Here is a 144,179-nt window from a genome sequence, read left to right on the forward strand (position 1 = left end):
TTTTACGCCAGCTTTTGTTACCTTCAGTTGTTGAAATCAAGTAAGGAATTAAATCACCTTAATAAAGTGGTATTCTTCTAATTTGGGATCTTGTGCAGTTTGTTTTCCTTTTTGAGGAAATTTAAGAAATGTGAATAGAGCAGCAATCAGGTGATGGCTGTGAACTCTCTTAATTTCCATAAGCACTGACTTGTCAACCCTGTTAATTAGCAACATACAATACTTAAAAAATGTATTGAACACACGCACTAAAAAAACTTGCTGTTTGTCTTCTAAACAAAATAGAGACACAATATGTTCTTCTGGAAGGTAAATTGGTGGTTGTTTTGTATGTGGTCAAAATGCCATGCATGCATGATATGTATAAAGACATATTTGTAATAAATACTGTTTTAGTATTGATTGAGCATTTAAACATGTTGACTGTTCAGAAATTTGAGTTGTCATCAAAATGCTTATATGGTACGCCTGCCTGGGACATGTTTATTCAGTTGAAATTTGAATAAAATACCAAAATAAAACTGTATATTTAAGTTAATGAAAATCTGAAATTGAACATAACATTTTATTTGCGTTTTCATTCAGCTCTTGACAATCAGCTTTTTCAGTTAAATCAAGTCTCAAAAATGAAATTCTGTCATTTCTTCATCCTCATGTCCTTCCAAACCTGTACGACATACTCTTATCTTCTGTGGAAAACAAAAGATATTTCGAAGAATGTTGGTAAGCAAACAGTTTGGTTACCTTTGACTTCCATTGTATGCAATGGAATGCAGAAAAATATTATTTTATTTTCAACACGAATATACAGTTTCATAACAAAGTGAGGATGAGTAAATAATGACAGAATTTTCATTTTGGGTAAACCATCCCTTACATATTTCACATAGTTGCACCACCTTATGTTGTTTTGTCTGTGGAAGAGAGCACTGTTCATTCACTTCCCCCTACTTACAACTCCTGCCAGCACCGAGACTCAAACCAGTGACCTTGGGGTAACTAGTCTAACACGCTAACCATTAGGCCACAGCTGCCCCAAGGTGGGTTAAAGATTAAAAGTGAGTATGTATTTTTTTTTTAAAAACGCAACAGAAAACTGAGTCGGTAAATTTGTAACAAATCAGCAGCAAGGGGTGTGTCTACTCGTGGAAGAGAGAGCGCTCAGTGCACAGGATGGACATCAGTTGAGCGAGAGATGGCGCATAAAAAACAAAAGAGGAAAATGTCTGTGGAACAAAAGAAGGCTTATGATAAGGCAAGAAGTAGGACACAAATATATATATATATTTTTAACACATTTATTTTCCTTGTCTCAAGAAATATCTGCTTCCACACAAAACGATGTATTATAAATGTCAGACCAGTTTGTGGCGCTGTAATTCTGCCACACTAAAAACAGAGAAGACTTGGACTATGCGCATAAAGCTTGCACGCGGTATACAAACGAACATGGAACAATACGTTTATTAATCTGTGTTAATGTTAGTTATTAAAAAGACAATCATTCAGTTCATTTGTTGATGTTTTTGTGGCTGTTACGTGACGTAGCTGTGTCTGACTAGAGGCAAGACGTAGGCTGATGACGTCATTGTTATATATCAAGTATACAGATTCGCTGTCTACATGAAAACGGAAGGGCGGCATTTTCAGATTATTCACTCGGTGACCCGGTTTCAAAAATATCAGTTTAACTCTCCCAAAATGCTGAATCCGTGTGGACAGGGCCTAAATCTCCACTGTCTGTTTCAAGTGTCAGTTCCCAAAGTGTGACCGAAAAGTAAGATAAAATGTTTAATACAGCAGATTCCGCCATAATCGTTGCCTGGGTTAAGTAAGGTTATGTAACTTTACGTAGGCTATGTGTGTGGTGGAGCTATCAAAACGGGCGCAGGAACCTTGAGACTTAGGTCTCTGCAGAGCAAAAGTGGACATTTATGAACTTGTGGATGTTTTCAAACTGCTGAGTGTTTCTAAATCATGCAATCAAAATGATCCACCTTTCCTAATCCCACCCCTAAACCTACCATCACTATGATATCAGCCAATCAGGTATCATGGTCTAAAAACACCCTGATCTGGTAACTCCCATTACTTTCCTGCAGAGACCTATACTTGCCACTGGATGCAACATATGGCTCGTTTGTAGGTCTCTGCAGATCAAAAGTGGGCGTTTATCACCATGCGGGTGTTTTCAAACTGCTGGGTGTTTCTAAATCATGCAATCTAAGTGATACCCTTTACCCAACCCCACCCCTAAACCTAACGTCACTATGACGTCAACCAATCAGGTATCATGGTGTAAAAACACCCTGATCTGGTAACTCCCATTACTTTCCTGCAGAAAGTATACTTGCCACTGGATGCAATATATGGCTCGTTTGTAATGGGATTTATTGTTTTTGTCTTGCAGCGCAGGTGTTCTGACCGGGACATGCATCACAGTATAGTAAAAGACATAACATTTCCACCCCACGCTTGAGGCATTTGGCCAATCACAACGCACTGTATAGCTGGCCAATCAGAACACACATCGCTTTTCAGACTATGAGCTTTATAAAAAAAACTATGCATTTCAGAAAGGAGATGCATAGAGGAGAAAGAATAATGTACAGTAGGCTATGTGGAAAATGTGTTTTTGAACCTAAACCCAATTAACACATTTTATTACACCAAATATACAAAATAATGTTCTTTCAGCAGCATCATATGACCCCTTTAAGAGTCTCATGCTCTACCAACTAAGCTAGCCAGATTTGTACCGATCAATTATTGGGGTCACATAGGGTTTCCCCGCCAACTTCGCCAAGTTCCTCCACCCGGCGACTCGACAGGCGCTAGGACCCGGCCGGTGCAGCACAGGCTTATCGCTGTCGATTTGCGGTGATCCGAGATCAGACCGATCGAGTCCATGTATGTCAGCTAGTCTAGCGTCACCAACAACACAACGCCCTCGAAACACGCTCATTTTCTCACGGCTCTCAGCATACTCTCGCAGAGGCGTTTTCCCCATCTTTCACTCGATAACAGCCGGCTTTGAAGCTGAAAGACAAGGTGGAGGCCGTTATTTGATGTGAAAGGGTGTAGATCCGTACGTCTACAGACAGAGAGAGAGAGGGTCCAGCCATACAAGATGGAGTGCGAGTGGAAACCAGACGAGCAGGGACTTCAGCAGATCTTACAGCTGCTCAAGGAATCACAGTCCCCCGACACATCCACGCAACGTTCCGTCCAACAAGTATCCTTTACCTCAGTGTTTAAACAGAGAGAGCTGAAGGGGATGGCCTGTGATTAACTCAAACCTTAGTATGTAACAATACTTGGGTTCTGAAACACGGGTTTTTATGCTGTTTGTTTATATTTGAGTTGTAGATTGGGGTGGTGTCTGTATGGGGTCAGTAATCGCTGTCTGTCATTCGGCGAGTGTTCAACTTAAAGGGATAGTTCACCTCAAAATCAACATCTGTCATTATTTACTCAGCCTCACGTTATTCCAAACCTGTAACGTTAAGGTCTTTGTTGTGTGGGACATAAATAAAGATATTTTGAGTAACGTCTCAGTCCATGCAATGGATGTCACTGGCGTCAATGCTGTTTGGTTAACACAATTCTTCAAAATATTCACACGAGAAAGAACGTCATACAGGTTTGGAACGACACGAGGGAGGGTAAATAATGACAGAATTTTCTTTTTCTTTTTTCTTTTTTTGGTTGTTGTTTTGAAAACTATCCCTTTAAGCTTTAGATACACATATACATCTCTGAAATTAGCCTATTTATAAACAATCATCTTATCAAATGAACGTTATGGTTGTGTGCAAAACCTAGATTAGACAGCATTTTTTTTTAACTTTTACAACAAGCTTTTACATGTTATAGTACATTTTCTAAATTTCCAATGAAATGAATGTCAGAACAAAAGTATAAGGTATAATCTATTTTGTTGAATTACCAGTAAATGATTTCCCTAAAGATTAGCTGGTTCTAAATGTGTATGACTTTTTCTTTTTCTATATATATAGAATAGCTTAATAGCTCATATATCCATGGGTTCATTGATGTAATCATCCAAATAAACATCAAGCAGTTTGTCGATTAGACTAAGTACCTGCACAGATGCACATTTCCCCTGATGTTTGCATTATTATCCTTTATCTCTGTGGTCTGTATGCCTTTTCCTTAATGTGCACCACAGAAACTTGAGCAGCTCAATCAATACCCGGACTTCAACAACTACCTAATATTTGTGCTCACAAAGCTAAAGACAGAAGGTAAGAAATGCATGTTTATCCTTAATTGATTGTTTTATATTTATAATCTGGCTTTGAGATGTGACTTATTCAGATTTATTATGAATATGTGATTTGTTCATTAGGAATATCTGGGGGAATATGGCTCTCTTTCATTTGAAAACCTTAAGTGTGTGTGATCGCGCCAGTGCTTATAACCCTATTCATTTGAATGTAGACATACTGTGTGTTGGGAGGCAGTGCAGGAAATTGCCTGTTGCCGGTCTGCATTGTGGTTTGTTGCAGTTTGAGGTTTGCCATGACAGTTTGTGGAGTATATTAACAGTTAATCTTTTATTCCAATTACTAGAAGGAATGGCTCAGATATGAAGGAACTGAGAGGGAGCAGAGTCAAGCAGAAGATGTTTAGTCTCAGTAGTGTTTTCTGAAGCCGTGTCTGTATAGCTGCTGTGACTTCAGATCAGTGGCGATCTGTCAAGTGTGCTGGGAGCGTAGCTGCGCTGACCTTTTGAGTCTGTGTCCTCTGTCAAGCCCCAGGTCACAGAACCGGTTTGGAAACAACACAAGTTCATCTGCCAGTGTTTCTCTCTCTTTTTACCTTAATTAGCCTGAGGTCCATTTAAAAACAGAAGGTTATTTATTTAGCATCTACTAACCAAGGCTCTAAAGTGAAGGGTTTAAAGTAAAAGGGTGGGCTGTAGTTTTATTTATTTATTATTTTATATATAAATAAAAAAAATATGTATGTAATTTTGGTTTTATTTTCAAGCACTTTCTAAAGCAACATGTTTTTTGCAATTGACAAAATTGTTATATTGCATTATTTTATCAGATTTAAGTTTTAAAGTTTGTAATCTAGTTGTATTTGTGTAGTATGAACAGCTATTTCTGTTTATCCCTGTGGTTGTTTGATTCTTTCATTTTTCCTTTAATGCTGTGTCATGTGCCCAGGGCTGTATTTTGTACTCAGTCTGAAAGTAAAGCTTTTCATCCTTTCTTTCTCACAGACGAGCCCACTCGGTCTCTCAGTGGTCTCATTTTGAAAAACAACGTTAAGGCCCATTACCAGAACTTCCCAAACGGCGTGTCTGACTTCATCAAAAATGAGTGTCTGCAGAACATTGGAGACTCCTCACCGCTCATTAGAGCCACAGTGGGTGAGTATAGAGCGACAAAGCATTTACTGTCTGGCTCTGAGCTCTCAGTTATTGCCATCTTGACAAACAATATTATGCCTTTGGAGGCTGTGTCTGGCTTTGTGTTGTTGCTTTCAATGTAAGATCATTTATTGACTCTTATGAGAATTCACAGCGTGGCTCAATTAGCCTTCTGTGATTCTGATTAGATTATTGTGAGGAATGCATTGCTGTGTTTCTATTGTTACCCAGCATCAACAGCATAAATGTGTATTTGGTTTAAACGTATATTTTTTTTGTAGTCTTTTATGAGTATTTTCCCATACAGTGATTCATATAGTAAAAAACTGAGTATAATTTGTCCACGTATTATAATGTTTTGTTATCAGCTTGATTTTTGTGTAGTTGTTTGCTTCTGGCAGTTGGTTATGTGAACTGCAGTATAGGCTGGTCTGAATGGTGCATTATTGTGCATATGTTTGTGTTCCTCAGGTATTCTGATCACGACTATAGCCTCTAAAGGAGAGTTACAGAACTGGCCGGAGCTTCTACCTAAACTCTGTTTACTGCTGGACTCCGAGGACTATAACACTTGTGAAGTAAGATACACAAACACACACTTTGTGATGTTTCCCACCCCGTGACCAGATTGGTTCAAACGTTCCCTTATTAAACTCATAGACCTAGGTTTTGGTCTTTTGAACCACCATTTAGGATTTTTCATTGGAAATTTGAACAAACACAAAGTGAAAGTAAAGTCTTTGTGCCTGAAAAAAACGCAAAATAAGGTCTTTAAGGGTTAATTCAGATGATTTTATACTCAACAATGTTTTGGTTTGTAAAGTAACTACAAATCATGGATCAAAATTGGACTTTCCTTTTATAAAACTTGTATTTTCACAACAGTGGAAGAAAGTCACAGCTGACACATCAATATTCACAATACAGCACAGCCTCATAAAGCAGTTTCTAGTAAAATACTTTTTAATTTTTTTATTTTTAAAATAAAATGATTTTATTCAGCAAGGACTAATTGAAAAAAGTGACAGTTAATATATTTTTCATATACTAAAATAAATATTTCAAATTAATGCTGCTGTTTTTGAACCTTTTATTCATCAAAGAATCCTGAAAACTCTATCAAGGTTTTTGCAAAAATATTTAGCAGCACAACTGTTTTCAAAACTGATAAGATTTATAAATTTGGGATAACAATATATGCATCATTCAGTCTAGTAATGTAGACAAAGGCAACAAGTCCTTAAAATAGCCATTCAATTCCAGAGTTCTTTATAGCCACTGGAGACCTTAACACACTCCTGTCAGAGACCCACTTTTATGTCCCTGTGTGCTGTAACTGAGTAAATTCTGTTTCATACACCCACACATGAACAAAGAGACTGTGAACTCGCAGTTGAATGCTCTGCCCTGTGTGACTGCGAGACTCTTGCGGAGTAGGCTTGTTAGCAGCACAGATTGAGGTCAGTTATTTTCTACAGTGGAGATCAGATGTGATCACAACTGATCATAGACACGTCTGGAGACTTTCAGACTGTCGCGTCCTCTTACGTGCACAGTGCTGTTTAGGAGTCACCCATTGAAAATCTGACTGAATATGTCCAACTTAAACCTGCAAATAAAGTTTTTATTTTATTTTGAAGTGTCATGACATAAAAAGAGGAATAGCTATGCAAGATTCTGCACTATTTGTAGGTTTCTATATCAAATGTAAGTGAATTAGTGACATTTATTGTAAATTGTACAAAAGACATATCGCATCTATCTATCTATCTATCTATCTATCTATCTATCTATCTATCTATCTATCTATCTATCTATCTATCTATCTATCTATCTATCTATCTATCTATCTATCTATCTATCTATCTATCTATCTATCTATCTATCTATCTATCTATCTATCTATCTATCTAGTACAGACAAAAGTTTGGACACACCTTCTCATTCAAAGAGTTTTCTTTATTTTCATGACTATGAAAATTGTAGATTCACACTGAAGGCATCAAGGGCTATTTGACCAAGAAGGAGAGTGATGGGGTGCTGCGCCAGATGACCTGGCCCCCACAGTCACCGGACCTGAACCCAATCGAGATGGTTTAGGGGTGAGCTGGACCGCAGACAGAAGGCAAAAGGGCCAACAAGTGCTAAGCATCTCTCGGGGAACTCCTTCAAGATTGTTGGAAGACCATTTCAGGTGACTACCTCTTGAAGCTCACCAAGAGAATGCCAAGAGTGTGCAAAGCAGTAATCAAAGCAAAATGTGGCTACTTTGTAGAACCTACAATATGACATTTTCAGTTGTTTCACACTTTTTTGTTATGTATGTAATTCCAGATATAATTCCACATGTGTTAATTCATAGTTTTGATGCCTTCAGTGTGAATCTACAATTTTCATAGTCATGAAAATAAAGGAAACCCCTTTGAATGAGAAGGTGTGTCCAAACTTTTGTCTGTACTGTATATATATATATATATGTTTGGAAACATTACTATTTTTAATGTTTTTGAAAGAAGTTTCTTCTGCTCATTAAGCCTGCATTTATTTGATCAAAAATACAGAAAAAACAGTAATATTGTGAAATATTATTACAACTTAAAATAATAGTTTTCTATTTGAATATACTTAAAAAAATAATTTATTCCTGTGATGCAAAGCTGAATTTTCAGCATCATTACTCCAGCCTTCAGTGTCACATGTAACATCCAGTCTATCACATGATCCTTTAGAAATCATTCTAATATTCTGATTTATTATGAGTGTTGAAAACAGTTCTGCGGTCTAATATATTTGATGAATAAATGGGTTTAAAAAGAACTGCATTTATTAAAAATAATTTAATCAATTTAACACATCCTTGCTGAATAAAAGTATTGATCTAAAATAAATAAATAAATAAATTACTGACCCCAAATTACTGACCAGTATTGTATATTGTTATTACAAAATATTTATATTTTAAAAACATAGGTCCTTTTTTTTTTTTTTTTACTTTTTATTCATCAAAGTATCCTAAAAAAGTATCACATGTTCTGAAAAAATATTAAGCAGCAGTTGTTTCCAACTTTGATAATGAATCATCATATTAGAATGATTTCTAAAGGATCATGTGATAATGATCCTAAAAATTCAGCTTTGCATCACAGAAATAAATGATAATTTAAAGTGTAAAAAAAAAAAAAAATATTTTAAATTGTAATCATATATCACAATATTACATTTTTTTTCTGTATTTTTGATCAAATAAATGCAGGCTTGATGAGCAGAAGAAACTTCTTTCAAAAACATTAAAAATAGTAATGTTTCCAAACTTTTGGTCTGTACTGTATGTATATATATATATATATATATATATATATATATATATATATATATATATATAAGAAATGTAGGACCTTTAAAAAAAATAAAAAAGCTTTATTTCAAATAAATGCTATTCTTTTGAACTTTCTGTTCATCAGGGAATCCAGAAAAAAATACACCATTTCCAAAAAAAAATATTTTAATTTGTAACACCATTTCATGATATTACTGTTTTTGCAGCATTCTCTTTCTAAATAAATGCAGTCTTGGTGAACATAAGAAACCTCTTTCAATAACAACAACAAAAAAGTATTTTTTTTTGTCAAAGTTTGTTTTTCCCCATTTTTGGTTGGGCTGTTTATCTATATTTTACCTCATTGCTGTATTACAGATATGTTTTCTTGTTTTTGATGTGTCAAATTACATGTACGATACATTTCTTGGGATGTGTGTGGAAAGACCCTCAGCCTGTAATAATTGGCAAGTCCTCACACAGCATGTGTTCTTCACTACGTAAAATATATGTCTATAATTAGTAGTGTGTATGCGCCTGAAAAATGCAGTTACATCAAAGTTACTTATGAGGAAACTCTCACACACCCACACTCTCCAATCTTCAAATGGCATGCTGAGTAAGAGAACTGTGAGCCAGTCCTCTACTGCAATGAATGTTCACCTCTGGCTCTACCGTTTGAAGCATGCCGAATGCCGGGCCAGAGACATTAGGGAGTTTAAGCAACAGCTGCGAATGGAACACTATGGTGACCGGAAGTAAGCTGTTATGCCGCCGTAGCCGAGAACATAAAATTCACTAAGCAACCGCAAGTAAGATGGCACAGTGTGGCATTCAGTAATTTACTGTAGTATTGTGAAGTTTTATGAGTAGAATGTTTAGGCAGTACTTGCGTTGCTTCACAACATCTCTAGTCTCAGTGCTACCTGAGTTGTTACTAACAGCAGACATATCTTTGTACAAATGGAAAAATGGTTAAAATAAGCTTAAAGGGTTAGTTCAATTGAGAATGAAAGTTCGTCCATCTTCTACTCAACCTCGAAGCATCCTGTGTGTATGTGACTTTCTTCTTTCAGAATAATCCAATCGAAGTTGTATTTAAAATTGTCCTTGCTCTACCAAGCCTTCCGGTTCCCAACAGTCAGCAGAAGTGAGGAAAAAAGTGTTTATTACGTTTGAAATCTGGATATTTATCTTTTCACTACAGGGGGCCTTTATTCATTCCCCCGGAGCTGTGTGAGGGACGTTTTATTACAGATTTGTGCACTTTATTTCACGTCTTCTGAACTGTTAACAGCAAACACCCACTTACTCCCATTGAAAGGCTTTGAAGAGCAAGCACAATTTAGATTAGACGATAGAAGATAGAATGGTAGAATCACGTACTGCAATAACAGTGTTATGTATCATAAAATGTAACATTTACTTACCTAATCTGTCACATTGTAACGGTTACGGCAAACCCAATGTTCTTCCGTAGTAGACGGTTAAAGTAGAATGTCAAGAAGCAGCTGTTAAAATCGTGCATGCACAATACAACATCAGAATGCCATTGCCGTTCCATCAGTGGCTTTCGCTATAAGTCTCTGTTATAAGGGGAAGGAGACGGATCACTCATTGATAAATGAATAGGAGAAAAATGAAGTCTCAGTACTATGGTCACCGTCTGCCTTCATAGTTAATTTACTCTAGAATGTGCATTAACTGCATATATCAGAAAATGACATTATATTAGTGTTACTAAGAAAACGTGATTCCACAGTTGTAAAATTGTGTTGCTTATTTGAAATATGTTATTGGTATAATTTAGTCAACATTTTGGTTATTTCAGTCTTTATCTCTTAATTAAATCTACTTTGTTCAAGTAGATGTGCTTGCATGCTTCTTACCAACATAGAAAATACATGCTTAGGAGCATTACCAAGACTGAACTGACTAAGCTTGAAGGAACTTGGAACAAGGTCATGAGTTTAATTCTGAAGACACATAAGTGGTAACTTAAGCAGCAGACATCCTAGCTCTTGGTGGATGTGTGGGTGTAAAAAGGAGAAAGCATCCATCCACTGCTGTGATCCCCTGGTTTGGTTGTGGCATGTGGGTCCTCATATTGCTATATGAAGTCTAAAGCCATTGACAGACTGAATATCGGGGATGACTTTATTTAGCTTGGGCATAGAGTGGTTTTGCTTTCTGTAATGGGTTTAATGTACAGGGTTGACATATGTTATCTTGCTTAATGTTTATGGTTAAGATATTCCTGACCTTTGAATCATAGTTTGTTGGTTGGAAGTGGCCATAGCACACCCTGGTCAATATATGAGCAAACTGATGCGGAAATGCATGTGAAAGTGAAGTGACATTCAGCCAAGCATGGTTACCCATACTCAGAATTTGTGCTCTGCATTTAACCCATCCGAAATGCACACACACAGACACACTGTGAGCACACACCCGGAGCAGTGGGCAGCCATTTATGCTGCGGCGCCCGGGGAGCAGTTGGGGGTTCGATGCCTTGCTCAAGGGCACCTAAGTCGTGGTATTGAAGGTGGAGAGAGAACTGTACATGCACTCCCCCCACCCACAATTCCTGCAGGCCCGGGACTCGAACTCACAACCTTTCGATTGGGAGTCCGACTCTCTAACCATTAGGCCACGACTTCCCTAAGAAGGTGATAGTAGTAATTACTAATATGCAAAAAACAATTGTTTGTTGTTAAAGATTTACTTTTCCTAAATGGTTGCTTGTAAATACATTTTCAATCATGCAATTAATTGCAATATTTAATGACAACCCAGACAATGTCTTTGTATATGTATAAAGATATATAGATTTAGATATTTATATAGATATAAAGATTTGGTGTTTTGACCTTGAGAGACTGGTGGCTTCCTCTGTTGTTTCCTCTAAGCTCTCTAGCACAGAATATGTCATCTCCAGCCAAATGGAAGCTGACAGTGGAGACGGTTGCCATAGCGACAGCCGAGCCAGACAGCTTGTTGCCACGGCACCATTTGTGCTCGTGACCTGATTAGATTCCTCACAGGTGGAAAGTCTGTGAGATCAGGAGGAAGCGTGATGTGTTGGCTGGGTCCCTCGGCGGCAGGGTCTGGCTTTGGTATTGTTCTACATCACAATCTCGTTTGTGATTTTATTATTTATTTTTTGCAGTGAGTTCTATATTTGCATTACATTTACGTGTGTTTATTTTGTAGATGCTATTATCGAAAGTGACATATAAATGAGAAAGGCAGTAAGCAGGTCATCTTAAGGAGGCACTAGCAATAAACAATATACACAATATACAGACACAATATATTAAAATAGATTTTATTTACTTCATTGATTTGTTAAGGGACTGACTTGTGATGGTCCTGAAATCAGTTAAAATAAGGTGAACATTTTATTAATGTTAATACTATTATTATTTTGTTATATATATTTTTTTTTACAGAGGTATAAATTATTTGAGTAAATGTAATTAATTACTGTACTTGAATATATTTTTGGATCCTTTGTAGTTTTACTGAGTATCAAAGATATTAGCAACTTTTACTTTCTACTTCACTACATACCTAGCTTATTCCACTACAAAAGAAGTTATATCGTCAACTACAGGGAACTGTAAGTACTATAAATTGTGCATTTTGCCCTTACCCAAACTACTTTACATAATAAGAGTTCCTTAGCAAGTAGTTGTGAATCACAGCTGTGAGATGAGGACATGACTGCAGCTGGCAATGAGGCCAAAACTAGCACATCAGGTTTTTCATTCTTCTTAACATTATTTTATTTATCCGTTATACTGGAGAGACCTTTTTGAAGGATTTTTTTTTTGCCATTATTATTATTATTTTTTACATTATAGAAACATAATTGCCCTCCTTGTTTTTCACTGTAATGTCTCTTTGAATAGTGCTTCTCTGAGCCAATATTTAATGTAAGTAGAATACTTCAGTAATCTAAGACTTTTACTCAAGTTGTTTTGGAATTGGTGACTTGTAACTTGCAATGGAGTCATGTAAGTTATCTGTACTCAAACTCAACTGAACTCAAGTATGGTTTTCAAGTACACTTTACACCTCTTATTTCCTAACTGGAACTATATCCTTAATGCTTTATATAGTTCATATATACAGTGTATGGTTAATAATAATACTGTTATAGTAATAGTACTATTCTTTTTCATGTTAACTATTATTGTCTCTGTATGTGTATTATGTGATGAGCCTGTGAACCTGTTTAGTATGCGCATAGCCAGACCTGTAGTGTCTTCTGAACCGACTACTTACCAAGAACCCATATTACTTCAATGAAGATTTAATTACCTGTGAGTTTTAAATGTTGCAAGTCTTTGTACATTGATGTAAGAGTTGAATTTTTTTTTTTTTTTTTTTTTACCCTTTACTGTCCAGTTACTTAAATAGTATCATGTCATATTTGGTCCCCCTACAGAATTTCTCATGTTTTCTCTGCTTTACATTTGCGCTTAAATTAACCTACAGCAGTTTTTGGCTGTCTGCATTGTATTACATCTGCATGTCACCTGCAATGTACACACCATGAGCCAGTTGTGAGCTTAAGGCAACGGCAAAAGTATTCTACTTTATTTTCAGCAGCACTGACTGCACTTCAAGCCAAAAATAGAATGGAGTGTCTGTCAATTGAAGGTCTCAGTGTTACTGTGTGACAGTCATGACTGGTTGGGTCAGTTTGATTGATTTTGATGGCAGTGTTCTAGATCAAAAGTTTTTTCGTGAGAAGGGGAAATGTGTATGATTTGTCTGTTACATTCTTGCTGTGTTTGTCTTTTCAGGGGGCTTTTGGAGCCCTGCAAAAGATCTGTGAGGACTCTGCTGAGATCCTGGACAGTGACATGCTGGACCGCCCACTCAACGTGATGATCCCAAAGTTCCTGCAGTTCTTCAAGCACAATAGCCCCAAAATCAGGTAAGATGAGCCTGTGTTCCCTAATGGAGCACAATGTTTGAACCTGCAAGGAGATGTTATTTGTAATTAATTCATATAGACAGGGACTCTCGTGATATCAGATTTTCTTTTTTGCGCATTTTACCTGTTTTTGGCCAATGAATCGCACTGAAAAAATTCAAGTGTAGGGAGGTGGAGAAAGAGTTTAGTGAGTTAGCTTTAACTACACAAAAGTTCAAAAAGAACTCACTATTGATCAGACTGGTGTGTTTAAAGGGTTGGTTCACCCAGATAGAAAAATTATGTCATTAATAACTTACCCTCATGTTGTTCCAAACCCGTAAAACCTCCTTTTATCTTCGGAGCACAGTTTAAGATATTTTAGATTTAGTCCGAGAGGTCTCAGTCCCTCCATTGAAGCTGTGTGTACGGTATACTGTCCATGTCCAGAAAGGTAAGAAAAACATCATCAAAGTCCATGTGACATCAGAGGGTCGGTTAGAATTTTTTGAAGCATCGAAAATAAATTTTGGTCCAAAAATAGCAAAAACTATGACTTTATTCAGCATTGTCTTCTCTTCCGTGTCTGTTGTGAGAGAGTTCAAAACAAAGCAGTCTGGATATCCGGTTCGCGAACGAATAATTCGATGTAACCGGATCTTTTTGAATGAGTTCACCAAATCGAACTGAATCGTTTTAATCGGTTCGCGTCTCCAATAGGCATTACCCCCAATTTCCACCGGCTGCGTTACGGCTCCGGCACGGCGGCGGAGTCAATAGGTTTCCATTAAAGTCAATAAGTGTATTTCCACTGAATGCGGTACAGCTGTGTTCCGACTCCGGCGATCCGCAGCCCTCCGGAGCAGATACGCAGAGCTTCTATTTTTGCCGGATGCCGGAGTGCTCCGCAGCACTACAGGGCAGAGTACGCAGGACAGGAAGTCGAGTGACAAAACAGAACAGCCAGAAACAAAATAAAAGATCCGTTTAATTTTCAAAATAAAATACACCGCGCTCATATTTCCCTACACTACACCTTGAAAACGTCATAATGGGCGGAGACAGGCTGGAAAACTGGATGGAAAACTGTTCCTGGTTTGGTAGTTCTGTTTATAGAAACTACATATCGCGCGATCACACCAGAATTCGCGAGATTACATGGGGCCTCGTGACGTCAGCTGTCAGTCATGACCGCAGCCATTCTGCAACAAATCCGGACCTGGTGGGTATTGACGGACGACGGAACACGGAGCTGTCACGCAGCGGAGCCGTTCAGCAGCCGTTACGCATCTGGTGGAAATTGGGGGTTAATCCACAAATTACTTAAGCTGTTAACTTTTTTAATGTGGCTAACACTCCCTCTGAGTTAAAACAAACCAAAATCCCAGAGTAATTCATTTACTCAAACAGTACACTGACTGAACTGCTGTGAAGAGAGAACTGAAGATGAACACTGAGCCGAGCCAGATAACGAACAAAACATTGACTCGTTCACGAGTCAAGAACCATTTCTGTCAGACGCGTCCGATTCGTGAACCGAGGAGCTGATGATACTGCGCATGTATGATTCAGCGTGAAGCAGACCGACACACAGTGCGTCTGAACTGAACTGATTCTTTTGGTGATCGATTCTGAACTGATTCTGTGCTAGTGTTATGAGCGCGGGTAAACCGAAGGCTTGAATCAAGGGCAATCATCGCAAATGACGCCATTATACGTCGAGCGCAAAAGAACCGGTGAACCATTTTCTTCAACCGGTTTATTGAATCGAACTGTCCGAAAGAACTACTGGTGATCCGAAAACCGATGCAACCGGTTCTTGACTCGTGAACGAGTCAGTCTATTGTTCGTTATCTGGCTCGGCTCGGTGTTCAACTTCAGTTCTCTCTTCACAGCAGTTCAGTCAGTGTACTGTTTGAGTGCATGCATTACTCCGGGATATTGGTTTGTTTGAACTCAGAGGGAGTGTCAGCCACATTAAAAAAAGTTAACAGCTTAAGTCATTTGTGGATTAATGCATATTGGAGACGCAAACCGTTTAAAACGATTCAGTTCTATTTGGTGAACTGGTTCAAAAAGATCCGGTTACATCGAATGATTCGTTCGCGAACCGGATATCCTGCTTTGTTTTGAACTCTCTCACAACAGACACGGAAGAGAAGACAATTCTGAATAAAGTCGTCGTTTTTGCTATTTTTGGACCAAAATGTATTTTCGATGCTTCAAAAAAATCTAACTGACCCTGATGTCACATGGACTACTTTGATGATGTTTTTCTTACCTTTCTGGACATGGACAGTATACCGTACACACAGCTTCAATGGAGGGACTGAGAGCTCTCGGACTAAATCTAAAATATCTTAAACTGTGCTCCGAAGATAAACGGAGGTCTTACGGGTTTGGAACAACACGAGGGTAAGTTATTAATGACATAATTTAGCTATCTGGGTGAACTAACCCTTTAACTCTGCATCTTGTTTTCATCTGTTATCTCCTCCAACATGATTTTGTGTGGCAGCAGTAGTAGCTGCACACTGCTTACTGGCAACCAGCACTAAGATGCAATAACACCAGCTACTGCCAACCAGATCCATCCATCTATCCAGTTACTAGCACTAGACTATTTACAATATTAATGTATGTGTAGTAACATTATGCCGAAATTTAATTACCATAAATACCAGTCATTCTAATTGAAACTACTACTTGCTATGCAGTTGTTAAGGCTTGTTTGATATATGTACTATGCTTGTTGTCTGTTGTAGGTCTCATGCCATTGCCTGTGTCAACCAGTTCATCATCAGCAGAACACAGGCCCTGATGCTGCACATAGATCCTTTCATTGAGGTACCACTTACAAAACCAGCCACCTTAACAGAACATGTTCACCCAAAAATGATCATTCTGTTAAGATTTATGTACTTATTCCATATCCCAGAATTGTAATGCCAGTTTTGAGTAAGTTGTCATTGTTTAGTTCTAAGAAATTAAAATATTTTTATATGTATGTATGTGTGTGTCTTTATGGCACAGAACCTGTTTGCACTGGCAGGTGACGAGGAGCCTGAAGTGAGGAAGAATGTGTGCAGAGCTTTAGTCATGCTTTTGGAAGTCAGATTAGACCGACTCCTTCCTCACATGCACAACATCATCGAGGTTAGATCACACTTTCTTCTGTGTTATATATATTATATATATTACTATATTATATACTTTTTTATAAATTTGGTCATAAAATCACACAGAGGCAAAGTGAACAGCAGCCTCTTGTGGACTTTCTTTAACTAGTTTGGTAAAAGTAGAATCAGTGAGCCTTCTTCATGAAACGCAAGTAAAAATTAATTTCTACATAGTTTTTATGTAAAAGTGTTAAGGTACATTCAGTAGATTTTATTTTTTTCTTGGTAAAAATTACATTTCGAACAGTTTATTCAAAAATATGCTCTGTTCATGTTCCATGAATAAGGCCCAATGTGTTTATGCTCACATCTGTTTTGCAGTACATGTTGCAGAGGACACAAGATCAGGATGAAAATGTCGCTCTGGAGGCCTGTGAATTCTGGCTCACACTCGCTGAGCTGCCTGTGTGTAAAGAGGTCCTATGTGGACACCTGCCCAAGTGAGCATGCACAAACACAAGTGTCCTTTTGATTAAAAAACCCCATCAACTCATGTAGATGCATTCAATTACAATACAGTTCTGAAACAGGGCAAAGCTGCTTATTTGATGTAAATGATCAGGATCAGTCAGCAGAGTTTTTTTTTTCTTTTTTTTTGTCACAGATTGATACCAGTTCTTGTGAGTGGAATGAAATACTCTGAGATTGACATAATCCTGTTGAAGGTCAGTTTCTCTCTCTGGTTTTATAGCTTCTTTTTTAAGTTATCTTTGATTGACACTTTTTCATATGCCGTTTTAAAGATAAAACCTAAAATAGTAAAACACCTGTGATTTGCTTCCGAGTTCATACACAAAGCAAACACGTTATTTGGTAATGATGCTCAGCTGCATTTATAAAAACCCCACATTGCCAGTTTGTTTACATGTGATTAGTTTACACTTGTCATATACAAATTAATAGCATTTTATTTTCCATATCTTAGCCTGTCTTTTAGAAACTCAGTTATAAAGTACCTATTTAGCTAAATAAATACAGAAAGCATTTAATCAACAGATACTTGGATTTTATATTTATTTTGAAAGCATGTAATTCATTAATTCACCTATTAGTGCTTTTTTAAAAAGAAAAAAAATTATAGGTTTAGGCCAAACAATTTTTCGAAAACAGCTTCTCAAAAAAATAAACAAACATTATGCAAATCTCTTAATATATAAATGCTTTCCAGGGTGACGTCGAGGAGGACGAAGCAATCCCAGACAATGAGCAGGACATTCGCCCGAGGTTCCATCGCTCACGTACTGTGGCCCAACAACACGATGGGGGAGAATCCATTGAGGAAGAGGAGGACGATGAAGATGAGCTGGATGATGATGAAACCATTTCAGATTGGAACTTGAGTAAGAAACGGTGTACTTTTAAAAGGACACCAACTCAGACAAGTCCTCGCCTTCTTAAAATGGATTTACATTGAGACGTTTGCATTGTCTTCATCATAATTTTTGGTGTGTAGGGAAATGTTCTGCAGCTGCACTAGATGTCCTGGCGAATGTTTTCAGAGATGATTTGCTGTTGCATATTCTTCCTTTACTGAAAGAACTGCTGTTCCATCCAGAGTGGCTTATTAAAGAGTCGGGCATACTTGTACTGGGAGCCATTGCTGAAGGTATTCAAACATTTCCTATTCATTCATTGCCTTTACTGTCATGTTTAATCCACTAGTGCATCTTTGCTGAATAAAATAAACAATTTGTTTCAAAATACAACAATCTTACCGGTTAACACTTTAGTTTACAGTGTTTGTGTAATACATATTACTATATTCCATAGTTAATTACTATATTAATGAAAAAAACTGTAATCACAAGCAGTTTAAAAAAATAACGACTTCAAGTTTTGGTTAATTATTATATGAATGAATATGGTGTGACCTTAATTTCTCTCTGTCTTTTTTAAATTATCATTTTTTGAAGCTGAGTATTTTCTTTATTTGCTTTAGGCTGTATGCAGGGGATGATCCCCTACTTGCCAGAGTTGATTCCTCATCTGGTACAGTGTCTGTCTGATAAGAAGGCACTGGTTCGATCCATCACTTGCTGGACTCTGAGCCGCTACGCACACTGGGTTGTTAGCCAGCCCCCTGACATCTACCTCAAACCACTCATGACTGAACTACTCAAACGGATACTAGACCGCAACAAGCGTGTCCAAGAGGCCGCCTGCAGGTTAGCATGCATCGCAGTGTTGTGCTGCTTGAAGCATACGTGAATACATGGCTTCTTGTTACCTGAGGTGTCTTTTTAGCTTTCCTTCAACTTTTAATCTCTGACTCTCAATTTTCCTCCTACAGTGCCTTTGCTACCCTTGAAGAGGAGGCTTGCACTGAGCTGGTGCCGTACCTTGCTTTTATTTTGGACACGTTGGTCTTTGCTTTCAGTAAATACCAGCACAAGAACCTTCTCATCCTCTATGATGCCATTGGGACTCTGGCTGACTCTGTGGGCCATCATCTCAACAAACCAGTAATTGCACAATCAAATACACAGAAATACTTTGTGTATCATGCACATATACCATACAGTAGAGATTGGATACTACATGCAATCACCTTTATTAAACCTTTATTAAACCTCATGAAATATCACAAAGTTTACCGTAAAGATAAAAAACTCTCTGTGACGAGTGGGGCGGGGCCGAGAGCCATGGGAACGGAGTGAGGCCGGTGGATTGATTTGGAAATGAGCGACACCTGCGCTACTCACCGGTCTCCTCCATGGGACTTGGACTTTGTCTGCCATGTTGGATAATTTTTTTTTTATTTTCTTTTAGTAACAAACTGTACTTGTCTAATAAATCCCTGCAGAGTCATAGTTGGGGTTTGCGGGGCCCCAGGACAGGTTGTATCCATGGGCCCTGTTTGTAAATAGCACAAATAAAGTTCAGGTACAGAAACCAAATAATTAAATGTAAATAGCACTGCATAGTCTTCACTGTATAAATTAAATATAGATTAATTCTTGATAAAACTACAAAATTCAGTCAAGAGCAGTGAGTGTTTTTTCTCTCTGTTTTTTCTTGGATTAACATTAAGGACACCGACAGCAGCTAGTAAACAAGGTGCGATCACTTTAAGATACAATACATGGATCCACTATATTGATACATGTCTGATTACTTTCTCAACTGTTTACGTTGACTTTAGACGTAACCGAGAGTTTTTCGAGGATACTCACCAAGATGGAAATTTAAATACAAAAGAGAAGATTTTTTGTGTTTGCAGCTCTCTGTGTGCACATTGAACACAGAGGGCAAGTACTCAGTTGAGTTCTTTTGTGTCTTATTGTGTTTGAACGCTTTAAAATCTCTTAAATGTTTAAATTGGCAAGGCTTAAAAAGATGTGTAAATGATAAGCTTTCATGACAACGTGCAGCAGTGGCCCGTCAACTGTCCTGAGAACCTTTCATGCTGACTCAGGCAGTCAGTAGAAATAGCTGGCCATAGCTGTGAACCCATTTAATCGTTCATTACACTATTATAGTGGCCACAAAAAGTGGTTAACCAGAAAATTTTTAACTGGCACTTAATTCCCTAAAGGTTGCCGACCCCTGTTTAATAGTATTCTATACAGTGATAAATGCTATGTCAATTAGCAATACCTTATAAATACTTGATGGATTGAAAAACAAGACAAACCACATACTGTTGCAATCCTGTGTTGACTGTCTTCATGTTTAATCAGATAAAACATTTCTTCTGCATTTTACTCATCTACAGCGATAGCTGGAAGCCTACAGGGATTTCCTGGAACATCATAAGTTCTATTACTCCTATGAGTCTTGCTTGTGGACTTTCTGTGAGAGGGCGCCCTCCAGCTTAGAGTATGAATGAAACAAACTACATGTGAGAGTTAGAGTTAATTAATGGCACTGGGTTATTATGTGTATTATTCATTTTTAAAAATGGCCAATACCAGCATATTGCGACACCCCTAATTAACACGATAGCAATATTTCATACTTTAAATTTCACGATTATTGTCAGTACCGGTATATTGCGACACTCCTAGACCTTTCTTCCCTCTAGCGACGGCCCTGAACACATGTTTGACTACTGTACGTGTGTGCTCTGTGTGCAGGAATATATTCAGATGCTGATGCCTCCATTGATTCAAAAATGGAACCAGCTAAAAGATGAAGATAAAGATCTCTTTCCCTTACTGGAGGTAGTTGTCTAACACTTGATTTATATAAACTACTGTTCAGAAATTTTTTGATCAGTAAGAATTTATTTCTTAAAATCTTTTTGAAGGAAATTAATACTTTAAGTCAGCAAAGACTCTTTAAATCATTCAAAAGTGACAATAAAGACTTTGTATAATGTTACAAAACATATTTCAAATAAATGCTGTTCGATTCAACTTTTCATTCATTAAAAAGTGTATGTATTAAAAAATGTATCCACCGTCAAAAACAAACTTACTGAAAAAAAAAAAAAAAAAAAACTCTTGCTGAACCCAAACTTTTGAACAATATGTATGTGTGCTCAAATAAACAATTTGAAAAACCATTTCAGCAGAAGTCACAGGAAATCTTAGTATTGTTCAGAATTCAGCATTTTGATGCATGTACCCGATTATGACTCAAAACAAGATCTTCATTCTACGTTGATTCCTCTTTCAGTGTCTCTCGTCTGTGGCCACCGCCCTGCAGAGCGGCTTCCTGCCATACTGTGAACCTGTCTACCAGCGCTGTGTCAACCTGGTCCAGAAAACACTCGCCCAGACTGTGGTGAGAAGCCACACAAATACACACAAACCCACTCATCTCTCGGTAATACTGTCAGCTGAAAAAACTACTAGTGTAGAAAATGTTGCAAAATAAGAAATGCTCATAATTTAGAATCAGTATGAATATCACTCGATGTCTTCTTCTGTCTCACAGCTCCACCAGAGTCAGCCTGAGTTGTATGAAGCTCCTGATAAAGATTTCATGATTGTAGCTCTGGATCTGCTCAGTGGATTAGCAGAGGGTCTTGGAGGGAACATAGAACAGCTAGTTGCCCGCGGCAACATCCTCACTCTCATGTACCAGTGTATGCAGGTAACTATAGAGCATAGCAAGACATTGTAGCACTGAGGCATGGTATGTTTAACCTAATATATTTGATTTAATATACTTAATAAATTTGATTTTAATATATTTTAAAATGTAATAAATTCCTGTGATGCAAACTGAATTTTCAGCAGCCATTACTCCAGTCTTCAGTGCCACGGGATCCTTCAGAAATCATTCTAAACATTTATTATTATTATCAGTGTTGAAAACACTTTTGGATCTAAAGCATTGTATGTTTGTGTCAACATGAGTGCCACAGTGTGTACTAGCGGCAGCTGTTTGCCACTGTATCTAGGTAACGACTGAGATGGAGAAGACCGCATCATCTCTGTATAATGTATTTGTCTCTCTGAATTTACCATCTAATCTTTACATACACAGAAGAACATTTGCATTTGCCTGCTGCAGATAAATTGCAAGAGATGCAAACTCCAAAAACTATTTATTCGTGGACGAGCAGCTATGAGAAATGTAATGTGACAATGCTAATCTTTTGATGGTTGTATTTTCTCAGGATAAAATGCCAGAGGTTCGACAGAGTTCTTTTGCTCTTTTGGGAGATCTGACCAAAGCCTGCTTCCAGCATGTCAAACCTTGCATTGGTGTGGAGTTATTATTCACTGACACTTTCTCAGTTTGATCCGTCTCTGTTTGCATTCAGGCACTTAAACGTTGATTTGTTTGTGTAAATCTCTCCTCTCTAGCGAACTTCATGCCAATATTAGGCACAAACCTGAACCCAGAATTGATATCAGTCTGCAACAATGCAACATGGGCCATTGGAGAAGTATCCATTCAGATGGGTGAGAGTTTCCTCATCATCTTCTCTTATTAATTTTCTCATTTCATCACACCTTCAAGGTGAACATGCTAGTTTTCTCTCTGCTCAGGTTCTGAGATGCAGCCGTATGTCCCGGTGGTTTTACAGCAGCTTGTGGAGATCATAAATAGACCCAGCACACCCAAGACACTGCTGGAGAATACAGGTACCATCTGAGGGGTGCTAGACCAGGCTGACCCCTCAAAAGAGGTTTCCACCATCTCTTTTTCCCAAACTCTCCTAGTCCCCATTCCACAGTGCTTATTAATCTCCATTCGAACTCCAGGAAGTGGACTTTACAAGGTTTGACCAGTGCACAGTATTGTGGGTAACGGGGATTGTGAACAAGAATAGGAGCAGTTTTTTGTGTATTTTTTCTATATACAAACTCAGCTGAGTTCTCTCAGCATATCCTGTCTTCAAATATAAATAGAGCAGACCTTGTAACAGTCCAGCTGTGGTACTGCCTGAAGTGGATTAATAGAACAGTGAGTTCCATGTTAGCGAGCAGATCACCGTAATGAGGTTACAAGCATCAGCATCAGTGAGATATTACAATGACAAATGTAAACCAAACTTGAGAGGAGTGTCTTTTGATTTGAACATTTTTACTTGAAGATTTGAACCTTAAATAGTATTTTCCCCCTATTTAATTCAGAGAAAACGTATAAACTCTGATCTAAATCTGTTTTGTGGTGTTTAGATTAATGTTTAGCACCTGTACCTCGCAAATTATTTTCCAGTTACACTCCACTCTGATTGGACTGCTCGAATTGAAGCTCTAGCCTGAGCCGTAATGGCTGCCAACATTGATGTTTCCTTTTTTTTTTTAAATGAGGGTGAAATGTAACACTCCTAACATACTCCCACAGAAACAAGGGTACTTGTAGATGTGTTCCTGTCTGTCGATTTATTTCTGTTGTTTTAATTCCTTTTATTTTTCAATGTGAATGCATATCTGCCAATAGATGTTGAATGTTGTTTAGTTAATGACGGCTAACGTTTGATGCAGGATTGCTGATATTTTGATTATTCACGTTGCAAAGTCTAAGTCCTTTTAAAAATTAGAAGCAACCATGTGGCATAGCCAAATCCAAACTGATCAGTCGATTAACACACTACTGTTCAAAAGATTGGGCTAAGGGAGATTTTTTTTAATAAATAAATTAATATTTTTATTTAGCAAGAATGTATTAAATTCAACAAAATTAACAATAAAGACTTTTTTCTATCTTTTAAACCTAAGAATGTAAAAATGTATCACATTTCCACAAAAATATTAAGCACCAAAACAGTTTTCAACATTGACCAAATCAGCATATTGATCAGCACTAAAGACTAGAGTAATGGCTGATGAAAATTAAGCTTTGCCATTGCAGAAATGCATTACATTTGTATTGCATCTATTTACATTCTTATAATATTTAACAATCTAACTTTTTTATTTTTATTCTCTTTACTGTATTTTTGATCAAGTAGAGCATGAGAGACTTCTTTCAAAAACATACAAATACCTTACAAACCCCAAACATTTGAACGTTAGTGTGCCTCTTCTTTATGGTGCAGGTTTTACATCTGTCATAATTATTGAGTTTGTTCAATTTTTGAGTATTTGATTCATCTATTTAATTACTAATTACTAAACAGTGCTTAACTGAGTTTCAGATTCTTTGAATCAGCCCATCCTGCACTGAACTGCGTTCTCTAATGAGCCAATCATCTGCTTTCTGCATGTCTCATTGGACTGTTCATAAATGCCTGTCTTTAATGACAATGTTGCATAGTTTTGTGTCTCTTAAACTTAGGTCTCCTTCCTCTGTGCCTCTTAAGATCCTGGTGGAATCTAGTCCTCTCCATGTAGTTCGCTTGGCGTAATATCCATTTCTTAAAGCAACAAAAGAGACAGAAAGAAAGACAAGACTTTTCTGTTCTACTGAAGAATTTTTTTTGTGAGTTTAAGGGAGAAAATCTTAGAAAACAAGATTGTTTTCTGTAGTCTTCAATCTGTAATCCAGGGATTTGGGGGGAAAGAATCACATACAGACGTTACATGAATTTGGCAGACACTTCAGCCAAAACATGAATGTTTCTCTGTAACTCTAAGCTGTATTGAAGCCGTTTTCTAAGACTCCTCTCTTAAACGAGATCTAAGTTTTCTTAGTGTCATATTTTACATTTGACCCTGTAGTCTGGGACTGTGAAGAGCACTAGTGAAATCTTGTGTTTACTCTCATACACAGATTCTGTTGAGTTCTGTTTCTGAGTTGTCTGTCTGTTTGTTTGTTTGTTTGTTTTTGTTTTCTCCTCCCCCCTCATTCGCTCATGTCTTGGTTGGCGTTTGGTGCTGTATAACCGTGATTGCGTTACCTTAGCAATAACAATTGGTCGTCTTGGTTACGTTTGTCCTCAAGAGGTGGCACCCATGCTACAGCAGTTTATAAGACCCTGGTGTGTATTATTCAATCTTTTATTTCATTCATTTCCTCTTTCTGTCTATCTTCTGGCTTTTCTCTCCACTGTTCTCTCTCTTTCTTTCTCTCACTCGCTCAATCTCTCTACAAACCTTGTCCCAGTGTTTTTGAAAAGGCTCCTGCTTTTCTTCACACTTTGTGCTAGTATAGAAACAGCCAGGATTTTGTACAAAATAAAGCATATAAATGTTATGCTGGTGAAATCTTTTCTTGTGAAAGAGACTGAGCAAGAAGACATGGTAGGAGGCCTATTCAAGACATTTGAGGGAAGGTATCCCTATCTTTCTCTCTGTTCTGTATGATTCAGTCGAAATCATTGCCAACCATGTGACTAACCCTGTCCCTCTAGGTCTTGTCGTTTAATTTGCCTCAGTAGCACCTTCATGTGTTCTCAATTGATTTATTTGAGTTTTCACTTCTGTTTTCGTCTTTTACTGTCGCTATCTAACTACTAATTGAGTGCATGGGGTAATATCAAATGCTTGCTGGATTTAGGAAATGGAAGTGATGGTAAAATGGATAAAAATAAGAGAAATAAAAAAAAGCATCTTTAAAAAGCATTTCTCCTCCCCATTAGATACAGAGTCTTTTAGCTGCATGATTCTATCCCAGAATGCTTGCCCCAAAATTTGCACTAGTTTGTCTATAAACTTGCAGCTGACAGAATACATGGTGCTATATGGACAATGTATTTGTCTTATAAAGAATAAAAGGATGTATGTGCATATGATTAAGAAACAAAAATATATATCAGTATATAAGATATACATATGGGATTGTCAGGAAATATTGCAGCAAACTAAACTTGGTTTCAACAAGAGAATGTTTTATTTATAAAGAAGATAAAACAAAATTTGGTTTTCTCGATTGACCAGTGTCTGTGATTTTAAAACATTTGCTAGTCCCAAGGTGCTCTGAGGTGGTAATCATGATATTGTGTTGATTTAGTGCTAAACCACATGCAAACTAACCGCACAGGCATGTTATTTGAAAACTGGTTCTTCCCTTCACTAGGTGCACCTCTCTACGCAATATAAGAGACAATGAAGAGAAAGACTCTGCGTTCAGAGGAATCTGCACCATGATCACAGTCAACCCTGGTGGTGTGGTGCAGGTACAACACATTATCCCCACTGATGTCTCTCTGAGTGCTTTGATCATTCAGATTGATCATCTTTGTTTTCTTTACCACTTTGTAGGACTTTATATTTTTCTGTGATGCTGTTGCATCCTGGATGAACCCAAAAGATGATCTTCGAGAAATGTTCTATAAGGTAGAGCGCTGTGAGTTGGGAAAACCTTCAAGATGATTATGAATGCATGCCTCATACTCAAGTGTGTGTTCCCTGTTAGATCTTGCATGGGTTTAAGAACCAGGTTGGAGATGAGAATTGGAGACGCTTTTCTGACCAGTTTCCCCTTCCACTCAAAGAAAGACTTGCAGCCTTCTATGGGGTGTAGATGTTACCTGATTGAAGAGGTACATTTCCATGAGATTTTCTAAGCTAGCCAATCTATTTAGAGGACTGTGTTACAGTTTCTTTGTCATATATTCAGACTTGCTAAATTCGAGTGTATATTGCAAAATATATATAAACACTATTATTCAGAGGTTTTTGGCCTGTAATTACTAATTAACATGAACAAACTTTTACAGTATTGACTAACAGTTGGCTAAAATAGTTAAAATAGTAACAGTAGTAATCATTTTTTTCTTGTTTAAATTAGTTGTATAAATAAATTGTACAAATTAACATTTCTAATTTGTTCGTTCATGTTCATTAACTCTTTCCCCGCTATTGACAAGATATCTTGTCTTTTAGAAGACAACGCTTCCTGCCAAAGACGTGTTTTTCCGTGTTTTCACTGTTATACACTCGGGGGCGCTATTACACATCTTCTGAAAGAGTACCAAACCTCCCGAACAAAAACACACGTGAACAGGATGGAGAAACGAGCAATCTCTTATGTAAACAGATGCATATTAAAAATAATGCGATCATCAGCAATAGATGGCATATAAATGAAAGCTGCATAAAGTTACAGAGTAAAATGTTGATCCAGGAAGTGGTATATGTCTGTGCAAGCTTTGGAGGTGTTGATGGAAGTGATTTACTGCATTTATGCTTTGATAATCGTAGTGAATACTTTTTCTCAAAGCTAAACTTCTCTAACCTTTTTATGAAACCTACTTATATTCAAGTGTTGACTAAAAAAAAAAGAATGCTTTAAGCTAGAATAAAACTGACTTTTTTGTTTAAAAGTAGAGGCTATGATCTTCATTTTGGCGTATTGCATATTCAAATATTCATACAGCAAAATATACTGGAAGCCGTCAAATTTTAGTAAAAATGATCTAAATAGCTGGTGGTGGGTGGTGGCTGGCAACTTTTTTCAAAAATGCTGGTGGGGAAAGAGTTAATAATGCATTGCCTATTGAACAATTTATAAATTAACATTAACCTAGATTCATAAATGAATCTTGAATGATCGTTATTATGATATGTTACTGCTATTTATTTACTAATACTGATACTAATCTGATCTCTTTATCTCTTGTTCTGCAGCTTATTCACTACGGGAGAGGATGGGAACCTCTGATACCCAGGGCATATGTTGCCCTTTACCTGGGGGGAAGGGTGGTCTAGCAGGGGTAGGAGCCATACGGCCCACCGGACCCCTGTAGACAGGGTGGGAGGGAAGTGTTAGCTGAGGCACTAGTCGACGACACCTTGCCAAGCCAAACCAAAATAGGGAGGAAAGCTTTTTCATCATGTCATAACAATCAGCCATGATGGCAAAAACAAAATACATTGTTAGCATTCATTCACTAGGGCACTTAGTGTAACGGGACACCCAGTGGCAAAAAAAAACAAAAAACAGTGAGACGAAGATAAGGTAACACAATGTAACTCTAGAAATACAAGTCCTCTCATATCATTGATAGTGAAATGGTTTTGATCTTTGCCATTTGTTTTGGATCAGCAGTGATGCAACGATAAAGGAATACAAATCTGAATAACTGCATACTTTTCTGTCTTGGTAAATGAAGTTGGTATGCACAAATTGAGAGGGAAGACTGCATATTAACGCAGTGAAGATGGTTGAATGGTGCAAACATCTGCTCTGTCGAGTCACACTTTCTGATCTCCAGCGTGGCTTGACATGGATCCAAACTAGTGAACCCTAAACACATTTTTTTGTTCACATTCGAAACATACATCAGCTATTTACTTTTGCTTAGTTTGCTCAGAGCATGATTTTGAAGATGCTTGTGATATCTTTTTTATTAATATATATATATATATATATATATATATATATATATATATATATATATATATATATATATATATATATATATATATATATATATATATAATTTTTTTTTTTTTTTTTTTTTTGGTACTGATCGGGTTAATCTGTATGTTCAGTTGTATGATTTTGTGTATGTTGGTGGCCCATTGAGCAATCAGTTTTTCTAGCGCCCCTCATACAGACTAGATTTGATTGTGTTCTTTCGACACAAAAACAACATACAAGAGGTGACGTGTTTTCCATCCATATATTGCTTTTGTGACTTGGTTTATTTAGTTATGTTACCTCCTGCTTGAGGTTTAAATAACGTCTGTGTGTTGTGTGTGATCCTGGACAGTTCAGTGCTTGTGGAGGCAGTATTTGTGTCCCTCGTGTGAATAGTAGCAAGCCTTAAAAGTTGGTTCTTACAACTATAAGATAAGTTCTGGATTCAAACCGAACCAGCTGAGATTTCAAACCTTTCAGGGTGTAAGGAGTGTTTCTATTATTATTTTTTTATTATTAATTTAGATCTGAACACCATGGGTACTGTCAGGTGTTTTTGAGTCTGTGTTGTGTTGGTGTATTTCTGCAGTGTTTTTATTTTCTTCTGGATGTGTGTCAACATTCCAGCTGTTTTGCATTTGTAACCAATAAGAAAGGTCGGAGATTGTTCTGACAAAAAAAAAAAAATGAAAAGAAAAGAACAAACAAAGACGCGTGAAGTAGGCAGATATTATGAATGTTAAGTGTGCCGTCTTACACTAATGAATGCTGCTATGTGTTGTAATTTTCTACTTGAATATTTTATGTTGTAGAGACCTCAGGAGGTATGTTTAACTTTTTTTTTTCTCTGCTGTGTTTTTTAAAGTTTTTATTTTTTATGAATGCCTTTCTCCGCTGTTCAGGCTCCCATGTTTTATAATAATAATAATAGAGCAATTCACTGTAATCCATTCAGCTGCTAGTGAACATCCTTTCTAATGGTCATATCTTTGTCACTATCTCCATGTAAAAGAATGTAAAACTTTTTTATTTTTTATTAGAGGAGATATCTGTTAATGGACACTTAAATAGGATACGTCATGTGGGATAAAATGGAAGTAACTAGGCCTTATGTATGTGAACATTTGTTATTTATAAAATATAAATGCAGTATGTACTGTACCACCTTGAAGTTTATCAGGGGTTGGGGTATAAATACGGCCATGATTTTACTTTTACATGGTTTTACTTTTGTTGTTGTTGTCTTTAATTTTTGTGAAGTACAAAATGTAAAAATCGAAATATTGTGTCCCCACCCCAGACTGCACCTGTCTAGTTCTATGTGTGGAAATTAAGAAAATGTTATAATGAAGTCAAACTTTGCTCAAAAGCTCCCTTTTCTGGTCCGAGAGCAATTTATAGTTTTTTTTTTTTTTACTTTTATTTTATAATCTGATTTTGCAGAAAGATTCAAATATAGAATGTAATCATTTTTAGGGGCCACCAGATATTTTGGATCATGCAAAGAATATATATTGTACTGTAGAAATTTTGTAATGATATTTGTATGACATTGTTATGGACGTGAGTTTGTTTCACTGCTTGGATTTGTGCATTGATAAGAATAAACACTTTAAAAAAATCGCTGATTACATTTCTCTAAATATGAAGGTATATTGACAACTTTGGAAATGAAGTCTTTTTTTTAACATTTATTAAGTGCATAAAAGTAATTTCAAATGATCAATTTGGATTATCTTTAAGATATAATATGTACCAGCTACACTATGTATATACTTTTTATTGGTGTCCAAGAACAGTAGCTTATTAACATATACGTTAATAACTTTTCTTTGATAATATTAGCGCATTTCGTAGTATAATTCCATATGATGCCAGAAAAGAGTCACTACACCAAGTTGGTCGTGAGAATTACGCGATTGCATCATGGGAATTCTGTCAATTCTTTAATTCGCCACTGGCGTCACTGTTTCTTCATAACCGTTCCCTCAATGAAATACTGAACAAGTGGAGGAGGTGGAAAAAAAGCAAGTGGAGGAGGTGGAGTCGTGTTCAGAGGAAGGAAAACCAAGCAGAAGAGCAGGAAAAAAGAGAAAACCCACCAGACACAACAACATCGGGGGGAGGACGGTGGATTAATTGTGCCAACTGAGGCAATTCTAATAAAGAGAAGCGCTGCTGTGAAGAAAGGAGGACAGCAAGATGATAACGCCCTATTTCCTGGAACATTTCTGGGTAGGTTGCTTATGTTGTGCTCTTACTTATCTTTGCGGGTTAAAGACAATTTAGCTCCACTCGAATTTCATTCTTTAAATTGTTATAATCCGCTTGATTTCTGGGACTATTCTTCATATTTTGATTCACACTGGCCGTTGTTGGTATAATACCGGTACAACATGGTCGAGGCAAGCACGAGAGCCTACTGGCCTGTTGCCCCCCTCACTTTCTCGGAGAATGCCGTCCAGCGAGACCGAGGATTGGGCCTCGATACATCCATCTGACACAGACAGACAGCCAACTGTGTTCCACCTCCGTTCAATCTGATTGGCTGTCGATCAACGTCTTGGAATGTTAACGATCCTATTCTGAAACACCATTGGATGTCACGGCTGTCATTCACAATGCGACCCTGCTCTAGTTCTTCCGTAATGACGTTAGACCGGAGGCCAGGATGTGTAATAAAGTTTTTATTGGTATATACACAGTATAACAAATACGTTAGCAGTGTAATAAGTACCCCTTTCTATTCCATAATATACCGTATGGTGATATTTTTAATTTTAATTACCTGCGTTATGGTTAGTACTGTCATGGCTTTTTTTATAGGCTTATTATTATTTTATTTATTTATTTATTTATTTTGAGTGCTCAAGCTGTTCATAGTGTGGTTACATTTTCATGTTTGTCGTTTTATTCTCAGTTATTACCTGAAAACCTCCTTATTAGACATATTTGCTACTTAGAGACCTGTGACTTTATTTGAATACAACGCAACAAGGGATGTTAAAGGTACAGTCAGCCAAAGATAATAATATTTTCCTTATTTTACTCACCCTCCTGTCATTCCAAACCTGTATCACTTTGCTGTGGCATATACCATAACTGAAGATATTTTTTTAGGATGTTTTTGTCCAAGTCAATGGCCATCAGAATGTTTTGGTTACCAGCATTCTTCAAAATGTCTTCTTTTGTGTTCCGCAGAAGAAAGAGAGCGTGAGTAACATGAGTGTGAGCAAATGATGATGGAATTTTCATTTTCAAGTGCATTATCACTTTGAGTAGAATGAAGGCGTATGTTTTCAGGTGTGATCATGCACAGTCTATCTTTTATTATCTCTTACATTCCATCAAGATTCAAGTCAGTTTTCAAATAATGTCTATTTCCCCAATGTATTGTTATTGAGGATTTTTGCAGTCATTGCAGAACAGGTAAAGCCTGACATAGTTTTTGAAAGCATCCCGGAAGATTCCTCTGTTGTCATGTATAGTAAATGACCGTGGTTTAAACATTAAACAGCATTTGAATGGCAGACGTGTAGAGCTGAACAGGGTGAGAAAGTGTGCATTTGGAAACCGTGACTGTCAAAACAGGAGATGGGGGATTGCAGAGCTATGGAGTCCTGTTCTCAATCAGGTCTTTGTGTTGAGGGCTCAGAGAAACAGGGATGCCTGTGATGAGCTGTGTGCTTGTAATGCAGGGCACAGACATAGACACATATACCCCACACACTTCACTCCACTGAAACTGTCAAGCTCAGGAAATTAATGCAGGGAAGGTCAAACTGTCAAAATAGTCTTGATATTTTTCTGCCATGACATCATCAAGTCTTGAAATCAATCTTCACTGCCCTCCAGCGCCTGACGCCCCACAGGTGTGACAACTTACCCAGAACCTCCCACAACAAAGAGGTGTTTGAAGGAAACCTCTCAGTCTTGTTTACCGCAGTCAAACACATCTAACCGCACATTTCCTCTCTTGCTGTAAACACAGTGTGATTTTTTTTTTTTTTTTCTAGTGAGCTTTTGACCTTTGCTGATGCCTCACATCTACCTCTGTTGGTTTTGTTGGCGGATGTTTAGACTTGTTACAGTTAGAAGACACCTGCTTACGGAAATATATATCTGGTTGAGTCATCCTGCCAATATTCCCTTTAGTTTCTACTTGTCTAGGTCTTGATGAGAACTCTTCATTCTTTTTATGTATTTTTATGTTAGTCATGTGTAGAGTGTAAAATGTCAGAACAGTTCTTGACCGATTACAATTAAAAAAGATGTTTGCATGCTTCTGCTCGGAATTCCTGCATTCATTTAATCAACGTAATCTGAATAAACAAAAATATGCATTTTTCATTCTATTCTTACTAGGAAATGCTAGAGATGTTTGTTCGTGCCACATTTTATGATGCAATTCAAGTTCATGTCATGAGCGTGATGAACTGCAAATGCAGGTTGTGTTAGTTTTGTGTTTGTGAAATGTTAGTAAAAATCAGAGTCTCCTCATAATGCTAATGATGTGATTTTCCATAAGCTTGACTTCTCACCGCTGTCGACTATCTAATATTGCTCAGAATTGCCTTTGGTGTGTGTGTGTGTGTAGTGTATTAGTGGTTAGATAAGCTCTAGCTTGAAATAAAGCTGAAAATTACAACAGCAGTCACTTTTGAGTTTTGTTTATGTTTAGTGGAGATGGAATGGAGATAGCGACTGATGTTTTTTTCCATTTTGTGACGTCAATCCAAATGTAATGGATTATTGAAAAGAAAACAGTTGTAAACCTGCAGTCGATTGTGGAGGGACTGGTTTATGCAGATTAATGATTGGAAAAATCTGGTATATATGTCATTTGAGAGAAGTCTATCATATTCAGCAGAAGACTGAGCTATGATGTTTTGTTTAAACATTACAAGTGAAAATAAAAATGTTAAAAATGAAGCATGCGTTATTAGACTGAGTGAGTTTTCATTATACTGAGTTTACCTGTAGTGAAGTGAAGTGAAGTGAAGTGAAGTGAGTGAAGTGAAGTGAAGTGAAGTGAAGTCAAGTATGGTGACCCATACTCAGAATTTGTGCTCTGCATTTAACCCATCCGAAATGCACACACACAGAGCAGTGAACACACACACACACACACACACACACACACTGTGAGCACACACCCGGAGCAGTGGGCAGCCATTTATGCTGCGGCGCCCGGGGAGCAGTTGGGGGTTCGATGCCTTGCTCAAGGGCACCTAAGTCGTGGTATTGAAGGTGGAGAGAGAACTGTACATGCACTCCCCCCACCCACAATTCCTGCCAGCCCAGGACTCGAACTCACAACCTTTCGATTGGGAGTCCGACTCTCTGACCATTAGGCCACGACTTCCCCTGTAGAGTGCTAAAGGACAGGATGTTGAATGGTTAAAGGGTTACTCCACCCATCACTTACCCCCATGTTGTTCCTAACCCGTAAAAGCTTCATTCATCTTCTGAAAACAATTGAAGATATTTTGAATGAAAACCGGGAGGCTTTTGACTGTCCCATAGACTGCCAAGTTAGTTACAATGTCAAGGTCCAGAAAAAGGATGTAAAGCATCGTCAGAATTATCCATCTGCCATCAGTGGTTCAACCGTAACGTTATGAAGCAACGGGAATACCTTTTGTATGCAAAGAAAACAAATATGACGACTTTATTCAACAATTTGTATCCTTTGGAGAATATATGCTGAACGCAGGCACCATACGCTCTTCTGTGTCAGCGGGGACACAAGGATACTATTCTGGACTATTCTGACGATGCTTTTCATCCAAAATATCTTATTAATAAATAAGTCTTATGGGTTTGGAACGACATGGGGGGAAAATGATTAAAGACAACATTTTCATTTTGGGGTGGAGTATCCTTTTAATAGAAAATCAATTTTAATATTCTCCCTTTTTTAACAAATATTGTGTCATTGGACATCTTTGTCTTTTAATGCATTCGAATGTGGTGCATTTCCATTTATCTGCAATGCTGTGTGTCTGTAGGACAGATGTCCCGAGCACAGAGGCTTAAACGGGGAGTTCAGAAGGTCATTTGAGGGACTCAAAGCTGTAGTGAAAGGGATTCGGCTGAACTTTGACACTGTTGATGTCTAGAGGTTTTGCTCTGCTCATTGATTTACCGTGCACATGTTTGCTCTCAGAATGGCAGTGTGATTTTCAGTAATGGAGCAACTGTAAGTGTTTGTAAATGAATTTGCTGAAGTTATGTTTGTTCTGCATTATTTGATTATCTGAGGAATCTTCCATGTACAAGGACATTTCTAACAGGTGCAATTATGCATTGGATTTATGCTTTGCAAAATTGCATTTTATCAGAGTGATTTTTGTTGTAGTTATTTTTAGGGGTGAACGATAAATATCGGCCTATAATTAATGCGCACCTCGTCAGTAAAGCCGGTTCTCTAATCAGCTGTAAATACCATCAGGTGCGTGATTTCACATTACTACACCTGATGGTTTTTACAGCTGATTAGAGAACCGGCTTTACTGACGAGATGCGCATTAATTATCGGCCGATATTTATGGTGCACCCTAAGTTAATTTGCTCCAAAATAATTGAAAAAAGATTTCTTTATTATATTAGATAATTTTATTGGTTATTTTTACTATTAGATAAATGTCATATATTATCTAATATATATTATATATATATAAAGTACCGTATTTTTCGGACTATAAGTCGCATCAGTCCAAAAATATGTCATGATGAGAAAAAAACATATATAAGTTGCACTGGACTATAAGTCGCATTTATTTAGAACCAAGAGCCAATAGAAAACATTAACATCTACAGCCGCGAGAGGGCGCTCTATGCTGCACTGTTGTAGACTACAGGAGCACTGAGCAGCATAGAGCGCCCTCTCGTGGCTGTAGACGGTAATGTTTTCTCTTGGTTCATGTCTCTTAGTTCATTTCTCTTGGTTCGTGTCAAATTAATTTTGATAAATAAGTCGCACCTGACTATAAGTCGCAGGACCAGCCAAACTATGAAAAAAGTGTGACTTATAGTCCCGAAAATAAGGTACTTCAATAATAACAACAACAAATTATTTGAGCCTTTTAAAGACACCGTCTTTGTTAGGAAGAAGAGAGAGAGAGAGAGATTTATTTATTTATCCTTTCGGAAATTTGTTCTACACCATACATTACGTCTGATACATTTATACATAAGACAACAAGACAGTTGACAAGTCAGAATTAAAAAAAAAATTCCCTCTCCCCAAACACCCCCACCCCTACCACACCCCCACACATACCCAACATCAGGACAGAAGACTCAAACCCCACTACACATTAGGGCTGTTAAAATTGCTCAAAATTGACGTTCGAATATTCCCTCTAAAAAATACACGAATATTCGAACATCTGGTTGCGCATGTTGTCAATGACGCGCATTACGTCAATAACAGGCAAAAATAATACAAAGAGACATAACTACTTGTATAGATAGTCTATTTAAGTTTAAACATATATGACAACGTATTACCTACACAAAAACAAGGAAATCAACTAATGGCCAAGACTGCAGACATCACGCTCTCTCACCCTCACGTTCTCTGCGCATAACGGTTTAAATGAACAAACTAATTTTTGTGCAAGCAATTTAAGGTCGCGACTGTTGTCCCAAATATAGCAGGCTTCATTCAGTGATTGAAACAAATATTATTAATATTAATTGAAGTTTTACAGCATATAGAACTGACATTGAATGCTCCGAGCGAGCTGTGCTGTGGTAAACATGGAACTTTTCCTTGACATGAAATGATAAATAATCAAACCTCGGATCCATTGCTTGACAGAACTCCCCGAAGCCTGCCCCATCCACGATGCTGATCGGTCTCATGTCCTTACAAATGAACGAAATTATTTTATCCGTTATGACCTCTTGTCATGTTGCAGACAAAGAGCTTGTTGCGGGCGATGCAAAGTAACGTTAAGTGTCAAGACCTGACTGTTTAACTGGAGTTCCACACATTATGCCATGCTCATTTGGGTGCACATTTTTGAGATGTGACCTCATGTTGCTAGTTGTCCAATGGTATGCTAACTGTATCTTAAATAGCTTGCATACAACAATCTCGCGGGTCAACAATTTTACCTCACTTTCTCTGCTGCGGTCGAGTTGGGCTCTGCACTTGCTGGCATCTTCCATGAAGACGCGTCAACTTTCAGCAGTGATGCTGTGCCGGACAGTGCGACTCCTGTGACCTGTCCCTGAACCCTCAGGCGCGCAAGCGCGCCCACTCGCAAAGAAGACAACCACGCCACTACTACCGCGGGCCTTTTTTTCCACATTTTTTTTTTATTCGAATATTAATTTTCATCTTCGAAATTCGTTTTTTTTTAACTATTCGAATACATATTCGAATTTAGAATATTCGTTGACAGCCCTACTACACATAACTAGGATAATAAAGTGCAATACTTGTGCATACTGTAACAGTCAAGCTGGAAAGAAGTGCATGATGCTATTTAAAGTGCTGTCCTGCAGGTAAGTTCTTATTCATAAATGTAATGCTAGTTGGAATGAATGACTTACTGGCTCGATTAGTTTTGAAAGAGGGTAGCCTAAACCTCCTCCCTGATGGCAACACCTCATATGCCTGGTGTAGGGGGTGTGACATATCTCTATTAATTGTTTGACCTTTCTTCAACACCCTTCTTAAATCTTATTTGGCGCTTTGAGTGAAGTTGTTTTATTTCCTAGTCTTCATCACTCAAGATACATCTAATGCATACTAATGCAATCACAATTCAGATCTCTGTGCCATTTTCAACTGATTCAAGCTAGAAGCCATGCAGACTGTGTCAGCTATGCCAATTTTAGCATGCTTTGTAATGTTTATGAAACCCTCATGGGTTAAGTTCAGCAGATGGCTGTGGACTTTATAAACCATGCATTAAATCGGGCTGTTAACTTTCCCAGACTGTGTGCTATTATCTCACTTACAAGGACACATTTACATAAAGCTAATACATTTAAAGCTACTTTAATAAAGCTAGTATTATGGGGACAGAGTATATTGTAAAAGTATTGCATGATAAATTGCAGCACTCTGAGATGATGCTTAAATATGATGTGTAAATTGAGCGTAGAAAGAATTCACTATGGATTTGTTTGTTTATGCATTTAAGTGCCTCTATATTTAAAAAAAAAAACATCTGCTGAGGACAGTTTTTAAGGGCCATAGGAAAATGACACAATAGGCCTACTTTTTGGCACCCCATATACTTGTTTAAAAAAAAAATATATAGTTTTATTGTTATTTTATTGTCATCAACGTATTTTGTCCGTATAAGAATACATCTATGCTGTCCCTGCACAAAATGTGTAATATCAGAGAAAAATATTTTTAATAATGAATAAGCAAGAGGGGGGGAAATCCTAACCATAACATAAACAAGATATAAATATGAGTTATGAAGTTAAATAATAAGAAGACGACCATGAGAGAGCAGATTTATGAAGATGGAATATTTATCAAAATGTAACAACATTTGCATATCTAGGCATTCTTGATTTGAGCTTCTAAGAAGGGAGAAGTGTGTATATGTGGACTTACGACACCATATTTATGGGATCAAATTTGTACCCAGAAGTGAGATAAATCTGACAAAACATATTTTGGATGGTGTCCTTATTTGTAAAAACAAAATAAAATTTTTTTTTAAATTATGAAAATGCAGAAACTTGTCTTTTAGTGTAAGGCATATAGTGTGGGTTACATTTATAGTATATTAATAAACTACTTGTATATAACAACAGTAGAAGCCAATGGAATGTCCTCATTTAAAAAGCTAAGAAAACGTGTGTGTGTGTGTGTGTGCACGCAGTCTGGTACTTTGCATATAGTCTCTGCATTGGGAACCTCACCCAGTTTGAGAGAGCAGCTGCATGAACAAGCACACACATTCAAGCCAAACACACACATCTGAACCTGCATGTCTCCTCTTGTGTGTTTTGGCTTTAAATGTGAATTCTGTTTGGTTTAACCTGAGTCAGATCATGGTTAAAACCCCCTCAAAGAAACACAAACATACACAAAGGCATAACACAACAGCGAGCATTTTCCTACGCTCAAATTAGCTTCTTCAAACAGCATGTTTTGTTCCTCATTTGCTGTATGTCTTGTTTATTCAACTTCTCTGAACTTCTCTTTTGCTAATGTCATGGATTCGTAGTAAGTCACAGATATTTGATATAGTTTTGGCAATGTCATTGTGGGTTATCATTTGTTTTTCAGAGAGTAAATGTGATAATTATGTGGTCTTATGTTTGTTATTGAAAATTAGAGACTAAAAACAGCATGATATTTTACGTGACTTTGAAGCCGTTTATGATTGGTTGTCTTTTGCTAATCATCTCACTGTAATTCTTGTGATTCTGGCACTTCATTGTTTTACGCTGTTTAATTTTCACATCACAAGTATGAAACGTTGCTTAACCGAGGGTTACTCACGACTTAAAAATAATTTAACTCAAGTAAAGTCTAGCGCCCTCATGTTAAGTATAAAAAGATAGTCCAATAGGCTGGAACTGAACAAAATTAAGTGAAAGTAAAATACTGTGTGAAGACGATTTATGATTGGACTTGTGTTTAAAGGTCATGTGGGTTTAAAAGTCACGTGGGTTGCATGAACCAATCACAGCTCAAACCAGGATTTTGTTGTGCTGGTATTCAAGGAGTAGACGGCCAAAGCATTTTCCAGAGTTTGTTGTTATTTTCCTATTGTATTTTTTAATATTACTGCATTCCTTGGTCACTTCTGTAGGGCTTAGCTTGCCTGTTGCTGCTCTTGTAACACTCACACACACAATCTTACAATCTCACATAGGGATGGGACGATAACCGGTTTTATTGATAACCGTGATAAAATGTGCTGAAGGTTAGTAATATCGTTTAAAAATGAATTATCATTAAAACCGTGTTTGATTATCGCGGTTTTAATAACTCACTATTAAATCATGTCCAGCCAGCAACAGTCTGACGCAAGCGCAGCGCACAATGTTTTTTTTGTTTTTTTTCGAGAAGGAATGGCGAAAGTCAGTGACTTTTCTATGCTTTTCTATGCTTCTACACTTTTCATTGTAAGGAAGGAAATGCCACAGAATTTAATCTTTCTTTAAATTAAGTGCATAGAGTTGCTTGTTTTATTAGTTGTTTGTTGATTATTAAATATAAAACTTGCTGAAATGTTTTCAGTGTGAGCATCAACTATTTTTGAACACTTTCATCTCGTTTCAACAAAACCGTGATAATATTGATAATCGTGATAATTTTAGTCACTATAATCGTGATATTAAATTTTCATACCGTCCCATCCCTAATCTCACACAGATCTCAGTTGTTTTTGCGCTACAGGAAACGCACACACTGCGTGATATTTGCTGTGTCCACAAAAGCTGATGTGGAAGTTACACAGTATAAGCCAGAGAGCAGAGCTTTATCCTTCCAATCCTTACATTGGTTTGTGTCTTTTTAGTGATCATATCAATTTTGCCTGCTTTTCTAGATTCTTTTCTGAAATAACCTGCTTTTCCCTAGTAATATGCTACTTAAAAAATAAATAAAAAAAAAAACACTGGTGTGAATAGTTTTCATTGAGGCACACTACCGTTTAAAAGTTGGGCTCAGTAAGATATATATAAAAAATATATAATAATATAATATATATAATCTTTTTTTCTTACAAAATTAATGGTTTTATTTAGCAATTTCTAATTTCTTCATTGATTATCTATAATGTTGCTTGTTTGCAAAAGATTGCTATTTCAAATAAATGTCATAGTTTTGAACTATCTATTTATTAAAGTATCCATATTGCGGTTTCCACAAAAATATTAAGCAGCACAAGGATTTTCAACATTGATAATAAGAAATTATTCTTGAGCACCATATCAGTATTTTATTTATTTTGTAATAATGTTTCACATTATTATTACTGTTTATGGTCTCTTTTAAACAGATAAATGCAGTCTTAGTCTGCACGAAACATCTTTCAAAAAAAAAAAACAGTAGTGCATGACTACAGAGATTCAGGACAGATTTTTTTTTTCTTGTGTTTCTCTTTGAATCACGGGTTGAACTCTTGTTGTGTGTCAGATTTCTGTATTTTTACAGTTGGCTTTTGTGAAATCATTATAGAATTTCTTAAAATGTAGATTTTAGTTTAATTCAGTAATCTGATTCATTAGTCTGTTGTACCGTTTTGGTATAGATGACAGATGTATTTATAGTCAGTCAGGGCAGATATGCTGAGCAAACATACTTATTATTATTATTATTATTATTATTATAGGGGTCATATGATGCAATTAAAATTTCTCCTTTCTCTTTGGAGTGTTACAAGCTCTTGGTGCATAAAGAAGATTTGTAAAGTTTCAAAGACTAAAGTCTCATATCCAAAGAGATATTCTTTATAAAAGTTAAGAGTCAACCCCCCCCCCCCCTTAAAACGCCTCGTTTAAACACGCCCCCACATCTCTATGTCACCACGTGGGAAGATTTGCATAACGCCGCCCAAATGTTCACGCAAAGTAAGAAGTCGCTTCTGACTCTCAGTCTGTAAGTAGTATGTTTACATATTCAAAGACTTTGTCACTGATGATTCAAATATGAGTCATTATAATCAGTAATTATATCCCCACTAGATGCAACAAATGCCTCATTTATAATGGGTTTTACTGGTTTTGTTTCATCGCGCCTGGACACACAGTATCACAGTATGTTAAGGGGCGTAACATTTCTGTCTGCTTTTCAGACAGACGGGGCATAGAGGAGAAATAATAATGTACAGTATGTGGAAAATAATGTGGGTTTTTTATACCTTAAACCGCATAAACACATTACATTACACCAAATATACAAAATAATGTTATTTTTTAGCAACGTCATATGACCCCTTTAATATTCATATGAAATGACCAGCACACACTTTAAATTCCAATTACGTGTTGTCACTCAAATAAGGTGTTAATAGGACCAAGCATTTGTAAATATTTAAATACTTCAAAAATCATTTAAAATTATTTGTATCCATTAGTCATCAGCCGAAATTGTATGAGAGTAAAAAATCCTACGTAGGAGGAGGTGATGCTCTTGGCATACCACAGTACATGTGAGTGTTTGTACTGTATTTACACAGTGTCTCTCTTTGAAGGCATGGACATAAAGCAGGAGTCCACATATGTATGGCCAGCAAAATACTTGGCTAAATGTATCTTACCTTAACTCTTATAACTACATTAAAAAATCGTATTTTACATTACAAAAATAGAGGAGATGTCAGGCTTCACTTCAGAACTGAATTATGCATTAGTTTAGTGCTTGCATTTTTAAAATGCTGATATCAGACACTTGTATCATTGTAACCGTGGTTACTATGAAACCCTTTACGCAATTCAGACCAAGCTTACAGCACTGACTTAACTTGCAAACGGGCAGAAATACAGAAGGTATGCTGCAGATGAACATGTTGGACCAGTCTGCTTTAAGAAGCCAGCTAGATGCCATTCAGACCATGACCGCATAGATTGTTCAGAAACCTAAAGTGGTAAACAAATGTCTGCACCATCTGATGACATGCAGTGCAATCCTTGACATGCAATTTTTAATGTTCCTTCTTGTTCTTGCCTTAACTAGGGGAAGAAAAAAAATGTGATGTTGAAATATTTTTTTTTTTTTTTTTTTCATTTTTGTTATCTTTTGGCAGGGCGAAAAAAATAATGGATTTGATGTACTGTACCACAACATGAAACATGGCCAGATATCCAGCAAAGAGCTGTCGGAGTTCATCAGAGAAAGGTAAAACTGTGATTTTTGTTTTCATTTTTAAGAGAATATGGGTAATCACCTCAAAGTGTTACATTATGACAGGCTGTTATGAATACAGACTCCTCTTCCCTATATAAATATGAAAATAATTCAGTATTAGCATTATAATATTACATGTGTGTGAAGTGTTAAACAATCTGTTGGTTCTGAATCTTTACAAGCAAATGTTTTTGTAGACTAAACAGCAGAAACCACATCACATTTCAAAATAATAACCTGGTATTTGGAAATCCTTATGAACAGTGAGATAAGGTGTTTTGTGTGTTTGTAGCTTTATACTAACTGTGTCTCTAAATGTGAAGTTCACTTATTTTTTGCTAACAGTCTTTGTCTGTGTCATTAGTATGCAGATTAGTGTATTTATAACAGGTACAGATGACACTGACCAAACAAATGTATCTAATTTCATCACTTGCAAAATGACAGTATGTACAGTCATAGTGTAATGCATTAGATTGAATACAGTACTGAATATGACCGCTGAACACTTTCTGACGTCTTCCTGTTCCAGAAACATACTGCGTACTTCAGTCAGATCCTTCACCTGTGAAAGTGTTGAAGCATAAGCAAGACATGTGTCAGGGGAGCAAAGCCATTCCAGAGGAAACCATTTAAAAACCTTTCTCACAAAACTATAAAAAAATAATAATAATTTCAGAAATGCTGCAAGTCCTCCAAAAGCCATGTCTCATCTGCTCGTCTCACTAAACTAATGGAAAGAATTCACTCTGATAGATTTAAAAAGTGCAGAGGGTATAAACCGTCTCTTGAGCTCTGTGACTGACTGAGGAATTTCGCGGATTCATTATGCCAAGCCATTGGAAGCTTTATTTGTGTCATTTTAAGAAGAATTTATTCTTGATTTACATTCTTTTGGCTATTTTTGGCCATTCTTTTAGGTTATTTTTCAGAGGATGATGATAGATATAGGCAGCTGTTTAGCCAGAAACTGAGCTTGTGTGTCTCCCCCTCCTGGACCGGGTGTGACGTGGTCTCTGTCAGAGTGAAAACTCAAAAGAGTTTCCCAAATAACACTACCTTATCAAAGTTGTGGATGCACTTACAGATTTACACATTTTAGAATAATAGTGAAATCATCCGAACTATTGAAGTGTCAAAAGTGGAAATCTGGAAATTACATAGTGACCAAAACACTGTGGGTTTCTTTCAGATATCCCAAGCAACATCCTAAAACGCTGCTTAAACAGTACTGAATGGGTTCATGTTTGGCTGAGCACACACTGCTTTTTTAAAACCTAAAAACCTTTTCCATTCATGTGCAGGCGCAATTTATATTTGTCTACAAAACTAATTTCAAACATTTACGCATAAGCTTTTGAATCAAAAGGTTAAGATCATGACCAATTAACAGTGCTTGTAAGCACAACACTTTCAGTGTGTGGTTTTAATACTGGCCAATATGGCAGTATTGTATTATCGTTTGATTTACTTCATATCTCCTTTAAGTTCAAGACAGGACAAAATCAGAGGCCCTTGTTTGTCTATATGTAGGTGTATCTGTCATTTGTGCAACTTGCATTGAGTAGATTTTCTTTAAATCATTGTTTTGAAGCACAATTAATTACTGACTATTGTTTGCAAGTATATGAAAAGGTTTGTGAGATCAAAGTGTTGTTTAAAGGATTTTATTATTATTATTATTATTCTAAATAATAGTCAGTGTTAGATGGCCTGTCATTATTTGGACTTGATGGATTATTCTCACATGGTTTTTTCGGCTCTTGTCACAGATCCACCATAGAGGAGGCATATTCAAGATCAATGACCAAACTGGCCAAGACTGCCAGCAACTGCTCTCAACTAGGGTAAGCGTGTGTGTGTTCGGACTTAGGGTTTACCAGTAGGTTCATTATAAACACAGTTTCAATAATGTATTTATAATGAATTGGTAAAGCCACATCATTTCTATGTCTCTAAGGCTTAATCCATTACAGCCCAAGCTCATTACATGCAAGGAAACAAAATGAATACCCACAGCTGTTCACTTACCTGCCTGGAACATTTTTAAAATCTTTATTCTATGTAAACTTTATTCTTGCAGACGTGCTGTATTTTTTCTTCTAATGCTAGACATATTGGCAATCGGGCGAAACTTAGTTAGCGACTTCAAAAAGATCTGCAGGAAGAAAGCATTAATTGTTATTCTATTGTGGTCCTAAAATAGCCGAAGTTTGTATAACTTCGCTAAATATGCTAGTTGGGGGGGGCACTTTATTCCTCTGAAGCCCCCTCACATATCATATTGTCAGTACAGACATTATAGTGTCATTAAACCATGCACAGAGCTGTTTCCATTAAAAACAGCCAGGACCAGAAGATAAATCTGATATCGAGAGAATAAACACACCTTGGTGTTAAATCGCAAATCATGTTTAACACATTTCCCGTTTTATTTGTACGATGTGTGTGGAGTGTTATTCTTTGAGACGACTATTTGTTCCACAGGACGTTTGCGCCGGTGTGGGATGTGTTTAAACAGTCCACAGAGAAACTGGCAGCGTGTCACATGGAGCTGGTCCGCAAACTTCAAGAGCTCATCAAGGAAGTCCAGAAATATGTGGAGGATCAAGCCAAAAATCATAAGAAGGTATGGGAGCTGCCATCATCTTTGGCGTCTGATTAATATCCATGTAAGTTTGCTCACAACATGCTGCATAGCAAAGTATGAACCCAACTTCTCAGTTAAAATGAGTCTGCGGTACACACGTCACTCCTCGAAAAAGGTCAGAGGTCTGATATCACTCATCTCTCATATTTGTTTTTCGAGTGAGGAGTATCAATATGAAATGGGAATATAGTTGCATAATAATAATAATAATAATAATATTGGTCTCCTGTACAATGTCACAACATTAACTGCTTATTTCTGATCTGTTTGTGAATATGGTCCTCGTCTTCTCATGGAGACTTCTGAAATGTATTTTGTAATAATATATATATTTTTTTTTGCTCTTTAAATTTGTGCATATTTGTCTGACTAGTTTCTCTTAGATTTTATTACTTCTGTGGATGTGAGCTGTATGTTTTACTGAAAATAAATGTTTTTTGTAAATATGAACTTACAAGCTTATTGATGGGAATTTAATGACAGTTAACCAAATTTCCCCTGCCAGCATAGATTAAAGACAGTACAAATAATACAACCATGGTTTATAAATAAATACATTTTGATACAGAGAAAATTTAACAAGAGTTGAAGAGTTAAGTTATTTCATCCTTGAAGTTAGTTCTTAGGGTCCAGTTTAAATGATAAATATTCAATTCAAACTTCACAGATGAAAACCTTGCAAAAATTCAACAATTGCATCAAATGCCCATTATACAAATTTAAGAGAAAGCTATTAAGGGCTGTGGAGATGACATTTTTTTAAGATGAGAATAACACTGAGGCTCTTTCTGGTTTCTCTGGCTTGTAGACAAAGGAGGAGGTGTCGTCCACACTGGAGGCTGTGCAGAACATCCAGAGTGTGTCTCAGGCCTTACAGAAGAGCAAAGAGAACTACGTCAGCAAGACACTAGAGCAAGAACGCATGCGCAAAGAGGGGGCCACACAGAGAGACCTGGACAAGGTACACGCATAGACTAGTACATACATGAATGATAGTCCAAGTACTACTGAATGCTTGAAAGTTTGCCAGATCAGTCCTTTTAGGAATGTCCATTCATCCACCGACTTGAGCTCCTAAAGGAATTGTGTCTGTGGTAGATATTAGGGGAGATTTACCAGATAAAAAAAGGAAAATTCAAAACACGTCTTCTAAGGTGTCTAACTGTGTACTCTCTGTCTGTTTTGTTTGTTTGTTTGTAGGCTGGGTTGAAGGTCAAGAAAGCCACTGAGACCTATAAGTCATATGTGGAGAAATATGCCACTGCAAAGACAGAATTTGAGCAAAGAATGACAGAAACCGCACAAGTAAGACTGTGTGAAGAGTGCATGAGTGTCGACACACATACTTTTATACTACAAGCCTGTTGTACCCATACTGTGAAATATAAATATATTTATATATATATTTTGTGTGTAATCAGTTTCTATATCAGAATGGATGTATTTCTACCCTCAGTATAAATGGCTTGTAAAACTGCATTCCGTGACGCAAAAACAGTATTATTTATAAATTTGTAGTGGATTTAAGCATCCACCATGACACCCGCTGTGAGAAATGCTGCAAGCGGAGGGATTCAAATGGTGAAACGGTTCCCGTGGCGTTATTGGTTGAATATTTAATTGGTGGAAAGACCTCTCAACCAATCAGACCAGAAACAACTGGTATATTTATAAGCAAGCTCACAACTTAATATAAAAAGTAAATTAATGTCTGAATATCATGTCTTTGGCCTTGGTGTTTTAAATTCAGTAGCGCCATGCAGGAAACACTAGCAGGCCCTGACCAATCCTGCACAATTATTTTCAGAGCAAAAGAGGCCTCATACATACAAAGCTTAAGCTTCATTTATTTTTATTTTTCTTTAAATGATCTACACGCATGCACACACACGTTTTTCCCTGTGGTCACACATGCTCTGACTTATGCTGTCATTATCTTGTTTCTGCTCATTTCCTCATCTTTTTCTCCTCTTCCTCTTAAATCTTCTGAAATCCTACTGTCAGTCTGAGAGCAGCATAAACAGCAAACCAGGCATGCAGCCATCCAGCCACACACACACACACATATGCCACATCCACTCATGCATTTTTATTTTCACTGTGTTTATGCATGTTAAATGCTTTTTTTTTAGCCACCCAGACCACCCAAATAGGCTATTCATAGTGTTATGCCAACAACATAAGAAGGGTAATGTCTTATGTACAGACACACACAGGACTATTGTGGTAGTCTCATTTCTAGTTATCATTTCTAACATCTGCTTTCAGCTTCACTTTTCAACACTGTCTAAACCGAGTATTATGCATTTTTCAACTGCTTTTGCACCATTTCAGAAAGATAAATTATTAACATGTTGTGTGTTTGTGTCTACAGAAATTCCAAGGCATTGAAGAGGAACATGTACTGCGTATGCAGGAGATTATCCATTCATACTGTCAGTCTGTTGAAGAGACGCACATACAGATAGGAGAGGTATACACTAATCACCCTTTTATTTATTTACACAAATGTGCTTTAAAAAAAAAAAGAAGAAAAAAAAGTATAACATGAAATTTACAACAACAACAAAAGCTGTGGTAACACTTTATTTTAAGGACCATTTAGCACTTAAGTAGTTGCTTATTAGCATGCATATTACTAGCACACTGGCTTATTAATGCTTTATTAATAGTTAATTAATACTTCTAAAGCACACATTAATGTCTTATTCTGCATGACCATATTTTTAGATCCCTTCATCCCATATATATATATATATATAAATATATATATATATATATATATATATATATATATATATACATACACATACACACACACACACACACATATATATACACACATGATTCTTTGTCTTTATATATTTCTTTATATTATTTATTTAATATTACAATTTATATTAAATATATATATTTTTTATTCTTTTTATTTCTTATTTTTGTTTGTTATTGTTGTTGTTTTTTACACAATATAAAACATTTTTTTTCCTCCCGGTAATTTCTAATCCTGCAAAATCTATTTTTCTAGTTATGATCTGCTGCACAATATTTCTCTTTTTATAGTAATTATACAATTGTTTATAAAAAAAATATTTATCCAGTAATCACAAAACAACTGGAAAATCAATGAAAATTCAATGCGTGAAAGGTATGGCAACGCTGGATGACGCCTGAAATCTGGCTGTTGGAGCATTATTTAGCAACAGAGGGCGCCAAAGACCCTTAGATGTGCAGAAGTCAAACAAGCATAAATTAATTTCATAACGCGATGCTATCTGATCAGTCCTTCCTTATCAGTCCTCAATCCCATTGCCTCTGATTTAGAGTGATTTAGAGCACATGCACAACCTGTTATTCATTGAAATACACTTCTGTGCAGCCAACTGAACGCACCAATCTAATTCCTATAGACCCACAGCAAAACGATCACTTTTAGGCATTTTAATGGTTATTGACCACAGAGCTATTGCATGCTCATATTTGGTTTTATTTTATTTTAGTTTTATTTTAGCACACTTGGTCCATCTCTCGCTCACAGCAACCTAACGGTCTGAGGGGAGTGGTTAAGGAGACTCTGCCCAAGCTATCAAACTGATAAAGATTACCCACACAAACTTTTCAGTAGAATTGTTCACTTCAAGATTAGCATTGTGTGCCAACAAAGTAAATAGTGTGCATTTATTCATGTGGACTTTAAGTGCACAATCTAATACATTTTGTCTTTTCGTCTGATATTCTTTCTTTTTATTTGATTCATTTCAGAGTAGTATTATTTTAAATCATTCAAATACTATTGAGGTTTTTAGTCATATTTTAAATGTTTACATTTTCCATGATCATTTTGAAGTTTTCATAATTGTTCATTTTATTGTATTTTTATTTTTAATGTCTTTTTTGTGTGCGTTTTAATTGTTTTAGTATGACAAGTTCAACAAAATGAAAATGGGAAATTTAATTATTTCAATTAACATTTATTTTATTTCAAATAACTAACATGCTTTTTATGGTTTGAGTTGTAGTTAACTATTGTTTCAGAGCTGGTTGGTTTGGTTTTTATGAAAGTTCTTTTTTTAATCCTAAGTGAATAAATGCTTGAACCTAGACCACTTACAAAGGCCAACTTTAAATTGTTTTAGGGAACCATATAAAGAGTTCCAATGGAAAAGCCTCTAAGTGCTGTCTAAAATGAACATTTTTCTCGAGATCCCATGTATATGTTCAGTTATTTCACTTTTGCATCTGAACTTTTCATATGTTATTTGCAACTGATTAAGCTTGTATACCTATTATATGTCTACTCCATCTGTATTCAAATATTGGTTTATTCTTTTAAAGGTGCAAGAAGAGTTTGTGAAAAACATGGAGAACACTTCTGTTGAGAGCCTCGTACAGAAACTGGCAGAAAGCAAAGGGACAGGCAAAGAGAGACCAGGTAATACAGCTAAATCACTCACACACAGCATTAACCTCTGGCACTCAATTACTCTGCTCTTGATATTATTAACATGACTGGTCATGTTACCAACTGAGTTCATTACCAACTGGCTAAATCATTTCTTTTTTTTTTTTTGGGTGGGGTATTAGAAATGAGCAGTAGTCTGCACTATAACACTAGCAGTATGTTTGGCTTGATGGCTGTAACACTGGAGGATTTGTGGCGTTCTGACCCTTCAGCCAAGGTCTCAGCCAGCACTGGCCGTCACATGCTAAGTGGAATGTCAAGCTCACCCACCTTTACATGAGACTAAGCCACTTGAAATTGATAGAGCTTGACACAGCTACACTTCCCCCTGTGTTCTTGCTATTTTTCCTCACTTATCCCCCCGTGACCTTTCATTTGACCTCCTGCTTCTCCCTCCTTTCAGAGGGTGGAAGTTTTTTCACAATTCACATAGAGAATATAATCTTTCTTGAAGCTAAAGGGGTGTGGAGCATAATTAAACCAGTTTAGCCAACAATTATATTAACTATATAAATGTTAAACACTAGGCTTTTGCCTTTGTTTTGGCTTGAAGGCTTTCATTTTTTCTTCTTCTTAAAATGTTTTTCCTCTCTTAGCAGTGTTTCAGAACTTTTACTGTGTTTTTCGAACACCATGACACTGTGACATCGGCTAAACCAAATGGCCTGAGTTTCTCACCACTCCTATATTATATTATATTATATTATATATTATATTATATTATATTATATTATATTATATTATATTATATTATATTATATTATATTATATTATATTATATTATATTATATTATATTATATTATATTATATTATATTATATTATATTATATTATATTTTAAAACAACCGTTTTCAATATATTTAATAAATTAGTTATAATATATTTTGATATGTAATTTATTCTTGACATTTGCTTATTTGCTTATTCATGATCCTTCAGAAATCTTTCTAAAATGCTGATTTAATATAATAATAATAATAATAATAAAAGGAAGTTCAAAAACGTGTTTGAAAGAGAAGTCTTTTGTAGCATTATAAATTTATTTACTGTCATTTTGGATTATTTTAAGGTGTCCTTGCTGATTAAAAGTATGTATGTATGTATGTATAAGTGTATGTATGTATATATATATATATATATATATATATATATATATATATATATATATATATATATATATATATATATATATATATATATATATATATATATATATAATATTCGATATAAAGGTAGCCCAGATAAACTATGTATGAAGATATAGTGACCCCTAAGAGTCTAGATGGACCATTCTGGCTTTTGGCTGCCCTCCATTTGTTTTGACAGCAGAATTAATTGAGTCTAAAAGCTGTTTTGGTCAACAAAACATTCCTTCCCCATATCAAGCTGTTCATTAGGGATTGATCCGCTGTCAGAGCAATAACCTGAGCAGAGTCAGAGCAGTCCTAACCAGTATAGAGAGAGAGCGAGAGAGAGAGATTGAACAAACTTTGTACCACAGAAACAATCCCGAAGAGACACGCTGGGCTGTAGGGAGATTGCAAGGTATCCAGCTGGGCTGTGAACTGGCCACCAGCCAGACACGCAAACTCTCCTCGCTGTGCCAGCCGAGAGTCCATGCTCAGCATATGCAATAAAAATCAAAAAAATACAAATATTCCTCAGGTAAATGCATGACTGCATGCGCCACTCATAAACAAGCAGACACGTGTAAGAGAATTGACAAAAGCTCATATTACCTAGCTATCTAAATAAGGACATTCTTTAGACTGTTGTGTTTATTTTTTTATTTTTTTATCTTATTATAATTTCTAAAGACAATCCATAATCAAAACTTAACTTGATTGAATTTTTAGAGTTTTTAAATTATTTTTCCAAGGAAGGACAGTTTTATTCGATTTAGCTAACTTCTGTGGACTTTTTTCAGCAATTTTTTCCTCAAGGTATTGCTATAACCTCCCCCCTCCCCACCCACACACACACACACACACACACACACATAAATACACACGTGTTCATGTAAACAAAGCGGTCTGTCGGTGAACATGAATTTAAACCAAACCTAATACTTTCTCCAGATTAAGATGGCATTGTTGTGTCTGCTGTTTGGATTTGTGTGTGTAAATGCTGTTAGATGGAGACTGGAAGTGTTGTCAGTCGTACGGTTCCTCGCCTGACATCACTCAGAAGAAACTTTTCCTCAGTCCTGCAGCTGAATGGAAATCTTAGAAATCAATCTGCATTGTCCGGCTTTCTAAATCTGTTTTGATATACTTGCTGATTTGTTGTAATGAAGGCAAGGCAAAGCAAGTTTATTTATATAGCACATTTTTTACACAATGGTCATTCAAAGTGCTTTACATGAATACAGGTTTTTTTTTTTTTTTTTTTTTTGGAGCTTTTCTATTTTGAAGGCTGTATTCTATTTTGCTGTTTTGTTTCATTTTATTTTGTAGTTTTGCTTTTGTTTTATTCTAAAAATGTGGTTCTGAAGGTTAGGTTGTTTATAAATATTATATTATATAGAATTTATTGCTGCCAAGCACCCAAAATAAAAGTTTTTCATAATATTTGTGTGTATACTGTGTATATTTATGTATATATAAATGCATATATTTAAGAAAAATAAGTTATTTCTATATATTAAATATATTTATATAATATAAAACTTTAATATTTTCAAAATATATACTGTATTGTGTGTGTGTTTGTATATAAATAATAAATATACACAATACACATACATGTATCGTGTAAACTTTTATTTTGGATGCGATTAATCATTTGACAGCACTAATAGAATTATTACATAATATGAAAAAAAAGTAAATGTCTGTGCTATATCTCTAATAAGACGGTGTGTGGTTCAAGTAAATCAAATAATCTGATATATTTAATATGATTTCAGTTGTAGTGGGTCTTAATTTTTGTGTGTGTGTGATTGTGTGTGTGTGTGTGTGTTTGGGTATGTTTGTGAACTGACAGCATGTGACCTCTAGTTCTGTGTGATCCGAGATGATCTCAAACAAACAATAACAGAGATAAGAGAGTAAATTAATCTGGTGCAGTAGAGTAGATCTTCGAGTCGTACTGTATCTGCGTCAGCGTGTGTGATGTGTGCCTGTCGTGACTGTTCTGAACAGTGCTCATGAGGTCCGCTCACAGCCGTCGTTCTCCAGGGAAACTGTATTCAGCCGCTTGAGTTAAACATCACACGCTTTTGTTTTTTCAGGTCAAGGCATTTTCTGTGCAATGAAAATAGCGCCCCAGGCTCTCTTGCAGAGGTCTGATAGTAGAAAAATACTGTCTTTCGTTTTCTTGAACAAGCATTAGCTTTTATGTGCATTAACACAAAAGAAAACGCGCTCCAAAGGGCTCTTAGAGCACTGAGGGGCATCTCTCCTCTCTTTACGCCCAGTCACGAAAGCACAGAGTTCATATTTATATGCTGTTCAGATTAAATGATAGGAGTAGATGTTGAATCCTATTGTTTTGCGGTTTAACTTCACTCTGAAATAAATTGGCTGACATGTTGTTGGGTCATGACTGCAAACTGAGTATACAGCATTTAGCGTGAGAGTGTAATCAGTGCTGCACGTCATTGTATTGGATTTGTGTGTTCGTTTGATTTCTGAGGTTAAAAGCAGAAGTGCTTCCAGGCGCGCGTGTGTGTGTGTGTGTGTTGCATGCTGGCTGTGAACTAAATGCTCTGGCATAAAGGGGAAGTCAAATTGTGCTGATTGCCAGCGACCTACATTATAATAATAATAAATTATTTTTGATATACAATATTTTGCCGTATATTAATTCTTGAATTTAGTATACTGTAACAGGACATCCCTTCATTCATTTGTATTTGTTTGTTATTATCATTACAGGGCCCATTGAATTTGAGGAATGTAATGTCTCAGTCGCCACGGAAGGTCTGAATTCATTTTTCTCTCTATTCCCATTTTCTTTTAGTTGTATAGAAAAATAATATAGAATGTAATTTCACTTTAATATCTCTGATTACATCTCTTTAGAACGATAGTTTTGTAGCCTTTACATTCTGTTTAAAAATCAAAATACCCATTTTAAGATTTGTTTCAGAATCAACTCTATTTGTCTAGATTTGTAATAATCATCTCTGTGTCTGTTTAGCTGCCAAACCCAGAAAAAGGAAGACCTTTGCCATACCAGGCAGACGGAGAGATAAAGACACAGATTCCACGTAAGTCTTGACTTTTACTTTAATGTGCTCTCTCACTCAGTTTTTATGATTTAAAAAATATATATTTTAAACTAAATTCTTAAACCTACCGTTCTTCATAGTATTTTGTGAGTAACTTGTAATTTTATGTGACAGGATTATGAAATTTTCGATCTGGTGATTAAAAGAATTTAAGATTAGAAAAGTAGACATATTTTTTGTTATGGAGAGTTTTTTGTAATTTATAGCAATAATTATAGTGTTTGAGTAATTTTGCAATTGTGGTCAAATGAAGTACTTTTCTCCCTATTGAATAGTGAATCAGCTGAAGTAGAAGCGGTTGTGAGTATACTTTTTTTTACATTATTACATTTTTTTATTATCCGAGAAAATTATTCTTATTTTGAATGTTACAGTAATTATTAATGCATTAATAGTATTAATACAATACTGAAGGTGTTTTTCTGTCATTTCATAATATGAAACTCGTTCTTCTGATCGATGTATGCTCCCTCTTGTTATTTGGGAGAAAGTCTGTTTGATTTGCACTTACGATCTTTCGTTCAGAACGCTTCCAACGGAGCTCCGCCGGGTTTCTACGGTGCTATAGATCTTCATAACGCCGTGAGTGGTGACCTAATGTTGTTAAAGGACTGTCTATAATTCTTACAATGTAAAGTAAAGACAACATAGTCTAAATACTTCTTGCGATATTGCTAACAATAGTGTGTTTTACCTCAGTCAGACTCTCCTGGTGTTGTGATGTATTGAAGATTGTGAATAATAGGATTTTGTCTGTGGCGTGGTCTGTGTTTTTCTGCAGAATGTGCCTCAGCTGGACGAGGAGGGCTTCTGTATCCGACCAGAAGTCAATGAGAATGATATCCTTACTCCAGATCCATCTCTTCCATTCCCCAATCACACACACTTTCATCTCAGCCACAGAAACATTGTCCTTTATCTCTTTCATCGCCTCTACTCAGCATAAACTCTGAACACTTTTTTTTTGGGGGCTTGAGAACATAGTGTGATAACTTTCTTTGTTGCACTTTTATCTGAATGCCTGCCAAGTCATTTCTTCCCATCAGATTTTCTTCGTTCTTCTGTTTTCTTTACCAAAGCTGTGTCATCACTCTATGTGGACTAAAATACAGCTTAAAAAATGTAAATAAAACACCAAATCTGATCTTCTTAGCCTGTGATACTGTAGACGAAATTGCATGCCCGGCACAACCATTTTCCTTAATGTTCTGATCACATGCCAAAGAGAACTCCTTTTATTCATCCAGTGACTCAGAAGATGAAGACGAGCCAAGAAAATTCCACGTCCAGATCAAACCCGTGCAGACCAACAACGGCACACACCAGCACAAAGCCACCATCGACGAGCTGAAGGCCTCGATTGGAAACATCTCCCTCTCGCCCACCCCTGCCGTAAGAGACTCACGCCTCACACCAGATCCCATGACCGCATACTCCTCACATATAGACGTATACCGCGCATTCACATTCATTCATAAACACAGGAATGCACGCTGGGCTCTTTATAAAGGGTGATTGTACAGCGTCAGCAAAGAGACTTGTGATTGGTTGATATCATTTACAGTCATGTTTCTGTTTCCCACACATCTAGTTTCATCTCTTCCACCAAAACTACATTGGCCCAGCAGACACTAGAGGGCAATATTTGATTATGATATTTACAGGCGATCTTTAGAAATGCTGAAAATCCTTTCACACTTTTTTCCAATCCTGAGTTGTGTGCCTGAGTACAATTATATTTTGTGTGTGTGTGGGTGTGTAATCCACACCTGTAGAATTAACTGGCTCATTCAAAGCAACATTGTGTTGGGAATGAATTTTTTATTAATCTGAAGTGGTTTGAGTCTGAGTTGGTCACTATGACATGACAGGTGACATCACACATGTACTGGTTTGTGCAAAGGTGACCTCCTATTCTGTCATTTAATGTTGTAAATGAAGAGCGTGTGTGTACAGTTATGTGGTCAAAGAATTCCTCCTGTTCACACTGTGAGCCTGTGGACCATCTGTGTGTGTGTGTGTGTGTGTGTGTGTGTGTGTGTGTGTGTGTGTGTGTGTGTTTGTGTGTGTGTGCTGTTGGTAAACAAACCCATGCAACTTCCTGCCTGAAATCTCACCACAGGAAGCACGGAGGGTCTCTGTTTCTAATGAGTAAGATCGTGTACTGTAGGTAAATGCGCGTGGGCAAGAGCTGTCTGTAGAAAATTTTTAGTTTAATAGTTTTTAATTAAAATAAAGGCAGCCGGTGTCTTGACATGTTCAGAGCCAGTTGGTTAAAAAATCTAAATATGCCTGATTCTTATGAATGGGTTTGCAGCTCTTCTCCCCAAAGAAAAAAAAAAGATGCATTCAATTGATCAAAAGTTACAGTAAAGTCATTTAATATTACAAATGATCTTCTTATTCTTATTGTTAAATGCTATTTGGAACATTCTGTTTATCAAAGAATCCAGATTCTACACAAATGCTGAGCACCACAACTATGTATTTTCAACAATAATGATAACAATAAGAAATGTTTCTTGAGCATCAAATCGGCTTATTGGAATGATTTCTGAAAGATCATGTGACTCTGAAGAATGAGTGAGGATGCTGAAAATACAGCTTTTCGTCACAGGAATCAATAATATTTTCAAAATATATAAATAAATGAAATTAGAAAATAGAAATTTTAAATTGTAACAATAATTCGTAAGAGACTTTGTTCAGAGAACACTTTTAAAAACTGTACCAACTAAACTATTGAATGATAGAGTGTTTGTATTGGCTGATAAACATAAGATGTGTTATGGACACAATAAAAGACAAATTGGTTAGGTTTGTTAACAGTAACATTGTTTTCTCTGCTCAGTTTCACCCTTTTTGTGTGTTTCTCTCTGCATCGCTCACTCTTCATTCTGTTGTGACGCTTTGAAATGACAGAGTGAAGTATTTCTGCAATAACACATCCTCACAAGTGCCAGCTTGTGTTTTCAGTGAGCACAGGGCGACAGTTTACTTTAGACACCTTCGCTGACACAGCCTCTGTTTGCTCTGTTTGAGATGGATTAACACACATCTTTTAGGTAGGCTCTTCATCATTCATTTCACCAGGCTTTGAGCTTTCTGTCTTCTCCCAACTGTCCTCAGAAATCACTCATTTACACATCTCGAAAACTACATTCACCATACTGAACATCTGTCTGTGACACGTATCACAGTTGTTTCCTTTGCCTCTCAGTCTCATTTCTTTTCGTTGCTCTGTTTGTTTCAATTTTTAGGCAGATTTTATGTTTATGGCCATTTTGGTTAAGTCAGGAAATCTAGGTGACGACGGATACCAGGTCATCTGTTGTAGATTATTGCTATTATTGAGCTTTCCGTTTCCATCTCCCCTAGTCTTCTGTTGTCTCTCTTTCCCCTTCATGTTCTCTCTCTCTCTCTTTGTTTTGTTGGCAGGTATGTGGCCTGGGTGCTGTAATTGAACCCATTTGCCACTCTCCCTGTGGGACTAAACCCTGCCTTTACTTTATGCACATATGTGGATTAGTATGCATGTGTTGTTTTGTGTGTTTTTCCTTTGCAGTCTACCGTTTAGTTAGTTGTATGGTCCATGCGTTGATTTTTTTTTTTTCCATCCACTCAGACAGAGTTTGCGACAGAGAGGCTTCATATGAATCACTTTGAATACACAATAAACCAAGCCTTTCCGTCTTTGTGCATTTGTTGGCGTTTTGCTAGTTGACTCTTGTGGACATTTCTTAGCCTCAGAACAATCGTTGTAGTGAATTCGGTTGAATTTTCTGCCACTCATTTCCTCATGTTTAGACTGCCTGCAGAATATTGTTGCTGAACTTATGGTTTGAATATGTAATCTCACTACTGCAGTTCTCTGTTAATTCTTTTGTGTGTGTGTGTGTGTGTGTGTGTGTGTGTGTGTGTGTGTGTGTGTGTGTGTGTGTGTGTGCGCGTGCTTCCGTGTCATCCTGTGAAGCCGGTATCTATTGAATGATTGTGGGGATGAAGCACTTCATGTCTTCTGCTGTTTTCATAACTCCTCTCACTCTCATTAATAAAAGCCTGTTTTCATTTCCAGGTTCATATGAAGAGAAACCAATCCAGTGAGTATTCATCTCTTTTTTCATCCTCCCTCCATCCCTCTGTCACTCTGAAGGTCTGGCTCTGCCATTTTGAGTTCTCTTTTTCGTTTTCTTGGCTGTGACGTTTCTAGCCAAGCCTCCATGTTGCTCTGGTGACCCCCTCCAAAGCCAACTCATCCCATGAGAAAATAAACATCATCTCCCATTTTTTCCTCATCTGAGTAGCACAGTGTTGCCTTCTTAAGACATGAGCAAGATTAACTGCTTAATTGTGTGTTTATGTTTGTCTATCAATCATAATTTTACATTTTTCCAGTAAATTGTGGCTTAAATGAACACAGATGCATGCCAGAATGTAGTGTTTACACTGCGGCATGTTCTCACATCAAGAGCAACCATTTCAACCTCCCAGGAAAGTTTTACATATTTTAAATCTGTAAGACAGTAATTGAGCTTACAGTAGAAACATTTTGTTATTCTTGCACTGGAACGGTAAACATTTCTTCAAAAAAACACATTTATTGCAAACTTCTTGCACATGCTAAATTTGATAAGGTCTGGTAAATAATTTTATGCCATGAGTCCTTTAATCTAATATATGTTGTATTTTATCTGAAATCACACCAAGATGCAATTTCAGCAACAACAAAAGATAGATAGTCGAGAAAGCTTTCTTTTCTTATGTTTTAATGGAAACATGTTTCAATTCTTTTTACAAACTGATTTCATGGTCAGCATAAATTTTATTTATCAGCTTATTGATGTTGGGCTATGGCCAATAACTGATAAATGGCCAGTATTAAAATGTAATACTGTTTTGTCTAAATAAAAGAAAACACGCACACAAAAATGTTTTAAATGCTTAAATTTGGAAATCATTACGTTATAATGGATAGTATGAAAAATGTATATTTATTTTGAGATCCATTTAAAGAGTACATTCATCTGTGTTATTAAATTATTAGCGTTTTAACTTTAGTGTACTTTGGATGACTGCTTAATATGTTCTAAATCGTGAAATGTGCACAGTTAAATATCCAATATCTAATCAGTAATCAGTAACTGATACAAATAATAAAAAATAAATAAAATCTGGTACGGATATATTACTTATTACGTGGCGCTTGTGTAAATTAGGTTTACAGAATAAACTGAAGAATATGCAGTAGTGAATGTTATTGTAAATGTGGATCTCACACGTACTTACTGTAGGAATGACACGACAACAAACATTCCCTGCTATGAAACCAAAGGCTGGTGAGTATTCCCCAAGAATCTGAGACAGTGTTCCCAAACTCTCTTTTGGTCCACAGCTGCGTTTGTGTTGGTGGGATTGAGGGATTCCTGTGAAGCTTAAAAAATTCAAAACAAAATGTGCAAATCACAAAATTAATTATTTGTACCAAAATTATATTTGGTTACTAATATAATCTGTTGTCTTTTAACACTGTCATTTGTCCTTTGTGTATAATATAAGGTATGTCTTTGGGATTTGGTCTCAAATACATACCATTTCAGATGTAGATTCTTTATAGTATGTCATTTTAAATGTATGTATTTGATACCTTGACCAGTGACAAATGGGGTTGCAAGAACATGTGTCTCATGTAGTACTCAACTTGCTACCAGTTTTAAACCACTTGACATGGCACTTAATGATTAGAAACACTATCCTTTCTTAAGCAAATGACTACTGCTGTTCATTTCCTTGCTTCCATATTTTATTTATTAATTTTTTTCTTCTATCCAACAATAACCTATGTCTTAATCTAGTATTTAATTTTTACTGCATGAAACACATGAGCTGCATTTTAATCAGGGCCTAATGAGCAGTGCTCAGCTGTAAGAATGCTAAGTTGAGAAGTTATATTTGTAAAGGGATTTCTCAGCTTAATTTAAGGGGTTTCTTGCACCTGACTCCAGTTCGTGAATAAACCTGAAGAGGTGCGCTGTTACTCAGTTGCTTGTTTTCTCATTGTTTTACAGGCGATGAACTGGGACGGTCCAAGATAGCGCAGACATCCTTTAATGAGTAAGAGAAGCTTTTTTACCTTTATTGAAAAACAGTGTAACCAATTATTCACTTTGTTTTACAACTTTCATCTTTTTTTTTAATCTATCTTCAAACAGTAGATTATCCAATAATGATCTGCTGTCTTTGGATCCATTCGGCCCGACCAGCGCTGGATCCAGCTCCTCTCTACCCCTCTCATCAGGTAACACCATCTGTTGTAATACAGCAAATACACACTCTGGGTACAAAAAAATATAAATATCACTGTGGATTAATGTCATTAATATATCAGTAATCTATTGTTGTTTAAAGGGTTAGTTAACCCAAAAATCTAAATTATGTCATTAATAACCCGTGAGACCTCCATTTATCTTCGGAACACAGTTTAAGATATTTTAGATTTAGTCCGAGAGCTCTCTGTCCCTCCATTGAAACGTAATTGTACGGTCTACTGTCCATGTCCAGAAAGGTAAGAAAAACATCATCAAAGTAGTCCATGTGACATCAGAGGGTCAGTTAGAATTTGTTGAAAATTAAATTAAATTAAATTAAATTTATGCATTTAGCAGATGCTTTTATCCAAAGCGACTTACAGTGCATTCAAGCTATCAGTTTTAACCTATCATGTGTTCCCGGGGAATTGAACCCCCAACCTTGCGCTTGATAACGCAATGCACTACCAACTGAGCTACAGAAACACTAAAAGCATCGAAGCATTGAAAATGCATTTTGGTCCAAAAAAAGCAAAAACTACGACTTTATTCAGCATTGTCTTCTCTTCCGTGTCTGTTGTGAGAGAGTTCACTGCAGTGTAGTGATATCCGGTTCGCAAACGAATCATTCGATTTAATCGGTTCTTCTTTAACCAGTTCACCGAATCGAACCGAATTGTTTGAAACAGTTCGCATCTCCAATAAGCATTAATCCACAAATGATTTAAGCTGTTAACTTTTTTTATGTGGCTGACACTCCCTCTGAGTTCAGACAAACCAATATCCCGGAGTAATTCATTTACTCAAACAATGAGGGTAAGTTATTAATGACATAATTTTGATTCTTTTGGTGAACTAACCCTTTAACACTGTTATTATAAAACCAAATTTAAGGACTTTTTTTCTTACAATATATCTCATGCAAGTTTTACAAAATAGAAGATAGGTATATTTATATTCAAAACACATCTCAGGGTCAGCATCTACACTCAATGACAGAGTTCAGCTTGACAGTGATGGAGTCAGAACGTTCTTCATCCACCACACACACACACACACACACACACACACACACAGTACAGGCAGACAGTTGAAGTCACACACCCCTCCACCCCTGGCCTCTGAAAGGCTTGTGTTAGTCTGACCTCCTTCATTATTGATGATACTTACAGGCTGGTGAAAGTGTCTGGGCTTTTCCAGTCCACAACAGTCTCCTCTAGAGAACTCACTCAGGCGGCGGTTATCACGGAAACCCTCATATCCCACAGCGACTCACTTAATCTGTAGTATAGAATCTTTTGTTAATGCCATGGGATTTATTTATTTTAAAATGTGGGTTTGTTTTGTTTTTATTTTTGTTTTTATGCCTTTTCTTTCATTTCGGTGTTATAGTATTGGTGTTTTGTACTTGAATTTCTAACTTAAATTGAACTTTCTAAATGAATTGACATTCCTAAATGTCTCTTAATTTTTCTCCACTTCTTTCTACAGACTTTTACACTCCAGGCTTTATTTGTAAAACAGAAAAATACTTGATTTCTTTATATCTCGTGCTTACTGTAAATCATTTTAACATAAATGTTCCCATTAAATTAAATGTCCGTTTACGCAAGAATGGGATTTCTGAATGATTTATAAAAAAAATTGCTTGTGCAATTCTCCTGTGTGACTCCTGTGTGTATGCCGTGTGTGTAGTCTCTGTGCTCCTTCATGACTCCCTCTCCTTTGCTCTTGACTCTGATTGTTGAAATGAAATATAATTTTCACATCTGGGAATTAGGAGCTTTCATATCTTGGGGAATTGTGCAGTTGGCAGTAGTCTTGACCCAATATAATTATTATCATTTAGATGTACATCAACAAAAATGAGATGTAAATAATTTTCGCAGAAGTAATGTAGTATGCTCAAAGGTATTTTTATTTTTTTTGTGACTTTTAATTATTTTAACTTATATATGGTAATATTTTGGTTTGGAAGGAATATTGAGTAAATTATAGTTTTAAAAGGCCATCGTTTGCAAACAAGTGAGTGCTTTTTTGACTGATAATCCACTCAGTGCAGTCACTAAAAAAGCCAACCCGTCATTCAAGCTCTGACCTTAGCTGCGAGGGCCAATCATAATCCCGAGTTAATTGGCACCTTCAGAGGTCAGAGGGAGGAATTCGGCGTCCCCATGTCACAGATGTTGTCAAACCTGATATTGGTATGTGTTTGACCAGGCAAAGAAACAAAAAGAGCAGTGAAGAGGACATGGGATGTTAACATAGCGAGTTAAGGCGCTAGATTTTTTCCTTTTTTCTCCTGTGTGCCATTTATTTATTTTTTTTATTTTTTTTTTTTGCTTAGCTTTTGAATATTATTTATTTCATGTGTATTTCTTTCCTACTGTCCTTTCCTTTAAACTTAATATGTTTAAATTGATCCTTATTTGGGTTGGTTTCTTTTTATTTTCTCATCCTCGCTTTGTATTTGTTCAATGCTTTTATTTCTTAGACCTGGCTTCTCTCTTCTTAGCATCTTTCCCTACATCTCCCCCACTGCAGTTAAATGATGAGGTTTCTGAAGACCCAGGTAATGCTTCTGACCCATGCCTGCAGTGTGATCATCCGAATAAAGCTCTTCCCATAACAGACACTGACCCTAATGGCTCAAAAATATGCACAAATGTGAATGATGATAGGAATGTTTTGCTTGAACTCACCCCTACCCCTAATATTTCTAAGAGATTTCTACATTTTCTGTGCACAGAAGATAAGAACAGAGCCACATTTCATTGTACTGTTAGGATAGTTCTCTTAAAAAATGAAAGATAGTTCATCAATTACCCAATCAACCACTTATAGAGATTTGGAACGTCATAAGTGTGAGTAAAAAATGACAGAATTTACTCATTGTGTTATTTATTCTATTTGATGCATTTGTGTTAGTTGTGAGTGACAGAGGTGCATGAAGTTTAGCTGGAAGTTTGCTTTGGGATCTTGTGATTTAGAGGGATCTTTAAGAGTACATGTTTTAGTAGGATTCTACAATATGACCATTATTTAACAATATGTTTTATAGTATATTTTTATAATTTTATAAATTCATACTTTTATTTTATTTTAAAAAGTAATTTGTATTTTTTCTCTTTGTTTTCTTTTTTACATATAGTTTTATACTGATTTTGTTTTACTTTGATTTGTGTCTTTACATGTATATTGAGATAATTTTCACTGATACTGCCTCATTTAAAAAGGTCTGTTTATTTTATGTACTTCACAGTTTTCCCAATTTTGTGTTCATATGATTTTTTTTGTGTATAGTTAAGTGAATTGTAGAGCTGTTTTCCACATTCAGATTCAGAGCCTGCATAGACACACATCCAGGGCATCTGTGCTTCTTTCACATCTTTTCATTTTCTCCATATAGTCAGTATGTGGTACATTTTTACAGCTGTACATTTCTCTGTTCTCTCTGATGACCCCTGTAACAGAAGTGGATTTACAGTCGGAGCCCACCTCTCCTTCAACAGTCAGTCTTGAGGTTATCGAGGCTCCTTCTTTCTTCCTTTCCTCCAAACTGCCTCTTCCTGCTGGTCTTGCCAAGCCTAGCTCCTCGCCATTCCCTGTTCTCCCCTCTGCTTCCTCCATCTCTCCTCGGGAGCTTCCTGATAATGCTGTTGGTGTCCTCCACCTTGGCCCACCTCGAGCTATTAGCGTGCCCCCAGCCCTACAGTCCACTCCTAAGTACTGTGCTACCCACAAGCCCCCTCTCAGTGCTCCCGCAACTGGTCCAGACATGTTTTCTTCCTGGGCCCAGAGCCAATGGATTGCCTTTAATGATGCTTTTGTGCCATGTCGTGGCCCGTCCCATCAACCGGCGAGGCCTCGTTCAGTGCCCGTGTCTCAACAGCTCAAGGTTTTCTCCAGAGAGCCTGCTGACCCATTTGGCAGCATTGGGAGAGAGGAGAGCGCCCCCTCTCTGAAGGAAGCACCAGCCCGACCCATGCAGGATGGTAATATTGAGGAATGAGAGTTCTAAGCATGTTCAGACTCTGTCCCATGGCTACATGACAGTGATATACGTGTTCTGTGGTTTTAACAAACCTGATTTTTTTTTTATGTAACTGTTGTTAATTCTATGTAACGTAATGATTTGGTGGATTTGATTTTTTTTCTTTTTTTTTTATGATTGGTGAAAATGTATTTATTATTTTTTGCATTTTGTGCATTGATTATTGTTTTCGTTTTTTTTTTTTTTTTTTTGGTTCAGCTACACAAACTAACTTGGTAAAGTTACTCAAATTAAAATTTATTTCAATTTTGTTTTATCATTTTCTGCATTAATTATTGATATGAATAATACAAATGTAACTTTTCAAAAGTACTTGTTTAGCTGGATACAGGGATACAGTAAGAAAATGTGTGGGCCAAATTTGGTTTGTTTTATATTACTTTTATGTAGGAATATCTGATGTATGTTTTGTATTTATTTATTGTTTATTTATTGTTTTTACCTACACCACGCAACTCAGAAAAAGTAATTTTTTGAAATGTGTCTGCAAACTTGCTCATGAATTTTATATCCAGCATTTTCTAATTCCAAAACAGTTTGACGAAGATGGTTTAAAAGGTGCAGATTTTTCTTTTAGGTTATTTGCCTGATCTTATTTTTTATTCTTATTTTCTGTGTTGTGATGCTGACCCTTGCATGTGCATTAGGTGTAATCTTTAGATTTGACTCTTCGCTTGTTTCTGCAAGACTGTGTCAAACCCAGTATAGCAACATTTTTAATGAGTGCTACCTCTGTATTTTTCCCTTTTTTGTGGTTCTAACATTTGTGGTCATTTTTTTGTATGCACAGTACCACCTCCAAACAGGCCAACCACTCCCCTGGGCACAGCAACCATTGTCCCGCCTCCAAGACCATTATCACGGCCCAAACTACCTGCAGGCAAGCTGACGGGCATCAATGAGGCTGTGAGTAAAGAAGATATTTCCTGTTTCCCCCTTACCCAGGCTAGTTAACAGGGATTGATCTGAATGAAGATTGAATGCAGTGAATTTTTAATGGGTTATTTGTTTTCTGCAGGGTCGACCGTTCAGCCCTCCTAAGATGTCCAACTCCAGCCCTCCTCCTGCCGTTCCTCTGGCTCGTGCAGAGAGCTCCTCGTCTCTCAGCTCAAACACCTCCTTGAGCACCAGCAACACACCTACTGTCGGTGAGTTTTCAGTCTCACACACTCACGTATACACATGATCAACACAAGAAGAGAGGATGCACACACACAATGTTTTTTCACATCATTCACATTCATATCACACATGCCAAATAAAGCAAATGTGATTCTTCCACACCGTTTTCATTTATTACATGTATTACTTAATCATTATTATAACAAAAAAGTCATAATTCATATATATTGGGTTATTAGTTGAAAATGTTTTTCAAAATATATATATATATTTTATATTCTTAGGAATACTAACATGCAAAAAAAATAATATTATACACATTGTATTTCATTATATGGTCCATACATCACTCACCAGGTCACTCCATTCTCACCCTTCACTGTCGGCTGTGCTCTCGCCCTATTTCTTTCTTTCCTTTTGTGGTTTCCTTCCTTTCGTTTTGAATAAAGAGGACGATCTGTTCGTGGGGAAACTGCCCACTTTTGAGAAGAGATGTGAGACTCCGGCAGGTACAGTGGAAAGAACCCAGAGGAACATTTAGTTCTAACTTTACTAACAGACTCATGAATGATCATCTGTCCTTGATCAACCAGCTGCATTGCCCCGTCTGGTAAACCACACCCTGTTCTCATTCTGTCACTCACCATTTAATCTTCAGTGTTGTGTTGTGGCTGATGAGGAAGCATGGCAGAAATAGTGCGGATCAAAATTGCTCAAAGATGCCTTTTCTTTTTTCCTGTTGATTTTTCAGTGTTTGTCATTACAAATGTTTGAATTGTCTGAATTGAATAACATTCCTCCTGCTATTTTAGATTTTACCTACTATTTTAAGGTTTTTTTTCTTTATATCTCTCTTCTCATCCTTTCTATCTCTCTTCTCTTCCTTTCTATCTCTCTTCTCTTCCTTTCTCTTATAGGGACATCTCGTGGGCCCAGTCCAGTGACACTGGCTTCCCAGGATGCATTGCCCATTGCGGTGGCATTCACAGAATCGGTTAATGCCTATTTCAAAGGAGCAGATCCCAGCAAGTGAGTTTCTCATCATCTACAGTACAGATTACTTACGACACGCTTGACATATCAGAGAACTGTACAACTGTGATCACCGTGTCTAGAAAAATAATATAAATGAATGAAATCTTAGAAAGGAATGGATTGTTTTTTATAATTCATTAGTGAATGCTTGTTCTAGATACGTTATGCTCCGCTCTGAGTGTGAACTCAAATGTGATTTTAGGTGCATTGTGAAGATCACAGGAGATATGACCCTGTCCTTCCCAAGTGGCATCATCAAGATTTTCACCTCTAGTCCATCTCCTGCTGTACTCAGCTTCAAACTCTCAAACACCAGCAGATTAGAGCAAATCATGCCCAACCAGCAACTACTGCACAGGTGAGTGTGTGCCTTACACTTAGGTGTTTCTGCTTGTGTTACACTTAATGTTCAAACGTTTGGGCTCAGTATCATTTATTTATTTGTTTGTTAGTTTAAGAAAGTAATATTTTTATTCAGCAAGGAGGCTTTAAATTGATCAAAAGTGACAGTAACAACTACTGTACGTATATGAGAAAGTATCTTATTTTAATCTTGATTCATCACATATAAGCATCAAGTGCTCGGGCTAAACTCACCCTGCTCTCTCTCTCACCCACATCCTTTTCTTGTTGTGTGATTTCGTGCCAGCAGCTCCCAGGCATGACTAATCAAATCAGGATAGATTTTGTGATTTAATAGTCGAGCTGCTGCAGTAGGCTTAGTTGTTCCATGCTGCTACAATGACACGCAGCAATGAATTATTGAGCTTCTAATAGCGTTTTCTCTATGTGTGTGTGTGTGACTCCAGTGACTCCTCCCAGAGCAACACAAACACTAAAGACTTTTGGCTGAACATGCCTGCACTGACTGCGTACCTCAGGAAGAGCTCTGAGCAGAACCCGGCTGCATCCTATTACAACGTGGACATCTTAAAGTACCAGGTTCATAGCTTTTCATTCAGTTATCTTTGAGAAAGTACTCTTGAATTCTTCAGGAAACATGTAGGTGAAGCATGTTAGTACTAGCTGCTACAGTATACTTGCATGTTTACTATTGATATTTTATTATTGTTGTGTAAATCATAACTAAGCCATGGTCTTTAGGTTGTGAGCAAAGATCTTTTGGCCCTCTTTCTCAGGTATGTTCAAATGGGATTCAGTCAACACCTCTGAACCTCGTGGTGTACTGGAAATGCACTGCTAGTACTACAGACCTGCGAGTGGACTATCGATACAACCCAGAGGCCATGCAGCCCCCCGCAGCGCTCACCAATGTACAGGTGTTAGTGCCCGTCAGTGGAGACGTCACAAACATGCAGTCGATCCCCAATGCCATTTGGTGAGTTGGAGGGAATAGGCACACAAACATACAAACACACAATATATATCTTGTGTAGCAACAAAAACATTGCTGTATTGACCTGATTATTGTAATAGGAAGTTATATACAAAATACAAACTACTGTTCAAAAGTTTGGGGTTGATAAATGTAAAATATGATCACATTTAAAATAATTGTTTTCTATATGTTAATATTTTAAAATGTAATTTATTCCTATGATCAACACAAGAAGAGTGGATGCAAAACTGAATTTTCATCAGCAATTACTCCAGTCTTCAGTGTCACATGATCCTACAGAAATCATTCTGAAATGCTGATTGGTGCTCAAGAAACATTTCTTATTATTATCAATGTTGAAAACAGTTGTGCTGCTTAATATTTTGTGGAAACCATGATCTTTTTTTTTTTTTAGGATACTTTGATGAATAGAAAGTGTTAGTCTTTAGTGTAACTATTGATCAATTTAATGCATCCTTGCTTAATAAAACTATAAATTTCTTTCAAAAAAAGAACAGCAGTGTATACATAATCCTACAGTAACATTAACTGTATGATTGTTATTGTCTTAATTAGGAATGCGGAACAGAGCAAGACATTATGGAAACTGAGTGACATCTCTGACAAGTCTGAAAATGAAGGTAAGAACAAATCCAGTCAAAACAAGAGTTTCTGATTAACTGCAGCATAGCATTTTGGTGTGTACATTAACCGATTTCAACGGGTCATATCATTAAATTGAATTTTCCAAGATTGTTTATAATAAAAGTTATTTGTTCCATGTGCAATATAAGCATACTGTACCTTTTAAAAACACCTCTTCTGTACTTCTGGGACCGTTAAAAACTATTTTGGACTTCATAGCAACCCTTTAGCTTGTGAGCAGGGGCACCACAGTATTGTTTCTCATTTCCAAAAGTAAAAAGGTGAATCTACATTAGATTTTTAAAGACAAAATGAAATAGAAATGTAAAATGCCAAATGTATTTTTCTGGCACAGAGTATATCAGTGTTGTCTATGTGTGTGTGCGTGTGTGTGTGTGTGTGTGTGGGTGTGTCAGGCTCTGGTTCTTTGAGAGCAAAGTTTGAGCTGTCTGATGGTCCATCCATCCCTGCCACCCTGGCAGTTCAGTTCTTCAGCGAGGGCAGCAGTCTGTCTGGTGTAGATGTGGAACTGGTTGGCTCCGGTTACCGACTCTCCCTCAATAAGAAGAGATTTGCCACTGGTAAGAATGATTTTAGACTTCACCAGTTACACTTTCAATAGAGGATTTAATGATTTAAGATCATAATGTTATTGTTACAGCTTATATTTCAATCCATTCTCAACATATGCATGAGCATGTAGTTTTGTTTTTGTAATGAGTTGACAGGAAATGTGTGTTTGTGAATATTCACAGGCCGCTATATGGCTGACTGCTGAGATCTGAGTAGAGGCCTGTCCGCTCTCAAACGCAGGGAACCTGGAGGTTAATTTCTGTTCATTCATTAATTCTGTTACTGGTTCTCAATGATAATTATGGAGAATCATTAGGCGGGGTGGAAGAAAAAAGAGAGCTGTCTCTGTGAAGGCCTCTCATGCATCTGTTTCCTCTCTACATCCTGAACGATCCAGTGAATCACCTTCTGGAGACTTGAGATTTTTATACTACAGAAACGTAGCACTAAGTATCAAACACTGTGTACAAAGAAAAAAGAAAAAGAGAAAAGAAGGAATGTCAGGAAAATGTCAGGTGAATGAAATCATTAATCTCTGATATTCCGACTTTTATAAAGTCAGAACGTTAGTCTTTGTTAATTTGAAATGTATAGTTAACCATTTGCATTATGTATTAGAGGTGTATAGACGTATAGCATATCTAAGCAACAACAAAAAAGGACAAAAAACCTGCACTAACAATCTTTATGGATATTTGTTGAGCATTCATTTCTCCGTTTGAATTCACCCAAAAGTCAGTCACACTGACGATGAAGAGAGCAAAAGGAGCGGTCTTTTTCATTATGAATGTGCAATGAAGGTATAAGCTTTCAAAATTACATTTATGGATTGTTTTTAAAGTGTAGTGCCATTTTCACTTTAACGTTGTCATTGTCAGCAAAAGGAAATTTATACACTGACCTCAGTGCCTCTTTTATATTTTAAATAATTTTACAGGAAAATTTGCATGTTTAAGGTTTTTTTTTTTTTAAGTGCCAGTTCAGCTCTTTATGCTTCCTGATGGGATACTAAAGGGAAAACACTGCCAAACCCCTTTAGAGTGCTTTTCCTAAACAGTTGACTGCAAAGGAATGCCCTTTTCCTGTTATAGATACAATCCAGGTGTTTTCTGTAATGCCTTATAGATGTGTGCAGAAATTATACCAAATTAAGCACAGAAAATTTTCCCTGTGAGAATATTCTAATTACAAACTCCGACCTGACTATTTGGAGGGATCCTTGATGATAAACAGGACAAGATATTTGGAATATTAGCATATTAAAATTAATTACAAGCATCCAAACTTTTCAGTACAGACTACCAATTTTTTAGATAAATTGATTTTTAAGGGACACCGTGTATGTTTTTAACCAAATGTGCCGTCACGTCAGTTTTTGAGTATTTTATGTTAATTATAATAATAATAATAACCCTATTCTTAAAATGATGGCTCAAATGATCGTATTGCTTTAAGCAAGTCTGCTAAATACAAATTGTAAAGCACAATGATGCAATGGGCCAGTGGTAGTTACGGAAAAGATTAAATGCTTGCAGGGTCCCACCACCATGTAAGAGTCTTCTTCGTTTAGTCTTTATTTCTCAAATTTCTTTTTTTCGCTGGAACCCAGTGGTGAGCATTTACAGTGCTTTAAGGGGGCCTGTCCCCCATACAAGGGCTATGTGCCTTGTCCTCTTTAGAGGACCATGTCTCCAAGGGCTACCCCAATCCCAGCGATCGCCAACACCATTTTTACCTTAAAATGAAAAACACTAATAAACACTAAATGCCACCAATGAAGAATCTTCATGAATCTGGAAGCAATGACGTTCTTTAGAATTACGTCTTGTTTGTTTTTTTTACCAGGAACTTTTTTGTCTCCTCGATAGCAACCTAACAGTTTTGTGTACAGCATAAAGATTTTATATTCAGAATCGTCACTGTCTTTATGTACTTTAATACTTGTGATTTTGATTGATTTGTATTCAGTATGAAATGTGGTGTTGGTATCAATACAGAGGAAGAAATCAGCTGGTGAACATCCTGGTCAATGTAGCATTCAAATACAATACGATATTGGCTTCTATAGTCAAAGGCTTCTTTAAGTGAATATGAACTAATTATGTAGTTAGCGAGCTGGTTCTTGCTGCCTCTACAGCCACGTCAATATTCAAAGTCATTTTGGAACATTTAAAGTCTCTTCTTTTATTTCTTTCTATGTCTACATTCAATGGCATGGTAAAACCTTGCAAAAAAGATTTTTTTAACCCACATAATGTAAACTATTTCTGCCATGTTTCTCTGCTTTATGATTCTCTGTGTCAGTAATAAATGTGTAATATATAAATCTATTCAAATATAAAAAATACTACAGAATGCTAATTTGTCTGTTGTCTTTTTTGTTTGCTTCTATCTATTCAGAAGTGGTTGTTTCATTCACTTCACCAAAATTTCAGCTCAATTTCCCACCAATAATACTTCTTTTTTTTTTCACAATTACAGTGAAGAAAATGTGTAGCTTGTGGCATACTTTTCATCCGAGTCATTTTACAGAAATGTTAGTCTGTGATGTTTGGAATTGATTGTCGCATTTCTTTTTTTTTCTATTTGCACTAATTTCACCAGCTAATAATGACTGTTTAAAAATCCATAGTCATAGTTTTTGTAATTTTTGGACCAAAATGTATTTTCGATGCTTCACTGCAAACCAGTGAAGTGAACAAACAGTGCAGATAAAAAAAAAGAAAATCTTATTCAGTCTGATTAAAGTGACAAGGGGCTCAGAGAGGGGTTATTTTATTTAAACTGACTGAAGAGGATCTGAAATCTTTAATTTAAACTGAAATGAAGAGGATTTAAACTTTCATTTTATTATCCAGAGCAGGTAACTATTCTGATAACAGAGTGTTACAGACACAGATCAAGTTCTGATTTGTAAACGTTTGTACCTCATAATTTTGGTCAGTTATTCAATTTTGTTTCGATGTATTTGAGCATTTTTCATGAACTTGATTGTTGATTTCTAGTTTCGAAAAGGTACGGATAGATTTAGCAATAAAGCAATTCAACATTCAGATATTTACACAGTCATGCTTCTGAACACATCTGGTGCACTTCCAGTGCTCCTTGCAAAGTGAAATAAAACTTAGCCACATGTGCTAGCCATCCAGCTTTCTTACACACATCTTGTGTGTCTTTTATATGTTTATGTATGTGTCAAGGTTGTAGACCCCTCCATGAACTCTTTAAAAAAAAAAGACCTCTGTGTGCTTCACAGTTTGATCTACATCAGGCCAACTTAATCCTGATAGCACTCATTAATCTGAATTGAATACTGTTTAGACACCTTTATACAAGTTATTTTCGGTCCTCTAATTTCTTCATTGTTTGTATCACACCATTTGTACAAGACAGATTTTTAGTGAATGTTTCTGCAGGCTACATCGTCATGCCAGTAGTTGGTGGAAGTGACTCTTTATGAGTGAGTCATGGAATTATTCACTCAACTGATTCCTTCAAAACACTGATTTATTCAGGAATTAATCAAAGATGCATCCCAGTTTGCATACTTATGCAGTATTCTATGCCGTTTGTAATGGGAGTATTGTGCTCACCCTGAAACTCTATAAAGACAAAGAGGACTTCAGCTACCCTGATGATGCACTTAATCAACTGAGGAAAGAAAAAAATAACTAATTGTGGAATGTTGAACACTTCATTTAGGCCTTCTCAACTATCACAGCTTTCCTTACTTAGCGGAAGGCAATCAGACTTAGAATTTGGTTGACAAAAAACATTTACAAAAAAATTATACACTAGATAGTGTAGGCCCTAAGTGCATATTGTGTAGTAGGTCATACACCTTACGATCACCAGCTGGAGTACCCATGAGCTCCTCCATATTGCACTCCATTAAAATGGGCACTACATTCCCCATAATCCTGCCTGGAATCCTAATTGCCTGGACTCATGATCACTTATTGCACTCACCTGTGTCTTGTTACCTCCATCAGTCTCACCCTATTTAAAGCTTGTTTTTTCACTCACTCATTTTTAGTATTGTATCCTGTAGTGTTGCTAAGATTCTGTGTTTTCCTTGTTGCCTTGCCTTGCCTTGCCTTGCCTTATTTTTGAACCTGGACAGTTTCTGATTGTTTGCTGCCAGTCCTGACCCTTTCCTGTTTTGACCACTCTTTTGAATAAAGCTTCATTTGGATCTTCAACTACATCATCATGCTCCCCACATTACAATATGTAAGTCTTCATGAGTTTGGAATCATTATTTTAGGTGATTCATTTAAAATCACTGACTGAATGCTGTTCACACCAAGAAGGATAACTATAAAGGTAGCTATAATGATTTATGACAATCAATAACAATTATAGTGCCTGGCGAAAGTATTCATACCCCTTCATTTTTTTACATTTTATGTTGCTGCCTTATGATAAACTTCTTTATTACTTTACCCTCCGTACACCATACTGACAAAGCAAAAACATAATTGTCACAACTTTTAAATTCGTTAAACATAAAAACTGAAATAAGTATATTGCATAAGTATTCACTAAATATTTAGCTGAAGCACCTTTACAGTCTCAAGTCTTTTTTTTTTTCTTTTTTTTTTTTTTTTGATGCAACAATGCTTTGCTCATCAGCATTTGGCAATTATCTGCCATCCTTCTCATTTCTTCACCTCTGTCAGATTGGATGGGGCAGATGCACATTTTCAGGTTTCTCCAGAAATATTTGATTGGGTTCAAGCTGTGGCTGGGCCACTCAAGGACATTCACAGAGTTGTCTATAAGCCGCGCTTACTGTGTGCTTAGCGGTGACTCTCTTGTTGGAAGATGAACCTTCTACCCAGTCTGAGATTCTGAATGCTCTGGACTGGGTTTTCATCAAGGCTATCTCTATATTTTACTGCACTGAGCATTCCTTCTACTCTGAGTCCCTCAGTCCCTGCCGCTGAAAAACAGCCCCACAGCATGAGGCTGCTACCAGCACACTTTACTTTTGGGATGCTAATGTGCAGGTGATGAGCAGAGCTGGTTTCCTTCAAACATGATGCTCAGAATTGAGGTTCATCAGACCAGATAATCTTGTTTCTCAAAGCCTTGAGGGTCCTTTAGGTGCTTTTTTGTAAATTCCAAGCGTGTTTTCATGCGTCTTAACTGAAGAGAGGATTGAGTTTGGCCACTTCGCCATAAAGATTGGATCGGCGGAGTGTTGGAGTGATGTTTTACCTTCTGTAGATTTCTCCTATCTTCACATATGATCATGGAGCTCAGCTAGAGTGTCTGTCAGGTTCTTGGTCACCACACTATCCAAAGCCCTTCTCCATCAGTTGCTCAGTTTGGCCAGGAGGCCAGCTCTAGGAAGAGTCCTGCTTGTTTAAAACTTCTTAAATTAAGGGTAAGATAGAGGAACAGTTTCAGTGTGAATCTACAATTTTCATAGTCATGAAAATAAAGAAAACTCTCCAAACTTTTGGTCTGTACTGTATGTAACTGTGGTTCTCTGCATAGGAAATAAGACACTACATATGATGCTATGGGAAACTTCTTTGGTGTGACGATTGTCTGAAGCACTATACCATCAATTCATTGACCAATGACGCTAGCACAGTCTCTGAAGAATACTACACACACACGTATACTTCAAAAGTGCATGCTCATGCAAATCACTTCAGATTTTCCATTATTAAGGAAGCATTGATGCAAAATAGGAGAACAGCCGAGGACTTCCGGTGGTAATCCGAAGCGTATGGCCGCACTCCCGCTCGGTCGGAGTTTATTCCCCAATTTGAATATTTGTAAGACTTAATTTTTTAATAATCAGTGATGGAAGGGGAAAAGTACAGGAAAGGCAAGGGAAAGCAGTTTGGGAAGGAGGAGAAGGGTGAAAAAATAACGACGGAGGGTGTCATGGTCGAGGAACAAGGAGAGAGTGATGGCGCACGTGGACAAAATGCCAAATCAACAGCGGTGGATATGGAAGTTAATTTTGCCGCCATCCGCACAGATATAAAGATGATGTCAACGGAGATGAAGACTGAACTGAGTAACTTTCGAGATAGAATCAGAGACGACTTGAAAAAGGAGCTAGCGGACATTCGAGAGGAAATCCACCAGAAGCTTAACGAGGTCGCAACCGATCTAAAAACGACTACTGACAGAGTGAGTGAGGCCGAGGCTCGGATAGCCGAAGCTGAAGAGTGGTCCGTGGACTTTAGAGAGGCACTGAGCCAGTCACTAAAAGCTCAGGAAAGTTTGCAGTTAAAGCTAACGGACTTGGAAGCATGCTCAAGGCATAACAATGTTCGCATTTACGGGATCCCGGAGGGAACCGAGGGAAACAACATCTTCCAGTTCATAGAGAACTTTATTAGAAAAGAGCTGGAACCCCTTGCTGACGTTGACCTTGGTATCCAACGATGCCACAGAGCACTCGGCCCCAAACCGCCCAGAGAGGCGCAAGCCAGATCGGTGATTGTGTACTTCCAGCAGTTTAAAATTAAAGAGATGGTTCTACATTCTGCGTGGAAGAAAAAGGAGATATACCACAGCGACAGGAGGATTTACTTCGATCATGACTATCCTGCAGAAACGCTAGCAAAAAGGAAGGCGTATACACAGATTAGGAGGGTTCTCCGAGAAAAAGGAATACGTTTTCAAACACCGCCGCCAGCGAAACTGCGAGTCTTTTTTGAGAGTGGGCCAGTTACTTATGGAAATGCATCGGAAGCAGCAGAGGATCTGAAGAAGAGGGGATTCCCGATTGAGTGGGAGAAAACCGCTGAGGCTGTGGAAAAAGCACAGAAGGTCGCCTGGCAACGATCAACGAGCGCGAACATGGCAAATCGGCAGTCCCGCCAGGATTGGATCAAGGAGAAGCTACGGAGTTTTCACCGGCCAAGATAGATCTATCGTTAAAGCCATTAAGGTAACGTTGGATTCGGGTGACAACAGATCGTTAAGTGACTGCATAATATGAGCAAAAAACATCAAGCGGTTGTATGGTTATGGACACTAATGCATTAATGACATTAGCACCAAGGGACAAGGTTTTATGCCCTCAATGTGGGAGTAAAGACTAGGATAAGTTTCCTATGCTCTTTTAAGTTGTTCGTCACATCCCCACAAGTCTTTTATTTTTTATTCATTATATTTTCCCTATTGAATCTATTGCTGATCCCTCAGCTCTGTTGGAGTTTAAATATCCAATTTAACTGTTCAGAATCACCCTTAGCCTTTAATGAGAATAGTTGACCGACAAGTACGGGTACTTATGTTTTTGACTTTTCTAAGTGCACAGTACATCCTTGAGTGTACTATAGGTCGCACTGAAGGGGGGCTCTGGTGGTTAGCTGCTGGACTATTCCCCCCACATCACGAAGTGTTAATACTTCACAATGGAGGTCTACCTATGTTTTTTTATTTGCTGGTTTATTTTTTGTTTTTGTGATGTTCTCATTTTGTTATATAGTTCTAGTATAGTTCAGGTTTGGTCACCAATAATGTGGTTTACAAACAGTGTCTTGCTGTGGTTTAAATGCAGTGTCAGGAATATAGGGTGATAACCCTAAACGTAAATGGTTTACACAACCCAATTAAGAGAAGCAAGGCTATTGCAAAGATGAAAAAGGAAAAGTTACATATCATATTTTGGCAGGAGACTCATTTCAACAGTGCAGAGCACGAAAAATTAAAAAAAACTAGGGTTTAAGAATGTATTTTACTCATCCTATAAGAAAGGGAAAAGAAGAGGGGTAGCAATACTAATCTCTAATAGTGTAAAATTTCAAGTGGTTTCTGAATTTACTGATAAAGAGGGCCGGTATGTTTTAGTTAAGGGATTTCTAGATCAGAAAGAAGTTACACTAGTTAATGTATACATAGCCCCTGAGCAGGACAATTCCTGTATTAAAGAAATTTTTCAGTTAATTGCTTCTGAATCCTCTGGGGTTTTAATATGTGGAGGAGACTGGAACACCCAAATACAGCCTAAACTCGATTCTTCTAATGCACTAAAGAGGTTAACTTCTAGAGCTAGTATAACGAAAAAACTTTTGATGGAGATGGGACTGATTGATGTGTGGAGGGATCTCCACCCAACAGACAAACAATTCACATTCTACTCTGCAAGTCAAGATGTTTATTCAAGAATTGATTATTTTTTTATTTGTCAATCAGACAGACACAGAATTATAGATTGCAAGATAGGAGTCAGAGATATCTCTGACCACTCCGCTGTCTACTTGACCCTGCATTTAGATAATAAAAAGAATGATATGTTGTGGTGACATAATACAAGCATTTTGAATGACAGTACATGTAAGGAATACGTCCAAAAAGAACTGGTGGATTATATGGATAACAACGATAACGGGGAAGTATCACCTAGTGTCCTGTGGGACGCCTTAAAATCAGTGATCAGAGGAAAACTCATAGCTCTCACATCGTATAGAAAAAAGGAAAGAAGTAGAAGGCTGCTTGAACTACAAGAAAATCTGAGCCTCTTAGAGAGAGAACATGTTGAGAAGAAAAAACATATATATTTAATCAAATAAACAATGTTAAAAAGGAAATAAATAAATTATATGAGGAAGAATTAGAGAAAAAGGCTAAATTCATTAAACAGAGATATTATGAAAATGGCCCTAAGGCTTTGAAGCTGTTGGCATGGAGGTTAAGGAAGCAACAGGCTGATAATACTATATATGAAATTAGGGATCCCAAAACCAAAAAAAATTGTCATAAGCAAGAAGATATTCACAATATTTTTGAAAATTACTATAAAAATCTATACAAGGAACCAAATACAACTAGCTCACAGGAAATGCATTTATTTTTAGAATCACTTGACTTACCTTCTATAGGTGAAGTACAAAATAAAGCCCTAATGGCAGAGATCACAAAGGAAGAAATAGGGAAAGCAATTTCTAGATTAAAAGTTAATAAAGCGCCGGGAACAGATGGCTTTCCATCCGAGTGGTATAAGGCTTTAAAAGATCAATTAGTCCCTATACTTTTTGATTGTTTTAACTATACACTAAAAGGGGGTGAACCACCAAAAACATGGAGTGAGGCAATAATTTCAGCTATCCCTAAAGAGGGTAAAGACAAAAAGGAGTGTAGTGCATTTCGGCCAATTTCTGTATTAAATGTGGATTATAAATTATATGCGTCGATATTAGCTAAAAGACTGGAAGATATAATACCAGAATTAGTGAATTCAGACTAGACAGGATTCGTACGTGACAGACAGACACAAGATAATATCAGGCGGGTGCTGCATGTACTTGATCATGTCACTAATGAAAACATCAGAGCAGTAGTAGTTAGTTTAGACGCCGAGAAGGCATTTGATTCGGTTCGCTGGGAGTACCTGTATTTGGCATTGAGTAGATTCGGTTTTAAAGATGAGTTTATTAGATGCATCAAAATGTTGTATTTATCACCAAAGGCTAGAATAAGGATCAACGGGCATCTCACTCAGAGTATTAACCTGGAAAGAGGCTGCCGCCAGGGATGCCCTCTCAGCCCCGCCCTTTTCGCTTTATTCATTGAGCCCATAGCACAATCAGTTAGAGACGAACAGGAGATAAAAGGTATTACGGTTGGAGGTTTCGAACAAAAGATTTGTCTGTACGCAGACGATGTTTTGTTGTTTGTTACTGCACCAGAGGTTAGTATTCCTAGGTTGATGTCTGTCTTAAAAAAGTTCGGTACTTACTCGGGATATAAATTAAATGTTCAAAAAACACAAATCTTAATTTATAACTACACCCCTCAGAATGACATACTGAGTAGATTTAAATTTAATTGGAATTCACCAAGTATTAAGTACCTGGGGATTATAATAACAAAGGATATTTCTAAATTGTTTGATAGCAATTATGGTCCTATAAGTAAGAACATTAGATCAGATATAGATAGGTGGTCCCAACTGCCCCTAGAGATGCATAACAGAATAGATTCAGTAAAAATGAACATGCTCCCCCGACTCTTATACCTCTTCCAATCCTTACCAGTTGAAGTTCCTTTAAAACAATTTAATGAGTGGGATAAATGGACTTCAAGATTCGTATGGGGGGGGGGGGTAGGAGGCCAAGAATTCAATTTAAAACACTGCAGCTACCGAAAGAGAAAGGGGGTAGATCACTGCCCTGTCTATCAGATTATTTCAAAGCAGCCCAGCTAAAACCCTTAGCATGCTGCTGTAACCCAGAGTATACAGCAAAGTGGAAGGACTTGGAGATCTCGCAGCTGACTGTTCCATTGCAAACCTTTATATGAACAGCATTCTAAAAGTTTAAATCAATGGACTAAGGTTCCTTTTAGAATCTGGTTTAAAGAATGCAAATCGCCGTTACTTGAAAGACAATCTAGACTATTAAAACGGATAGCTTTCGACCCCGACTTTAAACCAGCAAGGGCCGATGGGAGGTTTCAGCTCTGGTATAGGCTTGGCATCACCTCTTTTAGTTCAATTTCATCAAAGGGAGAATTAGATAGCTTTCAGGAGATTTCTGATAAATATGGTTTGGGAAAACTTGATTTTTTTAGGTATTTACAAACTAGAACTTATTTTAATAAAGAGATACGATTCATGGAGAAGCATGACACTAATTTAATTGATCTATTTACTGACATGTATAAAAATAAAGATAATAGGAAACATCTCAAAACTATACCTAGCCATCCAATCCATAAAGAAACAATCAACAAATAAGGTTAGATTAAAATGGGAAAAAGAATCTGGTCTAGTTATTTCAGAGGAAGATTGGCTGAATATTTGTTCTGTACAGGCGACTTCTACCAGCTCGGGTATGTGGAGAGAGTTTTGTTGGCGGAATCTTATTAGATACTTTGTTACCCCTACGTTAAAATCTATTCAGTCTCGCGAGAAGGGAAGTGGTCTATGTTGGAGGAAATGTGGGGAACAGCTGGCAGACCATTTTCATGTATTCTGGAGCTGCCCAGCCATTCAGTCATATTGGCAGGAGGTAATACAAGTAATACATTCTATTTTCGGTGATGGAATTGACTGCTCATTTTCTACAATTTACCTGGGCAACTTAGCAGCTCAATTGATGAGGAAAGACAAGTACCTTATAAAGATATTATTAGCAGCCAGCAAGAAAGCTGTAACACGAAAGTGGCTACAATTTGAACCCCCAACAAAGGCTGAATGGCTGGACATTATTACCAGTGTCCAAAATATGGAGAGGATGACTTTCGCTTTAAACCTACAGATGGATAAGTATTTGCAGTATTGGGAAAAATGGATTGTGTTTACGACTTCATGACATGTTTATTGAACAATGTATGACATAATACACTTTCACCAATTTTGTTTTATGTAAGAATGTATGAGTGACCAAACGATTGTTCCGTTTTGTTTAGTTGTGTTTGTATGTTGTTATGGCTGTTTTTTTGTTGTTGTTGTTGTTGTGTATTTTCAAAAGGAAAAAGAATAAAAATAAAGTATAAAAAAAAAATAAAAAAATAGGAGAACAGCCAGCTACACAATGTCTCGTTCCCTGTTCAGGCAACCAATGTTACATATGTAACTGAGACGTTCCCTTTCATAGGTTCACTCAACACTGCTTTTTAACGTTACGGGAACGGTATACCATAGCACTTTCGACTACATTGCTGAATTATCTGGGAGACCAAGGAAAGCATTTAGTTCAAATAGTCAAGACCTAGGAGCCAGGTACCTTCCCCACCTCCAAACCATAAAACCAGGGCTGCTTCTCAATTCTTATACATCCTTGTTCCCTTCCTCACTTCATTTTCTTGCGTCTTAGCTCCAACCCTTCAGGATGCAAGGGAATAACACAAGGAAAAGATGTAAGAATGGAGGAATTGAATCAAGTGAAATTATATATCCTAGCCCCACTTCAAAGCATCATCAACTGCGCTAAAGGGATACTACATTTATAATAAATATTAATAAAGCAAGATGCCATGTTTGAAATATATGACATGTATGGTTTATTTAAACTGCAGAGGTAAAATATAAATTAATCTTATTACAACAGATGTGAAAAGGGAGGAGAATTTAGACATGCATCAGGTTTTTTGATGAAAACACTTCTGCATTAAATACACTTGTGTATCCTTACTCATAACTCCTCTGGAAGCCTCCTCACTGTGCAATTAGAGAATTGAGATATCCTTCAAGATAGCTGACCTTGATCGGTTTCTGGGTCGTAGGATGGAGGACGGAGGAACGAGAAAACGAGGAAGGATATTGAGAAGCACCCCTTATAAAGGTGTGCAGAGAAGCCCACCTTGCCGCCACACAAATATCCTCCAAGGAAGATCCTCTAAACAGAGCCTGAGATGAAGCCATTCGTCTAGTGGAATGAGCACGCACACCTGGAGGTGAAGCCAAGCTGTGCATCTCATAGGCAGTAAAGATATCATCTGCTTTGTGACAGCCGCTCCCCTGTTTTTACTACCAAAACATGGAAACAGCCGATCAGACTTACACCTCTGGGTTGTACGATTAACATAAGCCTTCAACACCCTCACTGGGCAGAGCATGTGAGGTCAAATCATGCCCTCGGTCTGGGTCAAGAGGTCCAGTCTGAAGGGGAATCTCGCACAGGGGTGCCTCTGAGAGATCGACCAGGTCCAAAAACCATAGTTGAGAAAAGAAGCGAGACCCCAAACTCTTGATCCACCACTGAAATGGCCTAATGTGGAGCAAAACCAATTGAATCACGGGATGCTGCTCCCATAAGATCCAACAACCTGTGGAATAAACTCATGTGGACTAAATGGCCAGGCTTGAACTGGCTCAAACAGTTCTGCAGTAACTGTATATGTGCAGGAGACAGGCATACCTGCATCGTGCAAGATTTCAATTCTAATCCCAGAAAGGTAGTATGCTGATTCAGCAGGAACACACTCTTCTGGATGTTCACCTGCAGACCAAGACTCCTTAAATGATTGAGAACCATATCTCAATGAGCTAAGAGTGACCTCTGCAACTGAGTTAGTATTAGCCAGTGTAACAAAGTTCATAGATCGGGAAGGAGGAGGCAGGAACTGGCGAACATTAAAACATAAAACTGTAATAAATAAATCAACACAAAAAAGACTTGTTATCATGTTCGAAGTCCTGTGGTTGGTCTAAATATTCTGAACAACCGCTCTATTTTGTTCCCATTAATTGATTATTTAATTTAAAATTAATTTAGTGCTTTACCTGTTCTGGAGGCTACTGTATTTGTCAGAGACTACTGGCACTTGTACTGCCATGACACAAAATCAGCTCCTGCCATTCTAGATTCACCACCAATCAATGCACTCAGTGTCTCAAAGTGATCCAGATTAAAGATATCATCCTCTACATACAAGGTTAAAAAGGAGAGGGTCTTTCGTCTCTTAGCTAACTGATTTTAAATGTTCTTTGGAAGGTTGTCACAGGCTGTGTTTTTGCAGAGACTCTGTTGGGTAATAGAGTTGAGTTATTAAAGAAGGAGAGAGCAGGAGCAGTATCACTTAAGTTTATGCTCCATTACAGAATGACATGACTTTTTGATCCAGCGCCCCCCTCTTCAGTATGAGCAAAACCATCTGAGCAAACACACTAGCTGGACCTCCATAACTTAAAAATGTGTTTGCTTTTCTCCTCCATCTCACACTGTTCTTCTCATTTACTCCTCTTTAATCCTTTGGCTTCTCTTTCTCTCTCCATCTTTCCACTTTCCATCCGCACCCATCTACTGACTGTATTTTGTTTATTTTCTCCACTCCTCCATTCTGAGAACATTTATCCTCCTTTATCATCTCTTTTCTCTCTACCTCCTCTCCTAACCACACCTACAGTAATATCATTTTTGATCTCCGTCCACATCTGCCAGCTCCTCCCTCTTTTTAGCCTTTGGTTGGTCTCCCAAAACAACATAGCATGAGGAACTTGCTTCATACCAGCTGAAATCTTTTAAATTCTCCTGACACTCATATTTCACCCTCTAGAATCCATATGTTGAAAGATGTTTTAATAGATACCTTGTTTTAGTACCATGTCATCTTTCCAGTGACATTTCTGCATCTCATAATACTTTCACTACTAATTCTAGGCCCTGTTGACTCATTAAGGTGGTAATTGATGCTGAGGAGCCTTTAGCCACTGCTGTGATGGCTAATCGGGTTCTCGTAGACATGAATCTAGACATGGAAAGATCAGATTTTGATGGGGTTTGTATGTGTGTGTGTGTTTGCTTAGCTATAGTTGGGGCACAGTATTGTCCCCAAAATTGATGTAAAGCTGTAGTCACAGTACACTTTCCCTGCTACATTTAGATCCTCTGTTGTTCAAATGTCTTTTTTCTCTGCTGTGAACCTGGAGGTCAGTGTCCAACAAACTGATAGTGTGACTGTGACAAGGCTCTCTATTTTATCCATGAAGTACAATTCATTCACTGTTTGTTTGAGATTAATGCTCCATTATTTAAATGAACTTTTCCAAGCTAGTGTGGGATAGATAGATAGATAGATAGATAGATAGATAGATAGATAGATAGATAGATAGATAGATAGATAGATAGATAGATAGATAGATAGATAGATAGATAGATAGATGGATGGATGGATGGATGGATGGATGGATGGATGGATGGATGGATGGATAGAGAAACTGTATAAGAGCTCAGAGCAGTGGAAGGATGGAACAATGGGAGGACAGGAGAAAGGAAGGTGGAAGGGAAAAAGAGATGCGAGAGAGAATAGGCTTCCGTGCCTGGCGAGCAGAGCCACGTCATGGGCAATTTGTCACAAGGTAGGGGGCCATGATAGAGAATGACGACATCTTAACTCCCATGGAGCAGCCCCCACAGTGTCTATACTGTCTGCCAGCCAAAGATGAAATAATATGCACCAGATCACACCAAAAATCAGAAGTTCAGGAGAACTTGATTCAAACTGGTCAATTGCAGCATTCAGTGGCCTGATCTTTCCTAATATTCAATATGGTCCATGGCAACTCTTTATATCAGACTGTAACTGAAACTCTTTTGTTTTATACAAACGTAAGACCATTTTGGGTGTCAGTTCTCAATCGTAGCGAAAATCATTTCAGAGGAATTCAGGGTTAATATTACTGTAATATCTTGCTTCATGCATGTTTAAGTACATAGCTTTTAACTTTTAAGCAGCACAACATTGACAGTAATAAGAAATGTTTCTTGAGAACCCAATCACAACGATTTCTGAAGGCACACCGAGACACTGAAAATTAAGTTTTGCCATCACAGGATTAAATTAAATTTTACAATTAAAATAGAAAACAGTCATTTTAAAATGTAGTATAGTATTTTTTTTTATCAAATAATACATTTGTAATCAAATAAATGCTTTTGCCTTGCTGAGCATATGAAACTATAAAAAACAATAAAAAAAAACTTAATGACACCAAACTTTTGAACAGTAATGTGTGTACTTGTTGAAGAAAAAAACGTTTTTACTACTGAATTAACAAATTACTGAATGAAGCTACAGAGACTAGTAGAACAAAATATAGGAGTAGCTCTTGGCCGATTGGTTGTGGAAGATGAACGTAACTATGTCATGAAGCAACGTGCTGCCTCACTGAAATGAAGCGGGTGGCAAGCAGAATAGAGAGAAGAATAGATGGAGAGTGTACAGTGGAAACTTATTAAGGCCCCTCTTGTGATTGCAGGCGGGCTTTTCCCCGTTGGAGCATGCGGACACTCATGCAATAGTGTGCGGTCAGTATGTTATGCTGCATATGAAACATTCGAAGAGGGGAGTCAAGTGAGAGCCACAACTACAAATATTAAAAGATTTAATTTGGTGGCTAATCATTTAGAGCCGGATGAAGCAATAAGTTATCATGGTTGATAATGTTTGTACAATACTGAAACAATGTGGTCTCTTCTAATAATTAATCATATGAAGAAAGGGGCATATGAAGAAATTCTCTATTTTTGTTTAGTCATTCCATCCAATTCAACTGACTAGAAAGGCTAAAAAGAATCAAAAGGGAGTGATTCAAACAAAGGCTTACTAGTAGGTTGTCCAGAGTGTTCACGCTGACCGTATTTGAGCTTTAAGAATGCGCAGATATCATTTAAGCCGACCTATCCTACACACACACATACCAGCACACACATTTGTCATCCACATGCATACTACACACCATGATTACAAAAAGAGAAAAAGAGAGAAAGAGGAAATGTTCTCCTCATAAATATTTGGACTTAGTTTAATTGAAAGAGTGTGTCAGGCTCTAAATCTGGGCCAGTTTTAAACATTCTTGTGCTGGAACCTATTCTCTTCCTAAATGTCTCTCAGGTGTGTCCTCGAGCTTCGGGAAAGGAATTAAAACAAAGTCTTTAGCTCAGGACATCTCTGACTTACTGCTTGACCTTCAAGAAAAGTTCAGCATGATACGCACAATCTCCTCTTGAGTGTCCAGTCCCAGGTTACAAAATAATTTTGGGCAACATGCACCTGCAAGTTCCATATACTGCTCCACAACAGGTAAACAATGGACTGTGGAAAATATTACAGGGGTCTGTCATGCGACAGATTTCACATTTCAGTGCTCGCACCAATATGATGACTAAGTGTTCAAGACTCCATTATAGAAGAAATGATCTGTTACCTGTTAACTAAGCTTCTGAGCCAATGTCCAAAATAGAGAAGCAATGTTCTTTAAAAATCCTCCAGGCATATATGAGTGAACCTTTCTCAGACAAGTATCTAAATCCTTAAGCCACTATATAAAAACAGTAGCAGTTCTGGCTAGATGAGACATTACAACGTTCTAGATCTTTGGAAAAGCATTACGGAAAGTAGGAATCAAGGGACAAATCCTCTTGCTTGGCCAAGTGATGAAGTACCTGCTGGTGTTTCTAATACCATCTCAAACAGCAGTCCCAGCGATGTCCCTGTGAACATTGTCTCTTTGATGCCCGGCCAAGCACGGAGCTCTTCAGACAATCAGGTGTCAGATGGGGACAAAGCTGGTGCCACACTACTGTTGTCCAGAGTCTTCTTGGGCCTGGTTGACATAACATTCACGGCTATGGGGTTGACAAATTACAATGTCATTCACAGCTATGAGTAGACACAGCTTCTGGGGCCCATTCTGCTTTTGGTAGGAGGTAAGTTTGTGCTGATAAGCATCTGCAAGTTCTGAATGCTGTCCTGCCTGAGATGCAAGCAGAATGATGGAGAAAGAACAGCAGAAACTGACCCTCTACCACCCCTTTCAGGACCATCATTGTCTTCACTAGACTCAACCAGCCCATTACCTTCCACAGGCCCACAGTGGTCCAGTACATCCCACCACCGCACACTTCTGTAGTACCGGACTAAAGTCTGTGTCCTGTTAGTAGTTTGCATTCAAGTCACCAGCCATTAGCAGTCACAGTGAACACACCACCACATTATTACAGCATGTATCCAATGGAAAACACTGGTTTTAATTCTGGTGAACATGACAACAAGAGCAAAGGGAAAACAGGTATGTCTATGAATACTGATGATAGTGTGCATTAGATTAATTTAGATACCAGTAGCCTATGACATGATCAGGAGCATGGAGCCTAACAGCATTAATATCATCCTAAACTGATAAAAATTACTCCCTTTTTGGTTTTAAGTATCAAAATGATGGATTTATTAAAGATAATATTGCAAAGAAAACAACCTGAATGACTAAATAAGAAAATGTAATTACAGTAACTGACAATTCAGATAGGCCTATGTACATATCTGTGTGATAATGTACACCAGTTTTGAGCTGCAACAGCATGTGCCAAAATATATCTTAGGTGAAGTGCCTGAACTCATTGATGTCTTAAAGTATTTATCAATCATTCAGTTGTAATAAAGTATTGTTCATGTCGAGATCTGAATTTAGATTTAAAACCATATTGCGAAAAGTTGATATGGCAGACCAGGGAGTGTTTAACACTACAGTTTAACTGATTATAAATGAGCACCTCCCGCCTGAGGTAACAGTGCAGGCAGACTTAGTAAAAAAAAAAAAAAAAAAAAAAAAAAAAAAGGATTTAATAAAAATGTCTGATATAAGATTGTATAACTTCACATGCTTTATAAGATTTACTTGATGTGGGCGAATCACTGACCGGGAGTGGGTTATTTATATGGAGATGACGTTATTATTTTAAACAAGTAAAATAGGCTAATACCCGCACAATAAATGTATGCACACTATATAAAATGCCAGTGTTTTTGATTGACGGTACGACTTTTACTTAATTGGGATGAATTGCAGGTTTGTAAACTGCTTTAATTTGAACAGATAAATGTATATAATAATGTATAATAATATTATCTCAAAATTTCAGATGCGAAAACACATTGCGTTACAGACCTAAACAAAACAAAATATGTAACAAAACTACCGGTCTGACCAAAATTCTCATAGACTGACTCATTCATCTTAAATAACAGTCAACGTAGACAAAGTAGCCTAATTATTATTATTATTATTTATTATTATTATATCGCCAAGGGCTTACCCGAGTGGATTAATTATACATTTGCTGATTTCGTTGTAGGACTGGCAGCGTCTCAGAGGAAGAAGTAGAAAGCGAGTAGGCTACAGCGACTCTTACTCCTGATCAATTACATTTTACTTTACAGATATAGGCCAATACGATATACTTTAGTTACATATTTTAAATATTCGTACACATTACAAATAATGTGTGCTGGCAGCTGTTTTCTCTGGCGCGTCCTCTTCTCTTGGACTCCTGCAACTTCATGGCACACGTGAGGGCCACAGGGGGGCAAAAAGAGTGAGGTAGCCTAGTATGCTATGACAAAATTCCTAATTCACAAACATATGGGAAGGTGGTGTATTTTATACGTAGTCGTTTTAATAACTGAAAATGTTTTTTTATCGATTTAAAATATAAACTCTCATCATACGAAATCAGTCTATCAAAAATACCCCACAAATCATTTATTTTATTATTTTAAACCAACACAACTTTTGAGCCATTTAAAATAATGTTATATATATATATATTTAAATTACTTTAAACTAAGTGCATGAATTTGTTTTGGTAATCAAATTTACTTCACCTCTTTCAGCCCTCAATCTATTTAAAAAAAATGTATCCAAACTGTTAAACATGGGGTAAACGAAAACATATAGAAATGCACGAAATATATGCTCTTAAAACATAACAGACTGTGCGCCACAATGTGTAGGCCTATAAAATATCTTTGCACTGTCCAAGAGAAGTGCATTATAATGTAAAAAGATTTTTTAACATGATGAAAGTTTGTTTGGATGTCTTCTCAATTTAAATTAAACAGGAAAATATGCTTATGATAGGCCTACAAAATTATTTACTTTTTCAATACAAGAAAAAAAGACGGAATTTCAGTGTTCTTTTGTAAATCCTCTCTCTATATTTTTCTCTGGTTCGAAATACATACAGTAAGCTTTTGTTTGGTATATTTGTAGGCCCTACCCAGTATATTGGTGTTTAGCTATATTTTTGTAAATGACTGTAAAATTTGTGAATTACCATAAACACTATTTTAAACTTTCATACCGTCTAAAAACGCACGTTATGAAAAACGCATTTTACAGAGTAGGCTTAAAAATTAAGAACGGGCTCCACAACAAATTATTATTTTTTTTAACGAAGCAGTTAAAATTAGGTGTATTATTTGGACGCTTTTGTTCAGTGTAAGAGCGACAGGAAGACAAGTAGCTATACAAATATACTTTCTACACAAGAATAACTGAGCAGTTGAAACTGGCAATTTCGCGGTGTGGAGCATATGGTGCTTTAACATTTGCCATCTCTGCCTCAAAGTGTAACGCATCTGCTTAGGCAACCTTCCTCCAATGGGATTGAGGGTATATAATAGGTCTTGTACAAGCCACGGGGCAATGCCTCAATTGAAGCCTGCATGGCGATGAAGATCGTATTTGCTTGAGTTTTGCGAATCAAATAGGCCTAGTTTAAACATGGAATTTAAAAACATTTTCAATGTCTAAAACGATTACTGTAGTAGCCTACTACTCCATTAGTAGGCTATACAGAGTGCATATTAATATTAATTCATTAATTCATTTTTGGAAGGCCTATACTGTTTCCTTACAATTCCGTCACATTTGTTACCAAAATACAGAGCTTCATCTGTTAGCCTACTAAATGACTGCTTTGGTAAACTGAGATTAAAGAAAAAAATCCGTTCATCAGTTCATGTTTTTTTTTCACTTTTGAGATTACTTTCAACCCTGCTTAATAAAAGTCTATAAAATACATTAGGAATAGTACTTTCTTCTGCTTTCTAACTCATAACCTCCTCGATCGTGCTGAATCAGCTGTACCTATCAATGTCCAACATTCTACTGATTTAATGAGTGGCGCGCTTTAGAAAAGAATGAACGCATAGGCAGCACGATTTTTATTTTTAATTTTTATGTAGGCTATTTTTGGAAATGTTGACAATGCCATGTATTCCACTTTTTTCAGTGTGACTTAGCATCTGCATAAATACAACTAGATAAGATTATATTTTTAGGTTCAGGTTATTAATTCACTTAACTAATAGGCTACCCGTAATCTATAAAAATAGCATACCTGACAGAATTCCTTCCGAAAACAGCCGTCAAGTATCCAATATCCTACGTTTTAAACAGTTTCCCGGGATATGTATTGCGCATTTGTATCGAGACCGAATGCAATGTGAATTTCATTAATTTCATTGCGCAGTAAAACGCGGGTGGCCCAGAAAGCTCATTATTGGGAGAGATTCGCTTTATTTATTACAGAACACGTCTAACATCTGAACTTGTCCAGATAAACATGGAGGAAAGTGAACGAATAACCATGACAGATATGTCTCAATTGGCTGTCTGGACTTCAGATCGTCATATGACATATCTTATAGCCTATGTAAAAACTAAAGGTGCCTCAGGTATCCTTTTGAGTACTCCAGGAACCTTAAAATGTATTTTAAGTGCCTCAACGCTCTTTTTCTCATAATAAGGTTCCTGGAGGAACCATTATAGTCTTTGCAGTTCGTGCAGGAACTCATGAGATCCTTGAAGCACTTTGTTCCCAGTTCTGAGGTTCTGGTGTCACCCTTTCATTACACTGAGACCTCAAAGTGCTCTGGAGGTTCCTGGAGGAACTCACATTAAAAAAAAAGGGTTACTGTAAGCTCTGTTAACATTAAAGTGGTTCCTGGAAGATCTCACTTGTAAAAGCCAGCATCTGGAAGAACCCAGAGATGTGACAAAAATGAAATTCGACTGATTATTATTATTATTCATATTTACTTTTTAGGAATGTGATGGGACAATGACTTTTGTGGCACTTTCCATGTGAAAAAACAAAACAACAACAACAAAAACCAACCCTAAATGGTTGTACAAATCTTTACACTTGTTCTGTCAAAACATAAATAAATAAATAAATAAATAAATAAATAACAAAAGGACATACAAAATCTTCTAAACAGCCAGTATATACAACTAAAATGTTACAATTATTTCTGAAAACACTGTTCTTAGCAATAGGGAATATACACGAGCAAACAGGCATCCAGTGGCTACACCATGTTTGTTATTATTATTTATTAATTTCCTCCAGACTTAAACTTAAATACTGCAATAACTAAAAATAGTTTTATTGAAATAGGCTAAATGTTAAATCATTTAAAGGTGAATAGTTTACCTTGAAACTTTAAAGCAAACATTAAAAATATTATTTAACTAAACATGACTCAACGCATTAATTTAATTAAAAAAATACTCTAATTATAACAATCGGTACAATAGTGATATTTAGATTTTTTTTTATTTCCCTAATGAAATAAGTTTAAATTATTCAGAAATAATTGTTCAGCTGTTGTCAAGAAGAAGAAAATGCATGAGGCTTGGCGTCCTCGCGCTCCTGCTGTTTGCGCGCGCGCGCTTGCGTGTGCGACTGTGCGTGCAAGAGCGATTTCAAATACAAAGAACTAGAAGTAACGGCTCCTTTCCTCAAAGAAAGAAACAACCGCTGCGCAAGGTGAGTAAAGGCTCCAAAATAAATACACATATTTATTATTTATATACTAATTCATACACTGACATATTAAACTGTATATATATTTTTTTTAAATGTTTGTTTTAACCATTAATTTAATAGCCGCGACGCTTACGAGTCTAATGTAACGTTACTTTGTGGGACGAAATGGAGACTACAAACACAAGGTCACAAACAATAATTATTAGTTAGGTTTAACGTTACACATGATGTTTACGTTTATTCATTGTAACTTTTTTCTTTAACTTTTCTAAATTATTGTTGTCGTTTACGTTTGTTAAATAGTTACACATGCATGTTAACGTACATGTAACATTTTTCGAGTCATTTGCACATAACGTACATAAAACTGGTTTTGATAATTTTCTCTCCTCAGAAAATCCATTATGACTTCTCTAAAAATCTCAAAGAGTTCACAGAGCAGCAATATGTACGTTAAGTATTTAATAATTTATTTGACATTGAAATAACTGAAATGGTGTTTCAGCTTGGCCTAATCCAAAATTATATATGACTGTATACACTGTTACACTGAACTGAATTAAACAATTTAAAAAACTACCCATATGTTCTTTTTTATTCAGCAGTTAATGAAGAAATGTGGCTCTGTAGTGGACACCTGTGAGGCAGTGGACAGACAGCTGCTGATGTCTGATGCTGGCTGACAATAAATAGACCTCTCTGGACGTACCCCATCTTTTGCAGGTGTAATAAGTGAACAATTGCAGACACACACCGGAAACCCTTTCTAAAACATTCAGTTATTTATAGTTTATTAACAGGATTTTTTTCTTCTTCTTTTTTTATTTTTTCAGAGAAATCCTAACATTGCCCTTCCTGTAACATGATGATCCTGCTGTCCTGGACTGTATATGATGAGGTAAGTATGAGTTTGTCCATGTGTGTATACATATGTAGTGTACACACACACATTATACACACATTGTGCACTTAACTAGCCCACAACCATTAATCAATGCACTAATATGACAAAAATAATTCCCGGTGTTCTTCATTTTTAAGATAAATAAAAAAAATACCTGTGCTAAACGAATACATGTAAATATTTTGTTATTTTATTTTTTTTAATCACTCTTTTTTTTCAATGAACAGCCTACACATAATCTCAGAACAGCTGTGGTAATAACAGGAGACCCATTTGGTGAGAGCAGCACTGCAGACTTTCCTGATGGTGAGGAGCTTCTTGCTGATGAACCTGCCGACATGAGTTCACCTTACTATGAGTGCCTATGTTCTGTTCAACATTATACAGAAAAGCAATTAAAAGTACACTAAAGCGCACTGTTTTTCTGCTGTATCTGTTGGCCATTCAGGAGGAGATCATGGACCATTTGCACAAGACTAATGATGTGTTTCAGCGGCCATCAGCCTCGTAAATCCTCACAATTTTTTCATATTTTGCTTTGTAAAAAATTATGTGCATTTATAACACTATACTTTGTATTATATCACATTTGTATCAAATTACAGAAAAAAATAGCTAATGCAAGGGTGTTTCTAATCCAGAGTCTTTGGGAGGGTTGCTAAATTTGACATTGTTCTCTCTTCTGACTGCTGTTATCAGTCTCTGTCAGTTTTTTTTCCTTCGATTGAAAGTTGTGAAAATGCTATCTTTAGAGTTTTTATTTTGCTATTTGAGTAAATAAGAATGCAAAAATATATATGTGATACTCTCCCATTCACTGCTCTCGAAGCTTACTCAACTTTTACAACTTCCGCTGCTGAGAAACTGGTTTATTAAGCTATCTTGAGGCTTATCAATTTCTTAAAATGTCCTGTGTGAATTCTCCCAATCAGTTACCACTATTTAGAACAGGAAAGAAAATGTTACTATTAATTGCATTGTGTCTAAAATTTAATTGAATTTATTTATTTAAATTGTATCATTGTTTTAGGTACATGAAATGTTTTTTAAAGTTCTAAGATAATTGAGTCACATTTATTTGTTTATAATTTTACCAATCTAAATGTTTTTTGTTGTTGTTGTTTATAGCAATATTAACACTGATGTTTCCATGAATGCGATTGTGATATGCAGTTTTGACTATTTAAGGTGATTATGGATATTGTTGTTGTTGTTGGGTATTAAAAAACTGAAATTAGGGAAGTGGTGCCTTGAAGCACCCTAGGAGGTTCCTGGCCATCCTAATAAAAGGGTTCCTCCAGGAACCATTGAAAGTTCCTCAGAGAACCACCCGCATTTAGAACGGTGCCTAGAGGCTCTTCAGAGGGTTCCGCCGGCGTGGTGAAGTGAAGAACCCCAAAAGGTGCCTCCAGGAACCTTAAGTTTTACAGTGTACAGTAGGCCTATCTAACTCACCTTATTGGTTGCAAACTTTGTTTGTTAAAAGCTAAATAAATTGTGTGAGATTCAGTCTTTAGCCCATAAAAATGATGCAGTAAAAAGCATCTCTGCACCGAGAAGGCCTACCTCAAGGAAGCTATTCATTAGCATTCCCACTTATTAGCACCTGTTTGTTTGGCAGAATCCCGGATATTATTAGCAATATTATGCTAGGTTATGGGTTTTTTCTTTATTGAAACTGATAACTACTTGGTATATACCGTTAATATAGGCTAATACAATTATATAATAATAATACAATTTAAAATACATTTTACAAATTCAGTGCATATTGCCAGTGTTTTTAAGCCTGAAACTATCAGTGGATCAGGTATTGGCTGCGTCACTCCCATAGTCACTCTTGACTACTTCGTGTGGGGGGATAATCCACACTGACCATTTATTTATTTGTTTATTTTTTTTAATTATTTTTTTTACATTTTTTTATTTTTTTTTATCACAAACAACATATACATTATTTAATAGTGTATATATGTTGTACCAATGATGGGTTATTTATAGTGACCTTAAAATAATAAAAATGACTCGTTGTAAGTAGCCACAGCTTACGGGTGTGGTTATGGGTGGAACTTCGTGCTTTCCCCCCTTCTTTTCTAAAAATCGTAAATTTACGTTGGCCTGTCACATCGTACGAGTTCACCATAGTCACAAACCCCATCGAGAATATTTTAAGCAGTGACGTTAAAGGCATCAGCAGGGAAAAATAAGTACATTTCACTCTGTATACTCTTTCTGCTTAGTTACATTTAATTAATCTCAGTATCTAATTGATCGTAATCATTCATTCATTCATTCATTCATGTTTCTACTAAAGTTTTTCCTTCACTGTCATCAATTCAGTCAATATCAATTTGTATCATTTCGAATAAAAGTCTTAATTGGTATATTAAATGGTCTGCTAGGATTATTATTATTATTATTATTATTAATAAATAAGTCAATTTCACGCCTTTAGGAGCACCGGTTATCATTAGTGAGATATATTTCACTTGGAAAAAAATAAGAAGAAATATTTTCATCAAAAAGATGGTCTCTGTATAGTTAAATAGTGCAGTTACTTCTTTTACCAGCAAGGTCTAATGGTATGCCAATCTGCCAGACATCATAAATAATGAATTTTGGATAAAACAAAGTTTTCCCATTCATCGGAAAGGCAGTTGGTTGGCTGGCAGTTTCAAAACTGCTAGCTTTAATCAAACAGAGCACCTTTAGGAAGAGGTGAATGAGAAGGCAGTTGATTGGACTGCTCCAAAAGAGACATTTTTATAGTTGGTGCATCTTTAGCCTGATATGTGTACATGTCATTTATCCAGACTAGAGAGAGCAGAACATATGTGATATCCACTGCTAAATATCTGAGTCTGTGGGGAGTGTGTTTTGTGAAATGCCAGTTTACTGATGTTACAGTCTGTCACCATGACAGTGAGATACCCATCGTGCTGGTGGTCTGTTCGACACGTGACATGCTGCTCAGTAATGCTAAATAACAAGGAGGGGAGAAGGGGACAAATGGATTCCATATTTTCAGCCAAACACAGCGAGCAAATCGAAGGGAGAGAGAGCTTTGTTGTTTATGAAAAACATGTGAAACCAATCAAATCCAAATTATCCTCCCGCTGTTCATGTTGCTCGCAGAGCCAGCTGCCTCTCTAGAGGTACTGCCACCCAGATAGAGAGATACCACTCACACACTCTTTATAGCTCCATTCATATTAAAATACTCATATTTTCTGTATGTTACATACATACAGTAGACTTGAACTGATGACGTGCTCACTTGCATACACACATGCAATGCACAAATGGCTAGAACGCAAAAGCGATTACCATATGACTGAATGCTAACACACACATACACAAAGTTTGTTTGGGGCGCATCTGACAGTGAAACCTCAGGATGATTAGATCAATATGGCAAACAGGAAATGATTCACAGACACTGCAGTCTCTCACAGCTCATTTACATACAGCCTCAAACACACACTGTACATATATATATATATATATATATATATATATATATATATATAAACACATGCACACAAACAGATCTGCTGAACTTATTGTACTAATGCTCATTTACATTATTTTTCTGAAACAGGACAGGCTGTTATTGAGTCAAGTGTCCCCTAAACACACGTTACTGCATTTTTTCCCATCTATTTTCTCAAATGCAGTGATCGATGAGGGAAAAGTGCTTCCTTTTGAGAATCTGAGTTATAATATAGCGAGTGTTTAAATGAATGTTTACTGTGTGCAGCCTGTTTGATGTGTGTGAGTGTGAGGGCCTTAAGCAGCTCTGATGGCAAATCTATCAGCAGTCCCCACGCCAACATACAAGTCTTATTCACTCTGGCCGCCTGTTTCTTTCCACAGCCTGAGAAAGTCATTGACTTGTGTGCAACTGTGTCTTCTGGAGCTACTATGGTTCCCCCTCTTCATGTCATTTTTAATACCGCCCACGTGAGGACTTTTACTCTTTGGCCTCAGTTACCAAGCAGGTGTTCCACCCATTCAGATGAAGAACATAAGATGGTATAAAGACTTTCGAAATATGAATTATTAAAGCTGATTGTTGACAGCTGGACTGTGGGAATCATGGGAGAGAGTGGAAAAAATGTAGCAGTTTAAAACTGATTAAAATGTCTTTCTTGAATCAATATCTTCTTTTCAGAAAACAATTAGTAATGAAAAGTCATTTGTGGTTGGAAATCATAAAACTCGTCGGTTTAAAAGTTATGCCAAGGTTTCAAGATCCATTTCACTTATGGTCCTGGACAAAAGTCAGGATTATCTTAGGATAATTCTTCATTGCAAAGCAGGCTTCATTTTGGTCAGAAAAACTGCCCTCCAGAGTTCAATTCATTCCCCCTCAATAAATGTCATAATGTAACGCACAATGCAATGAACCTCATGAGCCATACATGATCTTCACATACATGTTCTGAATGGGATATTGATTGCCACTTTTAGGCTGCGGTCCAGTGGTAATACTGTATCTGATGGAGAAATCATCCCCCTGTCTTTAATAAAACAGAGAGAAACCTAATGAGGCTCAGATGAAGGCACAGATGGTCTTTGCAGAAGTTTGATTACTGTCTGGAAAAAGAAAAGCAGCCCAGTCCAGAGAGCATCAGTGAAATTGCTCTTTTTTTCTCCTTTTTTCTCATTTTCTCTCACTTTTTACTGGTGTCAAATTGTATGCAAACAAACACTCACAAACTTTGAAGGACACTCATATTCTACACTGAAACTTTGCTGGTCCAGAGGACTTCACTGCTGGTTGCTTGAGGAATGTTAAAGCGTGTTGTACTGAATTGTTTTATTAAATTTATGAGACTGGTGTTTTTAATAAATGGCATGTGTGGTACAGGGAGAGAATGATTGTGGTACAGAATGAGAGAATGAAATTGTTTTATCAGAGAAGGACTGTGTGTCAGGGATGCTGTGATACTGTGTGTTAAACTGATGGAAGTTACATCGCATTTTCATGAAATATTTCCATTTTTAAACTAAATGGCCAGAGGTGGCATCTTAGCCTCTGCCTCACCCTGCCTCTTATTCTTCCAAATCTGCCTTGTACTCAAACTGGAATAGTTTTGGTGTTGAAATGTAAACAGAAGCAGCAGTGGGAGTGCGGATATTTTGAAATTGTTTTCCATTATTTCCATTAGTATTTTCTTTCAGGGAAAACTTCTGTCACATCATTATAGTACTTCTGTTTATGGCTTAATGCAATTTGGATGCAGTATCTGCGGTGGGTCTGTCTGTGCGTACCTTCAGAAGGGTTAGAGGGGATGTAAAATAAGGGGTTATTTTAGTTTCAAATGTGTATCTATTCACATATGGTCCTTGTTTTCTCCCATATTCCCCAAGATCTCACCGGTCACCTTTGACATTGCTCCCTAAGACTGACATGATTTTGGCTGCCTCATTCTGGGTTCGGTTTGACCCCCTTGGACCTCAAAGTTCAGGGGTCACAGTTGCACAGCAGCAAATTAACCCAATGCGTCAAACTTTGTGTAACACCATGTTCAAGTGAGCCTTTTGGTAAAAATATTTCGCTATATGGCTGCTTCAAAATCTTTTACAATAATTTAATATTTTTTTTGTTTCCTCTTTCATTCTTTCTCAGCTTCTGGATGCATATGAAGTCTTGCATGAATAACTTTTATTTTGTCCTCTCTCATTTGTTTTCGAAAATTCACTTTCTTTCCACATTCCTTCGTCCTCTTTCCTCTCCTGCCTTCCAGTCTCTCACTCAACCCCCCCTTTTCTCCTTTTCGGTCTTGTTTAAAGACGATTCAGTTCAGCTGTCACAAATTATGTTCGCCTGCCCAGCTGTCAAAACAGGGTTGTGTTTTTCTCTTTGCACCCGATATACTACCAAAGAGAGAGAATGGGAGATGGGGGGTATATGGGGGGGGGGGGTCAAAGAAAGAGAAAGAGAGAGAGAGAGAGAGAGAGGAAAGGAGGGGGCTTTAGTGTTCATGTTTGGACACAAGCAATTATATCTAATTATTGTTTTTCTTTTCAGTTTCCCTGTCCTGATGGAGGTCCCAGCCAGACCAACAAGCAGTAATCCGGCCTCGTTGAAGAGGCCCAGTGGGCCCCATGGTGCAGCTCGTCCGTGGGACTCTCAGGCTTTCATCTCAATGTGAGTCTGGAGTTGATTCAAACACAGAGCGATGGGTGAATTAACCCCAAAGCCCTGGCTTTCAATGGGCCCAGCTAAAAGATTATACGTGTTGATGGCAGGCCTTTTATATGTTCCGGGCTTTAAAAGAAACTTCTGCTAGATACTCAATGCGGTTTCAGTGGGTTAGCCACCCTCAAGCTTTCATTTCTGCCCATCTCTCTTTCTTCTTCTCTTGTCTCTCCCCATCCTCTGTAAATCTGATTGATGTCTTTATGTATGTTGTAGTTACAGCAAATATATAAAATTGATATTTAAGACTTATGTCCATTCTTTATATCTTTGACACAATATATGGAAGAATTCGGGACATGTATTGAACTTGAAGAGGCCTGCCTATACTAAACGTATGCCAACTGATCAAAATTACACAACTGTTCAAAAGATTGGGGTAAGTAAGATTAATCTTATTTTTAGGTAAGAAGTTTGTTTAATTTTTTTACTGTTATGCTAACATAGGATCATGCATTTATTTGATTAAAAAGGACAGTAAAACAGCAATATAGTGAAGTATTACAATTTTTAAAAAAAAATCTATTTTAATATGTTTTAAAATGTAATTTATTCCTGTGATGGGAAAGCTGAATTTTTAGCAAACATGCAGTCTTCAGTGTCACACCTTAAGAAACTATTTTAATATACTGATTTGGTGCTATAAATAACTATAGAAAACACTGCCGCGTATGCTTTCATTTATTCCTTCCACCTGCAACTAATGACCCACTGAAAGTTGTTTAAACACACTGACCCCAGCTTTTTTTTAAATCTCGCCTCAAGCTCATGGATTTGATCTCTCTCTCTCTCTCTCTCTCTCTCTCTCTCTCCGTCATACTCTCTTCCTGTAAATGTTTCACTGAACAGTTTAACACTGCAGTGTTTTTGGCACAGATGTGTTTTAATTGTCATCGTGTAGCCTTATTAAAATAGCCTCTGTTGAAATGTGCTATCTGAGCCCGTCGCTCTCCCTATAATGAAGAATGGCAGACATGCTGGGTGTGAGAATGTGTCTTGTTGGGGGCAGATTTGAGAGTCTAGTTTTAATGTTGTGAAAGACACAAGAGACGGAGAGTGTGTGTTAGTAAGGCTCCAGTAAAGCAGCTGCCTTGAGCACAGCGACATGGCCACCTGTGAGCTGCGCTAAAGATGCCACCCCAATTCCACACGCACATCCACGCACAAACACAGCAGTGTGTGCTCATTATCTTGATGAAATTTGTTGCACTAAATGACTTTTTCTCTATCAGACTTTCTTAATCGGGATCTATAGAGATTAGCTCCCCTAAATTAAAAGGGACGATCTGTGTATGTCACTAGCTGCTCCAATCACTCCCAGCCATAAGCAGGACGACCTCTCACCCGTGACCCCTCACCCTTTCTCTGTCTGCATGAGCACACAGTTTAGAGATTACAGCAGCTCAGACTCATGCTCTTTTGTTGTGTGTATGAGTCTGTGTACGTACGTGTGCAGATAGAAGGAGGCTTAGGCTTCTCTTGTGATGCTGTCATTGGCTGTTTAAGTCAACCAGTCCCTCTTAATGGCCTCATTTTATTCTTTAGATTGTCTGTAAGGAATCCTCAGTTTTTCTAAAAACTATCCACAGGCAGTTAAAGCATTTTTGAAGGTCAAAAGTGTTTTTTTATTGTTGTTGTTGTTGTTTTTGGGAAAGTCTCTTATGTTTGCCAAGGCTGCATTGATAGAGTAAAACAGTATCCTACTATTGTAAAATATTATTGCAGTTTAAAAATAACTGTTTTCTATATATTTATAAAATGCACTTTACGCCTTTGATATTTAATATTTTTGTGATTATTATTAATTTTTTTTTCAGGAACCATGATATATACACTGTAAAAAAAAATTTGTTGAGTCAACTAAAAATATTATGTTACCCCGCTGCCTAAAATTTTTTTGTTATCTTGACAAAAAAAATCTTGTTGAAACAACTTCAAATTAGAGTGGAATTAGTCCAGGTAACAAATTTCTTTAAGTTGACTTGACTATTATTTTCTAGTCCAGTCAACTAAATCATGTTGTGTCAACAGGTTTTTTTTTTTTTTTTTTACTTAGATCAATAATCGTTACCCCACTGCCTTAAATGTTTAAATAAAGATGACAAAACGTTTTTTAATGTAATTTATTTAATGATAGAGACAACACTTGCATTTACATTTAAATTGAACAAGCAATTTGCTGTCAACACATCAACTGATAATTGATTAAAAAAAATTGCAAAATACAAACACACACGTCTAAAGATCTGAAACGACACTTGAAAGTGTGATGTATAATAAATAACATTGGCATGGGATTGAGAAACAAATAGTTTCATTTCAATTCATCAGATCAAAACCAAAGGAATTTTTTTAAATTTCATAACTCAATATGAAAATCAGAAGGTTAAACTCTGCATATTAACCCTGCACAAGTTCACATGCACTCCCACCACCATAATGCAAGTCATGGTCAAAATGAGAAACGTCTCAGGTTACGAATGTAACCATGGTTCCCTGAGAGGGAACGAGACACTGCGTCCTCTGAGGGGACACTATGGGGAACACCTCGTCGTGACCCGTGTCTGAAGCATACTTTGAAAAACGCCAACGTGTTGGCCGGCGACAGCCTCTGACGTCACTACCAGCGCGACTATAAATACGCGCCCGTAGGACCCGTCACTATCTTCTTCGTGAAGCTTGCGTCCGAAGCATGGCAGGGAGCTAGAGGACGCAGTGTCTCGTTCCCTGTCAGGGAACCATGGTTACATTCGTAACCTGAGACGTTCCCTTTCAAGGGAACTTCGAACTGCGTCCTCTGAGGGGACACTATGGGGAACAGTATACCCACGCCGCCATGCTGAGGGGAGTGCAGACCAGAATCATGGCAAACACTAAGTACCAACTCTACCGCTTTTTCTCTTCACCGGGAGTCGCCCCTGGGACGGTCTGACGGCTGCCTTATGACATTATCCCTTACGGCCAAAGGTCTAAGCTACATACCCAACTTATCCTGTAGGGCCTTGGCCCGGGGTAGAGCTAAAGGCTTGGAATCACGGAGATTCCTTTAAAGGGATACGGCTAAGAGCCTGGCACTTTCCTCTACCAAGTCTTTGCCTGTCACACAGGGGCTACTGCTAGCTTTCGCAAAAACCTGCCGAAAGGGCTGTCCCTACAGCACTCTAGTAGCGGCGCCCTGTTCTAGATAGGTATCCGAGGATACCTAGGTGGAGTGGTGCCCAAGATGAACGGGGCTTAAACCAACTCAAGAAAAGGGCACGAAGCAGCAGCGCGAAGCCCTTACCATCTAGGGATTTTAGAAAGAACGCAGAGACTAGCGTGCGAACTTACCACAATGTGGATTTTAGAAAGTGCGCAAAGACTCCCGTGCACACTTACCATAACATGGATTTAAAATACTGTTCTAAGGAGGGGTTCTCGTGGGACTCTGTCAGAGCAGCTCGTAGAAGAATGGCCCGGGAGCAGAGCAATTGGAGGCCTCAGCCCCTGCCTCAGCAGGATGCCTGCTCTCACAGAGCGTCTCAAACAGTATGTGGTACTGGAGCGCTCTGAAGAACCGGGAATCAGTCTCCCAAGAGAGGAAGACTCCGAGCTCCGAGCAGCATGCTCATAGGTGACCCTTTCAGAAAAGGGGGGTGCTGCTGAACTACCCGAGAATTGCCCACACAGCCCCCCCAAGTTGAGGGGGCTTGGGGTGTACAATAAGTACACACCAGTTGGATGAAGCCCAAGGAACACCGGGGCGAATCATCCCGAGAAAGGGAACGAAGTGGAGCGCGTAACCCTTACCATACAGGATTTTAGAAAGTGCGCAGAGTCTTGCGTGCACACTTACCACTTTACGTGGATTTCAGAAAGTGCGCAGAGTCTTGCGTGCACACTTACCACTTTACGTGGATTTGAGAAAGTACACAGGCAAGCGTGTGTACTGAAAGGTTACCTGACAACCACAGTATGTGGGAGCTCACATTCAGAGAGGCCTGTGAAGCCTGCTACCTGATAACCACAATATGTGGGAGTTCATCTACAGAGAGGCCTAGAGAGGCTTACTATCTGTTACCAGATAACCACCTCAGTGGAAACTGAAAGCAATATGGAACTCAACTCCAGGGAGGCTTGGTGAGGCCTACCACCTGACAACCACAAATCGCGGGAGCTCGTATTTTCTTTATGAAACGCACAGTATGTGGGAGCTAAATCTCCAGGGAGGCCTGGTGAGGCCTACCACCTGGCAACCACAGTATGTGGGAGCTCGTCTTCAGAGAGACCTGATGAAGCCTACTATCTGAAAACCACAATGTGCTATTTAGTGGAACGCACAATATGTGGGAGCTAAATCTCCAGGGAGGCCTGGTGAGGCCTACCACCTGGCAACCACAGTATGTGGGAGCTCGTCTTCAGAGAGACCTGATGAAGCCTACTATCTGAAAACCACAATGTGCTATTTAGTGGAACGCACAATATGTGGGAGCTAAATCTCCAGGGAGGCCTGGTGAGGCCTACTACCTGGCAACCACAGTATGTGGGAGCTCGTCTTCAGAGAGACCTGGTGAAGCCTACTATCTGAAAAAAGCCACAACATGCTATTCCGTGGAAACGCATAGTATGTGGGAGCTAAATCTCCAGGGAGGCCTGGTGAGGCCTACTACCTGGCGACCACCGAACGTGGGAGCTCACCTTCAGAGAGACCTGGTGAAGCCTACTATCTGAAAACCACAATATGCTATTTAGTGGAGACGCACAGTATGTGGGAGCCAAATCTCCAGGGAGACCACCCAGCCCCTCATGTTGAGGGAAGCGATGCTTGAGGTGCATAACAAATACCCACTGGTTGGATGAAGCCCAAGGAACACCGGGGGCGAATCATCCCAAGAAAGGGAACGAAGCGGAGCGCGTAACCCTTACCATACAGGATTTTAGAAAGTGCGCAGAGTCTTGCGTGCACACTTACCACTTTATGTGGATTTCAGAAAGTGCGCAGAGTCTTGCGTGCACACTTACCACTTATGTGGCTTTGAGAAAGTACACAGGCAAGCGTGTGTACAGAGAGGTTCCCAAGCATCGCAGAGGCGCTGGATCGCACGGGAGCGGTGAGCTTTAACCCTCTTTTCTAGGCGAGGGGAGCATCACCTCGCCAGGCGGCCCCTCAGAGGACGCAGTTCGAAGTTCCCTTGAAAGGGAACGTCTCAGGTTACGAATGTAACCATGGTTCCCTGAGAGGGAACGAGACACTGCGTCCTCTAGCCGGACATCTATGGAATTCCCTGCAGTGCTGTGCCAATTCTTTGGCCACCTAGCTACTGTAAGGAAACTCACAGAGATTGTTAGTAGACATATAACCACCAGCAACATAACGTCCATAAACAGGTAGAGCAAGGGTTACCTACTCACCCACCCTCCTGTACTGGAGTCCCGCTGCGGGGCGCCCCCTTCTGGTCCAGACCGTCAGTAAGGCGGTTGCTATGAACATAGAACCAACCAAAACATCATAGGTCCAGAAGGAGACTGTTATGTGAGAGACCGTCCACCTAACCTCGATCAGGTGGAAGCTGGTGGCTACAGGGGAATTAGGCAGGGGAGGACAAAAAACAGAGGTTAAAAACAGAGGTTAAAAACATCCGGAGCTACTAGGTCATACTACCGCTCTGACCCGGGCGAGGACGCTGCCTCGTCCGAATCACGTCCCTCAGACCCTGCTTACCGCTCCGTGACCCGCGGTTCCTCTTGCCCCTGCCCTTAGGCGGGGGAGGAGCGCGAGCCGCAACACTAGCCTTCTGCGCCCCTCTACGACCCTCAGATCGAGATGAGCCAGGACCCCTGAGTTGCTCGGGCTCGGACCTGGACCTTCGTGGAATGAAGGATTTAAAGGCCGCTGAGCGCGCCCTTGCCTCCCTGAACTTCCCGACCACCATCTCGATGGAGGTACCAAAAAGCTCAGAAGGCGAGACCGGAGCATCGAGAAGAAACCCCCTTTCTTCCTTCCCGATGTCAGCCAGGTTCACCCATAGATGTCTCTCCGTCACCACCATGGCCGCCATAGACCTGCCCATGGCGGAGGCGGCCTGCTTGGTAGCTCGGAGAGAGAGGTCTGTGGTGCGGCGCAGCTCGGCTACCTGGTCAGGTGAAAGGCCCTCACCTGTATCCAGGTCCTTCAGCAGGTCAGCCTGGTAGGCCTGGAGCACCGCCATCGTGTGCAGTGAAGCCACAGCCTGACCGGCTGCCGCGTATGACCTGCCATTTAAGCGGGATGTATCTTGGAGGGGCTTAGATGGCAAAGCGGGAGATTTAAGAGAGGATGTTTGCCCCACAGAGAGATAGCAAGCCAGCGTCTCTTCTACAGGGGGCATCCTCTCATAGCCGTTCTCATGCAAGCCCTCGATATTAGCATAGCTCGTATGCTGAAACCGGTGGATGCGAGAGGAAAACGGCCTCTTCCATTCCTTTTCGACTTCTGCATGCAAGTCAGGCAAGAATGGAAGGCTCACCTGGGCTGGAGGGCTATGGTCAGACAAGTACCGCTCAGCAAGGCGACCTCGTGGCGCCACCTTGCTGGCACGCTTCCATGGCAAATCTAATTTTGCCGTGGCGCGATCCATAACCTCTAACAGCTCCTCATACGCGGGACAGGAGGATTGAGAAGGCTCAGCCTCAGCTTCTTCACCACTCTCAGACATCTCCTGCTCTTCCTGGGTAGAACCCAGCAGAGCACTAACTTCAGTGTCAGAATGGGTTAATGATACCACATCTGCCTCCCGAAGTTCGCTCTCGTTCGCCGCCAGAGAGTGTGAAAAGGAAGGTCCCTCTCTACACTCCTCAGCGAGATCCATTTGTGATCCCCACGAGCTCATTCTCCTCCGTGCCTCGGCAACGGCGGGACCTGAGCCGCGGGATCCAGATGGCTGTCCCTCTTTCCTCGAAAAGAGAGACAAACGAGAGTGGAGCTTTCTCAGAGAGAAACGCTCGCAGTGCACGCAGACCGCCCCCTCAAGGACATCGCGCGCGTGCTCTTCGCCCAAACAAGAGACGCAAAGAGTGTGCGTGTCATCGGGTGTCAGATAACGCTGACACGGATGCACACACTGTCTAAACGCCTTGCTAGTGGAAGCCATGATGAAAACAGTAATAGATCGCTCTTACCGTTTTGGTCGTTTCTCAGATGCACGCTTCAAACAAAACAGTCAACTGAAGACGAAGAAGATAGTGACGGGTCCTACGGGCGCGTATTTATAGTCGCGCTGGTAGTGACGTCAGAGGCTGTCGCCGGCCAACACGTTGGCGTTTTTCAAAGTATGCTTCAGACACGGGTCACGACGAGGTGTTCCCCATAGTGTCCCCTCAGAGGACGCAGTTCGAAGTTCCCTTGAAAGGGAACCAAGATATATGTATATATAATCACAATTAGTTACAAAAAATTAGTGTACTGTACTTCTGTATAATAAGATATAAATGGAATGAATGCACATGGAAGCACAAAGATCTCAACCGTCAGATTCTAAATTTCATAGCACAACATGACCAGACAGAGGTGTTAACATCAGAAGGATCTTGAAAGTTTCCAAACTCTCCACCATCATAATGCTACATACTGAAAATGTGTACCAACTGTTTAAGAAATGAGAGGTGAAACAACATTTGTTTACATGACAACATGCATATTCCAAGTCATGACATGAAAAACTTGAATGTACATTCTAAAATGTAGTGAAAGGCACAAAATAACCTAAAGTTCCTTAAAAAAGAGCAGTGGGCAGCCATTTATGCTGCGGCGCCCGGGGAGCAGTTAGGGGTTCGGTGGCTTGCTCAAAGACACCTCAGTCATGGGGTTGAGGGTGGAGAGAGCACTGTACATTCACTCCCCCACACCTACAGTTACTGTCGCTGTAACGAGCACATGGTGGGAGCAGCTGATCTTCACAAGTTTTTGCAGAGCCTCAATGGTGTATTTCATGAGGTAGTGGATGTTCACTGCATACAGACCCATTAGGGGTCCAAATGCCTTGGGGACATGGGGGGTGTCAATGATGACAGGATGTCCAAATGAGACCAATGTTGGTTATTCCTTGGGAAGCACATCACATTGCTGCTCCTCAGTTACAATCAGAATGCCCTATTCAATTCCTTTCTCAACATCCTTAATGTCACCGGATGGCTGGGAAAACAAAAAATATTACATTACTAAATAAATTTAACAAATTAACACACATTTGTACATACACTAATAATGTTGTGTGTTTTGTTAAAAGCACAGCTATCAATAAATGCAAATTGTAATTCACATTCAAGTGGAAGATATTTTGAAAAATGTAACCAAAAATGAAAGTCAAAAGTAAATGGTGCTCCGACCTCAACGGTTTCGTGTAGAAACATTCAAAATAACTTCCTGTATTAAACTGTTAAAAGCCTGTACAAATTTCTTTGTTATGCTGAATGTGGCGAGTGGGGCGGGTGGAGTGATTGGAAATGAGCGACACCTGCTCGACCCACCGGTCTCGAGTCCCACGGAGGAGATGGAAGGATATAAAACTGGAGCGACGGCAGTGAAGGACGAGAGAGGACCAGGCCTGTATTTTAGTTTGTGTTTTGGATTTGTTTGTGCGCGGCAGTCATCCGTGAGGGGCTTCCGCGCTGTTTTGTCTTTATTTTATTATTAAAGTTTCATTTGATTGTCTGCCGGTTCCCGCCTCCTTCTTCCCGATGATTATGAAGTTTTTATTGTTACACTGAACACAAAGAGTTTAAAATCCCAATGGGAAAATAGATGGAAAATACACTTTCGGAACCAACTAGGTTAAAAATGGGGGTGGGGGTGGGGGGGGTTATTTTCTTCACTGGTATTCTACATGATTTCTGAATGACATAAAATGTGACGAACCAATTCAACATATTTGGTTTTTTTTTTCTTAATCCAATTTTAACTTTCTAATCTGTCACATCATTTTTACAATGATCAGAAAATATATTGGTGTAAAGAGGTATACCTTTTAAATAATAGTCTGTTGCACTGCATGTTCAGAGTAAAGCATGACTGCCAAAGGGTTGGTTAACCCAAAAATGCATGCTTTACTCAACCTCATGGCATCGTAGGTGTGTATGACTTTCTTCTTTCAGACAAATCCAATCGGATTATATTAAAAACTATTCTTGCTCTTCCAAGCTTTATAATGGCAATAGGTGGGTGTTTTTTTTCAACAGTCCAAAAGTACCGTATTTTTCAGACTATAAGTCGCACCTAAGTATAAGTCGCATCAGTCCAAAAATACATCATGACATGGAAAAAAACTTATATAAGTCGCACTGGACTATAAGTCGCATTTATTTAGAACCAAGCACCAAGAGAAAACATTACCGTCTACAGCCGCGAGAGGGCGCTCTATGTCTTCAGTGTAGACTACAGGAGCATTGAGCAGTATAGAGAGCTCTCTCGCGGCTGTACACGGTAATGTTTTCTCTTGCTTCATTTCTCTCGGTTCATGTCAAATTAATTTTGATAAGTCGCACCTGACTATAAGTCGCAGGACCAGCCAAACTATGAAAAAAAGTACGACTTATAGTCCGGAAAATACAGTAGTCAATAATGTGCATCAATTCATAATAAAAAGTACCTTACACGGCTCTAAGAGGTGAATAAGGGCCTCCTGTAGCGAATCCATGTGTTTTTGTAAGAAAAATATACATGTTAATAATGTTATTTAAAACATATTTAAACACTTTTCTTTCACTTTCTTGAGAGCCATTCTGGGTCGATGAAAATAGGACATAGGGGTCATGCATGCACCGGTGATTAGTGACGAACACGGAAGAGCGGAGGAGAGACAACAATACGCCGATCACGAAGTAGATTCACAAAATTAGGCTTGCACGTATGATAGTCAGTGGAAGAGAAAAAAAAAGTGTTTATAACGTTTTAAATATGGATATTTTTCTAACAAAAAACGCATCGATTTGCTACAGGAAGCCTTTATTCACCCCCCAGAGCCATGTGAGGCACGTTTTATTGATGGATGGGTGCATTTTATTTGACTATTTTTGGACTGCTGAGAAAAAAAACACACCTGTCTACTGCCATTAAATAACTTGGAAGAGCCAGGACAATTTTTAATTCAACTCAGATCAGATTCGTCTGAAAGAAGAAAATCATATACACATAGGATGACTTGAGAATGAGTAAAACATGGCCTAATTTTCATTTTTTGGTGAACTAACCCTTTAAGCAAAGTTGCTAATGGCCAATATGCTAGCACTGAATATTTTTCAGGATTCAAAACAGTATTCAGCAAAATAATAAAGAATGGCGATGTCCATAAACAGGGTTTCTGTTGATTTTATGGAGATACATTTAACGCTTTATAAAGACTTTTTAAATACCAATTATAGAAAATTCAAGGAATAAAACTGAAGGGAAAATAATGTCAAATTATGTTTTCCAAATTTTTAAGCTGTTTTCCAATGCAAATATCTACATTTTCGTAAAGGGTTCACCCAAAAGAGAAAAAGGAAAGAAAATTGTAATTTACTAAACCTCAAGTTGTTTTAAACCTGAATTAGTTTATTTCTGTTAGTACCAGTCCCAGATCGTCTAACACAGTACACAACCCCACAACGTGTTACAACCCCAGATCACCCAGATTTCTTCTTCTTCTATTACCTGGACCACATCACTGCAGACTGATGGTGCTCAGTTTGGTCATCCACAAGCGTGATCCCAACAGTCATGTCCTTGATGAGTTCCTGCGCCGAGCCTGTGTGCTTACAAAAACAAAAGGAAGCATTAAAATGTGTCTTACAATTGTAAAGCTGATAGACTCCAATAAATGTACATTTATAAAGTAAATACATTTACTTACAACTTTGTCCAAGCTCTACAATGTGAATGTCATCTCCATTATGTCTGCAAAGCATTTTGATGGATTAAACTGCAAAATGAATTGCTTCGGTCCATCCACAGGATTACTGAATTCTGCACTGATCTTCAGTTATTCCAAAATATCATAAACATGAAAAATAAAGAAAAACACGTTAAAACACTGAAAAATAATAAACATAAATATATAAATAAATCTTTACAGAGAAAGTGAAATGTATTGACAAGTTTGTTTTAAATACCAAAGACAAACTTTACCATCCAGACGATGCTTTTAAATGACATAACACAGAATTATAACACAATAGTTTTAAACGTATGCAATTTACTTATGACCGTATATTCACCATAGACTGTATAAAAACAGATAACATTATTCACGCAGCATTACACTGAGTTCTGGTGAGGCACTTGAATGACTAACGTCACTTCAGAAAACTGAAAGAAGAGTTTGTATACCTTCAGAACTTCATCTGAACCGTAGACTGTAAAAAAATCATCAGAACCAAGCTTATGTCAGCGATATCAAATGTAACGTTAAGTTACGCGCTCCAGAAGAACTCTGATGAAAGTGCTCATTTCCCTTATAACATGCAGAAAAGAGACAGTTCAAGTAGTAGTCTTCTTTTTCCACCTAATTTTTCATCGATGTATATTGTGACGGATGTCTTTACGCTGTCAGGTTTAGAGCGGTTCCTTTTTTTTTTTAAATTCCCGCTGTTCTTAATCCACTCAGTGATCCGTTGTGCTCTCGCGCTCTGTTTGAACGGTCTCTAACGCAGCTCTGGGCTCAATTAATACATACAAACTGTATTTTTATCGTTCTCCACATAAGTTCAGCTCCGCTGTCCCGCATGGGAGAATATCTGTTTTAATATTTATAAGGAAAATACTGTGGAACCGCCTGTATTTTGAGGCTTCAGAGTGCCGCGAAACGAACATTTGCATACAGTAACATTACATAAAAAAATACGACTCTTTAAACCATACTTACTCTTCTGAGATAACAAATGTAATTGTACACATTAAGCCAATGAATACGAATATTTTACTTACCAAAGTTGTATTCTGTTAAAATGTCCAAACTTTGTGGAGAAGCTTACTAGTATGGCCGACCACCGTATTCTGTCTTCATCTTTTCTTTTTTTTTTTTTTTTTTTCTTTTTTTTTTAATTGAAATACAATAATAACAAAACATATTACATACAAGAGTACACATAACCATACATGTTCATACATGTCAGGGGTAGAGAATAAAAAAATAAAAAAAAAATAAAAATAAAAAAAATAAATAAATAAATAAAAAAAAATATAAAGGCTTTTTACAAAAAAAGCTTCTACTTGTCAAACAGCTGTGTAGTTTTCATAGCTTTCAGGTTTTTACTTTTGGATATAGTTTCTAAATATATCTTAACATCAATTTTAAAATGTTCAAAATTTGGTATCTTTCCACTCCATTTGACCTTATGAATATAGTAACGGGAAATTATAACAATTAAATCAAATATAAACAAAAGATTTTTATCACCCTCAAATGAAAAACATCTTAACATAACATCAATTTCTTCAAAGTTAACAAGAATCCTAACTTTACTTTGCAAGTAATTACTAAGTTCCTTCCAAAACATTTGGGTCTTGGGACACTCCCAAAATAAATGCTTAATAGTCTCAGGGGTAATTTTACAAAAAGCACAAATATCTTCAATGTTTACTTTAAAACGCTGTACCACAAGTGACTTAACTGGGTAAATTCGATGGAAAATTTTATATGAAACCTCTTTTACTTTGTTTGTAATGCAATACTTATGAGGTGTCATCCAAACTTTACTCCACTCAATATGTTTCTTAAATAAAAAATTCCAGTGAGTAGTAACAGCAAGTATACATTTAGATTGAAGAAGGGACCGCAAAAAAATATTATTACATCCAGAACTTGTGAAATCTTTACCCTGCAACTTAATACAAGTGGTGAATTCTTCTACTGTTGTTTGTAGAGAACAATTATTATGACCTTCTAATAATCTCAAAATTTCCTTGGGAATTGCATGTAAAACCAAAGAATATTGGACAGGATCAACTGAAAAGTTATAAATATGAACAAACTCATTATAATTGTATAAAACACCATCATTTTTTATCAACTGCTTAACCCAAATAATTCCCTTTTCAAACCAATTTTCAAAAAATATTGACTTTTTTCTAACTCTTATACATCTGTTGTTCCATATGGTACATTTATGGGGGGGGGAAATTATGACTATACATAAGAGTCCATGAAAGTAATGCTTGTTTGTGGAAACTTGCAAGTTTAACAGGTATTTTGTTAACATCATAATCACATTTTAGTATAAATTCTATACCACCTACTTTTTGAAATATAAAATTAGGTACCGTATACCATATACTTTGCTTATATTTTAAATAATTTTGAAGCCATTTTATTTTAAATATCATATTAGAGGTCTTAAAATCCAAAACATTCAATCCTCCTTCAACTTTTGATCTACAAATATTTTCTTTTTTAATATAATGTGATTTGTTCTTCCAAATAAATTTAAAGAGTTTAGTGTCTATCATTTTAATTAGCAAGGGGGGTACCTCTAACACTTGAGCATTATAAACCAACCTGGATAAACCTTCAGCTTTAACCAATAACACACGACCAGTTAAAGAGATATCTCTCATTAGCCAAGAGTTCAATTTCTTTTCAAATGATTGAATGATAGGAGTAAAGTTTAACTCATTCCTGACTTCCTTATTTTTTGATATCTTAATACCTAAATATTTGACAACTTCTTTCACAGGAATATTGCATATTGTGGTAAAGTCACATGAACCTAGAGCCATAAGCTCACACTTATTAATATTTAGGGAAAGGCCAGATACAGATGAAAATAACTGCAAACATTTTATTGCTTTTCCAACTTCAGTATAATCTCTTAAAAAAAGAGTAGTGTCATCAGCTAATTGTGTGCATTTAATTTCTGTATCCTCTATTTTAATACCACGAAAATTGTCCTTCTTAACATGAATGGCCATAATTTGTGTAACCAACAAAAAAAGTAATGGACTAATAGGGCAGCCCTGTCGAATACCCCTTTTAATTTCGAATCTATGAGAAGTTCCATATGCCAATTTTACAGAGCTATTAATCTTATTATATAGGGTTCTAATTACTTTTTGAAATTTGTCCCCAAAACCGAAAAATTTAAGAGTTTTAAAAATAAAGTCATGTTTAATTGTATCGAAGGCCTTGTAAAAATCGACAAACAGAATAAAACTATTATCATTAATAATTTCATTATAATCTATAAGATCTAATACAAGTCTAATATTATTACAAATATGTCTACCTTTTATAAATCCTGACTGCCCCTCATCAATAATAAATTCTAATCCTAACTTTAACCTTTCAGCAAATATGGAAGCAAAAATTTTACTATCATTATTAATTAATGTAATAGGTCGCCAATTATCTAGTGACAATAGGTCTTTATCAGGCTTTGGAATTAAGGATATTAGACCTTGTGTCATGGAGGGTGGCAAAGCTTCCTGATCAATAGATTCTTTAAAGACCATTAACAGAAATTCAACTTGAAATGTTGAAATGATCATCTTGAAATGTTTTTAAAAATTCTGCAGTTAAGCCATCATTACCGGGGGACTTGTTAAATTTAAGTTTTTTTATAGCTGTTCTTATCTCTAAAATGGATACCTCCTTATCACAAAGAGCTTTAAAATCTTCCTCAATACAAGCTATATTTTGTTTAAGGGGTTTTAAAAAATCATCTATTTTGTCTACAGAACATGTATTGCTGGAATATAATTTACCATAAAAATCGGATACATACTTTGAAATAATAATAGGGTCCTGTGTTTCATGGCCATTAATATTAAGCTTTCTAATAGATGTATATTCTCCATTCCTTTTCTCCAAATTATAAAAGTATCTGGAATTAGTTTCTCCTTCCTCCAACCAACGTCTTCGTGATCTAACAAATGAACCTTTTGCCTTGATTATATATAATTTATCTAACTCAGCCTGCAAATTAATTAACAAATTAGAATTCTCATCATTGTCATTATTAGTAATATTACAAATAGCTTTAATAATTTCCTCTTCCTTTAATTTATTAGACTTCGCAACTTCTTTGCCTTTATCAATTGCACTAATTCTAATTTGAAACTTCATGAGCTCCCAATTTTGACAGTATAAATTTGTTCGCTTAGCTTTATTCCAATATGTTTGTATTATTTTCTTAATTTCATGTTGAAAACTATCAATTTCTAATAATCTATTATTAAACTTCCAATAAGTCTTAGAGCTTTTATATGATGTTTCGTTATTCATTTTAATGAGAAGATACATCATTTTGTGATCAGACAATATTGATGGTTCAATTGATACTCTGTTTGTATTTTGTTCTAATGAACTAGAAATTAACCAAAAATCAATTCTTGACTGTTTAGATTTATCCCTATTACTCCACGTGTACTCTTTCAAATGTGGGTATTTATATCTCCATATATCAATTCCCCCTACATTTCCACAAAATATTGATAGCTCTGAATCACTTGTAGGTGATTTAATTGGAATAGGAATTCTATCCATCTTAGCATTTGGGACAGTATTGAAGTCCCCACCTAGAATAATTTCAATATCATGAAATCTTTTCCTTATTTTGCTTATCTCATTTTCAATTTCAGAGAACAAATCAGCATTATATTTTTTTATATTTGAGGCATATACAGTACCTAACAAAAACATTTTACCATCAATGGATACCGTTAGGATTATCCATCTCCCTCCATTGTGGACTTTGCTATTAACAATTTTACCTTTAAATGAACCTTTTAAAATTGCAACTCCTGCTGAGTGATTACTTCCAAAAGAATGCCAAATTTCGCTGCCCCACTGAGATTGCCAAAAATTCACATTTGAAGAACAAGCACGAGTCTCTTGTAAGAAATAAAAATCTACATTAAATCTCTTGCAATACAAAAAAACAGCCTTTCGTTTTGTTAAATCTCGAATACCCCTCACATTAAAGGAACAAAAAGATAACGACATGAACTTTTAATGAACACAACTACAGAAGAAAGAAAGAAAAACTCTTAAAGAAAAACTCTTAAGAGCTAAGGTATATGTAACTCAAAGGGTGCAAATTCCTTATCCGTTTATAATTTTACCTGGGAAATTACTTTGTATTTTACTTACATTTTTTTTTTTTTCACTCCCCCTCGACTATTCTCATTCACTTCACAAATCCTCAATTGAATTATTAGGTCAGAGACCATCAGAACCAAACCTTTATTTGGGGAAAATTTCAACGCCATCATCAAAGGCTCTACTCCCCACAAAATAAGCTTTGCGACCTTTCTCTCTGGCATCCTTCACCATAGGCCACAGGAGCTTTCTTCTCTCCACGTCCAACGCCGTCAAGTCTTCTGTAAACCGTAAGCGCTGTGCTTGAAGGAATTCACAGTTCTTCGCTCTTTTCCAGAGTAGATCCCGAGTAGACCTGTTCGTGAACTGAATTATCGCCACTCTTGTGCTTCTTCCTTGTTCTTTCCGACCCAGTCTATGAACAATGTCCACATCAACCTGGCATCTCTCCTTTAACTCTGGAGCAACTGAGCCGCAAATTCCAATCACCTGATGCTTGAGATTTTCATCCGCTTTCTCGGGAACACCGTGGAGCCTCAAGTTCCATCTTCTCCGATATCTTTCTGCTTCATTAACTTTTCGTTCAAGCTCAGCAACTTTCTGCTCGTGCGATTTAGTGAATTCTTTCACCACTTTCATTTCGTCTTTCAAGTCTTTAACTTCATTCAGCGCGAAGTCAATTGACTTTTTCAAAGTTCCGATGCTGAGTGTATTTTCCCGAATCAGATTCTCCAGGTGGCCCGAACTCTCATTAATTTTCTTGGATAAAAGAGTTACAATATTCTCTTGCATCTCAAGAAGCGACGGTTGTCTTTCTTTTTTTGGAGCGAGGTTTTTCTGGCGTGTCAAACTCATCTGGCATATGCTGAATATCTTTGTCGATGGAGTACAAGTGATCTGCCATCTCAATGTCACTGCTTATCCTTTCTTCTTGACTTTTCTTTGTCTCCACCGGTATCGATGCTTTAGAAGCAGTCTTCTCTTTTCGTTTAATGGCACCACCAGAGCTGTTGATAGTACTCGGCTTCATTTCGTGAGAGGAAATCAATATCCAACAACTGAGGGGGAACGATTCCAAAATCTATCGTCTATAATAATCCAACGTAAAATACATGCAGCATAGTCTATAAAATTTTGTTAATATATTTCTCCCTTCACGACTATTTGGAAAAATTCACCCCAAGGCTTTCGCAGCTAAAAAATAACATCCACCATGGCCGCCATCTTGCCGCGCCCCTCTATTCTGTCTGCATCTGCAACAGCCTTCAGGAGAATGACGAGATCTCGCGATAAGTGATGTTGAGAACGTGATATTGCTATTGAATTGAGTTAACACATTTTTTTTAATTTAGAGGACAAATAATCTAGTTGTGTCAACTTTCAAACTAGTTGAGACACTGAAAACTTAAAATTTTTAGTTGAATGAACAAATTCAGTAACTGCAAGTTGTGTCAACCTAAAAAAATTCATTGAAACAACTAAACTGCTAAATAATTTTTTACAGTGTAGTTTTTCCAGCATTTATTCAAAAGAACAACATTTATTTGAAATAGTAATTATTTGTATTAATGTCTTACTGTCACTTTTGATCAACTTAAATAATATAATAAAATATTAACTACACCCTACACTTACATGGAAAATAGGTTTTACATTTATATATAGTTTTCTGTATTATTTGGGTATTTTTTATTTTATTTTATATTCAAGATCCAAACATTTCTTTTGATTTGTATTTGATTCTGTATTCATTCACAGTTTTTAAAAACCTAGCATAGACAGGACTTGGGGGTGGGATCACATCCAAATAAGCTCTAAAGCCTGGCAATTTGAAGACATCCTTGTCTAGAACTATTTAATAACTGTGTCTCTGTTACATTATGTTACATTCAAAAATGTAACAGTCAGTTTGCTCATGGTCAGCAGGGGTCAACCTACTTGACCTTAAGCAAACTGACTATTACATATCCTGCTTGCCATAATCTATCATTCTTTTTTGAGCGCCTATTGGTATTCATAGCTGTTAAATCCCACCAACATGTTATTTGAATAAATGCAATCATTTGAAAAACCTTTAAAAAAAAAAAAAAACAATATATTTTTACAATACTTTTTTACTTGTTAGACTACCAGATAATATTTTGTACAGTATTTCAGAGATGTTCTCTCTCTAAAAAAGACAAACATCATTCTAAAACATGTTACCAGTTCTATATAAACTTTTCTTGTACCTTATTTTTTTCAATAGATGATTTTATGTATTACGAATACTTTTCTTTAGGCCTAATCTGTGAATAGGTCATAATAATGAGCATAGTGAGTTTGTTCATAAAAAAATGCTCCCTTGGGAAGCCTATCTCTCTGCTAACTCTTTATTTCAGATTCACTGGAAGCATTTCAAGATTAGACAAGGGAGTCCTTTCCTTGCTCTGTCTTCCTGTCTCTTTCTCTCTTGCACACACACACACACACACACACACTTATATACACCAACAGTTTGATATTCTAGTGAGGTTTACGTCACAGAGTGATGAGTGTGAGTCTGCTGTCCACTCTAGCCCTTACAGCAAAGCCCTGCGTGTTTCTGAAAGGGGTAAAGGAAAAACATAGAGGTCTGTGTAATTTGGTGACATGGGAGGCCCCTGGCGTTCTGTTATCTGAAGACCACCCATCCGAGTCTTGCTTGGACAAACAGAAGAGCTGACGGGTGTAATATGTAGCAGATGGAGAGATGGAGAGAAAAGGAGAGAGAGTGAGCAGGAGTCACTGGGAGTGAGCGAGAGAGAGACATCAGAATAGATCCACTATGGTGGTGGTCATTTGGTCATCCTGGTCTCCCATTAGCCACCTGGGCTCAGAGTGTTTAGTCAGCCTAGACTGCGGCTTGGGTTACATTTACATTGCTTTGAAAGAGTTCGCCTGTTCTCTCTCACACACGCACACTTTCTCCTTCTCTCTTCCCTTCTATATTTTGGCATATATTTGAACTCATATACAGATTGTCAAGTGTGAATTTTGGTGCATCTGAAATGGGATCAGGAGAATGAAGGCAGTAGAAGTGTGTAGATTGTCAATGTCACAAATACAAAAGGTATTTGCTGTCATAGACGCATCCTACATTAACAGGAAGAAAAGAACAGATATTGCCCGTGAAGACTTGTGTCTTTTTTATAGCAGTTTAATAAGGCAAACAAATCAAGCAAGTTTAGTTGATCCATCCCTTTGGTCTGCAAAGCAGATGTTCCAGGATATCAGATTCTTTTTGTTTCTCTTCTCTTTTTGTACATGTTTGTACATACAATATTGTTCAAAATGTTTGTGGAGGGTAAGTGATTCATTTTTTTGAAATAAGTCTTCTTTACCAAAGGCACATTATTCAACTTTTCTGCCCATTTCCATTATCAGGAACTGAGTGGAAGTTGTCTGGGATAGCCATGCCACACACTGACGCTGTATTAAACCTCATTTGACTGGCTGAATGCAATTATCAATTAAGTACAGTGCAAACTTTCTGATAGTGATAAGAACAGGGTTATTTAATTGTTTGCTCACAATGCCTTAGTTTTCATTGCTGTTTGTTTGCTGGATACTCACAACAAAAGTATAAGCACTGGGAATCAATTTGATCAACCAAGCCTCTGTAGTTCACTGCCCATCATAAAATGTTTTAAAATTACCAGTCTAAACTGTAAACTGTAAGACTATAAACAATAATTGCCTCACAAACACAAACTAGAATAAAAGAACAGTCTGACAGGGAGTAAAGTCTCTTCAAACAGCCCTGCTGGCCAGCCCTGGCAATCTTAGAGGTTTCAATGAACAGAGGATTTACTGAAAGGGGAACAGTTTGTTTGGCTGGTCAGCACATACTTGTAAACTTAAACCAAATTTACTGAACGGCACAGATTAAATTTGAGGATTGTTTGGAAAAATAAAGATTTAAAGACCAGAATCGTGAATGCATGAATGTCTGTGATATGATGAGGTCTGATATCCCAGGATATCTGCCATAATGTCATTATTATTTAAGTGCTATATTATTATTATTATTATTTCATTTTTTTGATTAATGCAGTGCTGACTGAAGATTAAGAATTTGTCTTAATTGTTTATTATAAAACTAATGATGTGTGACAGTGAAAATACTTTGCTGTTTCACACGATAATTCAGAGCTTGGCAAAGCAGGGCTGTAGAGTTATGGAGACTGATGGACCAACAGCACAGAACCATGCTCAGCACCTCGTAAACTGATGAAAGACTCATCTTCACTAAACAACAGGAGCAAATCAACATGTCACACACATTTTTCTCATCCCTTACCAGATGTCTGTGCCTTAACCTGTCAACACTTGTCGTCTTTGCTTTTAATTAAAACTGCAAAGCCCTGAAGAGCTCCTGAATAAATTCCTTGTTAGATAATCATGTTTAAGTTGGATATTAATTTGAGTTGTTTTTGGTGATGAGACAATTTACCCAGTAATTAAATGTATTGTTGTATATATATATATATATATATTCATTCTAAAAGGGAAACCTAAAAGAGGAGAATGAACCTTTTCTTACCCTGACACCTGTGATGACCACGGCTTTTGTGCTTCAGGGTCCAAGGCAAATGGGGGTAATTTCTGCTACAGCTCATTACCAATGTGTGTTGGAAGTGAGAGAGTCCCCACACTTTCTCATTCAACACCTACAGCTGTTGTATCCCACCCAGTGACATATTCTGACATTAAATGCTTTCTCTCACATCTATTAAACATATTAACCTTGCTTGTATTTAAGACAAACCTCGATACCTTGTCATGATAAAGCAGCAGTCAATAATTTTATTAGTGATAATGGATAGATTATGTTTGCTGAGAGAAGAAAGAATTTGTAAATGTCGCAGATATTTTTTACCTTTGAAAGGTTTTTGGTTTGTTTGTTTGTTTTGTTTTATAAATTTTGTGGTAATACTTGTGTGAAAATTGTATTGATCTACATGATAGTTTGGTAATAGTGACACCCCAGGGGGGAAAAGGAGTAATATAAGATGTATTGGTCATGTGATTTTATATTTTGCGTGCTCACCGGAAAAGGAAAAAGAAAAAAGATAAGAGAGAAACACGAGGTGTCGCACACAAATCGAAAGAGGTAAAATAGAAAGAGTGTTCGAGCAAAATTGTCTACTAATGTCTCCTGAGTCCCGATTGGAAAGCACACGGTATGTTTGTATGCATTTTGGTTATTGTTTATTTATAATTTGATGTACTGTGTACATTGATTTCAGTTTTCAGTTTCGAGTGATGTCATGGTAGAATCACTTCAACAAATTTGATTGTAATTTTGGTTTATTTTTCAGTTTTTTCACGGTGTCCATTCAATTTTTGTGATATTGAATATCATGATTCCTGAAAGGAAGACATTAAAAGTTTGAAGGCATCAGTTGAAGCGTGATTTTTCTGGTCTGGAAAAAACATTCAGGAGCCGTTATAGTGAAAAAACGTCTGTTTACTTTCCCCTGGACGAGTGCAAGAGTTCATCGTGGAAAAGGAAAGATTGCCAGACCTCGATGTGAAGAGCATAGTCCAGTCGACTTCGGTGGAAAACTGCAGCTGTTGGGTAAAGTGAGGACGCCGCCATTCTACGCGATTTCGTCGCATTGAAACTATTGCATTTCGCGTGACTGCATTCCTTGCCGTGTGGAAGGGCAACGCAAGACAATAGTGCTGCAGTGACGAATGACAGCCACAAGGCGGCAACGTTGCGATGTTTTTGGACAATTCAGCTTTCAATAAGAGTTGCTACCTTTGGATTTGCAGGTCAGACTGTATCTTTTTAGCTTGAATTTTCATTTCTTGGTTGAATAACATTTATTCAAGTTAAAATAGTTAGCAAATGATTTTAACAAATGTTTGCTTTTCATACCTTTCAAGTTAAATTGATAGTGTGTAACTTGTTTAAAAATTGACATTGTGCTATTTTCTCATGGATGGAATTACAGCTTGTTAGCAGGGTAAAGCTGAATAATAGTGTAGTTTAAAGCAAGTTACCAACATGGATCAAGATAGATCAGAGAGCTGTGTCTTAGACCAAGTGATTCAAGCTCTTGAAGAAGAAAAAGCACAATTAGAGGGGAAATTAGAAACTGAGATTGATGCCATTGACAGAGAAAAATATGAAGAACGCTTAGCTGAAATTAATGCAGATCTGGAAGTTAATAAGACTAAATTCCAGGAGTCACCTTCACGAGTTGAGCAGGCAGTTAGACGATCAGAAAGAGAAAGGCGTCCAACTGAAAAAATGCTTGAGTTGAGACATGACGAATTAGCAAGAAGAGAACAGAAGTTTATGCTCACGTACTTAAACTTCAAAGCTGAAGCTCAGTTTATCAGATCCAAGCTGAAAGAAGAGTGCTCTAAAACCGGGTTAGATGATATGATGGTGACATCAGAGAAACGTGAAGCAGAGTTAAAACAAATATATGAGAGTATTCGTGCACTGAACGTCCCATCTCAAGATATAAGGAGGAGAATGGATAGCTGCACTTCAGTTACTAGTGAAATAACTGCACTACTGAAAGGACGTTGCGCAGAAGTTGGCATAAAGGAGTTTGATGCTGAAGCTGTAAAAGAAACACTCACTCAGTTACTGCAAAGAGATGACGCCAGGTCAATTTATGGTTCAACTGTATCGAGAGCTGAAAGAGATAGTCAACATGGAAGTAGTATGTCAATAAAAAGAGCAGAAGCAGCGGCACGCTTAGCTGCAAAACGTGCTGAACTAAAGAGAGAACAAGAAATATCAGCTCAAAGAAAAGAGGTACTAGCTCAACAAGAGAAGTTAAAAATGCTGGAAGAGCAAAGAGATCTTGAAGTAATGGAAGCTGAATATATTGTGTATGCAGAAGAGGAATCAAGATTAAATGCTGAAATAGAAGATTCTAAAGAAAAAAGCACTATGCCTTCAAGTCAGCTGCCACTGCACCACAATAACCCTTCTTGCATCAAGAAAGAAACTTTAGCTCAACCTTGCACTGAAAATGAGCTAGAGACCAAAGTAGATGAGGTCTTGTTAGTGAAAGCACTAAAAGAATCCTTGGCAATGACTAAACTTCCAGCTCCAGAGCCATTCACGTTTACGGGTGACCCACTCAAGTTCACAGAATGGCGAACCTGCTTTAAAGCTTTGATTGAAACAAACTGTACAAGCCCAGCATATCGGTTGTTCTATCTGAAAAGGTACATAAGTGGAGATGCGCTTAGTGTACTAGAGGGAACATTTTATAGGAGTGATGAGGATGCATACACACAAGCTTGGGATGCCCTGAACAAACGTTATGGACACCCCTTTGTAGTTCAAAGAGCGTTCAGAGCAAAGCTTAATAACTGGCCAAAACTTGGACCCAAAGAATCACTGAAACTAAGGGAGTTTAGTGACTTCCTCATTTCTTGCAAAAATGCAATGCCTCATGTACATGGTTTGAGGGTTTTGGACGATTGCGAAGAAAACCAGAAATTGCTTCAGAAACTTCCTGACTGGATAACAACTCGCTGGAATAGGTATTTCACTAAAGCACTAGATGAAGAGAAGCCATACCCAAGCTTCACTGATTTTTCTGACTTTGTGGCAGAGGAGGCACGCATTGCATGTAATCCTGTTTCCTCTCTACTTGCTTTAAAACATGCAGATGAAAGGCCTGGAAAGGAGCAGAAACGTCTCAAGGCCAGTGCTCTGGCACAAAATGTTAAACCCATTGCAAAGAGTGCATTGGAAAGAGAGAAAGGCACTAAACTAAACCCTTCTGTCACTCAAGATAAGAGACAAATAGAATGTGTCTGTTGTCAGCAAAATCATTTTATATACAAATGTGAAAGGTTTGCGGCAATGCCTCTTGAGGAGAAGAAAAGGTTTGTTATGAACAACAAGATGTGCTTTGGTTGTCTCAGAGTTGGCCATGTCTCCAAAAACTGTAGAAAACGAGCTACTTGCAACATCTGCAAGCAGAGTCACCCCTCTCCACTTCATGAAGAACGCTCTCAAGGAGGAAAGCCAGAAGTGTTACCTGATGAAAGGGTTTCAACTAGCTTATGCAGTGTGGAGATCGATAAAGGTAATCACACTTCGATGATAGTTCCAGTTTGGCTCTCTTGTGCAACTAAGGACAGCACAGAAATTCTAGCTTATGCATTACTGGACACACAGAGCAGTAATACATTTATCAGTCAGGACATCTGTGACAAACTGCAAGCAAAGACAGAACCTGTGAAATTAAAGCTGTCCACAATGACTGATAGAGCTTCAATAGAGAATTGTCAGAGAGCAGTTGGACTAAGAGTGAGAGGTTATAGTCTGCAAGAGTACATCGAGTTGCCACCCGTATACACTCGAGAATACATTCCCTTGGAACGAGATAGCATTCCTACTTGCAAGAAGGCTCAGAGATGGATTCACTTGCTCAGTGTTGCAGATAAGATGCCAGAGTTGTTGAATTGTCCTGTAGGGCTTCTCATTGGCTTTGATTGTCCAAGAGCTCTAAAGCCAACCCAAGTGATATCAGGGAAGGATCATGAACCATATGCAGTCAAGACAGACTTAGGCTGGAGTGTAGTGGGATCCATAACACCCCATGGTTGCTCTAGAAAAGTAGCGGGGTTCTGTCATCGCATTTCTGTGAAGGAACTCCCAGCAATCACACCTGCTTCAGTAATCAGGACATTAGAAGCAGATTTTCGAGATACAGACTCAAGGGATAAAACAATATCTCAGGAGGACATTCAATTTCTTCAACAGTTGGATGAAACGACTCAACACAACAAAGAAGGACATGTGGAAATGCCCTTGCCATTCAGAGAACGTCCTCAATTACCGAACAATAAGCAACTGGCTACGGTTCGTTTGAAGCATTTGAAAAGAAAATTGGAGCGAAATCCCAAGTTCAGAGAAGACTATGTGAGATTTATGGATGGTGTCTTTGGAGATGGTGATGCCGAAGAAGCAGATTCCACACCGAAAGAAGGCAACGCCTGGTACATTCCGCACCATGGGGTGTATCATCCCAGGAAGCCAGAAAAAATAAGAGTGGTATTTGACTGTTCAGCCAAATTTGAAGGTACATCTCTAAATGACCACTTACTCACAGGCCCAGACTTAACAAATGCTCTTACTGGAGTGTTGTGCAGATTTCGTGAGCATCAGATTGCAATTGTTTGTGATGTGGAAAAGATGTTCCACCGCTTTCATGTCAGTCCAGAAGATCGTGATTTCCTGAGATTCCTATGGTGGGAAAAGGGGAACACCGAAAGGGAACCCAAGGAATACCGCATGCGAGTACATATTTTTGGAGCTGCATCCTCTCCTGGTTGTGCGAACTACGGCATGAAATATCTTGCCAGCAAATATGAGAGGGACTACCCACTAGCAGCGAGCTTCATTCGCAAAAATTTCTATGTGGATGATGGACTTGTAAGCGTTGATTCCATCGAGAAGGCCAACAAGTTGGTCAGTGAAGCGCAGGAAGCCTTGGCCAAGGGAAACTTGCGTTTACACAAGTTTGTGTCCAATAGCAGAGAAGTCTTGAGTGCGATTCCAGAGAGCGAACGTGCCAGTGTTGTGAAGGATGTAGATCTGAACTACAATGAACTTCCAATGCAGAGTGTGCTGGGAGTAAAGTGGAACATAGAGACGGATACATTCTCATTCAAAGTTGACCTTAATGAAAAGGCTGCCACTCGGCGAGGAATTCTGTCAGTAGTTGCAAGTGTGTACGACCCATTAGGTTTTCTTGCTCCATATATTTTGACTGGGAAGAAAGTGCTCCAGGAGATGTGCAAACGAGGGGTAGGATGGGATGAACCTCTTCCTTCTGATCTCAAGCCAAAGTGGGATACATGGATCCATGACTTGGAGAACCTCCAAAAGATCAAAATACCAAGATGCTTCATTCCTGAAAATATGGGAAGAATCCAGAAAATAGAGCTGCATCACTTTTCAGATGCCAGCAGTGAGGGATATGGGCAGTGTTCATACATCAGGATTGTTGCTGATGTACAAGTACATTGTGCACTGGTCATGGGTAAGGCCAGAGTAGCTCCTACTAAGGTTTTCAGCATACCACGCCTTGAGCTGACCGCAGCCACAGTTTCTGCAGCAGTAAGTCATGTTCTTAAGGAAGAGCTTGATCTGAAGGTAAATGAGGAGTTTTTCTGGACCGATTCCCAGGTAGTGCTAGGGTATATCAAGAACGAAGCCCGGCGCTTTCATGTTTTTGTGGCTAATCGTGTGCAGAAGATAAGAGACTCTACAGATCCAAGACAATGGTTCTATGTGGAAACAAGTCAGAATCCTGCAGACTGTGCGTCTAGGGGTCTCAAGGTGGCAGACCTGATTGACTCAAGTTGGTTGATGGGTCCCAAATTCTTATGGGAACAAGAGATTAGCACTCATGAAAAATCCCCAGTGCTTCTTGTAGGTGACCCTGAGGTAAAGGTCCTGAAAACAGATGCCTGTATAAGAGGTAGCTTCCTTGAAAGACTCTCAAGATTCTCAGATTGGAATACAGCCCTCAATGCTATTGCTAGGATCAAAAGACTGGTGAACAAAGACAAGTCAGGGTTCATTAGTGTAGAAGAGAAAGAGAAAGCAGCTATTGTGCTCATTAAGGCAGCACAAAAGGAAGCCTTTGAAGAAGAACTGAAATTGCTCAGTCAAAACCCTGCTAAGCTGCCAAAGAACAACAAGTTATACCAACTTGATCCCATCCTCCAGAATGATCTGCTCAGGGTTGGAGGACGATTAAGAAAGTCTAACGCAACGTTTGAGTTGAAACATCCAGTAATTCTTCCTAAGGAAGGCATTGTCACACAACTAATACTTGACCATTGCCACAAGAAAACTCAACATCAAGGCCGCGGTCAAACCTTGAATGAGCTCAGAGCAAGTGGATATTGGATATTAGGTGCAAGCAATGTAGTGGCCAAGAACATCAAAAATTGTGTTAATTGCAGAAAGCTGCGTAGATCAGTCGAAGAACAACGTATGGCTGACCTTCCAGCTGACCGAGTGGAACCCTCACCTCCATTCTCGTATTCTGGTATTGACTGTTTTGGCCCCTTCTACACAAAACAAGGTCGGAAGGAATTTAAGAGGTATGGACTGTTGTTTACGTGCTTGAGCTCCAGGGCTGTACATTTAGAGATGCTAGAAGATCTTTCCACCGATGCATTTCTAAATGCCTTAAGATGTTTCATAGCAATCAGAGGAGCTGTGCGACAGATCAGATCCGACCAAGGCACGAATTTCGTGGGGGCTAAGAATGAGCTGGAGAAAGGTTTGAAAGATCTGGACCAAGAGAGGATATCTACATATCTTGCAAGCAAACAATGTGATTTCCTTATGAATGTTCCTGAAGCAAGCCACATGGGAGGTGTGTGGGAACGCCAGATAAGGACTGTTAGGAGTGTGATGAATGCTGTTCTGGCACAAGCTAAAGGAAGACTGGATGACACTTCATTAAGGACATTTTTGTATGAGGCAATGTCGATTGTAAATAGTCGTCCGCTTACCACTAACACAATAAATGACCCAAAGAGTGCTGAGCCTTTGACGCCTAATCATCTGCTCACGATGAAGTCCTCAGTGCCTCTTCCTCCTCCTGGCAAATTTGTCCGTGAAGATTTGTACGCTAGGAAAAGATGGAGGAGAGTGCAGTACTTGTCAGAACAGTTTTGGAGCAGATGGCGCAAAGAATACTTGGCCAACATATGCCTCAGACAACAGTGGCATACGCCTAGAAGAAATGTTCACGTTGGAGATGTAGTAATTCTCAAAGACGACAATGTTCCCAGAAATGAATGGAGACTAGCTAGAGTCGTTGAGGCAAATGCAGAAGATGATGGGTTAGTGCGAAAGGTTAAACTGCAAATGGGAGAAAGTAAGTTAGGAAAAAAGGGTGAGCGATTGACAAACACATCCATTTTGGAGCGTCCAATCCAAAAAATTGTAGTAATAGTTGAAAACAGCTCTTAAACTATGAGTGTAACCACAAGGATTAGACTAATTAGTTTTGACATCTAAAATAGTAAAATTCAAACGAAGGCAAAAATAATACTGTTTATGAAAGTGTAGAAAGATGAATGAAAGTTAAGTAACAGCTCATAGGAAAATTGCAGGATTTATTTTATTTGTTCAAAATATTACTGTCATAAATCCTCGTAATTTTGGTGGCAGTGTAAATGTCGCAGATATTTTTTACCTTTGAAAGGTTTTTGGTTTGTTTGTTTGTTTTGTTTTATAAATTTTGTGGTAATACTTGTGTGAAAATTGTATTGATCTACATGATAGTTTGGTAATAGTGACACCCCAGGGGGGAAAAGGAGTAATATAAGATGTATTGGTCATGTGATTTTATATTTTGCGTGCTCACCGGAAAAGGAAAAAGAAAAAAGATAAGAGAGAAACACGAGGTGTCGCACACAAATCGAAAGAGGTAAAATAGAAAGAGTGTTCGAGCAAAATTGTCTACTAATGTCTCCTGAGTCCCGATTGGAAAGCACACGGTATGTTTGTATGCATTTTGGTTATTGTTTATTTATAATTTGATGTACTGTGTACATTGATTTCAGTTTTCAGTTTCGAGTGATGTCATGGTAGAATCACTTCAACAAATTTGATTGTAATTTTGGTTTATTTTTCAGTTTTTTCACGGTGTCCATTCAATTTTTGTGATATTGAATATCATGATTCCTGAAAGGAAGACATTAAAAGTTTGAAGGCATCAGTTGAAGCGTGATTTTTCTGGTCTGGAAAAAACATTCAGGAGCCGTTATAGAATTAGTGTTGAGATGGTTATGTCATTAACAGGGTCACAAAATGAAAGAAAGGTTTATTTTATTTATTTATTTTTTCATCAAGGAGTGTGTGTGCATGTGTGTGTGTGGGTGGGGGGGGGTAAAATTGTCTCATATAACGATGACATTTCTTTTTACAAACAAACACTCGAGTACTGAATGGTGTGTTATTGAAACATCCTTTTTCCTAAACATCTGGGTTTCATTATAGCTGGATCAGGACAGACTCGAGATTATACATATAAAATTATTATAGTTAACGGATGTCTATCATCATTATCTAATATGATGTTTGCATTGCTCTAGTTAAGGCATCAAACTCTGAAGTCGCAAACGGCTGAATTTAAACTCCAAAGCACAAACCTGACAAATAAAGTCAAATACAACCATCGGTTTATAACGGGACCCAGCTCAGCTGATGCGTATCAGCCACTGGTATTTGTGAAGAGATAGCCTATCAACCAAACAAATCTGCTAAAATAAGACTTTTCATTCATTTGGCTTGGTAATTGCGTGATTGTGATATAATTTTTACGTGGTGAATGTGTATGCAGCAAAGGCCCATAATGCATGTATGCTGGGTATTTGTATCTTTTATATGCAACATTCAGAAGTGTTACATAGGAGCATGTAGTTATTCAACAACATGTTACACGGCCGAGAATTAATAAACTGAAATTGATTTGGTCAAAAACAAGCCCACTCATATCTCTTAAATATAAACAACGGGTATAATAACTCACATCAACATTAGTTTACATATATTTATATTTGGCAATGCGTAACAGATAACAGAACTGTATTTACAGATGGCTTTATGTGACGTCACGATAATTTCGACTGCACATAAGCCACATAGGCTATGTTTAGTTGATTAACATTTCTCTCTTGTTCCCTTTCATAGGTCACTTCGATGCTGTGGTGACGTCACCGTATGGGAACACCCCTTGGTGTGACGAATGTCTGAAGCCCTATACCATCCCGCCAATCCTATTGGCCAAATAGCGCTTGGCACCACCCCACGCATGCGTACGCATTGTATACCTGGGTGCCGCACGCTATTTCGCTCAGATTTTATTTCCTTCAGGAAAGCGAATCATCTGTGCCCTAGGAATCATCTCGCGTTCTCAGCGGTTTTCTCCGAGCAGTGTTAACTCCTCTTTGCGGACGCGATGAATTTTCGGAGATGTAAGGAACCGTCTACCAGGTTCATCATGAAGGGAGACTCCCATGAAAGGTGCGTGGTGTGCTTGGGCTTTCATCACGCACAGGCAGCACTTAGCGGCCTTTCTTCTTGCCCTCACTGTGATGGCCTGCGGCTTAGAGTACTGCGCTCGAGGGTAGAAGTGTTTTCTAATGTCCGACACTAGCCCTCTCCCTCCTAGTGGACAGGAGAAGCGTGTTTCCCCCTCCTACAGCGAGCTGTTGGATGTGGTTTCTCGCGCGGTGTGTAAACCGTGGCTGGATTGTGAGGTTGAGAAGGCCGAGGCCCAACCTTCATCTAAGCTGGACGACCGTTTCCTAACTAGTCGTACACCTGCGCAGCCCCGAAGGCCCTTGCCTTTTTTCCCGGACCTCCACCAGGAGGTTTCGAGGTCCTGGAAACAGCCGTACTCGGCGCGCATCACTAACACTGTGGCTGCGGCTGTGACTGTGGTGAACAACGGATTTGGCACTACGCGCTACCAAACATACTGCTCGAGCAGTGGGCCGTTCTATGGCTGGATTGATTACGGTCGAGCGCCACCTCACGGTTGTGAAGCCAAAGGAAATAGCGGTGCTGCGACAAGAGATGTCAGCTCTGCTGAGCAAAGGGGCTTTAGAGGAAGTACACCCCTCTCAGATGGAGTCAGGTTTTTACAGCCGCTATTTTGTTGTGCCAAAAAAAAAACGGCGGGTTGCGACCCATTTTGGATTTACGCCGTTTGAATCTTGCACTCAGGACGAGCAAATTCAACATGTTAACGGTAAAGTCTATTTTGTCTCATATTCAACCAAACAACTGGTTTGTCACGATCGATCTGAAGGATGCATATTTTCATATTCAGATCATCAAGAGACACAGGAAGTTCCTCAGATTCGCTTTAGAGGGCAAAGCGTATCAATACCGCGTTCTTCCCTTTGGCTTAGCTCTGGCTCCCCGAACTTTTTCAAAATGCATGGACGCAGCTCTGGCCCCGTTGCGGCTCCAGGGCATTCGCGTGTTGAACTACTTAGACGATTAGCTGGTGTTAGCACAATCGCAGACTCAAGCACACTCTCACCGGGATCTTGTGCTGAATCATCTAAACAGCCTGGTCTTATGCATGAATTTCATGCGTGCGTCGCTTTAAAGCGGGTCGCACAGTGACGGTGAGCTTGTGCCTCAGACTTTTAGGTCTAATGGCAGCGGCATCCCCTGTAATCCATCTGTGATTACTTCATATGCGCCCTTTTCAGTGGTGGACGAAAAGTCGGAACATTTCACCCCGTTGTCTTCCGCATTGGACGATTTTGTTCATGTCCCCGGAACTTCGGAGCGGATTTGCTATCCAGACAGACTCTGGAGCAGGGGGAATGGAGGTTGCACCCCCAAACGGTGAGCCTCTTATGGCGGATTTTTGGAGAAGCAAGAGTGGATTTATTCGCGTCGAGCATGACTACGCATTGCCCGCTGTGGTTCTCCCTATGCCCTCCATCGCCCCTGGGCTTGGATGTGTTAGCTCACAATTGGCCCAGAACCAGCTTGTATGCTTTTCCCACGATTCGTTTAATTCCAGCGGTGTTATCCAGGATACGGCTGGACAGAGTGGAGCAGCTGCTGCTGGTGGCTCCGTGGTGGCCCACACAGCCGTGGTTTGCGGACCTGATCAGTCTGTTAGCGGGCTCTCCATGGGAGATTCCCCTCAGACAGGATTTACTATCGCAAGCACAGGGAATGATTTGGCACCCAAGGCCAGATCTATGGAAGCTGTGGGCGTGGCCTCTGAGCGGAGTGAGTTAGTATGTCCCGATCTTTCTGTTGAAACCACCGAGACTATAATGAATTCTAGAGCAGCTTCTATGAGACGCTTATATGCTTTCAAATGGAAACTGTTTACGACCTGGTGTAGAATTCGTAATATGGATCCAGTTTACTGCCCAGTGGCTTCAGTACTGGAGTTCCTTCAGGACCGTTTCTCTGATGGAGTAACGCCAGCCACTCTGAAAGTTTACGTGGCAGCCATTTCAGCTAACCACGTATATATAGATGGTGCCTCAGTGGGCCGTCATCCGCTGGTTTCTCGTTTTATACAAGGTGCGCGACGGCTGAGGCCTTTCCGCCTATGAGGCGCGCGGACTCGCTTCGCCCTTAGGAATTAGAGCTCATTCCACGAGAGCAGTGGCTTCTTCACAAGCTTTTCTCAGTGGATCTTCAATGGATGATATCTGTGGTGCGGCAGGATGGTCCTCACCGAGCACTTTTATCAAGTTTTACAGTCTGGATGTGAGGATGGCTCCTGGCTCCCGGGTTCTCTCCGCTTGAGCAGATGCTTCCTTGGATCCCAGCTATCAGGTACGTCAGGCGTTATGGTATAGGGGTTCCCATACTGTGACATCACCGCAGCATCGAAGTGACCTATGAAAGGGACATCTCGGTTACCTATGTAACCATGGTTCCCTGAATAGGGAATGAGATGCTGCGGTCCCGGCCGTTCCATACCTTGTTAGCATTCTTCTTCTTCAGTTCATGAAATCTGAGCGAAATAGCTCGTGGCACCCAGGTATACATTGCATACGCATGCGTGGGGTGATGCCAAGCGCTATTTGGCCAATAGGATTGGCGGGATGGTATAGGGCTTCAGACATTTGTCACACCGAGGGGTGTTCCCATACGGTGACGTCACCACAGCATCTCGTTCCCTATTCATACGTAACCGAGATGTTCTTGTTCTACTCGACATTTCTGCTGGACAACCGTGACTCTTTCTGAATGCATGCCATAAACCTTGACACCCCTTTTCAGCAACATTCATGAAGCTGAGTGAAGTTCATTAAAGCCAAAGTAGGCTATGTTTTGGCGAGGTAATCTCTAGGGCTAATAAACCAAATAGAGGTAAATCGTGGAAAACGGCGAACCAGAGTAAACGAATCAGAGTTTATAAGAATCATGTAGTGGTGGAGAAAAAAAAGTGTAAGACGAAAATGCGTAAAACGTTATTGAAAACAGCAGGTGATTACTCTAAGTATGCCTATATTGAGTGAAATGCACATTTCTGTATAGGCTATTTAAAAATGTAAACTTTTGAATAACTTAACAACTGTATAACTGCATGCTTATTTAGTCAAGTGATTATTATGACTTTCACAGTCTCTGTAGTCTATTACTCTTTGATGTTTCATAAAAAAAGTATTATATATATATATATATATATATATATATATATATATATATATATATATATATATATCCAGTCATTAAAAATCAGAAGACTGATTACAGACTTTGGCTATTTTGTAAGAAAAAAAAAACGGTTATATGCAGTACATTTTATTATCAGTTATCCCCAAGAGAGTGGATTTTTCCTCTTTTTATAAAGTCAAAAGGCCGTGGCTTTTCCCTTCGAGCAAAGCCTTTCAAAGAGAAGAGCGAACACACCGCTCGTGGACACGCTCCAGAGAAAACACCCAGCCTAAAAAGCAACAACGGGGCTCTTTTTAACTTATTCAGACCACATCTCAATAAAAGCTGAACAAACACAACCTGCCACCGGCGAGCGCTCGGTGTCCAGCGCGCGGCACCATAACCGACTGCGCGGGCATAGGGCAGATCTAGACACACACACACACACACACACACGCACGCACACACACACACAAACCCCACCGACCAGCGTGATCCGTTTCGGTGATGGCAATTTAACAAGCTTATAGGTCATCCGTAGTAGGCTATAGCCTAAGCCTTAGCCTACTGAGAGAATAGAAAAACAGCCCAAGTGATTTTTAGCAGTGGAATTACCCTGCAACCATCTAGCCATTAATCGCGTTTAAAGATAAAGCAACTTTTTTATGCACTAGACAAGGTAAGATAAATAAGCGCGGGATTACCTCAGGAGAAATTAAACAACAAATAGGTCTATCATTTATTGTAGTCTCTCCTCAAATGAAAAGACAAAGTAGGCTAACCTGTGCGGGTCTGTGAATGGTTAAGCTACTATTCAATTTGTATTTCGTTCCCCGCTGGTCACGGAGGCGAGATCAGAGGAGAAAGTGAAAACACATGGCTGAGGTCAGCCAGATCGCAGGACCACCAAGCACTGCAAAGACAGAGAGAGAGAAAGAGAGAGAGAGAGAGAGAGAGAGAGAGAGAGAGAGAGAGAGAGAGAGAGAGAGAGAGAGAGAGAGAGAGAGAGAGAGAGAAGATGAAAACGATGATGAAGAGAAGCTACTAGGAAGAACTGGTGTGAAGCAATGGTCTTAATAAAAACAGGCAATCATCGCCTTGGCTCCATTACGTATAATTTACACTGTATGGAAGCGAAAACCATCACACAGGCTATTTGAACCGTTTCTCCGAGCTGCCGCTTCGTGGCGTCCCTCAAGCCAATCAAGGAGCTCGTGCCTTATACCCTAAGACACGTTATGAATTCCTGGAGCCTAATGTGTTTATTTTAAATATCCCAGGGAAATTATTACATCAGCGGCAAACTATGTCCACGGAAACGGCCGTTCCTTAGAAGTTTTCGGCAATGAAGCCTGATTTTAATTACATAATAACTTTTAAATTGTATTTTCACAATAAACGATGTTGATTAAGCTAGGAAGTATATGTGAGGTAGGCCCGGGAAAGTCGGCCATACTTTTGCAAATAAACTGCTGGAGCAGAGCAGGCAGAAAGCGAGAGAGAGAGAGAATGCTGGTGGAGATCATGCCGCTGGAACACATGCTTCAAAATGAATCATTAATCTGACGGTATTTCTCTTTCTCTCTCTCTTTTTTTTTGGCAGAGCTCGTTACTGTTGGCCCCTGAATGGTCGCATGATAAATGACTGTGTGGCTCTCCTGGCTCTCCTTCGCTAATTAGCGCTCTGTGAACTCTGTCGCTTTTGCGGAAACACAAACCAAATCCTATGAGCTCAACGAGAGTGAAAACATTTCTCTTGGTCTGCCCTTAGAAGTCTGTTGGCAGATCCATATATTTTCAGTGAGCCCAGGCTGTCTGTTTCCAAGTCAACTCATTTGAGTTGCCGCCATGCCGTCACTTTTATTGACCAGTAAGAGTTTTGTTTGTGTTGTGGGATAGCTGCAGGTCGGAGTAATAGGTTTGACAAAAGGTGGCATGCCTAAATGTGAATGCTGAAACTAACCAAGCAGGGATAGCTGCAGGCTGGAGCAGTGGGTGTGGCGAATGATTAGGGCATGCTGAAAGGTAGGGGGCATGGATAAAGGTCTTTCTAATTGGTTAGGGTTAGCGTTTAGTTTCTGCTGTATGCTGTAGCATTCACCTTTCATCATGCCACCTTTTGCCACCCCTGTTACTCCGACCTGCATCTACCACTGTCTCAAACTAACCCCTAACCCTAGTCTCAGCCTCAGATGTCATGCCTACGGACTGTTCTGATGCACATGGTGCACAAATCTGAAAACACTTCAGGAGTTTAGAAGTCGTCACTGGATTGGTTGAATTATGCAGGATTTTCGTGAGATGTGTGTGTCGTGTTCTTTAATTTCCGTCTGGAAACAAAGCACGACACAAAATGAAATGTAATTTACCTGTTGCTTTACCTGTCAGTCATATGGCCTCACGACTGAACTGAGCAGTTAATGATTAATCAATCTTTTTTAAATGAACCTTCAAGTTTTGTGTCAGTATCATTAGATAGACATTTGTGTTTTTAAGTCGATATTTTGAACTTTTGGACGATTAATGTTGTTTGCGTTCTTGCACGCGCCTTTCAAAACAAACCTCTGGCGCCTAATGCTTCTTTTCTAATGCCTCTTGTCAAACGCAGAGTGAATGTAGACATTCTTTAGTTCATCTGTCCTTTACATTAACCAGTGGGAATAACTCTTCTCCCACACTATTGGACTCTCTCTGCCTCTGTTTGGTCGTGCATTACATTTTTTTCCACTTTCAGTATAGTCATTTCATAAAATGTTTTAGTGCTTTGTTATTTCAAAATAATCTGGTTATTTATTTATTTATTAGGATACTCAATAGGTCTTTCAATCTTTTTCTTTTATAAAACAGTTTATACCTTGTAAGTCTAGATATTATTGTTCTTTTCCTCGAGAAAAAGCTTTGGTATCCTGAGCGTGAGCCTGTCTCTCTTTCTTTCTGTGGTATTAGTGAAAGTAAGGGTGTAAATCACATTGTGTGCTGTATGATTATAGGAATCCAAGAGTGGTCAGTATGACAGTTTATCATCTCTGTGGGGACAGTGTGTGTGTGTGAGTTTGTGGTCCCCACAGTGTAGTGCAATAGAGATCCAGCATCACTAAAAATGCAGTTTTGGGTGCTTTGTGTCATCATTAAAAAGAGCAGTTTAGCGTTTAAATATGGTACATTTATATCTTAAGGTACATCTCTGCATCTTTTATTTATCTGACTGGCATAGAGACACACTTGTTCAGGCAGAAAGTGAACTTTTATGTAGAGATTGTTCATATGTCAGTGTTTCACTTCTACAGAATAATATGTTCTGTAGACGACCAGAGCTATATTTTTATCTGATGTGCAGATGCATTGGTGTGTATGTGTCTGTGTGTGAGATAGAAAAAGATCCAGTCACTTGTATGTGTGTATACTTGGCTGACTTGCACAAGTGATTTGAGCTGTCATATTTTTCCTTGACCAGACCACATGTATGTTTTTCATAGACATCACATGATGCACATCATAAAAGATGTGCAACAAAGGCCTTCCGTCAGTGGAAGTCGCTCCATCCCAAAATGGAACATGCACTCCACACTCTTCCAGCTATATGTCACTGAAGGACCACCAGCGCTCACTGTTTCATAACTGTGCGTGTTTGTGTACATGCTTGATGATTATAGCTACAGGATGCTTTTCATCCACCACATCATTAATCATAACGCCCCATCAGTTACTGGAGTTGTGATAAATATATGCACATGACTAAGTGCACACATACAGTAAACTCTTCTCATTCAAAAGATATGGATCTTTCCTTCCCACACACACGTAGTGTCACACAGAGAGCTGGAAACACCCAGACCTGCCCACCTGTCATTTTCTCCTGGTATAGTCTTATATTACAGCATCTGTGAAGTTGCTCCTAAAGCTTTCACTATTTTAAAAGGATATTGCTGTTGGTACTGACCTGCTGAATTAATAAAAAAAAAAAGGTGAAAACAGAAAACTATGTTCCTGGCAATAGTACAAAATTGCGTTTGAAGTTAACCTTTGGTTGTATAGTATACTGTTTTGTATGCTTGTGAGGACTGGCTCCTCTGAACTGAATGCTCTGTCCTCATGTCTCCTTCCTAAACTATAGGCATACCCTGTTTTTGTGAGTGTGTGTTTTAAGTCTGGATCCGATTAACTTGATCGTTTTTGTGACATTTTGCTGCATGTGTGGCAGCCATGAGAAATTTTTGGATGGGAACCTAACCCAGTTATATTTCCCCTGGCCAAATCTCTGTGTGGCATTCATACATATCAAAGTCAATAATAAGGACCTTAACACATATTTGATCTAGAACACTCTGCCTTAAAATTGGTTTTAGGCTACATAAATGCTTGCTTCTATTCTATTCTATTCTACTTGCCAAAATGTGTTAAAAATGTTATGTAGTGCTTGGTCAGTTAGGTTTGCATCATCATCATTTGAAATATTGCACAACATAGGCCTTATGATTTATTGCCTTCATAAGAACCCTTATCTGTTTGGACAGCCAACCCCTTAAATGTACTAGCTATGTTCCTAAATGTCCCTATGGTAACTAGTTTCCTCTAATCATAAATCATATTGTGTTTGTTTGTGTGTGAAAAAGAGAGGGGCAAAGGGAATAAAAGACATAGACTTTAATTTCTAGGTCACTAACTGAAAATGAATAAGGTGTTGAGGTAGCTGAATGGTTAAGGACCCTGGTTGCTAATACAAAAGTTGCAGGTTCAGTCTTAGAGGTCGGTGAACCAGATGTTGACCTCATCATGTTGTATAATCTCATAAAAATGTTCCATAGAAAAGGTTCCATGAATTATTGAAATCATATTATGAATCTATCTATATATTATGCATCCAAGTTTCATACTGTACAGTTTATTATTATTTTGTAATGCCTAATGTACCTAAATGTCAATTATTTTTAGTGCCATAAAAAATATCAGCTATAGAGTGAAAATAATTATTCACTTACTCTATTGGTATCGACCAGAATTCTAGTATTGGTGCATCCTTAAAGGGTTAGTTCACCCAGATAGCAAAATTATGTAATTAATAACTTACCCTGATGTTGTTTCAAACCTGTAAAACCTCCGTTTATCTTTGGAAAACAGTTTAAGATATTTTAGATTTAGTCCGAAAGCTCTCAGTCCCTCCATTGAAGCTGTGTGTACGGTCTACTGTCCATGTCCAGAAAGGTAAGAAAAACATCATCAAAGTAGTCCATGTGACATCAGAGGGTCAGTTAGAATTTTTTGAAGCATCGAAAATACATTTTGGTCCAAAAATAGCAAAAACGACAACTTTATTCAGCATTGTCTTCTCTTCTGTGTCTGTTGTGAGAGAGAGTTCAAAACAAAGCAGTCTGGATATCCGGTTCACGAATGAATCATTCAGTTCACCAAATCGAACTGAATCGTTTTAAACGGTTCGCATCTCTAATACGCATTAATCCACAAATGACTTAAGCTGTTAACTTTTTTAATGTGGCTGACACTCCCTCTTGAGTTCAAACAAACCAAAATCCCGGAGTAATTCATCTACTCAAACAGTACACTGACTGAACTGCTGTGAAGAGAGAACTGAAGTTGAACACAGAGCCGAGCCAGATAACGAAACCGGTTGCATCGGTTTTCGGATCACCAGTAGTTCTTTCGGACAGATCGATTCAATAAACCGGTTGAAGAAAACGGTTCACCGGTTCTTTTGCGCTCGACCTAATGGCATCATTTGCGATGATTGCCCTTGATTCAAGCCTTCGGTTTACCCGCGCTCATAATACTAGCACAGAATCAGTTCAGAATCGATCACCAAAAGAATCAGTTCGGTTCATGCGCTCTGTGTGTCGGTCTGCTTCACGCTGAATCACACATGCGCAGTATAATCAGCTCCTCGATTCTTCTTATCTGACTCGGCTCGGTGTCCATCTTCAGTTCTCTCTTCACAGCAGTTCAGTCAGTGTACTGTTTGAGTAAATGAATTACTCCGGGATATTGGTTTGTTTGAACTCAGAGGGAGTGTCAGCCACGTTAAAAAAGTTAACAGCTTAAATCATTTGTGGATTAATGCGTATTAGAGATGAGAACCGTTTAAAACGATTCAGTTCGATTTGGTGAACTGAATGATTCGTTCGTGAACCGGATATCCAGACTGCTTTGTTTTGAACTCTCTCACACAACAGACACGGAAGAGAAGACAATGCTGAATAAAGTTGTCGTTTTTGCTATTTTTGGACCAAAATGTATTTTCGATGCTTCAAAAAATTCTAACCGACCCTCTGATGTCACATGGACTACTTTGATGATGTTTTTCTTACCTTTCTGGACATGGACAGTATACCGTACACACAGTTTCAATGGAGGGACTGAGAGCTCTCGGACTAAATCTAAAATATCACAATAATAAATTGTGTTCCAAAGATAAACGGAGGTCTTACGGGTTTGAAACAACATGAGGGTAAGTTATTAATGACATAATTTTGCTATCTGGGTGAACTAACCCTTTAATTAAAGAGCTTCCTAAAGTTTGCAGGTTAATTTATAAGAGTTGTAAGTCAAAATCAAGTCACAGAGTCATGTCTAATATTATTGTGAGTCTTCAGGATAATCATAAAGGTACTTCAGATCTGAATTTTTGGTGGTACAACAGTGTGGACTGTCTTTATTGCAGGTTCACTCCAGAGGTGAATTACCCGCTAGAGGTACAATACTAAGATGACATTCTTTCCATTCATGAAATAAACTTTTATTAATACAGATGAGCTGGAATGTTTCACACATCAACAGAGGATAAATTGAGAAAGCATCCACGTGCTTGTGAGGATCTGTTCTCTTGGGCATGTTCCTCACTGGGTGGAGTGGTGATGATGTAGTCATTGGGTAGAAAGACAAAATAAACAGAAGTTCCCTGCAAAAGCAGTGTGTCCTTACAAGAGTGTGAGTCTGGGAGATTGACAACAGTGTAACCTCTTACTCACTTAATGCAGCTTTGTGTAATTGTAGCTGTGTGTACACAGGAGCTGAATGCTTAACATTGCTCTTATACACTATCATATGGGGTAAATATGTTTATAATAGACTATACAGTACCTCAATTTAGCACTATTTGGAGCTCACAATTTATTTTATTTTTGTTCATTAAAAATGCCATATTATTAATATCGAAATTATATTATATATAGATTTTTTTTTACATATACATTACCATTCAAAAGTTTCTTATACTCACCAAGGCTGCATTTATCAAAATACAGTAAAACCAGTAATATTGCAAAATATTATTACAATTGTAAGTTTGTTTTAAAATGTAATATATATATATATATATATATATATATATATATATATATATATATATATATATATATATATATATATATATATATATATATATATATATATATATATATATATATATATATATATATATATATATAATTTTTTTTTTTTTTTTTTTTGTTAAATGTGATTCCCTTAATGGCCAAGCTAAATGTTCAGCAGCCAGTTGTCAATGTCACAAGAAACAAGAAACATTTATTCTTATTATCACAGCTGAAAACTGCTTAATATTTTTATGGAAACCATAATACATTTTTCCATGTTTTTCTGATGAACAGAAAGATCAAAATTCAAAATTAGAATATCTTTTGTAACACTGTAAATGTCCTTTCTGTTTTTTGGTCCTATTTTAAAATAAAGTTTTGAACTTTATTTTAAACTAAACTAAACTTTTGAACACTAATGTATATGATATTTAATAATATGTGTTTCATGTATGTAACACAAGTAAATGGGTAAATTTAACCTGAACTTTACAACCCATTGGTGATCATGGCCCTTTGTGGGGTTAAAATCTAAAGTCTTGCAGCCAAAATCTTTAACGGCTAGGGTGCACCACCACCCCTGTGTATAATGTGCACATGTATCTTCATAAAAGGGAAATCACAGCCCAAACCCTGCTATTTGTGGTGCATAATTTTTCTTTAATTGTGCTTCACATAATGTGCATGGCTTGTGTAAATGCAACCAGAGACAAGCATTCAGGGTTTCACAGAGCAGATTCCCATAGAGATTACAAGGGTACACTCTAAAAACAGATGGTTCTTTAAAGGTTCTATATATGTAGAACCAGTTCTATTTAGAACCATAGCATCCTGAAGAACCATTTTAATGCTGAAATGGTTCTTTCTGTCAGAGTGCAGGGTTCTTTATTATTCCCGCCCTTTTGTTTTTCAAATCTGTAACTGTCAAAGCACCTCATTATTGAGTTTCTGGAGTTTAGTGATCCAACTAACGTTAAACAGACTGTCAGCACACTCCCAACAAATAAATTATTTCATTCTTAAATTTTAATTCAAATTTAACTTTAAAATTGTATCTGTTTTCAAACAAACATGTTCTTTTCTCTTCTTTTTTGATCTCAAAGTGTGAGCAGCTCTGGCTGAGGATACTCCTCTTCTCATCTAAGTAAGTTACAGAGACATTGAATTTATAATCCCTATTGTTAGAATTTTATTTTTTAATAATTACTTATTTATTACTAACAAAAGCTACACTCTGAAAAAGATGGCTCATTACTTATTATCCAACTACACAGACTGTCAACACAATCTCAGAAGGTAAGTGATTTCTGTCTTAAAATGTCTATAATTTTGAACTTTCAAATTGTAACTGGTTTCTTACAAATCATGTCTTTTTCTCTTTTCAGTTTAAGAGAACATGTAAGTGTGACCAGACCTGTTCAGTTAAGGATACTTCTCTCCTCTTCACCACTAAGCAGGCTAAGTAACAAAAATATTTAATTGATGGTCCTTTCTTTGTTTTTACAAAAACAAATGGAAGGAGAAACATTGTAACTCTGAACTCAATTGTGTATTTCAGATGCTGTCACATCCTACAACCTCTTCATCTGCAGAGAGAAACGGCCACTCAGTCACACCAAAATACACAAAGATGGATTTATAGGCATCATAGAGGATTATAAAATACAGAATTTCACTGGAACTTGGTCTTCATTTCACTATTTCACCATTTCCAGTTTCTATTTTGTTTTACTTCAAGTATTTATTTATGTTCAATGTCAATTATCATTTATTAATGTATTCTGCTAATAGCACTGTAATTTTTGTAAAAAATTCACGTCTTTAAAAAATAAAAGTACCTAATTGAGATGTTGTTGTTGTTTTTATGTAAAACCCTAACAGACACTGCAAAAAAGTAAAAAAACAACAACATTAATAAATTATATATACAAATAATACTATTAATGATATAATTATGTTAATATAGTAATATTAATGAAAATAGACTATCATTAAAAAGGTTATTTATAACACCATTTAGGTCCTATATATCATTTTCAAAGCATGGTTCTTTATGGAACCCTATAAAAAGTGTTCTGCTATTGTTACAAGCCGAAGAACCCTTTTCTGTTACTGTTTAGAACCATTTTTCTTAAGAGCGTAGTAATGATTGTCTCTAAACCCAGTCATGCAGCTGCATTTGCATGCAATGTTTCAGATTTGTTGAAAGATATACTTTTTTTTCAGTCCCCTGCCAATGTAATGCCATTTTTAACACACCGACATGCTGTATGTCTCTCTCTGTGGAAAGGGTTCATTGAGCAACTGAGACACACTCCGGTTCAGTGAATCCAGACTAACAGAGAGTTGGTGGTCTGTTCTGTCTGATCACTCTTCTACATACAGATCCCGGGGCAATACAGATCAGAAACTGATTAGAACAGGTTCAGGGTCGCTGATCCCAGAACAGAGTTAAGCAGACCTTTGTGAATGCAGATAATGGTGTCAGGATGCAAAGCCTGATCTCTGTACAGATTCAGCATGGTCACTGCACCTGCCACAAAGACTGACCAGCTTCTGTCTCTATGTGCCCAAGTGTTAATGAGGGAATCTGTCCGTGCAGAGAGAGCGAGAAAGCCACTGAGCATGAGAGAGCGAGAGGGAATGTGTGTGGGGGGTAAACCCTGAAACACTGAAAGGCACTGACTGTCTGTGAATAGAAGGATTATCTCATTGCTCTTTAAAGTGGCTGACAAAGGGTTTGTGGTAAAACATTCACATCTCTTGTCAACACTTATTCATTCATCAGGTTATACTCTTCGATTAAAGGATTAACCTTGCTCTGATGGTTCATATTCAAAAGATAAAGCTCTTTATACAGCCACTGAGAGATTATAGTTAGAGTCAGTCACACACATAATTGAGGCATTTATCCAATTTTTAGTAATCAGACATTTTCCCGATTTATTAAGGGGGAGGAAAACGTGGTTAAAGTTTGAAATCATTGCCAAGAAAGTCTCACACAAGCTGCTCAGCTGCTCGACGATTCCCTTGACTTTCCCACACAGAGACGTCAGCGCACATTTGGGTGGCAGCCGTACTCCTGTTCTTGTGTGTTCTCATCTTCTGACATGAGTCGTGGCATCTTGTCGCGCATATGCTGGCGTTGCTAAGTGAGCACCACCCAAACAGAGCTTGTGCTGCACAGAATGGGAGAGCCTATTGTTTGCAGACCAACTTCAGAGGACATTCAGCTGCCAAGACATGGAGTGTGTCTGTGTGTTCTAGGGAGTATATGCCATAAAACATGTGCACACAAGTTTAAAACTCATTTTTTTATGAATTCATTAAATCTCTGAAAAGGCTAATTAGCTCGAGACGTTGTAATCGGTTAGCAGTGCTATAATAAACCCAGTGGGTGGGCAAGGATTGACAACTATGCACATGGTAATTTATTGGTTATTATTTGTGTTTTACTTATAACTTTTTATACAGTTAGAAAAAAAAAACCCAAAGTAAATGTATATTTATATTCATACTGATCAATGATTTGATGTTGATTTTTTTTTAGTTAATCAAAAACAGTAATTAGATTTTTTTTAAATACAATTTAATGCAATTCATACATACAATAACTTGAATACCCCTCTTCTTTTTATAATTTTATTTTGAATTAAATACCATTAATTTTGTTAGTTCAGGTTTGTGAAATGGAATGTGACTATACCAAAAATTCATGATTTGTGTACACTCACATATATGCATGACTGGAAGGTTACACAGGGTTAAATTGGCATGTTTTAAACTTTACTTTTATATTTCTCTTTGTATATGTTTGTATAAAGCAAACATTAGGTACATCTCTGTTAACTGTAACGTTTTAAATCCCATAATTGTGTTTGTAGGTATCTGTGTCTTGTTCCAGGGTAGGCAGGTATGTAGTGGGTAACTGTCTGGTGTTCTGGACCAGCTCTGTGGGCCCTCCTCAGCAGGGATTCATTGGGTCATTGTGTTCTTGTTTTCCTACAAAGGGGCCTCGGCACAAATCCCTCTGGCACGGAGGGGCCATAGTAAAGTAAACAGAGATTTATGTCTTTAACCTTTGGACCCACCAAGTGATTTTGAGAGGTAATCACACACGTTTATGAGTTATGGGTCGACAGGTTAAAAAATGCACAGTATTGTTACTATAGGCCTAACTGGGAGCCTGTGATTGGATGATTGTTCTCCATTTACCCAGTGTGCCCTCATGCTGTATGAATACAGTCTGCAGGTTAATCCTCACTTCCTCCTCTATGGAAAGAGTGCGTTAGAGAACTTTTCTCCATGAGCAATAGCGAGAGTAGCTATAGCATGGTCTGTTCTTGATTGTAGCAGTTACACTATGTTTTGTTTGTATGGTGAGCAATCATGACTCTCTGTTTGATGTTGCATAGAATCCTTTAACTCATTTGAAAAGAGGCAGAAGCGGAAAAAGTGAAAGAAAATGAAAACATAGCAATTTCGAGACTACATCACTTCGGTCACAGAATCCAGTGTCTGTTTGAAGTTCTCCTGGTGTGTGTGTGTGTGCCATTCAACAGACCTCCTCCTCACTTCCCTTTCCACCTTCCTTGTGTCAGGAAGGTTACAGCGCATACGCTTGTTTTGTGAGACGAATGCATTCGTTCTCTATTGTAATATGAAACACTCCAGGCCCGTCCCCCAATCACTCTTTCTCTAGCTTTCCTTATTCTCCTCTGAATGGAGAGACACAATTAAAAGCACATTAGATCTTTTCAAGTGCTTGCAATTTTATAAGTGAGGGTCCCCAGCTCTGCGCAGGGCTTAGATGAGGGAACGCCGTGATATTTAGAGGGGCCCTGGAGAAAGATGGGAAAGAGATATTAACCTCGCCAGGGACAGCTCTCAAAGAGGCCACTGCTAAACACACATCAGCCCACCCACACCGACACCTGCAGCCTTAAAAACACTCACACACACTTGCACATGTGTGCATTCTCCTTACTATGAATCAGTGAGATTGATATTTATGTTGGTGTTTAATGAAAGTTGATGAGTATTAGATTGATAGACCTCAGCAGTAATAAACCACGCAGACCTGTTGCATCGGCTCGGTGCCTGACATAAAGCAGGCGGCTTTCAGGAAAATCATGTGGTTGAAAATAAATAGCAGTAGGTGCTAATATATGGCTTTGACAGAACATAAGTATTCTGAATGTAAGATTATTGTCTGGAATTAAGTGTGATGTATTTATAACTGTGTTTTATTTATGTTTGGGTAGTCTTTGCCAGTGTGCACAACACTTGACCCTGCCCAATAAACTCAGACAAAGAGTATTGCTGAATAGGCCCATGATGTATGTGCATCTTGCAAATATTATTTTTACTAGTAAACCATACATCAGTAGAAAGCTTATTTATTCAGCTTTCATATGGTTTATAAATCAACATATTTAATTAAACATGAAATTTTGAAGTATATAAAAAAGGAGAATGTACATATATATTGATATTGGATAATGGTATATATATGATATATATATATTATTGATACAAAATACTATTATATTTATAGTATTTGTATTAATTTAATTAATTATTAAATTATATTGGTATCAGCATTATTTTAATATTAGTGCATAGTGCTTAGCAGAAGGTAAAGCAGGATCAGCTATTTATGTCTTAACTGGCTTATTTGTGAGTGTGTGTATGTTGAGCAGAAGCAGAAAGAGCTTCCTGTCTTGATGTAATTTATTTCAGAAATTC

General features: G+C 37.8%; 3 protein-coding genes, 1 long non-coding RNA gene and 1 pseudogene across 14 annotated transcripts in view; 4 read left to right on the plus strand and 1 right to left on the minus strand.

The window, feature by feature from the left end:
- ptcd2 (pentatricopeptide repeat domain 2) overlaps nucleotides 1–81 on the plus strand; it is a 4,191-nt gene extending 4,110 nt beyond the window's left edge. For both annotated transcript variants that reach the window (XM_059548077.1, XM_059548078.1), the window contains exon 10: nucleotides 1–81. This exon is cut by the window's left edge and continues 352 nt beyond it. The gene's annotated coding sequence lies outside the window, so the exon portion shown is untranslated.
- Nucleotides 82–3,103: 3,022 nt separating this feature from the next.
- LOC132139606 (transportin-1) lies at nucleotides 3,104–28,457 on the plus strand. Of its 5 annotated transcripts, XM_059548082.1 has the most exons (24): nucleotides 3,104–3,235; nucleotides 4,193–4,268; nucleotides 5,255–5,404; nucleotides 5,876–5,982; nucleotides 13,535–13,668; nucleotides 16,413–16,494; nucleotides 16,681–16,803; nucleotides 17,148–17,266; nucleotides 17,431–17,491; nucleotides 17,995–18,166; nucleotides 18,280–18,432; nucleotides 18,766–18,991; nucleotides 19,117–19,288; nucleotides 20,903–20,989; nucleotides 21,447–21,554; nucleotides 21,708–21,866; nucleotides 22,396–22,483; nucleotides 22,586–22,684; nucleotides 22,772–22,867; nucleotides 25,074–25,149; nucleotides 26,187–26,286; nucleotides 26,372–26,446; nucleotides 26,526–26,652; nucleotides 27,740–28,457. In XM_059548082.1, exons 1-23 carry the CDS (start codon nucleotides 3,131–3,133, stop codon nucleotides 26,631–26,633), a joined length of 2,676 nt encoding a protein of 891 aa, XP_059404065.1. In that variant the 5' UTR covers nucleotides 3,104–3,130; the 3' UTR covers nucleotides 26,634–26,652; nucleotides 27,740–28,457. The 5 variants fall into 5 exon arrangements, 3 of the variants coding, with proteins under 3 accessions (XP_059404065.1, XP_059404063.1, XP_059404064.1); XR_009433642.1 differs by lacking the exons at nucleotides 25,074–25,149; nucleotides 26,526–26,652; nucleotides 27,740–28,457 and having other exon boundaries at nucleotides 21,447–21,596; XM_059548080.1 differs by lacking the exons at nucleotides 26,187–26,286; nucleotides 26,372–26,446; nucleotides 26,526–26,652; nucleotides 27,740–28,457 and having other exon boundaries at nucleotides 21,447–21,596; nucleotides 25,074–25,875.
- A 2,012-nt stretch (nucleotides 28,458–30,469) lies between these two features.
- Nucleotides 30,470–69,764, plus strand: LOC132139607 (F-BAR domain only protein 2). 5 transcript variants are annotated; one of them, XM_059548083.1, is made up of 29 exons: nucleotides 30,470–30,710; nucleotides 42,218–42,309; nucleotides 44,091–44,165; nucleotides 44,806–44,947; nucleotides 45,777–45,929; nucleotides 46,169–46,273; nucleotides 47,343–47,441; nucleotides 49,304–49,400; nucleotides 53,310–53,354; nucleotides 53,575–53,644; nucleotides 53,941–53,965; nucleotides 54,191–54,247; nucleotides 54,447–54,504; nucleotides 54,882–55,057; nucleotides 57,741–57,765; nucleotides 58,957–59,001; nucleotides 59,731–59,776; nucleotides 59,875–59,960; nucleotides 63,444–63,965; nucleotides 64,815–64,930; nucleotides 65,043–65,172; nucleotides 65,596–65,655; nucleotides 66,064–66,175; nucleotides 66,384–66,539; nucleotides 66,991–67,123; nucleotides 67,321–67,520; nucleotides 68,097–68,161; nucleotides 68,582–68,746; nucleotides 68,921–69,764. In XM_059548083.1, the coding sequence occupies exons 1-29, from the start codon at nucleotides 30,678–30,680 to the stop codon at nucleotides 68,941–68,943; spliced, it is 3,111 nt and encodes a 1,036-aa protein (XP_059404066.1). In that variant the 5' UTR covers nucleotides 30,470–30,677; the 3' UTR covers nucleotides 68,944–69,764. The 5 variants fall into 5 exon arrangements, with proteins under 5 accessions (XP_059404066.1, XP_059404069.1, XP_059404068.1 ...); XM_059548086.1 differs by lacking the exon at nucleotides 65,596–65,655; XM_059548085.1 differs by lacking the exon at nucleotides 58,957–59,001.
- Nucleotides 69,765–85,509: 15,745 nt separating this feature from the next.
- On the plus strand, nucleotides 85,510–91,162 carry LOC132135083 (transmembrane protein 174-like; annotated as a pseudogene).
- Nucleotides 91,163–106,005: 14,843 nt separating this feature from the next.
- LOC132130655 (uncharacterized) lies at nucleotides 106,006–108,817 on the minus strand. 2 transcript variants are annotated; one of them, XR_009428753.1, is made up of 3 exons: nucleotides 108,732–108,817; nucleotides 108,533–108,633; nucleotides 106,006–106,036 (listed from the first exon to the last, which is right to left on the minus strand). It is a non-coding gene; the product is annotated as an uncharacterized LOC132130655 (long non-coding RNA). The 2 variants fall into 2 exon arrangements; XR_009428752.1 differs by lacking the exon at nucleotides 106,006–106,036 and having other exon boundaries at nucleotides 107,973–108,633.
- Nucleotides 108,818–144,179: the final 35,362 nt, after the last annotated feature.

The sequence above is a fragment of the Carassius carassius genome, chromosome 4 (genome assembly GCF_963082965.1).
Source record: "Carassius carassius chromosome 4, fCarCar2.1, whole genome shotgun sequence".
NCBI lineage: Eukaryota > Metazoa > Chordata > Actinopteri > Cypriniformes > Cyprinidae > Carassius > Carassius carassius.

What these genes read in the sequence shown, in the direction of transcription:
- LOC132139607 (XM_059548083.1), top strand. Translation starts at nt 30,678, where the DNA reads ATGATAACGCCCTATTTCCTGGAACATTTCTGG. An exon ending in AAGCCAAAAATCATAAGAAG is followed by an intron (nt 44,948 to 45,776) that starts GTATGGGAGCTG and finishes TCTGGCTTGTAG; the next exon opens with ACAAAGGAGGAGGTGTCGTC. An exon ending in GATAAAGACACAGATTCCAC is followed by an intron (nt 53,645 to 53,940) that starts GTAAGTCTTGAC and finishes CCTATTGAATAG; the next exon opens with TGAATCAGCTGAAGTAGAAG.
- LOC132139606 (XM_059548080.1), top strand. Translation starts at nt 3,131, where the DNA reads ATGGAGTGCGAGTGGAAACCAGACGAGCAGGGACTTCAGCAGATCTTA. An exon ending in CACAAAGCTAAAGACAGAAG is followed by an intron (nt 4,269 to 5,254) that starts GTAAGAAATGCA and finishes TCTTTCTCACAG; the next exon opens with ACGAGCCCACTCGGTCTCTC. An exon ending in CACAATAGCCCCAAAATCAG is followed by an intron (nt 13,669 to 16,412) that starts GTAAGATGAGCC and finishes TGTCTGTTGTAG; the next exon opens with GTCTCATGCCATTGCCTGTG.